At 32.2% G+C, this 118,257-nt stretch overlaps 16 protein-coding genes and 2 non-coding genes across 21 annotated transcripts; 8 read left to right on the top strand and 10 right to left on the bottom strand.

The window, feature by feature from the left end:
• Positions 1-677: 677 nt before the first annotated feature.
• LOC108459625 (4-coumarate--CoA ligase-like 7) lies at positions 678-2,859 on the bottom strand. The gene is made up of 4 exons (XM_017759027.2): positions 1,351-2,859; positions 1,207-1,274; positions 1,022-1,124; positions 678-944 (listed from the first exon to the last, which is right to left on the bottom strand). The coding sequence occupies exons 1-4, from the start codon at positions 2,758-2,760 to the stop codon at positions 819-821; spliced, it is 1,707 nt and encodes a 568-aa protein (XP_017614516.1). The 5' UTR covers positions 2,761-2,859; the 3' UTR covers positions 678-818.
• An 8,085-nt stretch (positions 2,860-10,944) lies between these two features.
• On the top strand, positions 10,945-16,065 carry LOC108457850 (malate dehydrogenase [NADP], chloroplastic). The gene is made up of 14 exons (XM_017757026.2): positions 10,945-11,267; positions 11,346-11,439; positions 12,103-12,189; positions 12,788-12,872; positions 13,164-13,345; positions 13,445-13,515; positions 14,019-14,109; positions 14,216-14,290; positions 14,373-14,474; positions 14,590-14,712; positions 15,171-15,239; positions 15,336-15,404; positions 15,640-15,693; positions 15,789-16,065. The coding sequence occupies exons 1-14, from the start codon at positions 11,107-11,109 to the stop codon at positions 15,840-15,842; spliced, it is 1,317 nt and encodes a 438-aa protein (XP_017612515.1). The 5' UTR covers positions 10,945-11,106; the 3' UTR covers positions 15,843-16,065.
• Positions 16,066-19,217: 3,152 nt separating this feature from the next.
• Positions 19,218-21,398, top strand: LOC108460614 (bZIP transcription factor 60-like). The gene is made up of 3 exons (XM_017760175.2): positions 19,218-19,791; positions 19,917-20,140; positions 20,894-21,398. The coding sequence occupies exons 1-3, from the start codon at positions 19,436-19,438 to the stop codon at positions 21,115-21,117; spliced, it is 804 nt and encodes a 267-aa protein (XP_017615664.1). The 5' UTR covers positions 19,218-19,435; the 3' UTR covers positions 21,118-21,398.
• Positions 21,399-21,485: 87 nt separating this feature from the next.
• Positions 21,486-25,789, bottom strand: LOC108460613 (NAC domain containing protein 52-like). Its single transcript, XM_017760174.2, has 4 exons — positions 25,344-25,789; positions 24,483-24,760; positions 23,752-23,949; positions 21,486-22,373 (listed from the first exon to the last, which is right to left on the bottom strand). Exons 1-4 carry the CDS (start codon positions 25,558-25,560, stop codon positions 21,738-21,740), a joined length of 1,329 nt encoding a protein of 442 aa, XP_017615663.1. The 5' UTR covers positions 25,561-25,789; the 3' UTR covers positions 21,486-21,737.
• A 7,138-nt stretch (positions 25,790-32,927) lies between these two features.
• On the bottom strand, positions 32,928-33,889 carry LOC108458992 (zinc finger protein ZAT5-like). The gene has a single exon (XM_017758367.2). It carries the CDS (start codon positions 33,772-33,774, stop codon positions 32,947-32,949), a length of 828 nt encoding a protein of 275 aa, XP_017613856.1. The 5' UTR covers positions 33,775-33,889; the 3' UTR covers positions 32,928-32,946.
• Positions 33,890-42,946: 9,057 nt separating this feature from the next.
• LOC108459421 (UMP-CMP kinase 3-like) lies at positions 42,947-44,924 on the bottom strand. Of its 2 annotated transcripts, none has more exons than XM_017758788.2 (8): positions 44,851-44,924; positions 44,404-44,453; positions 44,257-44,308; positions 44,059-44,176; positions 43,790-43,946; positions 43,590-43,670; positions 43,381-43,488; positions 42,947-43,290 (listed from the first exon to the last, which is right to left on the bottom strand). In XM_017758788.2, exons 2-8 carry the CDS (start codon positions 44,428-44,430, stop codon positions 43,165-43,167), a joined length of 669 nt encoding a protein of 222 aa, XP_017614277.1. In that variant the 5' UTR covers positions 44,431-44,453; positions 44,851-44,924; the 3' UTR covers positions 42,947-43,164. The 2 variants fall into 2 exon arrangements, with proteins under 2 accessions (XP_017614277.1, XP_052882539.1); XM_053026579.1 differs by having other exon boundaries at positions 44,404-44,476; positions 44,851-44,912.
• A 6,627-nt stretch (positions 44,925-51,551) lies between these two features.
• Positions 51,552-52,724, top strand: LOC108458993 (stemmadenine O-acetyltransferase-like). Its single transcript, XM_017758368.2, has one exon. It carries the CDS (start codon positions 51,552-51,554, stop codon positions 52,722-52,724), a length of 1,173 nt encoding a protein of 390 aa, XP_017613857.1.
• Positions 52,725-53,378: 654 nt separating this feature from the next.
• On the bottom strand, positions 53,379-53,469 carry TRNAY-GUA (transfer RNA tyrosine (anticodon GUA)). The gene is given in 2 exon segments: positions 53,379-53,414; positions 53,433-53,469. It is a non-coding gene; the product is annotated as a tRNA-Tyr (tRNA).
• A 3,070-nt stretch (positions 53,470-56,539) lies between these two features.
• LOC108458994 (stemmadenine O-acetyltransferase-like) lies at positions 56,540-58,170 on the top strand. The gene is made up of 2 exons (XM_053027048.1): positions 56,540-56,766; positions 57,261-58,170. The coding sequence occupies exons 1-2, from the start codon at positions 56,630-56,632 to the stop codon at positions 57,907-57,909; spliced, it is 786 nt and encodes a 261-aa protein (XP_052883008.1). The 5' UTR covers positions 56,540-56,629; the 3' UTR covers positions 57,910-58,170.
• Positions 58,171-60,877: 2,707 nt separating this feature from the next.
• TRNAY-GUA (transfer RNA tyrosine (anticodon GUA)) lies at positions 60,878-60,968 on the bottom strand. The gene is given in 2 exon segments: positions 60,878-60,913; positions 60,932-60,968. It is a non-coding gene; the product is annotated as a tRNA-Tyr (tRNA).
• Positions 60,969-64,018: 3,050 nt separating this feature from the next.
• LOC108457721 (vacuolar protein sorting-associated protein 24 homolog 1-like) lies at positions 64,019-68,441 on the top strand. Of its 3 annotated transcripts, none has more exons than XM_017756808.2 (6): positions 64,019-64,272; positions 64,463-64,539; positions 65,852-65,954; positions 66,987-67,108; positions 67,819-68,013; positions 68,100-68,441. In XM_017756808.2, exons 1-6 carry the CDS (start codon positions 64,161-64,163, stop codon positions 68,178-68,180), a joined length of 690 nt encoding a protein of 229 aa, XP_017612297.1. In that variant the 5' UTR covers positions 64,019-64,160; the 3' UTR covers positions 68,181-68,441. The 3 variants fall into 3 exon arrangements, with proteins under 3 accessions (XP_017612297.1, XP_017612298.1, XP_017612299.1); XM_017756809.2 differs by having other exon boundaries at positions 64,121-64,272; positions 64,471-64,539; XM_017756810.2 differs by lacking the exons at positions 64,019-64,272; positions 64,463-64,539 and adding an exon at positions 65,068-65,117.
• Positions 68,442-75,330: 6,889 nt separating this feature from the next.
• On the bottom strand, positions 75,331-76,034 carry LOC108459358 (protein phosphatase 1 regulatory subunit INH3-like). Its single transcript, XM_017758718.2, has one exon. The coding sequence runs from the start codon at positions 75,874-75,876 to the stop codon at positions 75,514-75,516; it is 363 nt and encodes a 120-aa protein (XP_017614207.1). The 5' UTR covers positions 75,877-76,034; the 3' UTR covers positions 75,331-75,513.
• A 476-nt stretch (positions 76,035-76,510) lies between these two features.
• Positions 76,511-76,981, top strand: LOC108458995 (protein phosphatase 1 regulatory subunit INH3-like). Its single transcript, XM_017758370.2, has one exon. It carries the CDS (start codon positions 76,586-76,588, stop codon positions 76,979-76,981), a length of 396 nt encoding a protein of 131 aa, XP_017613859.2. The 5' UTR covers positions 76,511-76,585.
• A 6,676-nt stretch (positions 76,982-83,657) lies between these two features.
• Positions 83,658-84,146, bottom strand: LOC108458996 (protein phosphatase 1 regulatory subunit INH3-like). Its single transcript, XM_017758371.2, has one exon. It carries the CDS (start codon positions 84,030-84,032, stop codon positions 83,658-83,660), a length of 375 nt encoding a protein of 124 aa, XP_017613860.1. The 5' UTR covers positions 84,033-84,146.
• A 545-nt stretch (positions 84,147-84,691) lies between these two features.
• On the top strand, positions 84,692-86,174 carry LOC108458997 (uncharacterized). Its single transcript, XM_017758372.1, has 3 exons — positions 84,692-84,793; positions 84,842-85,726; positions 86,073-86,174. Exons 1-3 carry the CDS (start codon positions 84,692-84,694, stop codon positions 86,172-86,174), a joined length of 1,089 nt encoding a protein of 362 aa, XP_017613861.1.
• Positions 86,175-91,918: 5,744 nt separating this feature from the next.
• LOC108460994 (serine carboxypeptidase-like) lies at positions 91,919-96,497 on the bottom strand. Its single transcript, XM_017760738.2, has 9 exons — positions 96,074-96,497; positions 94,605-94,773; positions 94,305-94,424; positions 93,988-94,131; positions 93,719-93,869; positions 93,417-93,505; positions 92,560-92,818; positions 92,331-92,464; positions 91,919-92,239 (listed from the first exon to the last, which is right to left on the bottom strand). The coding sequence occupies exons 1-9, from the start codon at positions 96,403-96,405 to the stop codon at positions 92,114-92,116; spliced, it is 1,524 nt and encodes a 507-aa protein (XP_017616227.1). The 5' UTR covers positions 96,406-96,497; the 3' UTR covers positions 91,919-92,113.
• Positions 96,498-99,950: 3,453 nt separating this feature from the next.
• On the top strand, positions 99,951-104,366 carry LOC108460097 (uncharacterized). The gene is made up of 2 exons (XM_017759471.2): positions 99,951-100,394; positions 101,222-104,366. Exon 2 carries the CDS (start codon positions 101,264-101,266, stop codon positions 104,213-104,215), a length of 2,952 nt encoding a protein of 983 aa, XP_017614960.1. The 5' UTR covers positions 99,951-100,394; positions 101,222-101,263; the 3' UTR covers positions 104,216-104,366.
• Positions 104,367-105,513: 1,147 nt separating this feature from the next.
• LOC108458333 (kinesin-like protein KIN-UC) lies at positions 105,514-117,941 on the bottom strand. The gene is made up of 22 exons (XM_017757686.2): positions 117,308-117,941; positions 116,339-116,439; positions 116,064-116,186; positions 115,650-115,835; positions 114,343-114,564; positions 114,041-114,185; positions 113,633-113,782; positions 113,182-113,270; positions 112,762-112,974; positions 112,441-112,575; positions 110,470-110,649; positions 110,130-110,309; positions 108,919-109,038; positions 108,610-108,738; positions 108,397-108,535; positions 108,212-108,304; positions 107,900-108,025; positions 107,334-107,459; positions 106,861-107,004; positions 106,645-106,773; positions 106,112-106,240; positions 105,514-106,013 (listed from the first exon to the last, which is right to left on the bottom strand). The coding sequence occupies exons 1-22, from the start codon at positions 117,528-117,530 to the stop codon at positions 105,958-105,960; spliced, it is 3,138 nt and encodes a 1,045-aa protein (XP_017613175.1). The 5' UTR covers positions 117,531-117,941; the 3' UTR covers positions 105,514-105,957.
• Positions 117,942-118,257: the final 316 nt, after the last annotated feature.

Genomic DNA, 118,257 nt, shown 5'->3' with positions numbered 1-118,257 from the left:
GACAATTTTTTGTCCAAAAGTAAATAATTTAACTAAATTTTAAAGGTTAGAGGCTAAAATGACCCCAAAAAAGGGCCAAAATGACAAAAATAAGTAAAGATTAGAGGCTAAATTTTTCGCAGTGCAATTATTTTTTGTCATTAAGTACTCAATAGTTTGCACTTCTTTCAAGAGTTGCTTTGATTTTTTTAAATTTTTTTATTAAGGGTTTTGAGACCCTTAAGCCTTAATTTAATAAATAAATATTGTAAAATTATTTTTATATATTTTAATAATTTTAAATTTTAATAAATTTTTCATTTTATAAATTTATTTAAATTTTTACTTAATTAAAATTATATAATTTATGAATATGTTTTTATATTAAATAAAAAATTTTAAAATTTAAAACATTTAAAGATAGTATGAATAAATAAGATTAAAAAAAACTAAATATGTAGAGATAGAAATTAGACAAAAGCGTTAAAAGATAATTTTAATTATTTTAATAATTGAAGATTAAGCATTTCGTGGATTTGAGTAATTTTATTTATTTTTAAATATTAATTTCATTAATACGTTCTAACTCATTTGAAACTCACGTCCCTCCGATATGTCAATCTAACTAAAATAAATTTAATAATGTACCTTTTTGTCCAATTAAAATCAAACTAAAAAAATACACCCTAAAAGTAGGATTATTTCATAAAGATAAAATACTCCATAAATAATTTCTTAAAAAAACATATAAAAACCCAACTCAAAATGAAATAATTGTTCGATAATGAAATTATTCAATTATTCTCTCACAATGCATGAATTAGTAGAACATATAAAAGTTACAACTTGGAGAGAATAGGGCGTTGGGTTTGTAAAATCAGCTGCTTCCTCAGGATTTTGCCAGCTGCTGACTTTGGGATTGCATCTATAAATTCCACTCTCCTCACTTTCTTGTAAGGAGCCACCTGCCACAATTTTTATTAAAATCGATGGACTGAATTGAAATGTTCAAAAACTTGGATATTCCAAAGTAAGTACGAACCTGGGTAGCTACAAATTGAATGACTTGTTCCGGAGTGAGCTCAGAATCAACTGCTTTTACCACATACGCCATTGGTATCTGCCCTGACTCTTCATCTTCAACCCTACAAAATCAAACACATTTGTCAAACAATACTACACATTACGTACCTATGCAACTACACCTCCATAGTAATAGGCACCCACGGTATAACTGCTGCATCCAGGATGTTGGGGTGGCTTAAAAGCAGTGCCTCCAGTTCTGCTGGTGCAACCTGCAACAATCAATATCAATGGTAATTTTGTTGTACTTGAAATTACCGGATATATAGCAAAAGGCATTAATGTTACCTGATACCCATTGTGCTTGATAAGCTCCTTTACCCTATCAACAATGTAAAGCAACCCATCCTCATCAAAATAACCAAGATCTCCAGTTTTAAGCCACCCATCTTTGTCTAAAGTTGCAGCCGTTGCTTCCTCCTTTCCTAGGTACCCTTTCATGATTGTAGGCCCTTTTAACCATAGCTCTCCTTCCTTGTAGGGTGGCAAAGCCAAGCCTGTTTCCATATCCACCACCTTCGCACTAAAAGTTGGCAGCAGCGACCCACATGAACCTGGATGAGCTTTCGCCATTTCGTCCGACACGAACACCGTCGCAGCACCGCAGCTCTCGGTTAGCCCGTATCCTTGCCTCAGCTCCACCCATGGAAACTGAGCCCTGAATGCTTCACTCAATTCCTTGCTTAACGGTGCAGCTCCTGACCCAATCCTTCTCACGCTTGACAAGCTATCATTGCTTTTGCAGTTTTTCACTAAACCAAGCACCACCGGGGGTACGGCAGCGATGTTATTAACTTTATGAACCTGAATTGCCTTCAACATTTCCTGGAAATCAAATCTTCGCATCAACACCGTCGTGATACCGCAACAAGATAGCCCGTACCCGAAAAATACGAGGCCGTATATGTGGAAAAAGGGTATGAACCCCAAAAACACATCGTTTACAGACGAAGTTTCTTCTGCATACCATCTTACAAGTCTAGCCGTTGTTATTAAATTTGAATGAGTTAATATAACGCCCTTGCTTGTTCCGGTAGTACCCGAAGAGTATAATACAGCCGCCGTATCCGACTGTTTAATCTTAATTTCAGGTACTTCATGTGTATCCCCGCAGTCGATTAATTCTTCTATAGATAATGAATTACCCTCTTTTGATTGCTGAGATGTGACCATTGTAGGAACCTGAATTCGTTCGAATTTACGTAACTCCTCGGGAGCTGAGATAACGAGCTTAGCACCTGAGTCGAGCACTTGCTTAGCTATCTCCGAAGACGTATTGATTGGATTGGCAGTTGAGAGGATTGCACCAATTGAGAATACTGCAAGACATATCGTGGGGTACAAGAGTGAGTTAGGGGACAAAAGGAACACGACATCGCCTTTGCGGACTCCGAGGTGGTAAAGACCGCCGGCAAGTGATCGGATCGACCGATGAAGTTGAGCGTACGTGAGGTGCTGATTTGTGGCTGAATCAATGAGTGCAAGTTTTGATTCGGCAACATGAGGATGAGGGAACTGAGATAGCACAAAGGAAGCGATCCCAAGGTCAGGATCAGTGGGAACTTTGAGATGGTCGGTAAGTTGAAATACCGAACTATAAATTCCGGTACATAAATCGAAGCCACTTCGGTTTACCGGAGGCCGAGCATCGCCTGATTGCTCCTTGAGGGGGACGGCCCTGGACACTTGAACTGACATGGTTTTTTTATTCAGTAAGCTGAAGTAAAAGGAGTAGGATAATATAAGCTTGGTATAGTTAATTTGGTTTTAAGCAGGTCTACTCCCTACTGTCCAATACTGGCCGTCGATAAGTCCGAGGTTAATTATATATCTTTGCTTATTGGATACAGCTGAATTAAAGGAAAAATTTAGTATATTCGAATCTCCTTCATATTTTTAATTATCAATTTATTATTTTATGATTTTACTTAAATCGGATTATAAAAATAGTAAGTTTCGTTTATTTCAAATTTTATTTTAATTATTTATATTTGAAATATTACGTTTTAGTCATTTATGTTATCGTTTTATTACGAAGTAGTTACTCTATCATTAAACTCCATTACTTCCCTAACGACGGTCCTACGTGGGAGTCCAAATGGGTTTTAAATGCCAACTTAGATGTCCAGTTGTTGGATGAGAATAGGTTTTTAATTAAATAAATTTAATTTGGACTACTATGTAAGATATCTAAGTAGGCATTTAAAACCTATTTAGACTGCTACGTAAGATCACCGTTAGGGAGGTAACGGAGCTTAACAGTAGAGTGACCAGTTCGTAACAAAACGACAACATAAGTAACTAAAACATAACATTTCAAACATAAGTAACTACAATGTAATTTGAAGCAAACAAAAGTGACTATTTTTATAGTTTACCCCATTATGCAATTTTGATTGGGAATATGAACATTTAAGTTTTTTAGTTTGACTTTGATTGAGTTTTAGTTTAATTAGTTTGGGCATTATTGTCAAGTAGGAGAACATAGGTTCGAGTATGCCGAAGCGCATGACCCTCTTATTTATGGGTTGAGGAGGGACTATAAGTAGTTTTAAGTAAGGATGTTCGAATTTTAGTTAAAACTTAATTCGGTTGGATGTCGGTTAATGATTTTTTGAAAGTTCGATTATCGATTAATTCGGTTTGAAATCAGGTAATTAACCGAATTTAATAATTAATAATACAAGTTATATCTAGTTTTAATTCGGTTAATTTGAATAATTCGGTCAAATGAACATTATCAATTTATTTATTTTGATATGTTTTATACTTGTTTTAATAAAAATATATATATTTCGGTTAATTCGATAGAATTAAATCCTCTAATTTGATAAAATGGTAACTGAAAGGTAAAATTGAGTCAATTAAAACTTTAAGCCTTTTAAATCCCTAATCTGAAGTCTAATCTACAACATGGAAGTCAACCAATTGCTTTTGTCTATTGGATTATTAATTGCTTAACTTTGACTATTTTACAATTTAGTTATTCATAGTTTTAGGTAATCGATTAGTATAATTTATCATTGATTATGAATTGACGTAATATAGTATTTAGCTAGTAGTTAGCTAGACTTCTTATTTGCACGCTTGTCGCTTAGGAATAACTTTATCCTCAAATTCTCTTGGGTTCAATAATTAAAATACTTGAGTGTTGAATTGTATTTGTATTGATTCATAGCACCAGTGCACGTGCACCAAGACGCGATCAAGAAGATTATAGTTGAGAAGGTAGTTAATCGAAAATGAGCTCTAAGTATTTTGAAAGGTATTTGGGCGAAAAAGGTGGAATGTGTAAGGGTTGTGAATATTTTTGTCATGAAAAATAAAAAATCGTTAAAATTATTTTAAAAATCATAAAAATATTGACATGTCATCCACGTAATAATTCATATGCATATCACATCAAGAAAATTAATATTTTCCATTCATTTATGAATAATTTGATAAAAATACAAGTTTAATAATTAAATAAAAATAAAAAACATAAATGAATTATATCACTTATTTTACAACATTAGAAGACAAAAAAATCATTATATTACTATTGTATACAGAAGTACTTTCATAAATGTGAGTGTGGTGTATATATGTGTTTATACTTAAAAACTTAAATGGCCGGTTGTGGAAAGGCGACAAATAATGAGATATATATATATATTGGAAAGCATGATTTATATGTTTGGTAATAAGACATGGATGTCCCTTTCCAATGCACACTTTAAGGACCTACTAATATTAAATTTCTCATCTGCCGCCCATTCGAAAAGATTTGAATCAGCCCCTGCGTACTAATACATAGACAACTGTTTATAGATTAAGTTATCTGTTCATGTTTAAAGGCTTGTATGAAATTTGAGAGAAGTTGAATTAAAATATTAGACTTGATGAATCAATTTGGACAAAAAAATTAGGGTCCAAGCCTGGTTTATAATTTAAAACATATTAAAAAATAAACTTATAATAAATATATAAACCTACTCTAATATAAATATTAAAATAATATTAAGATGAATATATAATTTTTTAATAAATAAAAAATATAAAATTATTAAATATTAAAATAAAATAAATATTTTTTAAAAATTAATATGAGCGAGTCTAAAATGGACTTGAGTTAGTCTTTTACAAATATAGATGGATTTAGGCAAAATTTTAAGTTCATATCATACTTAGGACCGACTCAACCCGACCAGTGAACAGCTCTACACACTCTTATATATAAATTAACATGTTAAATGATTCCTTAAAATCTTTATATATATTAATTTTAATGTAACGTGTTACGCATAATTTTATACCTTAATTAAATGAGGATTAGTGAAAATTAATTGAGAGAATAAAATAATATTTTAAAAATAATAAAAATAAAAAATTGAAATAATACATAAAACTATTAAAATAATATACAAATTTAAAATTATGTAAGAAATTAAATACAAAAGATATCTACATTAAATTAATAATTATATTTAATAATAATGAGTGAATTAATTAAATTTATTTTAATTAATTAAATAAAAATATTTCGAGAATAGAAAATTAGTTATTGAGTTAAATAAATTATAGGGCTGGTTTAAATACTAGATAACAATTATAATTGTACTCAATACATAAATAAGCCTAACATACCCATTTGATACATGATGGGTGACAACCCTAAGATTCCTAAAAGTATGTGTCGCTAATGATGGCAAAAGGGCGAGGTGGGTCAGATTTTTGCCCTTTCAACTTCGATTTGATACTTTATTTTAACTTGACCCTAATCTTAAAAAATTTGAACTTGTTCTAAACTCGAAAATCAATTGTATACCCAACATCGATGCTATTAGACTTTACTCAAGTTTAAACTTTTTTTTTGAAATATTGATTAATTAAATTTAAAAAAATGATTTTGGCATCACATCCCATTGAATTTGGTGTGTTTTTTTCATTTTTTTTAGCATTGACTTTGTTGTGTTCATGGTTTACTCTTTTATCTATTATGGTTTATAATAAATACCATGCTTGAGATGGCTAAGTAAAAAGTATATATTAAATCACAAAAGAAATAAAATAAGAAACAAAAATGAGAGGGAGATTTGGGAAAATAAATTAAAAGGGGAAGGGGAAAGAAACTAATGGGAAATAGGAGTAAAGGTGGTAAAATGATGTTGATAATGACAAATTTTAAGGATTTTTTAAGGTTATTTTTACCCATTTGACCCAAAAAACAATATTTATAAAAATAATATTGGTTAAAAAATATTCACTTAAATTACTTGAAATCAACAGTAAAATTGAGTTATGGGAACTAGATGGCCGGCACCACTATTTTTTTTATTAAAAAAACTAAGTTTTGAGGTTTTGGACATTAGATGGCTGATACCTATATATTTTTTTAAAAAAAATTTTAGGTGTTGATATACTGATGGTCGGCATCCATTTATCTGATTAAAAAAATATTTTTTGGGGTGATGTGGTGCGGTCAACAAATGGCCAAAATTACCAAACAAAAGAGATTGAGAATATTGCAACATAACCTATCATTATTTTTCCATCTTTTTTATTTCCCATGTTTAATTTTATATTTTATATTTTAAAATAATCTTAAAATTTTTGTCATGGTTTTTAATTTGTATTGCATCACTCACGTTTTTATTAAATTTAAACATTAATTTAAAATACATTAAACTACATATTTTATAAATATATTACCAATATATTTTGTTAGGTGATTTGGCCATTTGTTGGTCGACACTACACCCCCAAAAAGTATTTTTTTAACTAGATAAAGGGGTGTTGGCCATCAGTGTGCTGGCACCTCAAAAAAAAATTTGAAAAAAAATACATTTGTGCCAGCTATTTTCAGGTCATTTGAGTGAATGTTTTTTAACTGGTTATTTTTATAAATATTGTTATTTTTGGGATTAGATGAGTAAAATGGTCATTTTTTAACCTAATTAATACTAAATATATAAGAAGAAAATTTTGTAAATATCTCGTGGCAGTCAGGGCAGTTTCATGTTAAATCGACCTGATCACTCTCTAAAATTAGGCCCCGTCCTTCATTCCTTTTCTGATGGGCTTTTGCTAAAAAAAGTGTTTTTTCTTTAAAAGCAATAGAGAACAAACAACAGTGTTGAAATTTTTTAATTTAAATTAAGCACTTTTGCACATAAGAAAAAGGAGAAATTTTTGGCTTTTCCCAGCCAAAACTGCTTCTTGGCTAGTATTTTACTATTTTAACCTTGTTGCTTTTTCTAGACGTTAGAAGATTTTTTTCCCCTTTTCTTGTTTTAACTTTACTTTTCTTCTCTGGTTTGTTCCTCTTCTCCACCACCGGTGAGTTTTATCTTTTCCTTCTCATCTTCTTCTCTTTGATTTTATGAAATAATTATGAAACAATTATTATATTTAAATATTTAAATATAGTTTATATATTCTAATTAAATTTAATAAATAATTTATATTAATTATTTAGAAATATTTAAAATTAACATTATATATTAAAATATTAACAATAAGTTATAATAAATTATTTTTATATTTTTGCTAAAATATCATAATATTAACTAATTTAAATATTATTTAAATACATATTTGTTACTTTATAATATCATATCTAAAATTAATATTTTACTTTTTAAAAGTATTTTTAACAACAATACCAAACACTTAATTTTTTAAAAGTATTTTTCAAAGATACTTTTCTATAATACTTCTCAAAAATATTTTTAAAATATTACTAAACTAGCCCTCAATCTTTCCCGACCTGAAAACTCTAGTGAGAAGGTAGAGCGGGCAATTTTATGTTGGGAACCGAAAGTCAAAAGTGGGTTACGAAGGATTAGGGGGACTAAAGTTGGGCGTGTTGGTGTCTAGGATTAGGATAGTGAAGGCTAAGGCTAGCAAAAGTTTGTAGGGGCATATGAATAACTTGATTAGCCACAAGTTGGGTGCTTGTGTAGCTACCGATGTACACTAGCTGGTAACTAATACCTGCACTATTGACCCAAGCCGTTCATTAATTGAAAACTTGGGCTTAATTTAACCAATCATCATTGACCAATTCATGAAACATTCCAAAAACGCTATGATCTTAATTAAACTTATAATAATTTATGAGTTTGTTTAACGGTGAGTTTAGTTGAATGATTAAGTGCGTTACAGTATCTTTAGTTTATTTTTTGTTTTACGTTACAATATTTAATTTTACTATCACTATTATTTTTACACTAACCGCAACTAACACATTGTCCATCTAAACTGATCTTAAAACTTTAAGAGCATGTTTGGATAAAAGATTTTAAAATTTTGAGATTTTTAAAATACTATCATTTTAGAATTTATCAATTTAAAATGTAGGATTTGTAATTACTTTATTTGGATAAATAAATTATTTAGAAAAGAATAGGTTACTGAAATTTTAAAATTATAAAATAAAAAATAATTATATTAAAAATAATATAAAATATAATTATATTTGTAAAAATTATAAATATTTTAAAATTTTAAAATATATATTATAATTAAATAAAATAAGTCTTATAGTAGGAGCATCAAGGGTGGAGCCAAATGGGGCTAGCTGGAAAATTTTATCTTTAGTCCTTTTATAATTTTAAAATTTTAAATTAGTATATGACAAAAATACACTTTGGCCTTTCAAGAATGAGAAAAATTGATTTAATCTTTTAAATTTTATAAAAATATAGGCTATTAAAATGGTGAAATTTCACTTTTGCATGGATTAACTAAAATAAAAATCATGGATGCAAAATTTTCTATAATAACTTAACATAATTTCATTTATTTAAGTAGGATGAGTAAAATTGATTCGATTAAAAAATAAAAAATCAAATTTCAAGTTAATTGAATTGAGTTATTCAAGTCAACTTGAATAAGTAATTCGAGTTCAAGATGAGTTGAATTTTGTAATTTGAATAATTAGAATAATAGATTCGTATAAATACTTCTTTGGTCCCTATCGGTTTGAAAATGAGCAATTTGGTTTCTCTCTCAATAAAAATTACAAAAAAATTCAAAATTCAAAATATTTATAAAAATCCTAAATTTTATATTTTTTAAAAAATTTAAAACTTTTAAAAATTCTAAAGAATGTATAAAGAAAGTTATAAATTTTCTAAAATAATAATTTTGAGGACCCAAATAAGTTAATTATGATTGAAGTTTATCGTACTAAAGTATTTTAATTAATTTTCTTATTTTGCTTTGAAAAAGTTTTTAAATATATATAGTTTTAAATTTATGTGCTTAAACATGGAATTAGTTATATTTTAATAAAATTTTAATTTAAAAATTAAAATAAAACTCGTCAACTTAATTTATTTAAAAAATTTTATCCGATTCGATCAAATGTTGAAGAGAGAAAGTATTAAGTAAGGAAACAAGAATGATAGTGAAGGGTCATTGAAAAATGCAAGTTTCTAGTGTTGGTGGAATATGGGGGATTTTGACATGTAAATTTCAAAGGGTTTGGAGTTTTGCATCAAACATAGGATGTTGGTATGTTTTCTTACCCACTCATTTCTTATCTTCACATTGATGTTTTCTAACAATTTTAACAAACTTAATATTCTCAAAAAAAAAAAAAACCCTAACATCATACATCATGGAAGAGAATAAATGCCCCCAAATTTCAAATACATCCGATTATTCTTTTGGATTTTGGCTGTTGGAATATTTTGTATTCATTTTCACTAAATTAAGGTTTTTTTTTAATTAAGAAAATTATGTATATTATGCAATTAATAATACGAGAGCAGTTGATTGAGTTTTAGTTCGATTGACATGAGTATTGTTGTCAGTGTAAGAGGACGTAAGTTCGAGTGTGTTGAAACGTATTATACTCCTATTTATTGGTTGAAAGTGGTTATAGATAATTCTAAATATTGTCTTAAAAAGAGTTGATATGATCAGAGCCTATAATGAGCAAAATAATTTTTTGCAATTTGGTCAACTGATTTTTAAGGTACTTTCATTTTCAAGCTAAAATAATATACAAAAATTGACAAATTGTACTTGTTTATCTTGTTGCCGAAATTCTAAATTTCTTGTTTTTTTCTTTATATTGAAAATTTTAATTTTTTATAATTGGGTGATCATTTGTGTAGTTTAAACTTTCATATATAAAGTAACAAGAATTTTGTAAAGGTGTATTTCAAACATCTAATTTTATCATTTCAATTAAAATATCATTTAACTTTTTTATATGAATTTTCGATAAGTATATTTATTAAATAAAAATTTCACACATCCATTGGAAATAAAAAGAAAGAGAGGCACGGTCCCAATTTGCAAGTAGAGAAAGTCCAGTTTAGAGGTAAGTAAAACTCGATATAAAAAAATAAAATTTGAGTTAATCAAATCGAGTTATTCAATTTTTTCGAGTCCACTCGAATAAGTAATTTGAGTTTAGTTGAATTTTACAATTTGAATAATTTGAATAATGATTAGTTTAAATACCTCTTTGGTCCTTTTCAATTTTAAAATAAATAAATTGATCTCTCTCAAAACAAAAATTATAAATTTTTTAAATATTTATAAAATTCTAAAAAATTATTCTAAAAAATATAAAATTTTAAAATTTTATATTTTTTAAATAATAATTTTAAAAATATTTCAAATATATATGATTTTAAATTTATTCACTCTAACTGAAGTTAATTATAATATTTTAATTTGACATATTTAATTTTTAAATTTTATTTTATTTAACTTAATTTGAATAACATTTTATTTTATTTTAAAAAATTAAATCAAATTAAAATAATAAATTAAAATTTATCAACTTATTGACTCCAAAGGTTGAAACTAATAGGGAATACCAAAAATCCAACAGAAAAGATAGATTAGGAGTTGAGATTTCTAGATGACTTTTGATGACAAGTGTCAATGGCATGGCCTTATACTAACATTTCAAATCCATCCATTCATCCCCCTCTATTCCCCTTGTCTCCCTCCTTTGCCACTGGCTCTCTCTGCCTTTGTTCTCTTTGCCAACTTTTCTCTTGAATTATACTGAACCAAATAAAGTCTCTGCTGTAAATGGCGGTGGCAGAGTTATCGACTTCCTGTACCAAAACTCACTCTTCACAGCTCTCACTCTCATCTTCATCTTCTTCTCGTTTCTCTCATCATTTCCGTCGTTCCTTTCGACCCCTACCCACAACCAGGAATCCTACCATCTCATGCTCTGTTGCATCAGAGTAAGCTTTTTTTCAACTCTTTTTATGCCTTTTCTTGCTTTATAAATTTGATGGGTTTTGCTTGTTTTTGCTTCTCAGTCAAGTTCAAACCCCAATACCTGTACAAGCTCAGGATCTCAAGGGGAAGAGTGAATGCTATGGTGTCTTCTGCCTCACTTATGATCTCCAAGCTGTATGTTTTTGTCTTTTATTTTATTTTTATTATAATAATATGTTTTATATCCAAACTTGGTGCTATCACTAGTGAAAATTATGTCAGTTCAATAGTATTAAGTTGTTTTGGTGTTTGCTTTTTGCTGCTTTATCAAGAAAAAAAGTGTTTATTAGAAGGAAAAAAGGAAAAAGAAAGTGGAAAAATAAAATTAAGATATTGCATAATTTTTCCATGTATGTAGAATTTTAATCATATGTTTATCAATTATAATTTTGCTTTATACCAATATTTTAGGCAAACAAATGAAAGTAAATTGGGAAAAGGTAAAACTTGAACAAAGATTTAGTAAACAGTTTCATATATATATATATATATATCATCTTCACTGCTTCTATACTTATTTTAACTTGTTGTTGTGTAGTTTTAGTAACTTATGAGATTGAACTCTATCTCAACCTCAATAATTTTGGAACTAGGTTCTAATAACCGGTTGTAATGAAAAGGATTAGTGGTTGAATCAATCATATCAGTAAGGTTACTTGCTCTTTTGTTTTGCAGTCCAATGTTCAGTCACCTTATTTTTTCTACTATTCACAATTTGTCATCTTTCATGGTTGCACATTTTTTTTAACTATTTAAATCATGGTGGTATCAGTCTATCATCGTTTTAATTGTTGACAGGAAGAGGAGACAAAATCATGGAAGAAACTAATTAATATAGCTGTTTCTGGTGCTGCTGGGATGATATCTAACCATCTTCTTTTCAAAGTCAGTAACTTTGATACAATTTTAAATCCCATCTGTGTTCATTGAATCTCTTAATTGTATATTTGTATCTTTTCTCTGAATTTATCATCATACATGGTTGCTTAACCCGTTAATAAGCTAAATGCCCTTCTATCTGACTATACTAAATAAAAGGTTCTTACGAATGAAAGACTGTATGCATCAGTGAAGTTGAGTAGCATATGAGGTAATATGAACTTACCATATGCAGGCTTGGTTCAATCTGGCTGTATGGGTGGATTGTATTGTCCTTTAATAGGAAGTGCAGATAATGGAATCTTAACAGCTAATGACATTATAGTTACCGTTTTTAGTGCGTTATTCAATTGTAATTATAGTGATAATCTTCTGTTCCGTTCAATTTCCACCTTTCTCATTGCTTTCCACTGTGTCAGATAGATGCTCCGATAATAATTATTGATTTTGATGCCCAATAGGCTGATAGAATGTTGCTTAAAATGTGTCTTTTATAGTGAAACTATCTTTTCTTTACAGGAGTTAAACTACAGTACTGCATTCATGTTTCAGTGACATTTTTGTCGGTTGTAACTTAGTTGCTGGATTGTTTTGCTTTTTTAAGATTGCATCTGGTGAAGTCTTTGGACCAAATCAGCCTGTCGCTCTGAAACTATTGGGATCGGAAAGGTCAATACAGGCTCTCGAAGGTATGGTTCTTCAGTTATTCTTATGACAAATATTGAGCTAACTAGATGTAGTTTACAAAAAAAGAAAATTGTTTCCTTTTTCTTGAGAAAGAGAAGCATGTGTATCTAGGACAATAAACTCTATACGCATCCAAGATATTGTTGGAACATAGATTGTTGAAAACTGAAGACTAGAAGTAACTTCCTAATTTGGAGAAAAGTGTCACACTAAAACTCTTTGTAAGGAAGATATATATGCTATTTTTTGGAAAATGCTGCAAATCTCTACAAATTAATGTCAAATGCATGTAGGAGTGGCCATGGAACTTGAAGATTCCTTGTTTCCTTTATTAAGAGAGGTTAGTATTGGAATAAATCCATATGAAGTGTTCCAAGATGCTGAATGGGCTCTTCTGATTGGGGCAAAGCCACGAGGGCCTGGAATGGAACGAGCTGATTTGTTGGACATCAATGGGCAGATATTTGCTGAGCAGGTGTTTTCATCTTTTAGTCCCTTATATGTATTTCTGTGTGTTTGACTTATGACATGTTAAAATCAAGCTGCTATCATGACCTTGGTTCTAACATTGTAGGGAAAAGCTCTCAATGCTTCTGCATCTCCTAATGTCAAGGTGATAGTAGTGGGCAATCCCTGCAATACCAAGTAAGGATCCTTGCCATCTTAGCTCTATGGATTTTGGTGCAAGTGTTGGATACTAGTATGTGTGCAGCACATGTTTATTTTTTTGAGTTTTTCCATGTATTTGGAGGATCCTTGAAAGGTCATATCCCACACCCATGTCCAATTATGTATTGGACACGAGTACTTCAAGCAAAATGAAGAGTTGGATCAACATAGTTGTAGTTGCTGCTGTCATTGTTAAAATTATACACATCATCTTTTTGTTGTTAATTGCTATGTTGATCCGACTTTTTTTCTTGAAGAAACTGAGTCTGACACTCATGTCTGTCGCATATCTTGACATATTTATGGTGACATGATCCTCCCGGGGCTTTTCATATACATGGAAATCTTGAAAATTTTGGACATACAAGTGTTCAGCACCCATACACTTGAGTCTAAGTAACATAAATTTATTGTGCTTGTTTCCTAACTAGTTTAGGCTCCTTTAATACAACCAATTCATTATTTTCTTTCTGATGCAGTGCCTTAATTTGTATGAAAAATGCTCCAAAGATACCTGCAAAGAATTTCCATGCACTGACTAGGTTGGATGAAAATAGAGCGAAATGCCAGGTATATGCTTGCTCAATTAATACCTGTTTCTGTAGTAGTTAGTAATTTTCACCTGCAAATATAATAATAAAATGTACAGTTTTACTAAAAGCAGTTGCTTCTGCAGCTTGCCCTAAAAGCAGGTGTCTTCTACGATCAAGTGTCAAACATGACCATCTGGGGAAATCACTCAACAACTCAGGTAGTAAACGTTGTTTTGGAAAATGCATTAACTAGGTTTTGAAGATGTTGACATAAGATAGTCCGCATTTGATCTTGATTAGGTTCCAGACTTCCTAAATGCTAGAATCAAGGGCTTACCTGTCAAAGAGGTCATCAAGGATCACAAATGGTTAGAAGAGGAGTTTACTGAAAAGGTCCAAAAGGTAAAATATGGGGAAAAATTATTACTAAATTCCCAAAATAGCATGTTGAACAAGTATTTAATGAATTATTTGCACCTTAATTTGATTGGTTATCATGTGAAAATTTGATTTGCAGAGAGGCGGTGTTTTAATTAAGAAATGGGGAAGATCTTCAGCCGCATCTACTGCTGTGTCAATCGTTGATGCCATCAGATCTCTAATAACTCCGACACCCGAGGGTGATTGGTTTTCTTCTGGAGTAAGTTTATATGCATAAAATGCGTTTATCACATGTATATTTTTGCCTTTATGAAACCATCTTTACCTTTACAGAGAAGTAATTTGTTGTCCAACTTTCCTTGAAGAGATAATCTTTTGAAACTAGTTGTATATTCGAGATCCGTTTCCTTTAACCCTTACCATATTGAGTCTAATACCCAACGTGAAGGAGAAAATACTGCAAAACACATCGAAATGCACATTTAAATATAATTCCTAACACATGTACACACACGCAGTGAGAAAATTTTGATCTGAGCCATTAGTTTCTTTCGAGGTGTTTGATTGAGCTTCTCTATATGATTTTCCTTATAAGAAAGCATACTATGGCTAACATAAAAATACCATAGCAGTTAGCTAACTTTGAACATTATTTCACCTTGAGTTTTAGATGTTTCATTTGCATTTGCGATCTCACTTTTTACAATCCAAATGTAGGTTTATACCAATGGCAATCCATATGGTATAGCGGAGGATATCGTCTTCAGCATGCCATGCCGATCAAAAGTATGAAATCAAAGAAGTGTTTTTTTAATCTTTCCTGAAATCCTTAATGTTCACTCTTATCGGATTTAAGGCAATCTTTTAAATATCATTTTGTAGGGAGATGGTGATTATGAACTTGTCAAGGACGTGATCTTCGATGACTATCTGCTCAAGCGAATTAAAAAGGTATATATGCCTGTGTCTTTTTGGTACAAAGGAGACTGTAGCTCGGAAATAAGGGAAGGGTTCCAGGGTCTGCCCAAGCTAAGCTTTGGGCTCAATATGTCTTTTGTTTTGATTACAAATTTTGTGGACCTAAAACTGAAAACGAAAAACTCTTGTTTGACATTATGAAATAAGGACACTACTTGTCTACACCCTCGGCTGATTTTCTGACATTCTTACACCAACTGATTTTCAGTCGGAAGCGGAATTGCTGGCGGAGAAGAGATGTGTGGCTCACCTTACAGGGGAGGTAAATTTCTGATAACATCAGTCGACATACTTCATTTTGATTGATGAAATGGTTAGCATATCAATGATTTAAAATCGGGTGGTTGGTGTTTACAGGGTATTGGTTTCTGTGATCTACCTGAGGATACAATGCTTCCTGGAGAAATGTAAAATGAGGTTCAGTTTTTTCTTCCAATTATTTGTGCCTCAAAATCAGCCTTTGGGCAAAAGAAGAAGAAAAATGAAAATGACCATATATGTATACTAAATTGTTTGAGTCTATGAGTAGGGATTGCAGGTGGTAAATTAAGATAATAACAAATAACATCCAATGTTTTCCCATTTGGTTGAGATTTTGGACTGAAAATTAAGTAAATGAAAGTACTATTCTGTATGATGTACCTTGATCTTCTATTTGCTAGATTGCCCAGTAACTTGGTTCCTTTTGTCTTTTATCATCTTTGTTCTATATCCTCCTGACTCTTCATTAACCCATATATATATACACACATAGGGATGTTTGTTAAATCATCTTAAAATAAAGGGAAAAATTAACATTCATTAATTTTGCTGACGTGACATCTATGTGGACTGTTACATGGATGTTATGTCAACAATTAATTAATTTTTCATATTTATGGTTTTATGTAATGTAAATTGTCTCTTCCTTTTATTTTTCATTTAGTGTTTTTTTTATAAAATGTTTATAACTATTTATAATTCCTCTCAACCCCTTAAATAGGAGACTAATGTATTTTAGCGCACTTGAACTTAAGTGCTTCTATACTAACAATTGTATTAATGCCAACTAAGCTAAAATTTAATCGGCTAAAATTTTAAAAGATATTAATTATTATAAAAAAATTCAATATTACTCAAGAAAATAATTCTCTAAACAAGTAATAAAAATTAAAATTAAAATATTTTATATGATATGTTAGTCTAAAAAGTATTCTACAATAAGTACTCTAGTATTTCATATTTGTTAGGTTATTTTTCGTTAACATTAAACACGGACTCTTTGTCCTCACCAATTGGTCATTGACAAATTATAAATAATTAATAATATGATTAAATATATGCCACAAAATTAAAATATTATTATTGTATAAAAATAATATTTTTAAACTTAAACGATATCTGGCGTGTTTGGAAAAAAAAATTGTGTGTAATTATTTGCATAATTATTTTAATTCTCACTTTCTTAAAAATTAAACAGCGTAATTAAGATATTTTAATTACATTTAATTTAATAAGATCAATAAATTATAATAATTCTTCGAATATATCATATACGTGTAATGGTCGTTGTCACCCAATAGTAGTACCCTATTTAGAACCCCCAAACGCAGCACTACTCGCGATAAAGGAAAATTACCCTATATCAAATAATTGCGTAGAGAATTGTTTCTCATGTTGCACCACACCTCTTACAATTCGGATCATTGTACAAAAGGGTCATTGCCATTCTAGCAGCAGTAGGCCATATCTCATAGTCCAAACACATCTTTCAAATAGTGCACCAAAGAAAATTGTGTGGTCCATAGGCAATATACCTCGGTAAAAGCCAAGAGCAAACATTCTTGATTGAGTGAATCCATGTTAATGCATACCCTCAAATCGATGCATCTAACAACTCACTAGATAATAAGATGATTCACAACACCATTTTCGCATTTACCTCATCAAATTGTTACATGTGTTCACATGTTATTGGTTACTATAATCTTATCTTATTTTATAAATATGGATAGGAATTATGTTACATATATTCACATGTTATGTTGTAACTAAATCTTTCTCCTCTCCAAAACAAAAAATTCATAATAAAAATTTAAAAATTCTTTAGAAACAATTTCTCTTATCTTTTTAAAAAAATAGTATCAATAACTAGGTTCAATAGGAGAAGAGATAGCAAGCAATTGAATGTTTTTATTTCAATTTCCTCGTCTTACAAAAGATTACTATGAAAATTGATGTCTTCGTGTGAAAGCTCTACTTAGCTCACAAGATATGTGGGAGATCATTCAAAATGGTTATGAAGCTCCCCAAAATGAGGCATCATTGTCACAACATGAGAAGGAAGAAAAATCAACAAGTTCTCACCTTTATACCTCAATGTTTGGATGAATCGATGTTTGTAAAAGCAACGAATGCTACCATCGCAAAAGAAGCTTGAGAGATTTTACAAATTTCTCTCCAACATGTCAACAAAGTGAAGAAGAGTCCAACTCCAAATATTACGAGGAATTTTGAACTTTTTGTCCAAACTTATTTTTCAGACTTATATATTTTTTCAAACCCTCCAAATTTTCGAGCGAGCTTGGATAAGTAGCTTGATCCATGATCAAGTTTACTTATTCATATATTGTAAGCATGGATTTCATGAAAGATAAAACGTTACAAATCTCGTGTGTCAAAGTAATATTAGAAAGGAAAAAAAACATTAGGAACGCAATAATATTTTGATAAATATTAAAAGGGGTGTTAGTAAACAAAATTTTTGGCATTTTTTAGCTTATTTGGACACAAATAGAAGATTGAGTAGTCAAACTCTCTAATTGTAGTGTTGGGTGAATAGAAATTTGTAAGATCTTGTTAAGCTAAAACCTCCAACATAAAAAAATTTGGGATAAATAAATTTTTTCAACAGCTGATTGAGAATGATATATGTTAAATAACATATTTGACCATATTTGCTCAAAATTATTTCCTTCGCCACATGCTCTCAAACTTAATATGGGTGTCCAGTAGCCTTCATTCTCCCATTTTCAATTTCACCTCCAAAGTTCAAAGTAAATCTTAAAAAAAAAATAATTACATCGTAAATTTATAAAAATCAACATTGCCGCAATAAATTTTCAATCAAGCCCATTCATCCTTGAATATTTATGTACTTTTAATTTATTTTTAATTTACTTGTGTAAAATTATTTCTTATGCGACTTTATATTAATTAAAATATGCTACTTGACAAATTTATTCAAAGCGTGACATAATTATCACTAAGAATATAATTTATAATTATATTGATACACTATAAGGAACTTAAAAAATTATTTATTTAAAATTTAAAAATATTCATTAATTAATTTCCATAATGAATATTTTAATTTCTTGGTAATAATGTTTTATTTCAATAATTTCACCAAATAAAGATTAAAGTATTATAAACAATGGTAGCAAAATAACACCTAAATAGTTGATTTAGGCCGGTCGAGCTCGGACCAAAAAAATCTTACAAGAAGCTTAATCTATTTAGAAAACGAGTTTTATTTTTTTGTCAAAACCCATTTTTTAAGCCTTATTTTTGTTAGTTTAGTGGTTTACTTAGCGTGGGTTTAAATGAGCGTGTAATGCATTTAATTACATTTTGTGCGCTATAGTATTTAATCTTATCGCTATCGTTATTTTTATCCTAACCGCAGCTAAATATACTGTTCATCCAAATCCACCCTTTATTAGTATATTGTAAGCACCAATTTCATAAAAGGACACAAATACCCTCAAATATAAACTCAATTCTATAAATGCATAATAAATCAATAAATAATTTAAAAAGTGGATGTAATTAGACGTCCCTTAGTCTCCAAGGAAACAGAATTTCTTGGAAGCCTGCCTTCCTTAGTTTTCTCTTCTAATTCATTCAATTCGAATCAAATTCAAGCACCTTTGTGAATTGTTATTGATTTCTCTTTTCTTCTTCCTCTGCTTGTAAATATTTGATAAAATTGCAGCCTTGTTTGCCTTCTTCTTTGGGTAATCATGGAGGAAACCAATTGGGAAAGCCTGTTGTTTGAGTTTGACTTTCCTAATGTTGGAAATATCTTACAAAATGAATCAGAATCGGTAACTCCACCAATCTCCACCCACTCCCCCGATGAAAAACTGATTTGGACTTCCTCCATTGGTGAGATCGAGAAGCTTTTAATGGAGGACGATCGTTTTGATGACAAGGTTGAGACTCAACCTATCCCCAATGAGTTTTTGGCGGATTTATTGGTTGATTCATCTCCTAGTGGCAGCGGCGATGTGGTCATAGATGATACTGCTTTTGACAAACAAAACCAGACCCTTTTCAACGTTGATAATGATGATCCCATTGATAAGAAACAGAGAAGGTATAAATGGGCAATTCCCAGTTTCTCTTTTTTTTTTCCCCCCTTTTCTATTCTGAATATTTTCTGGCATTTCCTAAGATACTATAGTGGTTTTAGGGAAACTGATTGATCTGATAATTTTATAGGAAATTGAGAAATAGAGATGCAGCTGTGAGATCAAGGGAGAGGAAAAAGATGTATGTTAAGGATCTGGAGATGAAGAGTAGGTATTTAGAAGGGGAATGTAGGAGACTGAGCTGTTTGCTTCAATGGTCCATTGCAGAGAATCAAGCTCTTCGTTTTACTTTAAACCAGCGTTGTGCATTTGATGCTTCCTCGGCCAAGCAGGAGTCTGCTGTGCTCTTGTTGGGTACGATACGATTCAAAAAAACTCTTAATTCATTGCATTGTCTTGTATTTTATACTACAATCGGAAGAAATTAGTGTTTTGTTACTGTCTTTCTGAGTGCGATCGACTTTTAGTTCTTCTAGTTTGAACTCATAATCAGGTTTCGAAACGTTCATCCGTGCCTGCATTAGCTGAAGCTTGATTAGGGTTTTTCTTTAGTATAGATTTATTCCAGTATACATAATGTCTGTATTACAAATCAACAAGGAGAAATTAACTGTCTGTATTACAAATCAACAAGGTGAAATTAACGAAAAACAGTATTGTCTTTTGCTGAAAAAGTGCTGGTTTACAGCTTCTCCATGTATCTTTTTCGACTTTTAGTTCTTCTAGTTTGAATCATAATGCTGTTCGGAAATGTTGAACCTTGCCTGTGTCAGCCGCTGCTTGATAAAGGTTCATCTTGCTTCTTTGTCTTAGTGTAGATGTGGTTCAATATAATTGTGTTTGTTACAAGCCAATGAACAAAATGAAAAGGAGTGCTAGCATAGTGAATGAGAAATGTACACAATTTGTTTTGTTGTTAGCTTTAAGAATCTTTTCCCTTCCCACAACATGTTAATGGAGAAGTAGAGATTTCAACAGGATGGCTTTATTTTTCTTTCCCGGCTTAATTTGCTTGCTGGCCTTAGAGAAGCTCGATGCTTTTTATCTTCTTTTTGGTTATTGTAATGGTTGGTTATAATGATGGTTTTATCTTTTGTTGCTATGCAGAATCCCTGCTGTTGGGTTCCCTGCTTTGGTTCCTGGGCATCATGTGCCTGTTCACCCTGCAAAGGTTGCCCAAGTCTCTTCTGGAAAACGAGGAAAAAAGAGGTCCTGAAAGAGTGGCTCATAGTAACTTGGTGGGACAGTCTTTTGTGAAGACTAGGCGATGCAAGGCATCAAAAAGAAAGATGAAAGAATTTAATGTTACTGGAATTCCAATTCCATTTTAGGTTAGGGGATGATGAACGGGTTTCATTATCATACAAAATGACTAGTGGTGGTGGTTCATATTTTGTCTTGACCCCGTAGGCCGTAGTCTCCTCAGCAGATAAGCACTCGTAATTTCTTTGTTTTTTCCTTAAACACTTGAATTATGTTGGTTTGTTTGCAAATTTTAAGTTATAAATTGTTGCAGTTTCTTACTTGTTCATTGTCTCTAATGGAATGTTAGGCTGGACCCTGAAGTCTCAACCTGCTTATGATTAAGAAGCTAGAATGTATGTTATCTTAACATATTTGTGGCATTATATTCATTCTTATGTTTGAACACTGTTTTGTGAACATCTCAAAAATCTAATTCTTAATGTAATATACCAACTTTTATAGAATCTAGTTAGCAAAAATTGATGAAATCACTAAAAATCAAGGGAATCATCCATCTCTATTAGTTGAGAAGGAAAATTTCCTACATTTCAAATTATAACATCAACTAGATGAACAAGGCATAAATAAGCAGCAAAGCTACAACACTGTTCAACAACAAACCAAATGCTAATACAATGTCATTGGAGAACAGTAAGAAAAACAGATAAAAGTACCAGTACTTCAGTTCCTCTTTGGGGTTGGCCTCCTAAGGATGGCTGCATGAGCCAACTGAACCACCCCTGAGTTCACGGTTGTTTCTCTTTAGATCCTCATTTTCCTTGCTAAGAAAATCTACTTTTGACTGAAGAATGTTAATCATAGCTTGAGCACTCATCATTTCAAGCTTCAACATCTCCCTCTCTGCAGAAATCTTGCGGATTTCATTCTGCAAGTCAGTGATAAGTTTCATGCAGCCAGGAGGCACCATTGAATCTAGGTTAGCAGTTTCATATATTGGTGGAGGAACATGAGGCTTCTTCTTTTTGGGTTCTATAGATTCCATTAAAGAAAATTCCAGCAGTGCAGAAACTGCTGTTGTTGTATCCGATGATGGTGATGCTGTGGTTGTCCCTGCTGTTGTTGTAGATGAACAATGATCCTGAGTTCTTGTTGAGTTCTCGGAAATATTTGCATGGTTAGGTCCTGAATCATTCTGGCGTCTTCTCTTGTAATGGATTAGAGGCAAGGGTGCTTCTCTATTAACCAAGCATAGACGAGGGCCATTATCTAGTCTCTCACTATTGCCCGGAGGTAATGGAGGACAGTCATATATTCTCTCATTCGGTAACTCCCTCCGAACTTTATCATTAGCTGGTGCTTCCTCATCTGCATTTTGAATCTCCTGCCAGAGTAAAAGAAATTTCAGAAGCAATTCTTCAATCAAGGCTCGAGAATAAGACAGGGCACATGACAATCGATTAATAAAACTGTTTTACTATTATCCAACATATAGATGGAAGGAGCCTTAGGTAGAGACAGCAACAAAACCAATAGTGTCTATCTGCGACAATTGAACCACTAGCGTTTGAACTTTACATTTCATTGCAAATAAAACTTCATCTTAATGCATATAAGTCCATTTCCAAAACTGAAATATGAAGTGTGCTCCTTCCAGAAAAATAAAACTATATTCATAAGCAAACAACATTTATCTATTTATTCAAACATAAGGAAAATGACAAAAGAAAAACTGCTAGAAGACACATGAAGGGATGTGGAATAAAATCAGTTTGGTTTAAACCACCCCAATCATATAGTTCATTCCCAAGATGCTTCACAGCATCATTCTATTACTCTAGGAAGTTCAGTACGTCTTATCTACGTGTCCACCACTCTGCCTTCTTTTAGGGACAACACAGGAAAAAAGGCAGCAGCATCATGGCACGCACATGATTCTTTCTAAAGTGAAAAAACATGCCAAGATTACCACACATGACAGTTAAAAATTTACCAGCTATTTGGGACCAAACTACTTGACTAGCTTTAGACTATAGTCTGGTTGTAAATTTACTCAAAATAATCAAAATTCCATTACCTTGATAATAAAGTAAAACAGCATAGACATCCTTGACTTAAATAGTTTTGCAGAGTTGGTCTAAGTGGATTCCAGTTCCCTCGTAAGTTTGAGAGCTAAATGCTCATGATATCAATTTGGTATCAATTCTCACACCATGAGAGAGCAAAATCCACCTAGAGTATTTAAGCACAGCCAATCCCAAATACTTACTACTCTTGAAACACAAGAAAGTTGTATTAGCTAGCAAAGGATGCAAAATTTTGACAACTTTATGCTCCATGAGCTTGTCAGTAAAGCTAATAAAACCTATAATTTGAAGATGTTAAGTGATGTTAATCCCACAAGTATTAAATTTTCGTGGTTTATTATTGAAGTTGCTTTTACAAAAGTATCCTTGTAGGTGAGACCTTAGCAGGCTATCTCACAATATTATTCAGCACTGTAGAAGCATTTTTCAAGACAAAAGGATAAATGAGACAGTTCTTAGGCATGGAATCTTTTATCTAACATAATAGTCAAGCATAATATCATCCAATTCAGTGAACACACGATGTTAGTGAAACTGTTATATTGATAATTTAAAGTTCAACTTGAAAATCCAAGCAAGAAACTACAGAGAAGTTAATCACAGTGAAAATTATGAGCGCTTGCATTGAAGTTCAATATTATGAAAAAGTAGTAGCAAGAAAAAATAAAGACAAACCTGCTCAAAACCACTTTTTTGAACACCATTGCTTTCAACCAGTGCCTTCTCAGAAGCTACACCATCATCCCCAATATCTATTCCTGGAACTAAAGCTGCTGAACCATCATCCCATTCTGCCTCAATGAAAGGGGCATATCGGTTTCCATTGGGTGGTCCAATGTTATTCTTATGAAATACTCTACATAGCACATACCCCTTCAACACCAAGAGGAGAGGAAAAAAAGAATAGAAAGGAAAAGAAACAATTCTTATAAGATTAGTTTCAATAATTATACAATAATAAAGCTTGATTAAGAGGAAATTGTGAGACTTCTAAAGGTTTCAAAATACTAACACATCTAAAGAATAGGTTTGAATTCTACCTACCTCAAGCAAGGCGCACATACATTATTTACTGTATCAAATAAAAATCATAATACATGACAACCAGAATCACATTTACTATTCATTTCCTAAATTTTCTCAGCAACCAGATTGAGATGAAGCCAAAGCAGCCGATATACAAACCATTCATCTCATCCTACCTCAAATGTCATATGTTTTCCATACGGAAAATGTGTTTCAAGTATGTAGTTCTTCATTAGGCATAAAATACTTAAAGCATTTCATGCTAAAATTCTATATTTTCATGTCATCCAAAATTTTTAATATAAACCAACGCATCAAAAGTCGCAACCATAGATAACAGATCACCATCCAGATCAACATCAAATTAAATGGTCTCAGACCTGCAATGTCCCAATTCTTTCCAATTCTTCTTCAACAAGTCGATACTCGTGCATAACCCAATTGGTTCGCAACCCATCTGGAGCTCTCCCATTATGGAATACTAATGTCTTTTTCATCCCCATAAGCTGATCATTGTGACGGACCTCTCGGTCCTTCCCTGTGGCCTTCCAATACCCTTGGTTTGTGGCCCTATTCATTCTTCCTCCATTCCCATACTTCTTGTCCAATAAACTAAAAAAATACCACTCCTGGTCTCTGGTTTTCAACCTTGACTTGTCTAAAAATAAATCACCAAACAGAAACTTTAGTACCTTAGCTAAAAATGAACTAAAATCCACCAGCAAAACAGTATAAGAGAGATATTAGAAATGAGAGGAGAAAGAAAACAGTAAAAGGAAACAGAAATCCACAAAGAGTACATAGCATAGAGGAACAAGAAAACTTAATATCCATGAATCCCATTTCTTAGAAGATGGTGAAGCGAGAGCAAAAGATACTGCATGTAACTACTACACATAATCTTTCAAAAGATACTGCAAGAAAATTCACTATTGTTGTAGATTCTTAAATTTTGAAACAGATAATCTTTTAAAATCATTTTTTTAAAATCAATTTTGAACGATACTGGAATTATCCAATGAATATATATGTTCAAACATGCAAATAAAACCCAATCATTTCACTATATTCTCAAATTTTCAACTAAGAAATCTTCCAAAAAGGAAACCCTTTTAAAACCCAGCTTTACCAAAAATAAAACTTCAAAAAAAAAACTCTAAAATTCCAGAAAATTTCTGCAACCTATTTAAACAAACAAACAAACAAAATAATAAATAAAGAAATAAACCGAAAAAAAAAACCTGAAAGGTCCCAAGGCTCGTGCTTGTAAATATCAACTTCTGCAATAGCGTTAAATCTGACAGGCTTGTTTGTAACTTTTCTTTTCAAGTAATAGCTAACCAACTCTTCATCTGTTGGGTGGAATCGAAACCCAGGTGCTAAGGCCGTCGCTGAACCTCCCGTCTCCGCCGCCGCAGATGGTGCTGTCACTATAGCTAAAGAGTTTTCACCACGCATGCCGATAATTTTTGGGGGAAAATGCAAAATAGAGGATTTTCGTGGGAGGAAATGGGAGAGTTGATGGATAAATTAATCGAAAAAGAAGAAAAAAAAAGGTTTTAATTGATGGTGAAGAAAGAAGGTACCTTCGATGGCAAGAAATTTCAAAACAACATTTTGGGGTTTAGCAGAGACGAGTAAAATGATAAAATTGTTATTTTTTTTATTATTTACTGCTCTATTTATTATTTATCGTTTTGCGGTAAAACACTGAAACAGACTTTAAAAAGGTGAAATTTTCTCTTCGGTCCTCTAATTTTTTTAAATTTGAAACTTTAAGCTAAATTTTGTTATTTCCAAAATTTTATGTAGCAAAAATATTATCAAATGTGTAATCTTATATTAGTTCTAGTTTTACATAATACTTAAAAAATTACAACCATTTTAGTTAATGAATTTAACGACCACTATTTGATTAGAATTGAAAATTTAAATTTTGAAAATGTAAGGACTAAATCCATAATTTATGCATAATGCAAGACTAATAACAGAATTTAGAAAAAATAAGAATTAAAATTGAATAAATTTGAATAAGTGAACTTTTAAGTAACTTACACATAACAGAGGGCTAATAGCAAAATTTCTCCTCTAAAAATCCATTTTATTTTGAAAAAGATTGCATGTATATATTAGGAATGATTATAACTTTATTCGATTAAAAAATTATATTTTTTGAATTTTGAGTTAATTAAATTGAATTATTAAATTTTTTGTCAAATTAATTTGAATAATTAATTTAACTTTTTTAATTTCGTTTGAGTTAAATTTAACAAATTGAATAATTTAAATAGCAATTTGGTGTCTCACTTAAAAATTATAAAAAATCATAATAAATCTTAAAAATAAAATTATTTATTATTTTTTCAAAATTTTATAAAATTATAAAATAAAATTATAAAAATTTTCCGAAAATGGTAAATATGTTGTTTTAAATAAGTAGACTAACAAATTAAGTTAGAATAATAAAATAGGATTTATCAACTTAATTAACACAAAATATTTTTACTTGATTTCAAAAATTAAAATAGATATGGTGTAAAAAATATATAAATATTATGAAAATACAAATTAAAATTTTTATAAATAAATTATTAAAAATAAAATAAAATATATTAAAATGATTATAACGTGAACTAGACGTTATGTAATATATGAATCCAATCAACTTTTCTTTTAGGAAAATTATAAAAATAGTCACTTTTGTTTGCCTCAGATTATATTTTAGTTACTTTTATTTGAAATATTACATTTTAGTTACTTACGTTATCGTTTTGTTACAAAGTGGTTACTTTGTCGTTAAGCTCCGTTACCTCTCTAACGACAATCCCACGTGATAGTTTAAATGGATTTTAAATGCCAATTTGGATGTTAAGCTCGGATGAGAATAATTTTTTAATTAAATAAATTTAATTAATTTAAAATTTAAAATTAATTACACATTTTGAACTGAAAAAAAAAACCCTTCGTCTCCTTTTTCTTTTAGTTTTCTATTGTCATATTTATTGAATTGAAACCGTAGAAATCAAATTGAGTGCTTCATCAATCGATTGAAATTTTTATTCAACATGGATAAACAAAATATAGATTCAATAGAGGGTCCAGATATATCTTCTTTGCATCCTTCTATCTCTTTTACTGAGTAATCAGTTTTACTCTGAAAAATATATTGTTTAATGAAAACCCTAAATTAAAAATCTCGATATTTTCTTCATTTGCATCAATCTGTTCTTCTTTTTTGATATTTTCTTCACAAAAGAAGAAACTCTTGAAAAGAACCCCAAAAGATCCAATATTTAGTAAGTACCCAAAAGTCTGAATATTGCAAAGTAGGGGTGAGCAAAATCCGATTCGATTAAAAAAATTCGATAAAAAATTCAAATTTTGAATTAAATAATTCCAGTTGTTTGAGTTAAATCAAGTCATTCGGATAAACTCGAATAAAAAATTAAGTTTTTCGGTTTAACTCGAATATGAATTACGCAATTCAAGTTATCCGAAAATTCGAATAAGAAAAGACAAAAATAAGTCGTTTTAATAAACGTTTACTCATTAAGTTAAAAGGCAAAACCATTATATTTTTATGTAGTTAAATAATCTTATACTTGGTCTACTAGTTAAATAATCAGTCCATGTAGACGCAACATTAAGTATAAATAATAGGATTCATTAACTTGACTCAAAATTTTTTTGACTCGATTTGATTCGATTCAATTAGAAAAAATCCAATCGAGTTCAGTTGTTAAAATCGGATTCGTCAACTAAACTAACCCGAAATTTTTTGACTCATATTCGACTCTACTCGATCAAATACTCACTCCTACTGCAAAGTTTAGAAGGAAGAACTAAAATGTAACTCATAGGAGAGAAGGGTAACATAGTTAGCTTGGTGAACTAAAATGTTCTAATGTAGGTCATTGATAGGGAAATGTATTAAATGAAGAGTTAGTAGTTGAATGTAGGTCATTGATTGGGAAACAAGGCATCAAAAACCAAACATTTTTTGTTACTGTAATTTAGTAGAGAAAGAAATACTAACAAATTTTAGACATGTCCTTATACTATTGTGAATAGTTAATGCATTATGTTTAGTTGAAACCTACCTTAAATTTATCCTTATGGAGGCACAAAGGGTGATCAAGAGAAGAAAAGAGAAGGTACAAACAAAGGCAAACACAAATTAGTTGTTTAGTTAATGGTTCTTAAAGGAGTTAATGTTGTTTGATTTCTAAGGCCCTCTGTAATGCGATAAAATCTTTTATCTCATAATTATAGTAATTAATCTTAGTACCACCGTTATTTTTAATTTTATCGGAGATAAATGCACTGTCTATCCAAAGTCACCTTAAATTAACCTACATTGTGTGTGCTAATTCATATAAAATATGTTATAATGTGGCATAAAAAGGTGAAAGGTCATAAAAAAAAGTGATTGGGTATTATTCGGGGTAAAATTATAGTTTATTTCTTTTTAGGGTATTTTTGGGTGATTGGGATTAATTTTTCTTAATTTATCCTGTTGAATTACCACACTAATTTTAATTATATCATTTATATTTTAATTTATTATTCCATGGTTGACACTATTTTTTTTTTTGTTCAACATATATAAATCTAGAGTAGACTTGATTATGAATGGGTTTGTAGAATTTTATGTCTACTTTCTAGATTTGGGTTTGGTTTAACTCGAAAAATAGGTTTAAAATTTTTTCCAAAGCCAACTCATATTGAAAGTGTTAAACTCGAGTCTGACTCGACTTGACCGTAATAATTTTTTATATAAAAACAAATTTAAAAATATAATACAACAAATACACTAAAAATATTAAAATAAATGTTTCTCAACAAATTGAGAATACAAAAAAAATATATAGGCATGCGATTCGGGCTGGGTCAAGCCTGGGCCAAAAAAATTCTGCCCGAGGCCTGATTCGTTCAGAAAACAAGCCTTATTTTTTGTCCAAGCCTATTTTTCGTGTCTATATTTTTACCTAAACTCTCCCACTTTTCTGACGGGCATTTGAACATGGACAGATGACCCAAACCATTATCAGGTCTACAATAGAGTCATAAACAACTTTTTGATATATTGATTTTAGCGATAAATTAATTTTTTATTTAAAAATGATTTAAAATACCAATTAAAAATTATTTTCAAGTTTTGAATATTTCACCATATTGTTAATAGGATTTTTATTAGCATTTCTATATATATTTATGGTTTTTCTGTAATTGTTTTTACAATTTTAAAATTAAAGTTTTGAAAATTAAAAACAAATGCCTCTTTTACATTCACTTTCAATGAAAAAGTTTGTCTTTATTTTTGGAATTTACAATTTTGTAAAAACAACATTATACATTTCAATTTTCAAATAGTTAAACAAAAATTTTTTTTGTCCTCCAATTTTTTAAAAAAGAGATGTAATTTTCCTTGATTTCAATTGCTATTTTATTTTTTTGTTGGTTGCATTGGAATGATGTAAGTTTCTTTGGTGAGATTATTTTAAATTTTTTTTATTAGAATTGGAAAATTAAAAGAAAAAAAATATGTGTGCCTCTACAAGTTTCGTTAGAAGTTCCTATAAACTTCGTTGAGAATGCTAAGTACCAACTTCTGGTGTGCTTTTGGCACGTTAGGGAAAACAACTTGCATTTGAGGTGTTAGAGGCTCCCATAATCCTTATGTAACTGTTATATTGATGCAAATGATCCTTTGGATCTTCTGTCCCATTGTATGTCTCCTTCAGCGGTTTGAAAGAAAGATTAGTTAGTTAGCAACTTATTTGCATATTGGATTGACAAAGCTTCTTCTAGCTTCGTCGATACCTTCAATAGGTCCATTTCTCTCCTTAACACCTCATTTGTTGCTGGAGAGGGAAGCCTATTGGTGCTACGCGTATTCCATCTGGACCATCCCCATATCTCTCCCTCTTACTTTTATGGAGCGGTCCCTTCACTTGGCTACTGATGAAGTTAAATCCTCATCTCCTGGTGCTACATTCACCATTTCTAAATAGTCTCTCTCCACCATGAACTTACAAATGATTCAAGCATTTTATCGTACGATCTCTTGATGTTACGGTTGATGGTTTCCTTCTACAGGATTTAGTTGATTTAGGTAATTTTGATAGTGGCTAGATGGTTGCTCTGACTGAGGTTGTTGGTTATAATTTCCTTGGCGACTCGATTGGCCATATTGGTTGTAACCAACATAGCATTGATGTTCTGCTCCTCGCTATTGCTGATAATTAATATTGGCTTTGATCATAACCATATTGATAGTGACCTCTTTAACCATATGAATTATCTCCTTACTCATATTGGTTTTGATAGTCGTGATCACCCTACTCGTAGTTGACCTTGTTAACTTGTACTTCTAGGATATTCTAAACCAATTGAGGCATAGCTTCTCGTCCAATTCCCCACAAATGGAGCCAATAGTTATAACAATAAAGTTGTATAATGTTTTAGAGGAAACTACAATAGTGGTTTCATACCATAGATGGTGTGGAGAGCCACTAGAGGACGATATTTGTTCTTGTTAGAGAGGTGTTTTAGCAGAGTGTTTGCTATGTCTCTTATCTTGTGTGCCCCTTGTCTCCTAGAATATGGGGTATCTATAGGCGAATGAGACTTAGAATGGGTCCTTTAATGTATGATTGCCTCCTCGATAAAGTCCAATTCAGTCCCAGGTTAGGGTATGGGTTCGATGTGACCATCTTCGAGGTTGGTGAGCCTTGAAATGTGGAAACATTAATGAGATTGAATCTAATATCATGATTCCTTAGTGATGTTGCAATGATGTTCTTTCCATAATGGCATCGAGTGCTCAGGTATGGGTGGCATAGGAATCAAGTGTGGGTTATAACAAAATTGTTTGTAAAATTTAGGGCTTGAACTTGACGACTTTTCCCACATTAGGGTCTTAACTTTGTTTGGTCCAAGTTAGATTCTAAAATTGGCAATTATTCTCACATTAGGACTTGGACTAGGCAACTATTCCCACACTGGGGCTTGAATTTTTTTTTGTCCAAGTTACTTTTTAAACTTGGCAATTGTTCACACATTGGGGCCAAAACTTTAAAATTTTCAAGGATTAACTTGGACAAAAAAAAAATTTCAAGCCCCAATGTAGGAACAATTGCTCAATTCAAGACTTAAGTTGGACAAAAAAAAGTTCAAGCCCCACTGTGAGAATAATTGTCATGTTTAGAGCTTAATTTAGACCCAAAAAAAATTTAGACGCCAATTTGAAAACAATTACCAAATTCAAAAAAAAAAAAAAAAGTGATTTAATTCTAAAATTTAATTTGAATAAGTCAATTATATTTTAAATATTAAAATCACATGCAAACATAACACTTGCAAATTCAAATACATAATACATTATATTTGATATAAACTTTGAAAATAAATAATTATATACACAATATAAATATTACAAAATATATAAATTTAGTTTTTCAATTCAAATTGAATTGTATATCCTCAAAACTACTTTTCCAAAAGTGAAAATTATTTCAATCCAATTTTTTAATTGGGCTTAAAACCAATTTAGAGGTGAAATTTTCTTTTGAAGAATAGAAGCAATGTTAACCAGAGCTTAAATTAATATAAGAAGGATAGTTGTTGCTATCTATAGCTTAAATTAATATAATGGGTTAGGTTATTTGTTTTTAAACTTAAATGTTCGCTCGAAAATTAATAGGGTTTGGGTAAGAATATAGGTCCGAAAAATGAGTTTTAACAAAAAATAAGGCTCGTTTTCTAAACGGGTAAGGACTCGAGTAAGATTTTTTTATCTGAATAAGTTGTTTTGCTATCATTCCATTAATTATTATATTATTACTATTTTGTTACTATTATTTGGATATTATATAACTCTTGTTTTATCGTTAATTTTGCTATTATTTTAGAGGCATTTGCTTGCTAAATTACAACTATCTTAATGTTATTTAAGTGTAAAGAATTTTTAATATATTTTTAATTTATTGGGAAACATTTATTTTAATACTTTTAGTGTATTTGATGTATTATATTTTTTAAAAACTATATATAAAAATAATCTAAAAAATAAACCGGCGGGTGAGTCGAGCTCGAATTTAGTATTTTTAATTTAAACCGAATTTAGGTAAAATTTTAGACTTATTTTTAGTTCAGACTCGAGTCTAAAAATATACATGAAATATTGCACTAACCCAACTCGAACTCAACCCATCGTGTGCCATGTATACTTGTAAGTTAGAATTTGTTTTTGAAAGAAATAAGTTAGAAAAATTGATTGCATCTTTAATAACTGACTTAATAAATTCTGAAACTAAACAGCTCGCTAAGATTAATTAACGATCAATGAGCTGATATGGTAACTGCAAAAAGATTGAATCAAATAACCCCAAATTTGGAGGTGTATTGTAAGATTTGTGGGTTAAGACGATAGGTATAAAATTACTTATAATTTATTTTCAACTCATAAATAAGAGGATAATGCGTTTCAACACACTTAAATTTATATATCTTGTATTGACAACAATGTCTATACCAATTGAGTTAAAATTCAATCCGCAACTTTAAGTTAAGTAATACATTATTGTTATTTAAATTTGAGAAAAAAAAACCCAAATAGATAAAAGAGAAGAAAATCATGACCGTCATGAAACTTCAGATGAGCAATTCAGATATACTTTTTAATATAACACGTATTAATATTCATTGCTTTTCATCAAAGATTTCAAGTTCCATATGATTAACATTTGATCGATGTAAGGAAAAAGAAAAGAATGAAAAGAATCTTATAAATGTTGAATAAATATGATAAAAAAAAAAGGAAAAAAAAAGGTTTAACCTTGTTTAGTAATGGCAATCCACCAAAGTGGAGGCTGAGAAGACAAGAGGAGATTGTTGTTGTTGCTGCTGGCTGGAAGCAAAGGTGAATTCGGATTCCCGGTGATCGTCTTCCGGGGCAGGAAGATTGAGATCCAAGCTTAAAGACAAAACATTTGGTGGTTTCTTAGGTTTCTCAGATTCCAATGCCATTGGAACTGTCAAAGACAATGTTGTGTTGGTTGTAAGAACATTAACATGATTACCTATTGACCCTCTATGCCTTCTCATATGCCCTCCCAAGGCTTGTCCAGAGGTAAACTCAGCCCCACAAATGGAGCATTCATGAACCTTAACCTTAACCTTACTGTTATTATTATTGTTATTAGGACCTTGTTCTTCATATGCTGCTTCAACCATGGCAGCCTCAGACAGTGTAGCCTTGGGTTTCTTATGGCTAGCCCTATGACCGCCAAGGGCTTGGAATGAAGAGAATGTTCTATTACATGTTTTGCACTCGTAAACATAGTACCCGGCCTTGCCTGTCCCATTAGAAGCCGTTTCCAAGAACTTTCTACTAGTGAATTTCTTGTAAACCAGCATGTCTTTCGGGGATTCTCTGGATTTGCCTTGCGCCAGGAGGATCAAACAGTTGGCCATATCTTCTTCTTCCTCGGTGGTGCTATCTTGATATCCGAAAGAAGAGGAAGAACAACTATTCCCAATCCCATCAACTTCACCTCCATTGTTGCATAGAATGGCAAAAGGGATGGGTGATTGAGGCCTCGACCGCTTCGTTCGCTTCCCTTTTACAACATTGGTATGATGTCTACACCCCATTGCAACAACATCCATTGGAGCCAAAGACTTAAGAAAGATATAGAAGTGAATGCAATGATAAAAAAGAAAGAAAAGAGAGGAGGCAATGTAACAGTAAAGAGTAAAATAGTAAGGGCAAGATGTTCCTCAAGCTTACAAGATTTCTTTGTTATAAAATAATATTTATAGGGAAGAAAAAGAAAAGAAAAAGAAGTCCAAAAACAGACCAAAATCGTAACTGAAAAGAGGCAAAATTAGAAGAGATGGAGAGTAAAACAGTTGGGAAGGTTGTTAACGTAAAGTCCGTTTCACACTCTCTTTCTCACACTTTGCCAACGCACTTCACGATATGCAAATCAACAGCAACAATAAATATATAAAAATATTGGAGTAGGGCAAGGCAAACAACAACAACGACAATTATTTCCCCCATCCAATGCTCCGTTCCACGATATAAGCATGCTCCGTCCATGAGCCGGGTCACGTCCACCCGAAAATTAAGAGCCTTTAGATAAAAACATAGGCCTAAAAAATAAGGCCCGTTTTCAATACGGATAAAGTCAGTCCTAGTAGTTGTTTTGAAATGCAGCTGCTTAGGGTTCAAGGCTAAAAGAAGCCCAAAAAATTTATTTATTCAGCTTTTAATATAGAAAAAAAATCTTTAAATTAAAGTAAATTAATTAAATGTCTAGAGTTTTCAATTCTTAGCCGTAAATACTTTATCTTCAACTCTTTGGCTTCTACAAACATTCTCTAATTCTCAAATTTCAACTCCTACCTTTAAAGTAAAAAAAAAAAAATTCAATTTTCCCCCAAAAAATCAACTGTTATTAGCATTCAACCTTCTTTATTTTCCCATAACCATGGCAACGGGAGAAACTTTCTACAAATTAAATAGGGTCAAATTTGATTTGAGTAATACATTTTTCATCAGTCATTAGCACCAATCAATTGAAGTTATTAATTTTTACTTTATATTTGAGAGATTGGGAGCTTTTCATCCGTGGTCTGTCGGATTTCTCCCTCATTTCTTGTAATCTTTTCATTCTTAATTTCATTTTTTGATGTGAATGAGAATGATGAAATTAATGATCCAAATGAGCCTAATGATGTGCCAAATGGATCCAACACTGAAAATCTTAGTCTTAATGAAGAACAAACAATTACTCCTGATTTTGGCATTGATGAAGAACAAATAATTCTTTCTTTGGATATTTATAACCCTAGAAATTGGGCTAATCTTGATAACAAAACAAAGAGACATTTTAATTGAAAAGGGATCTATAAGAGAAATGAAAATTGAGGTCGCCAATGTCACAAGAACGATTGAATGGTCTAACAATTTTATCAATTGAGAAGAACTTTTTTGGAAAATATTGATGTTGATGTTATTATTAAAGATTTTGCATCTCAGAATGCTCGTAGAACCCACTTTTTTTTATTATAAGTTTTTATGTTTTTGTAGTTGATGACATAGGAGTAGATTGAATGAAAAATATTATAAAAAAAATATTAGAAAAATATATTATTCGCTTAATATCATAAAACATATTATTTTAATGAAATTACTATTATATGATTTTTTTTTACATTTTATAGTTTTTTAAAAGGACGAGCTAGAATACGAGTTAGGTCTTGAGTAAGCTTTTTTCTGCTCGGGCCCAATTCAAATTTGCAAAAAAAAATTGTTACTTTTTTTTTACTGTTTTGCCACTATTTTTTTCGTTGTTTTGCTATAATTTCGCTATCATATTGCTGCTATTTTATTATTATTGTTTGGATATTGTATAATTCTTGTTTTATTATTACTTTTTGCTACTATTTTACATGTATTTGTTTACTAAGTTGCACTTGTCTTAGTGCTATTTAAGTATATATTTTCTTTAATTTTTTTCCATTTGTCAGGAAACATTTATTTTAATGTTTTTAGTATATTTGATGTATTATATTTTTAAATTTCTTTATATAAAAAATTTAATACGGGCGAACCGGGTCGAGCTCAGGTTTTAGCATTTTTATCTAGACCGGACTTGGGCGAAATTTTATGCTCATTTTTTGATCTGGGTCGAGTCTAAAAAACAAGCCTAAATTTTTTACTTTGCCCGGCCTGACCCGGCTCATGAACAACTCTACTCCGTTCGTTAAATTTTTTTATAAACTATTAATGCTGAAATTATATATAAAGTTCTAAGTACGTTTGAGATATTATCTATGGGAAGAAGATATGTAAAACTGAGATACATTGTTATTATTTATTATTAAGTAAGGGACTAAATCGTAATTTTATCAAATTAAGTGATGATTCAATGATGGGATTTTGAAAGATCTTAAAGGGTAAAATGATCAATTAGCAAGATGGAGAATTCTAGAATGTAATGATGATGTTTTTGGTGATATTTTTAATTAATTATTTAGTTAAATTTTATTTTATTAATATTTTACTTAGATATTTATTATTATTTTATTTAGAAAATGCTAGTATGAAAAGAATGGAAGGATGAAGGAAATTTATCATTCTTCCAACGTGAGTAAAAGGGCAAGAAAGGAAGTTTTCTTATTAGTCCTTTGCCATGAAAACCTACATTTTTACCCAAAATTTTTGAAATTTTCCTTAGATATTAAAGAGAGAAGATGAAGTAAAGATTATAGAGAATATGTTCATCAATTTAGAAGCAAGGAAATAGTAGATGAAAGTGGAGAAAATGAAAGGAAAAAAGAAATAAAATGGTGAAGATGAGAAATGCATGGAAATGAAGAAGAAAGGAAGAAATTCTTGACAAAGGAGGTAAGTTTCATACTGAACCTACTTGTATTTCAATAGATCGAGTTAAAGATGTTTTGAGTGAGATGTATGAAACATGTATTTAATTTAAATATTAGAAGTAGAAAGTATTTGATGAAGAACAGAGACTTAAAACACTAAATAGGTAAGAGCGAATGTGATTTGTATGGTGGAAGGTACTAAGATTAAGAAATGAATAAGTAATCTACACATAAACATAAGTGATTAAATTGTATAGTAATCAAAAGTTTGACAATTATGTGTGATTGAATGAAAGATAGTGCAAAGAACCATGGAAAAGAAAATCATTCCATTAAAACAGTTTGGACAACATCAATTACTTAACTTTGAAAGTTCAAAAAAAATTATAGAAATTTAGTTAGAGATTGAATTAAAATGAAATTAAATCTTAATGAGCCTAGTTTCATATGGAAGAAACGGTGAAAGAAACGGAGTTTTATATTTTGAGATATATTAGTTTTCGTGAAATAAGGTCGGAGTAGATTTGGGTTCCCTTGTCCTAATTTTGGAAAATCATCAAAAATTGTAAAAAAAATGATCAGGGGTTTAAATTTATATTTTTAAATTCTTAATGAGTCTATTTTCAAGAGAAATAAACGAAAACATCATCCGAATCCTGTGCTAAGAGATAATAAATTTTAGTAAATTTGAAGAATTTATGTAATTATTAGCTAAATTATAAATTCTGAAATTTTTATGATAAAAAGATATTTGGGTCTAGTTTCAAAAACATTAAGCGGATCTTAATTTTGAATTCGTAACTCATGATGTAAATAATTAGTAACTATAACTCAAGTGGATAGCTTTGATATGAACACATAAGTAAATAGTGGAATTATAGATAATGTTACATATAAGCATGTTATATACTAAAAGCTAAAGATTCTAATTAATATATACATAAATGATGTGGAATGGAGAGGAGGAGTAGGAAATATATATATATATATTAGATGAATTTGAAATGTTTGAAATGGTTGTAAGTGATGGAATGATTAATACATGTGAGTATGTTTAAACGAATTGATAAAACAATAAGTGAATAATTGTGAATTGATGTGATATTTAAATCTTTGTTTAAATTTTATGAATAATTAAATTGATTAGCACAATTTAGAAATAAATATAAAATATACATAAAGTGGGTAAACTACTTTTGAAAGTGCAAGTCCTGTAATAATCTTATTTGTAAAACTTTAACATTTATGTTAATTTTATAAACTTTGTTATCTTTGATTGAATATCATGTTTTATGAGGACTTGAGATTAGAAATAGATGTAAGTGGATGATATGTAAAATGAAGAGGCGGATATGACATCTGAATACGGTCTAGGTACTGAAATAAATTAAAAATAAATAAAAATAAAGCGTGGAGCTTGTATGAAAATGGAGACGACGTCACAACGATAAGTTCGCCATGTCATGATGTGGAACCCCCAACGTCGCGACGATAGTTCAAAATTTTTATATAAACTTTACAATTTGGTCTTTGATCAATTGTGGATGTTTTAATGAGTTCTTTTAACTCATAATTAGTTTTATCGTAAATTTAATTATTACTAAAATGAGTTAATGATCTACATTAATTAAATAATATGATAAATTGATCTGAAATTTTTAGTAGTTGCTCCGGCAACGAACGTGACATCATGGTGTCTTGACTCGACAACCGAGTCGGGTATGGGGGTGTTACATAAATAGTTCATTATCCATTTAGGATTTATGTATGTCACACTATAAACGTCACAAGTGAATAAATCAATAAACAGATTTAGGGTCAATTCTCCTTAGGTCCAGTACTGTTAGTCCAATTAGTCACATCAATGTCTCTATCTTTTGAGAGTCATCCATTTCGATACCTAAAACATCTCCCCAATTAGACTTGATAGATGACATATTAGTCTTTCAATCGATTTGCTCATTTATTATTAGACTAAGGACATTGATGTGCTCGTGATAAGTTTTATATTTATAAATGATCGTACTTGAAAACTAACTATTATCACGATAAAGGCAAGCGCACCTATCGAACAGTAGTATAGTTTATAGCAAGACCGGGATGTCGAACGCACAGGAACTAAAAGTACTAGTATTAACCTTCTTTTTATTATTTAGCCTAAGAATAAGGGTGTTTGATTTATCTAAACTAATTAACTAAACTAAGAATGCACAGAAAGTAAATCGGAGAAACACTTTTGGGAAAACTGATTGACTTAGACAATACCCAAGAAAAAATCTACCTAGACTTCACTTGTTATTTGACTCTAAACTAGACGATTTATTCACTTCACTTGATCAGTAGAAATCCCTAATTTATATTATTATCTCTCTTGAGACTAACAACATTTAACCCTAGGTTGATTAATTGAAATCTCTTTCTAATTAAAACCCCTAGTGTTGTATTAACTCAATCTATGGATTCCTTTATTAGGTTTGACCCTAATCTAGCAGATTTATGTCGCCCTATGTCTAGGGGTGCAATCAACTCCGCTTAATTATGCTACATCTACTCTTAGACAGGGATTTTTGCTCCTCTGAATAAGCACATCAATACTTGAATCAATATCCTGGAATATTAAAGCAAGAATTAAGAACACATAATTAAGAACAAATCAAGTATTTATCATATAATTCAGAAAATAATAACAATATCCGTCTTAGGTTTTATCCCCCTTAGGTATTTAGGAGATTTAGTTCATATGTGTAAAAGAAAACATCTCAGAAGAATAATGATAACAAAACATAAAGAAACCCAAAAACTCCTGAAGGAAATTGAAGGGAGATCTTTAGTCTTGAAGGAGAGTCCGACTTCTGAGATGGATCAATCGGCTTTCTTCGAGTAATTCCTTGCTTCCTACTCTGTGTGTCTTTTCTCCTCCTGTCCTAGGGTGTTAATATAGGCTTTAGAATGCTTCCAAACCCTCAAAAGTTCCCTTTTCCGAATAGAACCAATCTTGGGCTCGATAGGGATACGGCCGTGTGCCACGCCTGTGTGATGTATGGCTTAGACCGTGTTAGAGTCTGTTAAATAGACACGAGTGTGTGGTCTACTCGAGTGAGGAAGTCTAGGCCGTGTTGATTTCCCACATTGGCCTATTTTCTCTCTTTTTGTCCCGTTTCTTGCTCTTTTTCCTCTCCTATGCTCACCTAAGTATAAGACATGAAATTAAAGGATTAGAAGCATCAAATTCCACAAATCTAATGATAATTCCTCCAAAAATGTGCTAAGCATGGGAAAAAAATTATGTATAAATTACGACTTATCAGACATGCTTAGATTCATATACTAATATAAGTTATCTTTTCGTATTACTATCCGACTACGTAATACCACATAATATTAGTTTAAACATTAGACAACCAGTAAGCAACATTTGCTTCCATTTTGCTTTGCGTGCAAAAACCACATTAGGACAGTTATACAATGTATTAATCTAATGGATAATTTTATTAATCAATCTGTTTGAAAAAATTACAAGTGTACTCAGACGAAAATACTACCTTAGGGCACCAAATCCAATAATACCATATGATCCTTTTGGAAACAGTCAGTCACGTCGCAACGACATACTCTCAATGTCGTGACGAGAACAAGTAGTGAGTCACGTCGTGACGATGTACTCTTAATGTCACGATGAGATCAAGTCAGTGAGTTACATCATGACTTGAAACCCCCAATGTCACGACGTTAACCAGATAGTTTACAAACTTTACAATTTGATCCTTATTTGACCTTCGTTAGCAAAAAAAACTTTTGTAACTCGTATAAGACATGGAAATGAGTATATAACATATCGTGAATGTATAACACACTTAACAATATACATAAATGGTTAAATGGTATTGTAATTTGTCGTAATTGCTCCGGCAATGAATGTAACATCTTGTAATTCGGACTCAACGATCAGATCGAGTATGGGGTGTTACAATTTATATAAACAAGAAGTTGATATTCAACCCACAAGTACAGGCTTAAGGATTAAAGATCCCATGACTAAGACATTATCAATAAATAGTTAAAAAAACATGTGAATTATATCGAATTTAGTGATGTCTATTAAATTATAACTTCCAATAACATTCCCAACTAATTGTAATACCTTACACCCAACTCGAATGAACACCAAATATAAGATGTCACATTTATTGTCGAAACACAAACAAATCGAATATATAACTTGGCATCCATAAAATTCTAGTTTTAATCATGTTGAACAATAAAACAGGTGAATATAAGAGTTAATAGATCATCATTGAATAAAAAACAAACTTAAGTGGATCTTCAAACAACAAACGAGGCCCAAAATATACAAACAAGGTGTCGTGTATCGATATCTAAGATCTATGTACTGATACAAGTACTAAAATTTCAAAACAGTAAACTCTAGTACTCAGTGTTCCAATACAATGAAGGGAAGGTATCGATACATCAAGAGATTATTGATACTCGAGGCCATATGCCAATACATGGTATTAGTGTATCGATACTTCATTAGAAGTAGCGATACCCACAAGCCTCAAATACACCCAGAAATCGGCTAACATTGAAGCCAACCTATATAAGCAAACCACTTATACTGAAACTTGTCCAAAACTCATAAATTCAATTTTCTCTGGACTGGTACCTCAATCAAATCCCAATCAAGTCGGCCGGTCCAATCCAGTTCAAACATTCAAAATTCTCCTAAATAATTAAATTTAAAAAAATATTTTTCAGAGAAAATTTCATATTATTTGGGTATGCAACCTGCTTGATTACAAAAGAAAAATTCCAAACAGATGGGGGAGAAGATGATTTCCTAATCTGTCAATAATGAGTTAACCCAATCAACGAAACCCAAAAAAATCATCCGACTAAGTTTTTAAGGCTGTGATTTTTTTTGTGAAGAGAAAAGAAATAATCTTGTTCTCAATTTTTTTTTAAGCTGTCAATCTCAGTTAAATATTTAAAATAATAAAATCCATGTGGCGAAAAATGATTGGAGAGGCACCAATAGGGACATCAAATGGGGGCGGACGAATTTTATTCGTGGGACTGAGTCCAAGTTAGTGAAATTTTACATATCTCCCGAGGCATTTGCCCCAATAAAAGATCAACATGTTCTGTTGAGACCTACAGCAGCAATCACCAACACTGGTGGAGTTGCAATGAACGCATCGACTAGCTCCATTACAGAAATTCACTCCTACCAAGGAAATGTATGTTAACAATACAAGATGGGCGGAATAAGCGCATGCATGTCCAAAGGTTGCAAATCGATACAGGATACTAAGAGAGGTGCTAATGCCTACCATTTAGCCCCAAACATTTAAAACTTGATTGTTACGGACATCGATATGGAGTTATGATAAATACGTTGAAAATTTTAAATTTATCAACATACCCATGTTGGATACATTGCAATGTCCGACATTCACACTCAAATTCAAGTAATTGAATGTGAATATATTATCAAAACAAAAGTTAACCCCACATCAAGACAATATAAATAAGCAGCAGCTAGTGGGGTTATGACAAGAAGTAGATGACGTTGTTTATGCCTTGTAAGGGGGTTACACGGCTTATGACGATTAATGAGAAAAGAATAAGAATCTGAGCTTTGAAGTACTCACTATGGCACGTTGAAGCTCAAAAGAATCTTACATCTAAAGTATTCCCTGTGGCACGTTGAAGCTCAAAGAATAAGAATCTCAGTTTAGAATGGGAACTTAATGTATGAAGAATAAGAACCAAAAAAGAGTGTTTGGCTTCCCTCCATTACTTTTTTGTCCACTATTATATGTCTAATCACTGTTCACAAATTGACATTCATATTTAATGGATGAGGCATACACATTTGAATGGTGATGAGTAATGTATTAGATATTAATGGAGGCAAAAGTAGTGGATCGGATCCTAACCCCAGAAAATTAAGTATGGTTTGCTCTTTTGTCTCTGGTAGAGTTGCAATATCTAGGCAGTAACCTGCAAAATCCACATATATACATACATATATATATATATTCTACAAGCAAAAGCAGTTTTTGGTGCTGGGAAGCCCTTAAATATAACATAATACTTGTTTAGCACCTATAAGGAATCTATCAAGTCATACACAGTCAATCTGATTAAACACAAAATATTCCTACAAGTTTTAGCAATTTTTTTATGAACCTCAAAGTTTAGTGTGGACTGTTGTGGGTTAAATTACACAAGAGCAGATAAGTCATTAGTTCTTGTGGCACTGGATATCTCAGCAGAAGTTTGAACTTAAATCCTGGGATGCCATGCAATGAGAGCCTATGAACAGAGCTTCTCTTTTTATGATTTCATACTATGCTATGCATCTTCTCAATCATATAGTTCTTCTCTTTTTTTTTCATACTTATGACTCTCATGGATAATTAAAAAAGGGTCAGATAACTTCTAAAAGCTTCCATCATAATTATAATTCTTATGAAAAGTTTCTTATGAAAGAAGAGTACAACACTTCATAATATACAATGGCAATTCATTGCAAAGCACAACTCGGTCAATACAGTTACTCAAGATAATTATACATACACCTCATAGTTTACATTATTATTTCTATAAATGCACTGAAATCTCAATACTAGTTTTGTTTTCCAGCTAAAGGGGCACCTACAGAATAGCACAACACACGCATCTCCCCTCAACATTTTCGTCTTTTGGGACTTTTGGGACTTTTGGGTTGAAAATAGCTTTAACCTCCTCAAATACCTCTTCAACCGGCTTTGCAGCATCAATCTGAAGGTAAAGCAACAACATTTGAGTAGTATGTAAACATGGAAACTATTAAGAAAACAAAAAAACCATTTCAGTGAAGCAGAATTTTACCTCTCGAACCTTGCCCTTTCCTTTATAGTACTCAATTACAGGAAGACTAGACTCTAGAAACACCTTAAATCGCTTCCTTATTGTTTCAATGTTATCATCTTCTCTTCCCTTGTTATCCAGAAAATGAAAAATGGTTTAAAGAACAAAAAAAAGTAGGAAACCATCTGATTCAAACCTATATATATCTTTTAGAGGGGACATTAGCTAACCTGGTTTCTATTAAGAATTCGCCTCTCCATTTCTTTTTCAGGACAATTAAAATACAGGACAAATTCTGGCTCAATTTTAGTCTGCATTCAGCATGTAAGTGAAGTCATTTTAAAGTTTAAACTCACTGCTTTTGTTGGAATATCTAAATGAATGAAGCTGAGAAGACCGCATAAAAGAAATGAGATAAACAAAGCCTTACAAGAGCTTCAAATGCAGCTCGGTTTTCTTCATTACGAGGAAAACCATCAATAAGGAACTTGTCATTACCACTATCCAACATTGCTTTTTGAAGAAGCTTAATTGTTACCTCGGAAGGAACAATCTTTCCTTCATTCATCATGTTCTGAATCATGATTCTGCAGACCATAAGACAACAATGCATTCAATTAGCACAAAGCCAATGAATTAGTAGATAAGCATGTATTCATAGATTTCATAAAAACATAATCTTATATATATCTGTCATACCCATTTTCAGAACCAGAGTTTTTTTCAGCTCGGAGAAGATCTCCTGCACTAAGATGAGTGTAACCAAAATGTTGAACAATTTTCTCACATTGGGTACCTTTGCCACTACCCGGACCACCTTATTGGGAAAAAAAAAAAAGGCTGATAAAAGTAAATTCAAAAACAATAATGGTAAAAATGAAAAAAAATAATTATTACCTAAAACAAAAACCACCTTTGGGTGTTTCTCAGCCAAACGATCAGAGATATCCTGCATTTAGATAATTACTTACAACTCAATGTCATCAAAGAAATTGATTCTATAAACAAATAGGCCAACAAATTAAATTCCATAACCCGAATTACCTTGCTTGAATCATTGGCTGTTCCCATTAGTGAAACACTAAGTTGAAAGCCTACGCATTTAAACAGTATGAATCTAAATAATAATACTCAAACAAATCACTCTTTTGAAGTCTTTTAAAAAAAAGAAAATACAAATACATAATTTAGTTGGTAATACAGCATAAGAAAATGAAAAGGTCCATGAATTAACATAAAAAACATTACTAATAAACTACAAAAAGCAATAATCTGTTCAAGCTTCCCCACACAAGCTCAAAACAGAGAAGGATGCACTAAAACCGTAAAAAAAAAAAAGAGTTAAAATAGCGAATTCTAGACGAAACTCGAACTTGATTAAATAGCCAGAAAAAAAAAACTAAATAATTCGAATTATAAGATTGCCAAAAGCCAGGTCTGTAAGCCATTAAAGGCACCACGAAGAAACGGGAGAGGGAGAGAGAGGGTTACCTCAAAGGAAAGGGGAGAATACAACAAAGCGAAATGGATGATTTGATCGAACGAGAACATGATATTAAATAGACGGTTTATTTTTTTTTTTGAATTTTGTCCCGTTGGAAAGCGGTGGTTTTTAAAGGTAAAAACACCTCTCCAGTAGCTGTTAATTTTGATATTAAGCAAATTAGTCCCTCCAGAAAAATCAGAGCAATTTAATTCCTGTCAATTTTGAAAGTAAACAGTTAAGAAAAATTAATCACGAAAATTAATATTTTCTATCAATCATACATAATTTTTATTGATATAATAAATTAAGCCTTCAATGTTTATATATTTCGTCAATTTGGTCTTAATTTAAAAAAAAACTATCTGAAAAATGTATAAAAAACTTTAACGTATGGTTAAATTTGTTATTATATTAATTAAATTTATGTAAATTTAACTAAAAACATAAATGTTATGGTTAATAGGGACTTTGGATGCTCACTTTCAAAATTAATAGGATTAAACCAATTGACTTAATATCGAAATAAAGTCCTTTTACGTTTTTTATTTGAATATAGTAAAAATAAAAGTTAATATGTATTTTGTCTCTGAAATCGTCCAAAAGTATCTAGTTGGTACTTGAACTTGTGTTCCATTAACTAGGTTGGTACTTTTGTACTAACATAATTAGTTTATGTTGACGTGGCACTATTGGTCAATTTTAATAGTGGCATGTAGCAATCTCTCAGTATGACACATGATTGACATAAATTAAATTTTTTTAAAAATATTAAATTTAATTAAATTAATAATTTTTTCACATCAATAATAAACCTAGATAACTAGTTCTCCATATTGATTCTAAATTTACTTTTTAATAAGTTTATATTTTTTATAAAATATCAGAGGTTATTCTTGTTTTGATGAAATTAAATAATATATAAAATTTTAAAATATATAAATTGATAAAATATATATAAAAGTTTTATATCAAGAATAAACTTAGATAGAATGTTATCCAAATTCAAATGTATTTGAACAATCATATGTCTAGATTCATTGTATATTGATTTTAGTTCTTTTTATATATATATATATATTTATAAAATTATAAAATTATAAAATTTTAATTATATATTATATATTTTAAATCTTTATATATCTTTCAAAAATAATATATAAGCTTCTTATATTTTTTATATTTTATATATTTCTTAAAATAATAATAACCTAAAACTGTTTTTTTAAATAAAATATACAAATTTACTAAAATACATCTAGAATAAATCGAGACAACTAGATGTCTAGATTCAAATTTATTTGGAAAACCATTTGACCAGGTTCATTTTTGATGTAAAAAAATATACTATTTTTATTAATATATACATATTTATTTTTTTAATTTATACCTACCACATGTCATATTAAGAGGCTATCACGTGTCATCATCGGATTGGCCATTAATGCCGCATTAGCAGAAACTAATGGGTTAGTGCAGAGATACCAAATTGGGTGATTCAATATAAATTCAAGTACCAACTATGTGCTTTTGGATAAATTTAGCGGACATATTATATATTAACCCTAAAAAAATTATTATGTATTAAAATAGGTTTGCTTATCATTTATTTTTTAGAATTAGAATTTTTAAAGGGGCAAGTTATCTTAGTATGCAAAATTTGTTATCCAATCGTATACTTCCCGAGATTTTTTTTTAAGAATATTCTACTTTATTGTTATATATACAAATTTAACTTGATAGAACATGACATTGACATCTATGGGTGAAAAATTTAGATTATTTGGTAATACATTGAACTTGAAATCTATGGATGTCCTGTTGGTTGTATTTTAAGTTGTTGATGTCCTTCTTTATCTCCCATAAGTTGTACAAGTTACTAAACAGTAATTCATTACAAAAAACTATGTAAAACATTTACAAACCTTAAACCATTCAAATTATATCTAAAAATAAAACATTTTCAATACCATATATTTAACATTAAGAGAGAGTGTTTGATCAAATCGAGTGAAAAAATTTCGAGTTGACGAGTCTTATTTTATCATCCTAACTCTATTTGAAATTTTTTTAATTCGAGTCAAGTCAAGTCGTTCGAGTTAAATTTAAAAATTTAAATATGTCAAATTAAAATCTTATTACAAGATAATTAATTCTTGCAAACTTTTTCAAAGCAAAATAAAAAAAAAAGTACTTTAGTATGATAGACTAGAATCATTAATTAACATATTTAAGTCCAAAATTATTATTTTAGAAAATTTTTAAAATTTTAACTTTCTTTATATATTCTTTATATTCTTTTAAAATTTTATAATTTTTTAAATACAAATTTTGGAATTTTTATAAATATTTTGAATTTTTGAAAATTATTTTGATTATGTTGTAATTTTTGTTGAGAGAGAGAACAATGTGCTTATTTTCAAATTCGATAGGGAGAAAAGGGGTATTTATACCAATCTGTTATTTGGATTATTCAAGTTATTCGAATTGTAAAATTCAACTCAACTCAAACTTGAATTACTTATTCTAGTTGACTCGAATAACTCGATTCAGTTAACTCGAAATTTGATTTTTTCGAATCGAATCAATTTTGCTCACCCTAATTAACATAATAATATGGACTTTATAATAATAAAAACATAATGATACGAAAGTTCTATACAAATTATTTATAATTATAAATATTAGCTTTGATTCAAATGTTTTGATATAACAAACTTAATTCTAAATTTTCTTAATTAAATTTGCACTAATCATTTTGATCACATTTAGATAAATTTTCTAATGCGACAAACTCAAAAAAAAAAAAAGTTTCTAAATGATTTTAATTTTATACAAAAGTTTTTGAGTAACTCCAAGTGCTTTAAAATGATTTTGAGCCCTATTCTCAAGTTTTCCCAACACTGTCTCGAGACACAAGACCATATGTCTCGAGACACATGAACTTCGAATGTAAAATTGTTCAGAAGAAATATTGTCTCGAGACAATTTGAGCATTGTCTCAAGACATAAATCTATTTGTCTTGAGAAAAACCAACATCGAAACTAAAGGTATACTACAAAGTAACTCTTTCACGAGACAAAAAGTTTGTGTCAAGATAAGAAAACATCAAAACTAAGATTTGCTTTAAGGGAGCACTCTCTAAAGAAAATCGTGTAATTATCTCGAGACATACTTAGATCACAATCCTATTAGAAGAGATTTTGCTTGGATTTAAACCTGGTAGATAAATCTAACGCACCAAATAAGTATTTTAGTTATAGATCCATCGGATATGGTTTATTACTTAAAGATTGCTTATTGAAATAAATCTCACCAACTACTTACCCTTAGATCAACACTTAGATTCAATGCCTTCGTTATCACACTAAGGATTTCTTAGGTTGGTGTCATTTGGTCCTTCAAAGAACATAGGGACAAAATGTTAACACATGAATGATGTAAATATTCTATCACTATTCTATTATGAGAAGAAAATATGAAGAGAAGAGAATGATCTCAATTCTCCTCTTGTAGTTACACTACTAAATAACATAACGAAATCAACGATGAATCTCAGCAAAAGAGCGGAGAGGTTTAACGATCTACAAAGATTATATGATCAATGAGCTTGAATATAAAATAAATAAGATAGGATGATTAAATCCTTAGAAGAGATGGAAGAGACCGAAAGAGAAAGAAAAAAGGGAAAAATCGAATCCAATAGAAAACGATGTTATCGATGGCGGCGACGAAAATGGTTCAGTGGTGGTCTAATGAAGAGAGAAAAAAATATAAAAAGAGTAGGAGGGTTCGGTCACAATATTGAAAGAAAAGAGAAAAGAAAAGGAGTGGTGGAGGAAGGTTTTCCCACGATGGTTTGCGGCGGCTCACAGCGGTGATGGTGAATGACGGTGATCGAAAGAAAAGAGGAGAAGAGAACCTTGGATGGTGGTGTGGAGGTGGTGAAGCTATAGCTCACGATGGAGGAATTTTAGGTGGTGGTTGAAGGTGGTGATTGTTTTGTCAAAAAGGAGAGAAAATGGAGTGGAGATGAGAGGAAAAAGAAAAGAAAAGAGAGGGAATGAGAGGGTTGGACGGCAATAAGGTTTTTTGGGTGGTCAACACTTGATTTTTTGCAAGGATGGGGTGAAAGAAAGGAGAAGGAACATAGGAGCAGAAAGGGAGATCATGCTCCCCAATTTATGGCAAGTTTGACCCATAAAAGGGGAAAAGAATCAAACCAGTTAAGGCAACAATGGGGGGTTGGACGACAATGCTTTAATGCACATAGGAAAAGTGTGCAAAATTTTAATAAAAATAAAGTAGCAAGAGGAATCAAACTAAAGACCTCCTAAATAACTTAGGGGCTTATTACCACTAGACTACACCTTTCTTTGTTTTTGCACTACAATTAAAAAAAAAAAAAGGGATATGACATTAAGATTTTCATAAAACATTGTTATAAAAGGCTTGATTGGTTAAGTGGTAGGTTTAAAGGAAGCTAGAGTGATGGAAATGAACTGAATTATGTGTTTTATAAGTTGACGAATGGTGTTGGTTAATAAAAATTGAATTGGAATTATGTTATAGATCAAGATTTAAAATCTGCCATGAGAAGATCACGAGAAATGAAAAGTCGTTGAGTAGATTCTAGTGTGGCGAGTGATCATTCCATTAGGTAAGTTCATACAATATGAACATTATTTAACTTTCTTTCCATTTTGTTCTTAAATTGTATAATTGAAATTCAGTAAGTAGTTGGTTGCAAAATATAAATATATAAGAAATACCGAGTTCTGTATGAAGGAATGTGAATAAAATTACAGAATGACAGCGTCCCGATAAACTGGTAAAAGACTCATATACATAGTTACATGTATTTTTTGATAATTTTTAGTTCCAGCATTTGTTGCGGACTTGAAGATACATGTAGCACAGATTTAGCTTGGACTTGTAATCTGATGTTGTTTTAAAGGTTTAGCCTATACTGGTAACCTTACATTTATATATAGCCCTGGCCAGGCTTTCATTGTGTTAATAAAGGTTTAGCCCGGATAGGTAACCTAACACATTTATATAAACTGAGATGCATGATAATAAATTAAAGTTCAGTTCTATTATGTTCCGTGTCTCAAATTCCATGAAATCTACCTTAGAGTGGGGCGTCTGTAGATAGTCTGCCATTTTTGTGTATCTATAGTTTTGTCCTTTAAATTTCTATACTTAGTTGAATAATCCGTTGGAGCGATTCGCCACCTATTAGTTCGCAACATGATCTATCACTATGTTTAAAGTATGTAAATGTTTTGTGTTTGAATGGTAACCTCCTGTAGTGCAGGTCTGGCGACCAGACCGGGTAAGAGGTGTTATAACACATGATTCCGAAATCGACACGCCCTGGACACAATCGTGTGGATCACATGGCCATGTGGGTTGCTCATGTGAAAGTCTGTTACATGTATACAACTTCCGAAATGCTCTAATGTTCTAATTTCCATTGTTTTTCACTCCCATTGTTCCCAAGTGCCTTATTAAGCACCAAAACATGAATATAAAAGATTAGAAGTATATAATTCACCATTAATGTCACATAATCACCCAAAAATACACTAAGATTGAGGCTAGAATATTTGGGTGAATTACCCAAAAGTGCTATTTTTTTAGAAAAACTATCGGATTAGGTTGGTTTTTTCGAAATTTATCGGATTAAGCTGATTTTGGAGAGAGAGAAGAAAAATGAACATGTTTTCAACAGATTTGGCGAGAAAAACTTTCCAACTGGACGTGCTTTCTTGTTCAGTCAGTAAAGCGTGTCCAATTGGATGCATTTTCCTTCTCTCTCCACAATTTAGGTTTTTTTAAGGTTTTTAGGGTTAGATTTTAATATTCTTTTAAGTGGTTTTGTTTAGGGTTTGTCAGGGTTTTTAAAGTTTAAGGTATAGGGTTTAGGTTCCCATAAATATTATTTTAGGAAATTTTTAATTTTTAACATTTTTATATACTCTTTAGAATTTTTTATAATATTTATATTCGTGGAAAATATAAATTTTAGAATTGTTATAAATATTTTTGTTTTAAAAATATTATTATTTTTAAAATTTTGAAATTATTCTGAATTTTTTGTCATTATTTTGAGACTAAGTTGGTAATTTAATTTTCAAAATTGACAAGTACCAAAAAGGTGTTTACACCAATTTGTTATTCGAATAGTAAAATTTAACTCGATTCAAAATCGAAACTCGAATTACTCAATTCGATTAACTTGAAGTTCGTATTTTTTTAACTTTTTCGAATCAAATCGAGTTTTGGTCACCTATAGTTTACTGTAGGTGGAGGTCAACCCGCAATGTTCAGAAAATATTATCCCAGGAATCCCTAGATACTTGACGGGTGAGTGGCAACTTTATAATGGTTAAAATTAGAAGATTGAAAATGCTACCTACAAGGCGTATTTTCAATGACATGCCTGAAAAATGCATTGACAGCTCACCTAGCTAAAGGCGTTTTCAGCTGACATGGCACAATAAAAAAGATAGGGGCTTATGTGGTACAATAAAGTTATAGAGACTTCTTTAACAAAGGTAAACTAACCGAAGGGCTTTTATAGTAGTTTAGCCAAAACTAAAAGATCTTATAGTGGAGGCTTTGAACTCCAATAGTTTATATAGTTTTCTCCTTCGGAGAGTTTGTCCAAACATTTTGGTGAGGGGAAAAAAAACAAAGAAAATGATGAAGTTTGACGCTCAGATTCTTTCAGAAGAAATCATCAGACCATCTTCCCCAGAAATTCATCAAAAAGAACCCTTCAAACTCTGTGTATTTGATCAGCTAACTCCCACCACTTACGTTCCAGTCATAGTATTTTATGCCCGGACTGATAACAACACCACCAATATTTTGACTCAGCTGAAGAAATCTCTTTCAGAAGCCCTAAACATCTTATATCCCTCTGGGAGAATCTTTAGTAACATGTTCCTCCATGATTTCGACGCCGGTGTTCCGTTTTCATCGGTTCGAATTGGTTGTCGATTATCCGAGTTTCTCAGGCATCATCAAATTGAGACCTTGAACAACTTGCTCCCATGCCCTCCTTTCTGCAAGGAATCAAATCATCAGGGTCCTCTCTTGGTTTGTCAAGTCACCATGTTTGCATGTGGGGGAATAGCTTTAGGCATCTGCGCCTCACATAAAATCACTGACGCCAAAACAGGCTTCATTTTAGGCTTTGTTTGGAGCACAATCTGCCAAGGATACCACCCTGAAATTAGATTTCCTGCCTTATCTAAGGCATCCTTGATCTTTCCACCTAAAAATCCAATGCCCAAGAATTACATAATCATGATGGAAAACTTATGGTTCACTGAAGGTAATTTTATTACACGGACATTTGTGTTTAATGAGGAAGCAATAGCCGTCCTAAAGGACATGGCAAAAGGGGAAGTCGAGACTACACCGACACGAACCGAAGCTGTCTCGGGTTTCATCTGGAAATGTTCAATGGCGGCATCCAGGGCGATACAAGGAACCTCGAAACCATCCATTGTGGTCCAAGCGGTGAACATGAGGCCAAAAGGGAAGCTTACGACATTAGATGGTTCGGTTGGGAATGTATTCTGGTGGGCGAGTGCACTCTCGAATGCAGCCGAGACAGGCACCGAGTTATCCACATTGGTCGAGTTGATGAGTCAATCCATTGCTGTTTTCGACGATGAATACATGAGATCCGTCCAAGGTGAACAAGGGTTTGAAGCCATCGCTGAGCACTTGAACCAGCTGGAGCTGTTGTTTTCCTTTGAAAAACCTGATATTTTCGCCTTCACCAACTGGATCAATACCGATTTTCACAAACTAGATTTCGAATGGGGGCAACCTTCTTCATTTGCATTACTGGCAAAGTAACATTATTCAAAATAATAATTAATTAAAAATATATAGATATAAATTATTTTGATATTTGAAATATAGTGATAATAAAAAAATTCTAATCATTATTAAAGAATTTGTAAAAAATATAAAATTTTTGATATATTGTAAATTTTAATTTAAAAATAGTATTTTTATCTTTTATTATTTTTATACAACATTTTAACTAAAAATTACAAAAATAGTATTTTTAAATAAAGATTTAAACTGAAATTGATAAGAATTTATACATAACTATTCATTTATTGAATACATCTTTTATAAATATGTTTTATATAAAATTTTATCATTTCACCCAGTTAATAAATATTTAATTATAAATATGATTCATTTTATCATTTTATTATGATTCATTTACTAAATCGAATTATGATGAATAGTTCAAAATTCTAAAAAATTCATTTAAATTAAACTGATAACATCCCTAAAAATAATAGACTGAGGCGACATTATACATTTGTGATAATGTATTTATCATTTCAAATTTTGAAAATAACAAAAATTAATTGATTTAACAGCTACAACTTCATCAGGACTAATAGCAGAATTAAACCTATTCTTTTAATAAGGTGAAAAAGTGCAAAATTTAACCTATTCTTTTAAATAAATTGAAAAAAAAAAGAAGCAAAATCCGACCTGCCGGATTCGAACCAGCGACCTAAGGATGGCTTTTAGGATGTCCTACTACAGTCCTCCGCTCTACCAACTGAGCTAAGGTCGGTTAATTGGTAACAATATTATAGAATTCTTTAATTAATAAACTGATATGGAAATTATTTGGATAATTAATACTTACATGACGTATTTAACTTTTTTATAATATTAGTACTTAAAGTTACTTATGTCAATTCTTACAATTAGCACAAGTAATTTTCTTTTTCATTAACGGAAATTATCACTTGACCGGTTTGACTATTAACATCGTTGACATGGTTGACAAAAGCTACCAAAATTTGCCACATGGTAGTATGCTAACCTAGCATGTCTAGTCAGCAAAAAAAATTATTTTTAAAATTTTGAATAATTATTTTTGAAAATATAGTTTTTATAAAAATTCAAATGTGCATATAGAATGAATCTAGACAATAAGTTCTCCAGATTCAAATGAATTTGTACAAACGGTTGTACAAATTCATTTTAGAGGAGTACAAAATTAAAAAAAATCTAAAATAAATAAAATTATCAAATGTTAAAAACTGAAAAAAAATCTAAAATATTTTAATTTTTAAAATCAATGAAGATTTTTAACAATTTGCTACGTAGTTCCAAATCAACAACATAAAATTAAAGTTTTAATTAATGTAATTAAAATACATATTTTTAATTTAAAAATTTTGATTTTTTATATTTGCCACGTGAGCATGAAATTTACATTTTCAATTATAACATTCAATTTAGCTACCATTACTATTTAATCTGAAATACCAAAACATCAAATAACTATCAATCTAATCTATACATAGTATAATATTTATCAAAACTACATTCGAACATCAATTAATGAATTTAAATCTTTATATGAACTTATCTCGACAAAAACAATTGTAAAAACGAAACCAACAACTAATCTGACACTTTAGCTTTTCCTCAGTTTAGATCCGTTTGGTTCGTTTATTGATCTAAATAATAAGTTTCATTCAATTAAACCACTGAAATAACTTAGAATAATTAATTCAACTTATAACCCTTATCAATGAGAAATTACAACTTTTAATTAATCGATCAAGTTTAGAGTTCAGGGTTTAAGATTTAAAGTAGGGATTTGAGGTTTAGGGTTCCGAGTTTTGGGTTTAGAATTCAAGGTTTGGTTTAAAAAATTTACCAAAATTATAAATCAATGACATAAAAAGAATTGTTGAAACATCATTAAATAGTTGAAAAGAAATACAAGATGTCGTCACGCCCCTGCTCATCTACTAAAAATTTGAATATGAATATGAAAAAATATATAATTATATAAATCAAACACATGCATTCAACACTTATATTAAAATCCAACTAGATTTTAAATATGGGTGTGTCGGGTCCAAATTTACTTTTCTTAAATCGGATCGAGTTTGAATAAAAAAGTAAGTCCATTTTCTGGACTGAATTAATCCCGAACTTAAAAAATTGACTTAAATAAGTTGCATGAATTCGACCCAAATCTAACCCAACCCAATTCATAAATATCACTTATTGCAATTAAGCTAACGAAAATTATTAAGTTAAATAACTTCTTAAAATAGGTGAGTAGACAATTTAAGCTAATAATAATTCAAAGAAAAAGGTGCAAAGTGTAGGCCATGAGTATTAAAATTTTCCTTCTTCTTGGAGTAAGCACAATTACTAAAGAGTGAATTCAATTTAAACAACTAGGACCTATAATAAGAGCATTCATTTTTCTTTTCTGCCTCTTGCATTTATATGGTAACTCACCCTCACATATCAACATACAGAATTGTTCTTTCAAAAAAGGACATTTGTTTATATAAGTTATTTTAGATAAAACATCAATAAAATATTCTTCCAACTCGTATTCGGGGTTATACAAGCTTATGAAAGCTCCAATGATAACCCGAGACCATATGAGAACTAAAATACAAAGTTCTCAAGTTTTATCGAGTTGGCGTCGCCACCATGAAAGTTTCACGTCACGTCATCCATGACAAAAACATGGCGTCGTGACTTTGGTGCAATGTTACAACTCTAAAAACAGTGAGTTGATGTTGCGATCTCAAACAGGGGACATAGTGATGTTGAAAGCTAGTGTCGCGACCTTGTAGGCAAAATCCTACAAGCTCATACCTTTTTAGTTTCATCTTATCATTTAACAAAGTATAGTTGACCTTAAGACCCAAGTAACAAACATCACAATATATAGGTCCAATTTCACATCTTAAACCAATAAGACTTTAACCGTCATTCCACCAACATGCTTACAAGTGTGGGGTCCAATTTGCACCCCTTACCCATACGGGCCGTGTGCAAAAATCCCGCATCTCACAAGTATGGTTCAATTAAAAACGATAGAGGAGTAGATAGATTGTGAATGCACGTCTCCAAAATTCGATTTTCCAGCTAATTATAAAAAAAAACATACAAAATCTTAAATTTCAATATAACAACAAAATAATTAGATTAAATTAGATTAAAAGTAATAAAAAATTCTTACCATTTGCAATTGAACGGTCGAACTAAACGAAATAAGAGAATTTGTCATTAATAATTTCAATAAATAAGAATAAAAATTGTAATAAAAAATTAATTAAAAAAACCTTAATACAATTTTAATAAAAAATTGAGAATGAACTGAGAGAATTGAGTGAGAATTAAGAGAAGATTGAGAATGAATTGAGAGAGTTGAGAGTGAAATGAAAAAGTGGGATATTTGGGGTTTAAATAGGGTAAAAGACTTGCCGTTAGGAGGGAGTCGTTGGAATTCGATCGTAGCCGTTAGGAAAAACGCGTCTAGCTGAATATGTTTTGTTGACTAAGCAGGAAAGCACATCCAGTTGGAAGCATTTTCGTGCCAAATCTACTCTCTCTTCAAAATTGGCTTAATTTGATAAATTTTTAAAAAAAAATCGGTCTAATCCGCTATTTTTTTTCCGAAAAAAATAGCATTTTTGGGTAATTCACCCAAAATATGTTACTATGAACGCTTATTATCAATGTTTAATACAATTGTTTACTATTATTAACTATATTTTTGGCAGATTTATTGGAGATCTTATAATGAAGGCTTTAACAAAGGTAAACTAAGTGAAGGGCTTTTATAGTAGTTTAGCCAAAACTAGAAGATCGTATAGTGGAGGCTTTGAACTCCAATAGTTTATATATTTTTCTCCTTCCTATAAAGTTTGTCTAAACATATTGGTGAGGGAAAAAAAACAAAGAAAATGATGAAGTTTGAGGCTCAGATTCTTTCAAAAGAAATCATCAAACCATCTTCCCCAGAAATTCATCAAAAAGAACCCTTCAAACTCTGTGTATTTGATCAGCTAACTCCCACCACTTATGTTCCAATCATAGTATTTTAAGCCCTGAGTGATACCAACACCACCAATATTTTGACTCAGCCGAAGAAATCTCTTTCAGAAACCCTAAACATCTTGTATCCCTTCTCTGGGAGAATCTTTAGTAACCTGTTCATCCATGATTTCGACGCGGGTGTTCCGTTTTTATCGGCTCGAATCGGTTGTCGATTATCCGAGTTTCTCAGGCATCATACAAATTGAGACCTTGAACAACTTGCTCCCGTGCACTCCTTTATCCAAGGAATCAAATCATCGGGGTCCTCTCTTGGTTTGTCAAGTCACCATGTTTGCATGTGGTGGAATAGCTTTAGGCATCTGCGCCTCACATAAAATCACTGACGCCAACACAACCGTCATTTCAGGCTTATCTAAGGCATCCTTGATCTTTCCACCTAAAAATCCAATGCCCAAGAATTACATATATCCATGATGGAAAACTTATGGTTCACTGAAGGTAATTTTATTACACGGAAATTTGTGTTTAATGAGGAAGCAATAGCCATCCTAAAGGACATGACAAAAGGGGAAGTCGTGACCACACCGACACGAACCGTAGCTATCTCGGCTTTCATCTGGAAATGTTCAATGGCGGCATCCAGGGCGATACAAGGAACCTTGAAACCAATATTGTAGTCCAAGTGGTGAAAATGAGGTCAAAAGGGAAGCTTACGACATTAGATGGTTCGATTGGGAATGTGTTTTGGTTGGCGAGTGCACTCTCGAATCCAGCCGAGACAGGCACCGAGTTATCCACATTGGTCGAGTTGATGAGTCAATCCATTGCTGCTATCGACGACGAATACATGAGATCCGTCCAAGGTGAACAAGGGTTTGAAGCCATCGCTGAGCACTTGAACCAGCTGGAGCTGTTGTTTTCCTTTGAAAAACCTGATATTTTCGCCTTCACCAGCTGGATCAACACTCATTTTGACAAACTAGATTTCGGATGGGGGCAACCTTGTTCATGGGCAATACTGGGAAAAGCAGGGCAATTTGGAAACTTAACTATTCTCGTTGAAACCAAATATGGGAAAGGAATAGAAGCTTGGATAACCTTAGATGAAACCAGAATGTATGCACTACAAAAAGATCATGAATTCCTAAACTTTGCTTCTCCAGATCTCCAGATTTCAAGCTTGTGAGTGTCTTTGGATGATCAATAAATCTCCTCTACTATGAATAAGGTATTTTTCAGTAGTATATGGTTTCTACCTACTTTAATTTTTTGTCTTTCAGGTGCTTTTAAGCATTGCTGTTGGACTGCTATGTTGACGGATTATTAGTTTTTTTTTTTTCTTTTCAAAATATATATTTGAGAGTGGGTGTGAAAGTCTTTGGAATTTTTTTATCAGTTAGTGTTTAATATATTATTTATTGGAAGCCATTTTCATTTGCTTCCCGCATCTCCTCTCTATCAAATGTTTCATTTTGGAAACAAGGGTCACACAGCCGTGTGACATAACTTAAACCGTGTGAGTATTTGAAGCATGGGACACATAGTCATGTTCCAGCCCATGTGTCTACCTATGTGGGTATTACACAATCAGGTCGTAGGCCATGTGAAGTCTGCACCTAAAATAATATTTACACACAGCTGTGTGGGGTGACCATGTGTGGCACACGGCCATGTGACAACTCGTTTCTCAGGCCGTGTGTTTTATAAGTTGCCGCTTAAATAAGCCAAATCAAGCACCAATTCTTGCAAATCAAAACATGTTATTTACACAAGCATTCATATGACCAAAACACATTCAAACACACTCCAAAACATACCAAATCAACCACCCTATAAACCTAACCAATATGTCATCGAAAGGAACCACAATTCATACTTCAAAATCAATCCAACCAACATCTAAAGTTCATTCATTAAGCACAAGTCAAACATACCAAAACCATTTCACACATACATATCATTTAGCCATGCATGATTTACCTATCATCACATGGGTATGCATAAATGTTTAACAACACACCTATTTGCACCATTATTTACAATTGATCAATCAAAAACATTAAGGCATACATAAGTTTGGCACTATACTCAAACATACCAAATTGTCAAGTTAACATTCAAGCCCTTTTACATGTCATTTTTAACCCTAAATCAAAGTAACTAAAAACCACCAAAATGATAATTGGATAGTGTAATCATGCTCCGATGCAATTCCAACCAATCGAATTTTCTGATGATCTAAAAGATAGAGAAAAACAACTACGTAAGCAACTAGTGCTTAATAAGCTCGTATAAAGGAAACTTAAACTTATTGAACATAAAACGATTAAAATTCAAACATTGCTCATTAGATCATATGAATATTTTTCATTCCTATCCACAACACATCACATAGTTAGTAGATATATTTAAAAATATATCAACCTATGAAACATGCCACATATCGTGAAAAGGATTCCAATATATAAACCATCCATCATATATTCCATTTGTTACATTTTCAATCCAATTACACATACTACATTTTCCACTTCATATTCTCAATAACATAGCTCATTATATACATACCTTTTCGTTTTAAACCTGAATTACTCGTTGAACCAAATTGAATAACATCAGATACTCGAGAAATGCTCACACAAACTGTATCTTTACATGTAACTGTAATTGTATCTATAATGCTCACACGAATTGTGAAGAATCTACAACAAATGCAGGACACATCCAGGACCAGCACCCAAAACCATATAATCCCTAATGACATGTTATATGTATCCTAAGTATTCACAAGGTTCAAACGGGACCAATATACATATTCAAATCCTTTAATTTCATTGCACTAATTTTTCAATTATAACATTTAATTTAACTATCATTACGATTTAATCCAAAATACCAAAACATTCAATAACTATCGATGTAATCTATGCATAGTATAATATTTATCAACACCTATATTAATATCCAACTAGATTTTAAAAATGGCACCATGTAAAACAGATTTCTCTTCATTTGTGTCAGATTGTTAATGTTTTAAAGGAAAAACAATTATGTGAAATAATTACACTTCATCCCCTCTCACGTAATATTGGGAGAACAAAAGGTTGGGTGATGCGCCTGTTGGAGCAACCCCAGTATTAAGGGACTGCTTCAACAAGACAAGGATGTAGGGCATACACAGGGATTGGGGCCACTCATGTTTACCATACTTAGGTTCTTATGAATCTCCTTTTTATTTACCAAAGAAAACCACATTAATGGACAACACCCTCTCAAACCATTAACCATGGTTGTTCTTTTAACTTATTAACCATGTGTTAGAAAATTTTTATTTTAGTGGTTTTTAGTGTATTTAGTGTATTTATTTTTACATAAAAACTAATTTAAAAATATTAAATATGGGCGGGTCAGGCCCAGATTTACTTTTCTTAAATTGGGTCGAGTTTGAACAAAAAAGTAAGCCCATTTTCTGAATTGAGTCGGTCCCGAACTTAAAGAACTAATCTAAATACGTTGCATGAGTTCGACCCAAATCCGACTCAACCCAATTCATGTTAAACTGAGGAAAATTGTTAAATTAAATAACTCCTTAAAATAGGTCACTAGACAATTTAAGCTAATAATAATTCAAAGAAAAAGGTGCAAAGTGTAGGCTATGAGCATTAAATTTTGTTATCAATCCATGTACTTTATATACCTTATAAATTTAATATTTCAACTTTAATTTTATTAGTTTTAATTTTGATTAAATACTAACGATTAACTTTATTTGGTTAAATTATGCTATTAGTCTTGTGTTTATCGTAAAGTTATAGAGTTAATCTATATTCTCCAATTGGATCATTTTTAGTCTCTATTTTTTTTAAATTTTGAAATTTTAGTCTTAATATAAACGATCCATTTACTATTTTTTTTTGTGAGCAATATATGAAAATAACAAGTTAAAATAACATTACACATGCGATAATGAAGATAACATTACACATAACCTACTATTGTTTTAATAAGGTGAAAGAGTGATGCAAAGCAATTTTAAAATTTGAAAAAATACCAAAGAAAGCATAGGGATTAAATTCACAACTTGTGGCATAATTCAGGGACTAATAGCAGAATTTAACCTATTCTTTTTAAAAGTGTTAAAAAATAATAGAAGATCCGACCTGCCGGATTCGAACCAGCGACCTAAGGATAGCTATTAGGATGTCCTACTACAGTCCTCCGCTCTACCAACTGAGCTAAGGTCGGACGACTGACATTGAGGTTATAAAAATTTATAATTAATGAACTGATATGGAAATTATTTCAAAAAGAAGATTTAATTGTTGAGAAAGAATTGTACATGTTTTGGTGGATAATAAATACTTACATGACGTAACTTTTAAGGGTGAATAAAAGCAAAGCTATTCCTTGAATTTGATAATTCTTTTCATCCTTATAGTTATTTATGTGAGTAAAAAAGTTAAAAAAATAATTGGCTCTTTCCATTAACGAGAATTGGCAGTTAATTGATTTGACCATTAACATCGTTGATATAGTTGATGGAAATCATTAAAAATTGTCATGTGGTAGTATGCGACCTAGCATGTCATAGCAACAAAAAATAAAAATAAAAATTATTTTTTCAAATTTGAATAATCATATTTTGAAAATATAAAATCTTTTTAAAATTTTAAAATGTTCATATAGAATGAATCGGACAAACAGTTGTACCGATTCATTTTGGATGAGTACAAAACTAAAACAAAATTTAAAAATTTAAAAAATAAAAATATATATATTTCAAATGTTCAAAAACTCAAAAAAAATCTAAAATATTTTATTCTTTAAATTAATAAATATTTTAATATCAAGACCAGAGGTTGTAGGAGATGTTGTTACGTAGTTCCAAATCAACAAGATAAAACTGAAGCATGTAATAAAATTTTAATTTATGTAATTAAAAGGCTATCAAGATGTTTAGATTTATTATATATGCACATTTTATTTTATTTTTTAATTTAAAAAATTTTGAATTTTTTTATATTTGCCACTTCAGCATGCTCTTTTCAGCATACTGTCACATGGCAATTTTTTGTGGCTTCCATCAATCATATCAATAATGTTAACGATCAAATCGATCAAATGACAATTTTCGTTAGCGAAAGGGGCAAATTGGATTTTTTGAGGTCAGTGAGGGCTCAATTAGAAGTTTAAACTTTTAGAAGTTTAAACCTAATTGCCTAAAAGGTTTAAACTTCTAATTGGCTCAATATTACCTCCCGATCACCATTTTATCAAATTAGACGATTTAGTCTAGCTTATGTCTCGATCTCACCAAACTAACTCGAGCTAAATGAATTGATGTTCAACGGGATCTCCTATTGGTCTCCCATATCTATATGTTCCCTTAGAGGTGTCAATTCTAAATTTTGAAGTTTATTCAATTTAGTCCCTATACCAAAAACTAACCAAACAACATTTCTATCAACCAACCACCATAAATTTAGCTACTCATCATCATTCCAATACAAGCAACAATCCAAAATACATTCAAATCATATATTAACATAAGCACAAAGATAGGGTTAAAGAAAACTTAGTGTTTTCTTAATGATTGCTTGAGAAGAATGAAAATGGCAACAATGGAGGTGCAAAATATCATGAAAGTTCATATTTTTAACTAAGAAAAAGGAAATAAAGCTTAACTATATTAAATGTTATGGATTAAAATGAAAATACAAAGAAAGTTTAGAGTACTAAATAGCAATTAAGACAAAACTACAGTGAAAACTAATTGATTACCAACTAACACAACTTAAAACTATAAAAGTTTGAAACTAAACCCTAGAAAAATGAGGAAGAAGACAGCTAGAAAACCAAAAAGATGATACTAAAGTAAAAAGTGAACAACCTCCTTAGTTCTCAGTCAAAAGTGACTTTTAACATCTAATTACAATCCAAAATTTTTAACCAAAATGTCATTGGATGTTGTATTTTAATTGTTGTTGGATAAAAACTACTCCTACAGTCAATTGTCTCCTTGTCAGACGACAGTATCGCAATACTCAAGTTTTGGTGTTGCGATACCCAAAAAAATATTAAAATTGGAAGTCTTGGGGGATTTTAATGTCGCAATACCCATCTTTGGTATCGCGATATCACTAGAGTTTATATCAATTTTCTTCACTTTAGTACTATCAAGGATATCACGACTTTCATAGCCTCAGTGTCGTGATACCCCCTCTGAATGATGATTTCTTCGAGTTCGACCTATTATTGACTTCCTACACCAATTCAATCATATCATTAGGTCCCTCATGGCACCATTTGACCAATTTGGTTCTTAAAAGAGTATAAAACTAATAAAAATCATTTATTAATAACAAAAGCTAAAAATAGACAAAAATAAATAAAAAGACACCTAAATTGCTTGAGAATAAGCTCCTCGAGTGTAATAAAGCGCCTAATTTGATGTATCAAACTACGGCAAATCACGTGTCGCTATAAGAATGCGCCATGTTTGCATTTTTTATATTTTTAATATTATATATATTATTTGATTAAAAAATTTTAAAATATAATATATATAATATAAATAATTCAAAAATAAAAAATCATAAAATATATAAATATAAATTTTAAAAATCATAATATATAAAAACCGTAGAATTTTATAAAAATAAAAAAAGTATTTAAATTTTAAAATTGCAAAAAAACTTAAAATTTTTAAAATATATATTCTAGAAAATTTGTAATAAATTTTAATTTTTGAGAAAATTTTAAATTCTAAAAATTAAAAAAATGAATAAAAATTAGAAAATTAGAAAAAAAGTTTAACTAAAAAATATGAAGTCTAGAAATTGAAAAAGTTAACATATGAAATTGAAAACTAAAAGAAAAATCAAAATAATAAATTTTATAAAAATTTTAATAAGTTTTTTATAAAATGGAAAAATATACATTTTAAGAAATTATGAAAATTTGAAAATATTTAAAATTTAAAAAATACCTGTCGATGATCAATCAACATTAGTTAACGTGATCAACGACCAATCAACATTGATCAACTATCGCTTAAAGTTAAAGGTATTTTTAGAAATATTTAATTTTTTAATATTCTTATTTTTCTATTTTTAAATTTAAATGTTTTTAACGCTATTAAAAAAATTGAACTGAACCATGGAACAAAATGATAGTTTACGTACTAAAATGAGACGAGAAAACGTTTAGGTACCAAAATGAAAAACTGGTATAGTTTGGGGGACAAAGTGAGCATTAAGCCTAAATTTTATGGAGGAAAATCTAACGCAGTTTACATACGACGTCGTTGTCATGTGCTAACATGTGTACTCTCGTGGCCCTGAAAAGTGCAGAAGTAAGCCAAAGAAAAGATTCGGGGGAAACAAACACGGATGAGAAAATTAGGAATACACTGATATACAAAGAGACTAGCAAAAGATGGATAAATTTAAGAATATGTTGAAACCCAAGCCGAACCCACAGCAATTACTAAGAGATTGGCAAAGAAAGCTTCGTCAAGAGTGTCGTAACATTGAACGCCAAATCAGAGGCAAGTTACTTCATTTTCTTATTTCTCTTAGTTTTTAGGTGAACCGTAAAGATTAGTTTTCTGGTGCTAATGTGATTTTTGAGTTAATTGGTTAAATTCGAGGTTTAATATTGCTTGGTTTTTGGTTGTTGAATTTTCAGATAAGAAAATTGATTATGGGTTTTTCTTTTTCATATGGATTTTGTTTTAGATGTTCAGAGAGAGGAGAAAAGTGTACAAAAAGCAATTAGAGAAGCTGCCAAGAGAAATGACATGGGGTCTGCTAAGGTAATTTCTTAGTGTTTCTGTTTATATTTTGTTTTTAATGGAATTTTAGTTAAGTAGATCGGTTGTGCCGTAGTTGTTAGGGAATTGAACTCTTTTTCTTTTCTTGTTTACTAGAATGGAATGATTAGGTAGATGTTATATAATTACATCAAAGATCATTCTGGAATAAGGGTTATCTAATTGATTTCGTTGCCATCTGGATACTAGCCTTATTGTTGGAGATATCTGAACTAATTTTTCTTTTCCCTAGTGTGAATTTTTCTACTTGTTCTTTTGTCTTTTTGGACTGATTTTCTAGAAATCAGTTGTGGCTAGTAGTAACTATTTGTTATGTTACTTGGACTCGGATGTGACTGTATGTTTGAGGGTTCTTGGAGACTCATATCCCTATACCCATGTCCGAATATGTGTAGGACATGGGTGTTGGACATGGATATTCAAGAAAAATGATTGGGGCAACATAGACTATCTCTTGTCTTTTGTTGATAGCTGATCTAATCTTTTATTTTATTCTGTTCTATCATGTAGATTGGAGTTCACTTTAAAAGGATATGGCCCTAATATGATGAATAATATAGGTATTTAATTTTTTTTCTATCATGTAGATTGGAGTTTACTTTAAAAGGGTTTGGCCCTAATATGATGAATACTATAAATATTTAAATTTTCTTCTATCAAGTAGATTGAAGTTTACCTTAAAAGGATTTGGTCCTAATATGATATATAATTTAGGTATTTAAATTTCCGAAGCAGATTGGAATTTATTCTTGTTTGAATGACATAATGAGGCATGCACGCAAGGGATGCTAATTGAATATAGAAGTATTAAAGAACTTAGATATTCATCCAGTAAGCTTTCGGAAGTTTAGAAAGCTGGCCTAACTGTGACTTGTTATTAGTGAGAAACACAAATTGTTAACTGAAAACAGGTAAGATGTAGATTTTGGGATCAAGAAATGATCATGTTTTAGTTAAGTGGTTTGACCTATGTTACTACTGGTACTCCGGTATGAGTGCTGGATTTGAGTATGTGTGACACGAGCATGTTCAACTCTTTTAAGTTTTTCCATGTATTTGGAGAGTCACATTCCATATCCATGTTCGTCTATATATCAAACACGGGTACTTCACAAAAATATGAATAGGTTTGACAAATTAAAACCTGTGTCCCCATGGCTGTTATATGTGAATGTTTATCTATTTCCATCATCCACATGCTTGAATGCCCATAATTTAATTTTCAATCTGCTTTCTTGTTGTTGATGAATTGTCTCTTAATTACATTCACGTCGTGATCCCTATATATTTCCAGGCACTTGCAAAAGAAATTGTAATATCAAGAAAAGCTGTGAACCGTCTATATGAGAATAAGGCACAGCTTAATTCAATATCCATGCACCTCGGAGAAAGTGTTGGTAAGACAACTTATGCTTTTATGCGTTATGTTTATTCCAAGACACTATTATATCCCTACGCCTTAAACTTTTTAATTCGTAAGAATCAGAATGCATGCTGAGAATGTTCATGGCATGTTGTTACTTCCATGAATGATTTGGTATTTTAAGTATTAAACTAACACACCCAAGTACATATTCTTCTAACTTTGGAGAATGTGCAAGTCGAATAATGTTTTATGGGAATAGCAATTTCGGTGGTTGAAAGATGTGATTTTGACTTTTGATTATTATCAATAATCATTTTTATCATTTTTTACAGGATATTGACGATTACTGAAGTACCTATTGCTTGTTTTTATTTCTATTTACAGAAGCTATGCCTCTACAATTTTTATAGGTAGAAAGATAGGAACACTATGGCTCCTAGTATTTCAAGGGTTTTTTAATTTAATTTTTAGATATTGAATACGTAACCATTTTATTGGTGAAATTTTCATTTGACTTAGATGAGATGTGATAAAAACTCATGTTTTATCATGTCCAAATGTATGGAAAATTGTTTTGCTTTCACTACTAGAGAAGCCTACTCCTTTCTATGCTGATGGATTCAGCTTTAAAAGTGTACAAGGATTTATTCATATGGTTATTTTGGAGCTTTTTTTCTGTTTCTGGGAGGTGATGTTTACAGGAGGACAAGAATGACTGATTGCAGAGTCTTTTTTAATAAAAGATTTATGCTATGTTGAGTTATTTATAAACTTCCAATGTAAAATCATTTTCATTGTAGCATTTAAGAAGACCTTCACTTTCAACCTCTTTCTGGAGCAACAAAACCTTGTTTGTTGCTGGAGTTGAGGTTGTCAATTTTTTCCATCTGCCTTAGATATGAACTCAGCTTTAGTAATGACATGTTTGGGGAGCCCTTGCTAAGAATAAAAGGGTATTGTAGGGAAAATTTTTCTTCTTCTTTTTCCTTCTTTTTCTTTCTTTAGTGTTTTTTGTATTTAACCTTTATTTATAAATGTTTTTTTTCTGGGAATGGATTTGAAGCAATTGCTCGTACTGTCGGTCATCTTTCCAAGAGTGCTGAAGTCATGAAACTTGTAAACAACCTCATGAAAGCTCCACAAATGGCTGCCACAATGCAAGAATTTAGCAAAGAAATGACCAAGGTAATTTTAAAGTTTGTAATTGTGTTGTGTTTATGATGCCAGTTTTTGTTTCACAATATTCATCATCCTTGTTGGCAATATTCCTGTCTCAGTTGTTCCGAATCTCCGTTTTCTCTGCCCATTGGAAATTAATGCAAGTAACATATTAAGAACACTGGGTATTTGGCTATTTTTGTTTTGAGTTACCATCTTGCCTCGAGGTTGATTTTCTCCTGGTGCTCAAGTAAACTCTGTCAGGCTTTTTATTTTCTCACATGTCCAATTGAAATTTCAAATTTTGAACCAATATGGTTTCGTCTAAAGGTTATTTAAGATTCATTTACGAGTTTGAAGTTTTCTTTCATTTTATTTGAAGCTTAGATATAGTCACATAAACTTTCTTCGGAGAAAGATTATGGATAATTGGATAAAAAATCCACCATTATTAGTGGGAGTGGAGGAGGTGCATTTGGTGTTGAGCTGTTTAAGAGATGAGGACGCAGATTCCCTGTCTTTCTGCTCAGTCAAGTGGGATATGGATTCAGACTTAAAGAGGATTGAAAGAACCAGATTGTTGTACTAACGTAACTAAATCAATGAACGTCCCTTTTAAAACTGATAAGAGACCGAAGTGGCATGTAAGAAGTACCGTCATGCAACATATTTGGCGAGTAGATATCCTGTTCTTTTCTTTAAATTCTCTTAAGCTGCAGTTGCAAATTGGTTTATAGGCTGGGGTGATTGAAGAAATAGTAAATGATGCTGTTGACACGGCATTGGACTCAGAAGATATAGAAGAAGAGACAGAAGAAGAAGTGGATAAGGTTCTTTCAGAAATAGCTGGTGAAACTGCTGCACAGCTTCCTGAAGCTGTTCGGAAGGAAAGAGTGAGGGTACCTACCCAAAGAGAAACCACTTCACATCAAGTATATTCCCTTGGCCATTGTTTTCATGTTCTTTTACTTCTTATTGCAAAACGCTAAAGGAACCATACTGCTTCAAAATATTACAGGAAGAAGCAATTGCAGAGGGTGCAGATGATGAGGAAGAGTTGGAAGAGATAAGGGCGCGACTCGCTCGAGTTAGATCGTAAACCTTTAACTTCCATTTTGGTGTTCTTTTGCTATCTATCAACTAAAAGTGTGTGTTTTGTGTTAGTGTTAAATAGCTTCTTTTGTGCTCATCGTTTGTGTTCTTGAGAGAACTGTGAACCTACCAACCATGCCAGCCATTTAAAAGAGCTTTGTAGTCAACTAGCCATTAACGAGAGGGACTTACATTTGTGGCAATAGCCTCACTGAAAATTCCATTTTTGTTATAATATTATTATGTAAATATTACCAGTTTAATATAATGGTTAAAATAGATTTGGTAATTTTGGAATATAACACCCAAAAAAAAAAAAACATGGAACAAGGGCACCCAAAAGAAACATGGGCACGTATGCATGAAAATATCAAAATTTATATAATTAGATTATTAATTTATCAAATTTATAATAAAATTGTTGTACGACTAAATTAGGTTATGTTTGGAAAGGAAAAACTAATAATAATTATACTCATAAAATTTGTAATTCTGTTTGATTAATAAATATCAATTATATCGTAATTTTTGTCATATTTGATAGTACAAATTGTAATTAGAGAGTTACATAATTTAAATTTTAATTATTAGAAAAATTATTAGTGTGATAAAATAATTTTTAAACAAATAACAAAAATTAAAATATTATGCTAGTAAAAAAGTAATTCATAATATGATAATTGATAAAATAATAAGAAAAATAAACATGTGCAAGTTTATCTAATTGCTCCAAAGCATATTTGTTGGATTATTCTCTCTTAATATTTAACATATGCTTCTTATCATCATCAATTGGTCCTTAATTGAGTTCATCATCATCTGAATTTGTACATCAAAAAATTATTAATATCTCATTTTTTCATGTACTCTTCAAAGTACGAATTATCTCAATTCCACCGTAATTGAAGTTATGAAATATACAACATCCTAATACAATCCAACATATTTTTTTATGCTATACTAAGGTGATTTTGTGGAATTAATTATTTTAAAGATTTATAGTTATTATTTAAAATTTAAAGAATAAAATTTTATTTTTTCTAACAACCAATTTTGAAAGTTGAACTTATTTTCCAGCAATGTCTTCTATGTTTTTAAGAGTAAAACATTATTTTTCATTATCTTTTCTATTTTCTCCATTTTTACAAGAATATGGAATTGATGGAATAATGAATTGCTGATTATTCTTGTGATTCTGAAAATCTAGTAAGAAAATGATGATTTAACTTAATCTAATGATTTTGATTGTCTCATCTTAAAACCTATGTTCATGTTCTATGAGTTAGAGAGAGAGTTCAGATTTCTCAAGGTTTTTGTTGTTTCAATATTATATTTGCGGTGATAATTAATTTAGAATATTATCTGAATGCAAAGAATTAGATTTGATTGGAGCTTAGACTTTGTTTTTAGAAATTGTCATTGATGAGTGCTTAAAAGAAAGCGAAGAGAAGATGAGTTTTTAACATGAGTTTAATGTTTTTAGGTTAGATTTAAGTTTCTTGGAGTAAATATAAGGTTAGATTTAAGTTATGGTAAGGTTTGGTTGGAGGTATCGAGAATGGGTGTTGAAGCGAAAAAGTGTATCGTTTGATCGCATTGCATGCTTTTCTTGAATTTCAGAGATTTTAATTGTTAGTTCTTGCTATCCTAACTTGATTTGTTATGTTGATGTGGATTTTGCCGTGAAAGAAATTGGAGAGAATTAGAAGGTAATGGGCAAAGAGAAGGTTTTGAAGGCTTAAGCAATTTTTGATTTGTGCAATACAAATTTCTTATTGATAAGTTATGATTAAATATGATATTGGATCATTAAACGACTTTGGATAGTTCTTGGGTATAGTTAACATGCCATAAGATATATTTTAAGTTTTTGTGTTACATGTTAGCCTCGTATGTCTGAGAGATTCATTTTATGGTGCTTTGCGCAACCTTGAGGATTGGTTGGATTGAGTCATGTTAATTGCGCACTAGAGATTCATTTTGTGCACCTATTTTATGTGCTTATGCACCATTTGTCGGGGAATCGTTGAATATCTATTACGAGTCTGATTTCGATTAATTGAGCACTAAAATGCACTAACAATTCTGGAAATTATGTTATAATGATTTATGGTATGAAAATGAATTCATTTATGGTACACTAGTTATGGAAACTATGATGAAAATATGATGCAATGATGAGATTAGTAGTATGCTATGATGCTTGATAATGTTGTTGTTGAAATCATGTTTAAGAGAGACTATTACCACAATGAATATTTCTGAATCTTGATTATCATGTTCTTTTAATATGTTGTATAATTTAATTTTAACATGAAATACACTTGGAACCGTTTTGCAACACTGAGCATTTTTTGCTTAGTGTGCGTGTTTGCTTCTGTGTACAAGTATTCGATGTTTGGACTGAGTTGGTGCTCAAGCAAGCGTTGAAAAGGGGATTGTCCCCTATAGCCTTAGATTTGTAATGTGTTTTAATATTTTTTTAGAGAATGTATAGGACCCTTAAGTGGATATGTTTTGAGGATGATTATATGTTTGAATTTTATGTAGGTCTAAGTTTGTTAATGCACATGTGGTATGTTGGTGTTTAGTTTATGTCTAGAATTGAACTTTGGAATCAAATTTTATGTTGAGTGGTTTTTTGTTACACATGGATTTTACTTAGTAGCTTAATTTTGATATAATGTGTTTACATGCATGAAATTTGCTGTTTTGGACTTAATTTGGTATGTCAAATATGTATAAATAGTTTTGGTACATGTTTGACTCTATTTGGAGTTATTTTGAGTATATTTGAATGGCTTAAACCGCCAATTTTTGTAGAATTTTTGGTTTCTAGGATGAGTATAGGAACCCTATACCCAAGTATCAATACTTCTTATGAGGTATTGATACATGACTTCAAAGTATCGATACTTTCAAAACTAGTAGCACCCATAAACTTAGACTTATATCGGTACAAGGTCTAAGGCATCGGTACATGTTTGCATGTATTGATACATCGTCTGATGGTATCAGTATTATAGGCCCTTGGAACCAGACTGTTTGAATTTTGGGCACACATATCGATGACATTTCAAAGCATGTTTTTACTGAGTTTTTGTTTAATCATCAATATTAACACGTGGCATATTTGTAAAAGTGGTTTAAACATGTTTATAAGTGACTTTGATCATTTGATTTTGTTTGAGGCTACTTTGGTAGCCAATGTAACGTTTTACATTTAATTGGCTTTCAGGTCAAGTGTAGGGTGTTACACAAGCACATATTATCAATTAATCTAAAAATAACAATAAACCTTATAGAACGAATTACATTTTGCATATAGCTCAGAATTGACCGACCAAACCCATCTGAAATGTTCAAATCATCAATAAATGCCTTAGAAAACAAGCCTGTGCATCAATTGTCTCTTTATCAATCACAACCAAGAAATCGGGAATATTTGATTTTTATTTGATTTTTTGTAATGATATAATTGGGAGTTTAATCTTGGGTCTTTAGTAGTATGACTTCAAGATTAATAGATTTTTATAGCTCACATTATATATGTCCATTCGATCAATCCCTACACTAGCTTTATGTAACAGTTCAATGGATTGGATTTAATATGGACATGCATGGAATAGTTAACGTTTGAACAAAGAAAAAATAATTGATTTTACTCATTGAAGTAATAGGTACTTTTTCAGATTAGTTGAGTTAATTTATGGTTGATTTAGTTGCTTCAAATAATCGTTTAATTGAGTAAGAATTTATTTCAAATTAACAAATTATCTAGTAATTTGAAATGAACATAAAGTGAAACAAGAATTTTAATATGATAAAGTTATTATTATTTTAATGCCATTAAAATAGAGATTGTGTAAATAATTTAATTTATATAGATTAATTATATTTTATTAAGTAATCATAGTAGGTCCAATTGATTGACCTATGGAGCAAGTTATAAAGTACTGGTGTAGAAAAAGGATTACTTACCAAGGACATGCCAACCTTAGTTCTGATGATTTTAGGAACTTTACAGTATATTTTTTCAAATTAAGTAGAATCCTATCAATTGACCCTCTATACATATAGACTTTGGAAATTGATTTCTGGCTTCCTCACCTTTAGATTCAGATAGAAAACTCACACATGTATAAGATTATCTAGGATTGTAAAAGATGTTAAAGAATTCTGTTGCACACCTTCACCATTTTATTAATATTTCAGATGAAGAAATTTGATGTGAGGGTATGAGTGATAGGCAAGAAAAGGAGGGAGTTGTTGTACAAGAAGATTAATTACTCCTCATTTTATCATTCTCTTTCATGAAGATATGACAATGGAAAGAAAGAGAACAATCACAATGTTTGGTTAGTAGAGAGTGCAATTACCAACATATATGGGAGTCCAGCTCCTACAAAATCAACAGACCAATGGCTCTTTTAGTGTTCAATGAAATTGCCTCTTTATGCTGAAATGGAAGCTTATTTATGCTGAAACAAAGGTGTATCACCTATCTTTGGGCACTTTGGGGCTGAGTCCTCTATAGCCACACTTGAAACCTTTTAAGATTTACAGCCCTTTTCCAAATGGAATACATTAGATGAGTAGCAAAATTTTTAGGCAAAAAATGAAAATTCTTACTACAATCTAAAAAGTGTTGGAATCTCAATGCAACTCGTTCTTGTACAAGCTTGAAAAAGAAAAGAGTATCTCAAATTCTGAAAGAGGAAGAGCTCTGTTGGTTCTCTTCTCACAGTTGAGATTGTCAAAGAAACATTGAAACAATTCAACAAATGCTCAGGACAGACTATTAGCTTCTCCAAGTAAAAACTTTCTATTTCCAACAACAGTCTTGAAAGGGCAACCATAGAGCTCACAAGACATAATAGCATTCCCAAAACAACATAATTGTACTACATTTAGTGGAAAAAGTTCAAAACAGGTCAGCAATTTGGAAGATTAATCAATTATCTCTTGCTGGTACAGTTGTTCTTATCCAAGTTGCTATTGCTTCTATCCCGAACTATACCCAGGCAACCCACTAGGTATATTAGGGAAGTGGAGGAAAAAATCATCATATTAACTGGAACTTTGTTTTGCTTAAATTGGCAGGGAATTGGGTCTCAAAAACAAAAGATATGAACCTTCTTGCTAAAATGGGTTTGGAGCTTCATGATGATACTACGAGACTGTGGAAAGATGTTATATGTACAAAATATCTTCACAAAATTTCTTTTTCCACGTTTAAAGCAAACAATGTTTTATGCTCTATACTTGAAGAAGCATCCTTGATGGGAAGCATGTTCTTGTGACTGGAGTAAGGTGGAGTTTGGGTATTGGGTAATGGTTATTATACTAGCTTTTGGAAGGATAAATGGTGGGATAGTGATGTATCATCCCTTGATTTGAATAAAAATTGGGATAAGGTCATGGTTAATGAATTTAGTGATGAAAAAAAGGTTGGAATAAGGAGAAACTGCTTCAGAAGTTGCTAAGCTTCCAGTGAAACGTTCTATTGATAGAAAAAATTAGGGATTCGCTAAGTATCTTTAGAGAGCCTATCAACACATTCCCTTGTTATAAAAGTTATATAGAAGCTAGAAGTAAACCCAAACTTCAGACCTTTTCGTGGAGTGTGATTAATAACAAAATTCTCTGTAATTCTAACAGAAAGAGCAAGAAACTCAATGAGTGGAGTTACATATCTCCTCCTCGCCAAGTCAGCCACCCAGTCAAGGCTTAGCTCGCTCGTGTTCAACACCTCGCATGAGTATCACCCCTTGGACCTGGAGTATATAACTAATACAAGCATGCCTAATTTTTCATAATTTATATCATGTCTGAATATATATATATATATATATATAAACATACTTATCAAAATGAAGATTCTTGGTAAGGGTAACACAGCATTTCCAAGCCCCAGACTCATTCCTGTGACATACTTGCACTAACCTGTCCAACAACAACCAGCAAACCCTTGTCACCAAAGCCAACAAGCCTAACCATTCACCAACCCACCCTCCACATTTTAATACCTTCACACCTCCTTTTAACCCTTCTCTTTTTTTGTTATCCGCTTTATTTGTTTACTCCTCTCTTGCCATCTATCTTACCAAGACTTTTCATGAAGTATCCATCTTCATACATTTTTGTACATGGTATAGAATATAATCCTCCAAGGACCCTCTAAATACATAAAAAAAATACACCCATGTGGGACATATTTTTGTGTTTGACACTCTAAATACGAACCAAACTATCTCCTTCTAACCCCCTTCTTAGCACAACGTATTCCTCACTTGATGCCCCATCCCCTTTTCCAATCTCCATATTGCTCCCTCCCCTCCAGACTCTTCTCACCAACTCTGTTTAACTTTATAAAACTCAGCGTAAACCCCCTGAATAGATCAGCGTAAACCCCGTTACAGTAAACCAACCACCAAAAAAGAGGCCATTTTGAATCTCAACGGTGGATAAAAAGACAGTCCCAGCACCAAGTCTTGAATCATTGCTTAATGTCTTTTATAAATGAGAATGGAATCAATAATTCAAGATTTTCAGTAACATGTTCCCCTACTATCCTCTACCAACAGCTAATTGGGATACTGGCCTTGTGAAGGGTTTAAATATTAGTCACACCACAATGTTGTGACCATTGTTTTGGGGCTTCTGACTTTTTCCGCCGCAGATGTTCACCTCAGACCACAACTTAAATCCTTGGGTCGTCTATCTCACTATTCCCATTGTGTATAACAAACTGTTTGATAGGAGAGAAAAACAGGGGATAGGACGAAAAGTTCTAATCTAATGTTAGAAGTGCATGCGAACATATCCTATAACTCAACCATTAAATTCAAAAATTTACCTTCCAATTCTTTCTTGCCTACCAAACAGAGGCTAAAACTAGCACCCCAAAATTATGTCAGACAAAATTCGCTTATTTATTGATCATAAACAAACAGAATATTCATCATGCATACCAGAAAAACAGAGTTATGAATTGAAGCATACCTTCAGTTCTGATGCTGGAATTCTTGGATAAGTTTAACTAAGAAGCAAGTAGAGAAAACAAATGATAAGAAAACAATCTCTCAAGACATCCCCAAAAATTAATTTAGATCATAAGTAAATTAGGGTTTAAATTCATCTTCAGCTATCAAAAGTTAATTAATTATATCAGTTCTATGCGTTATTATTTAAAACCAAATCGATATAAACGTTCATCCAAAAACCAAATCGATATAAACGTCCAAACAAAATTACATGAAATCAATACTATAGAATTTCATGAAAGTCGGTTCGGTGCATCCAAAACAAAGTTTTAGAGAAACAGATTGGAAACAGAATCAGGCGCTGGAGCTGCTGCTGGGCCTGCAGCCATCCTTGGAGGAATCATGTCCGTTGGATGGATGATGGTGATGATGATGGTCATGTCCGTCGTCATCACTGTCGTCTTCGTCGAAGGGCTTTTCTTTATGGTAAATACAACAGATCTTGGAACTCTTCTTGTTCATGAATTCGTTGTCCACGGTGCCTTCTTTCCACGTAACTTTCTTCTTCCTAGGGCGGAGTTCGAGGACGAGGGCTTCTTGAGGCTGCGACGACGAGGAGGACGCGCCCAAGGTGTTCTCGATCGTCACGGTGGTTGTCATGGATGACATCGCTGATGACGATCTGTTCGTGGTGCCTATCGCCGTCGGTCGAACCATCGCCAGAGATTATCGCCGTTCGATTTTTTTTAATTTTCTTTTTGTTGATGAAATAATAGGCTTTCAGCTCCTCCAATAAGCTGTTCAGTTTCATTTAATTGCGTTGTGAGGACTTCGTTTTTTTCATGAACATCAATCACACATGTGCTCTCCACTTTATTTTTTTTAGAGTCGGTAAACCGATTTTTCGGGTTTTATAGGGTAAATTCCATGTTTGCTCCTCCAACTTTCTTAAATTTTAATTTTAGGTATAAAAAAATGTTTGTAATATGAGCACTACCGTTATATATTTTAAACTCATTTTATCTTTTCAAATTTTTTAATTTGAAGTTGAATGTCGAAACCATTTTAAAACGAGGTTTAGAAAATGGGGGTCTCGACTTTTAAAAAATTGAAAACAGAAGTCGCCACCAATCAGTTTAAGTGTAATTGAACCACTTTCAAACTATTTTTGTTTGAAATCTTTTGTTTTGGTCTACGAAATCAAAAACACGGGTTCGAAAGTCGGTTACCTACGAGGAAGGGTTAGCACCCTCGTAACGCCCAAAAGTTGGTACCAAATTGAATAACTTTCTATCCTTAATGCTAAAATTTTAAAAGTATTTAAAAGTATGTTATGAAACTGAACAGCTTATTGGGGGAGTTGAAAGCCTATTATTTCATCAACAAAAAGAAAATAAAAAAAATCAAACGGCGATAATCTCTGGCGATGGTTCGACCGACAGCGATAGGCACCACGAACAGATCGTCATCAGCGATGTCCTCCATGACAACCACCATGACGATCGAGAACACCTCCGGCGTGTCCTCCTCGTCGTCGCAGCCTCAAGAAACTCTCGTCCTCGAACTCCGCCGTAGGAAGAAGAAAGTTACGTGGAAAGAAGGCACCGTGGACAACGAATTCATGAACAAGAAGAGTTCCAATATATGTTGTATTTACCATAAAGAAAAGGCCTTCGACGAAGACGACAGTGATGACGACGGACATGATCATCATCATCACCATCATCCATCCAACGGACATGATTCCTCCAAGGATGGTCTGCAGCCCAATGCAAGCAGCTCTAGCTCGGCGCCGATTCGCTTTCCAATCTGCTTTCTCTAATACTTTGTTTTGGATGCACCGAACCGACTTTCATGAAATTCTATAGTATTGATTTCATGTAATTTGTTTGGACGTTTATATCGATTTGGTTTTTGGATGCAATGAACAAACGTTTATATCGATTTGGTTTTAAATAATAACGCATAGAACTGATATATTTCTGAACGACTTCGGGCTAACGGAGCGGAGATCTTTAAGGGCGTGTCTGGTATAGCCCCGAATGTGGCAGAATATTGGTTAGAGGCCACAGAACGAATTATGGACGATTTGGACTGCTCTGAGGAGATTGTGAGTGGGGTATCTGTACTAAGTCTCTTGGGTCACTCGATTAGGGTAAACAAACTGTATAGGAATGTAGCCTTAGAAACTCAAGGTAAGGTTTTTCCTGAAGATCTGATGGAGTTACCGTTCGGAGAGTTTGACCTCATTCTGGGAATGGATTGGCTTGTTAAGCATAAGGCGACTCTGGATTGTGTTGCTAAACGAATGGTGTTAAGAACTACAAATGATGAGGAGGTTATGGTGATAGGTGAGAGAAGGGATTATTTGTCCAATGTAGTGTCGACATTAAGAGCCGAAAAGTGGATTCGGAAAGTTTGTGAGGCCTAATTGGTATTTGTAAGTCAGTCGGAAGAGGAGGGACTGACAATGGATAAGGTTAGGACCATAAATGAGTTCCAAGATGTTTTTCCGGAAGAACTTCCAAGATTGCCTCCGAATCGAGAAGTTGAGTTTGGAATAGACTTGTTGCCTGGAATGGCGTCTGTGTCTATCGCACCGTATAGGATGGCACCGAAGGAGTTAGTAGAGTTAAATGTTCAAATTCAAAAGTTGTTGGATAGGGGCTTTATTAGGCCAAGCGTGTCTCCATGGGGAGCACCAGTGCTATTCGTGAAAAAGAAGGATGGTACGATGCAGATGTGCATTGATTATCGCCAGTTGAACAAACTGACGATTAAGAATAAGTATCCACTGCCAAGGATTGGCGATCTATTCGACCAGCTTAGAGGAACTTCTGTATTTTCCAAGATCGACCTTCGATCTGGATATCATCAGTTAAGGGTCAAGGAGGCAGATATCTATAAGACAGCATTCAGGACTCGGTATGGTCATTACGAGTTTCTGGTTATGTCATTTGGACTGACGAACGCTCCTGCAGCGTTTATGGATTTGATGAATCATGTGTTCCAACCATTTTTAGATCAGTTCGTAGTCGTCTTTATTGACGATATTCTGGTATATTCTGAAAATGAAGCGAAACATGATGAACATCTCCGTATAATGCTGCAAGTGTTAAGGAAGAAGGAACTCTTTGCGAAGTTCAGCAAGTGTGAATTTTGGCTGAGGGAGGTAACCTTCTTAGGGCATGTGGTCTCTGCTGAGGGGATTAAGGTGAACCCTCGAAAAATTGAAGTGATTTTGGAGTGGACGCCGCCTAGGTCAGTGTCGAAAATACAGAGTTTCCTAGGACTGGCAGGATACTACAGAAGGTTTGTGGAAGATTTTTCTGTGATGGCAGCACCCCTGACAAAACTCATAAGGAAAGAATCTTGTTTGTATGGACTAAAGCGGCGAGGAAGCTTTTGAGAAGTTGAAGAAAGTTACATTGAAGCATCTGTGTTAATTCAAAGGAGTTTGGGAAGGATTTTAGTGTGTACAAAGATGACGCATCACACGTGGGTTTGGGCTGCGTGTTAATGCAAGAGGGTAAGGTGGTTGCATATGCATCACGATAGCTTAAGCCTCATGAGGAAACTATTCGACTCATGATTTAGAGTTGGCGGCGATGATATTTGCACTTAAGATTTGGAGACATTACTTGTGCGGAGAAAGGTGTATTATATACACCGATCATAAGAGTCTTAAGTATTTGTTGACTCAGAAGGAGCTGAACCTTAGGCAAAGGAGATGGATTGAGTTGCTTAAGGATTATGACTATTCGATCGAGTATCACCTAAGCAAGGCTAATGTGGTAGTCGATGCTCTAAGTCGTAGAGCTGTATCTGATCTGAGAGCAATGTTTGCTCGTCTGAGTCTGTATGATGATGGAAGTCTGTTGGCTGAGTTGCAAGTGAGGCCAACCTGGGTGGACCAGATTAAGGAAAAGCAGTTGGAAGATGAGTCTTTGGTTGCTCGTTTTCAACAAGTTAAGGAAGGGGAGACTTCTGAGTTTGTGTTAAATGGCGAAGGAGTTCTGTGTTTTCGAGGAAGAATTTGTGTTCCGAAGGACTCTGATTTGAGGCAGACAATATTGAAGGAAGCTCATGGAGGACTTTGTGCCATGCACCCTAGAGGGAACAAGTTGTATCACGACTTACAAGAATTGTCTTGGTGGCACGGACTTAAGCGAAAATGTGAGTTTGTAGGAAATGTCGACATGCTAGCAAGTGAAAGCTGAGCATCAATTACCCTCTGGACTGTTACAGTCAGTGAAGATACCACTTTGGAAGTGGGAGAGGGTAACCATGGACTTTGTGAGTAGGCTGCCCTTGACACCATAAAAGAAAAACTCGGTGTGGGTGATTGTGGATAGGTTGACCAAATCGGCCCATTTCAGACCTGTTCGTACTGACTTTTCACTTCAAAAGTTAGCCAAGTTGTATGTGGCGGAGATTGTGCGACTTCATGGAGTCTCAGTTTCAATTATTTCTGATCGGGATCTCAAATTTACATCTCGGTTTTGGTAAAAGTTGCATGAGGCGTTGGGGACGCAATTGAACTTTAGTACGGCTTTCCATCCCCAAACTGATGGTCAGTCAGAGAGGGTTATTCAGATTCTGGAGGACATGTTGAGGGGATGCGTGATTGACTTTCGAGGTAGTTGGGAGGATTACTTGCCGTTGGCAGAATTTGCGTACAATAATAGTTACCAGGCGAGTATTCGAATGGCACCGTATGAAGCACTGTATGGACGAAGGTGTCGTACACCTACGTGTTGGACAGAGTTGGGTGAGCGACAATTTCTTGGACCAGAGTTGGTAGCGGATACTGAGGATAAGGTCAGAATAATTAGGGACCAGTTAAAAGAAGCATCTGATTGGCAAAAGTCGTATGCAGATTTGAAGCGTAAGGAGATTGAGTACTCAGTAGGTGATATAGTATTCTTAAAGGTTTCTCCTTGGAAGAAGATATTAAGGTTCGGTAAGAAGGGCAATTGAGCCCGCGGTTCATTGGGTCTTATCGGGTTTTGAAGCGAGTAGGCCCAGTGGCTTATCAATTGGAATTGCCTCGAGTTAGACAGATTCATGATGTTTTCACGTCTCCATGTTAAGGCGTTATCGTTCGACCTGCTCATGTCCTGCCGATTCAGAAATTGAAGTTCGGTGATTTGACCTTTGAGGAGGAGCTGTGCAAATATTGGCTCGAGATGTTAAGGTTCTCGAAGGAAATCATCCGTTAGTGAAAGTACTTTGGCGTAATCATGGAAGGGAAGAAACTACTTGGGAATCAGAAGAGACTATGCGTCAACAATACCCTCAACTAGTTAGATCAGGAAAATTTCGAGGATGAAATTTCTTTAAGGAGGGTAGAGTTGTAACGCCCCAATTTTCGGGAATTCTGTGAATGTTGGCAAAATTTCATGCTTTAATTTTGTCATTGATGAGTGAAATTATGAAATAGGACCTATGTGAAAATGTTTGAAAATGCTATAGGCTAAATTGAAGTGGCCAAATAAATAGGAGGATTTGCATGACAAACCTCCCATTTTACATGAAGTGGCCAGCCATCATGTTGTTGTAGACAATATGAGCACTTGATATCCATAATTCATGGTACAAATTGATAATGGGTTAGGTAAATGTTCCATGATAATGGATTAGGTAAATATTCCATGATAATGGGTTAGGTAAATGTTCCATGATAATGGGTTAGGTAAATGTTCCATGATGGGCATTTCATATCTTTTGTATTAAAGAATTAAATGGATGAAATATGAAATTTTATTAAAAAAAGGGGGTGAAAAGAACAAAGTTTTGTCCATTTTTGTTCATCATAGCCTAAAGTTAGAGAAGAGAAAGGAGAGGAGAAAGCTCTTGAATGTTCGGTCACTTGGGGAAGAAAATTGAAGGTAAGTTTTTGGTACCTTGCTTCTATTTTGAGGTTCATGAGTTCTTATTGATTCTACCTTAACTCTTGAAGCATATTTTGGTTTTTAGTTGTGTTGTGAGCATTTAGTCATGAATTAAAATGAAGGAAATAGTTGTTGTTTCATGTTCTTTTGATGAAAAATGGAAGATAGGTGAAGTTGAGCCAAACAAATGAGCATGCATGTGCCTTAGATGCTAAGGGGAAAAATCGGCTAACATGTTGTGCTTTAAAATGATGAAATAGAGATTATACTTAAGTAAAATCATAGATATGTGATGATTGATTGGTGATATACATGTTTAAATAACAAGCATGCAAGTTATGTGTGAAAGAGTGATTTGGTAATAAATCTGTTTAGGACAGCAGCAGTAACGTGAATTTGGAAAATCACCATAAATTGTGGGAGATGAGTTAGAAGCTGCATAAATTATGTAATTAAAGCTTAATGAGTCTATTTTCAAATGGAATAAACGAGAACATATTTTGAATTCTGTACAATGAGAAATTTGATTCGTAATGAAGAGTGGTCAGATTATTCAAACAGTGAAACATGCGAAACTTTGAGAAAAATCTGGTATTGATTGGCTAAACCAAAAATTCTGAAAATTTTATGGAAAGAAGGTATATGAGTCTATTTTCAGGGAAAATTAACGGCACTTGATTTGAATTTTCGTAGCTCCAGTTATAAATGATTTAGTGACTGTTGCTCAGGAATACAGCTTGCAGTGAAATTATGATTATGTGGTAAACATTGACAAAAATTTGTTAATGACTTGCTTATTGATTTCTTATAAGCTTACTATGATCTGTAGGTGTGGTTGGCCGAATATTATAAGGGGTTAATATGTAGTTTGTATTTGAATAGTTAGATTAACGTGTTAGTAATCCAATTGTAGGCGGTTCGTGTGTGGATCTCGTCAGCATATCGTCGCAAACAGGTGTGTAACTAACACCCTTTTTCTTAGTCTGGATCAGCAAAAGTCGAAAAGCCGAAATGCAGAAAACTGGTATTTTGTAGATTTGTGAGTGTGCGAATGCTCGTGAGGTAAATCGATTAATGTTTTTGGTAAGCTGCAAAATTTGGACTGCAAAGTGCATGATTTATGTGCCCTCGATATTTTTGGGCTTAATGGGCTAAAATTAGAATGATGGGCCAACGGGCCCAATTCGGTAAGAACCCTCGGTACGTGATTCTGTAGTAAGTGAAAGGTAAGAATATGCATGAAAAACCCTAACATAGATAAATTACTGAAATACCTTTAAAAGTGAAAAATTTACAGTTTTACCCCTAGTAGATAAATTATCGAAATATCTTTAGGGTTAAATTGACCTAAATGCATGTTTGACTGTTGTTATTTACTGCATGCCATGTTGTTATTATCTGATGCATGGGATTGGGATATTGACGGAGGAAGTCTTGAAAGTGGCTTGTCCACGTCTTGGAGGCTTTGCCTCAATTCTTTGATAATCGAGCAAAGAAGGTGCAAGCTGTGGAGTGTTAAATGGGTGGGTTGAGCTATTCCCCACATGGAGTGTATGGTGGTACGGTGGAGTGTAGTGGTTGGTGGGTTGAGTAGTCTCCCCAAATGGGCTTGCATATGTTTCTTGATGTTGCATGTATTTTGAAATGGGCCTATGGGCCATACTGTTATCTGAATAAGGGGTTAAGGCCTAGTTTATTGTAATCTAAAAAAGGCTCTGGTCCAGTACCACTGTTACCTGAATGGGCTTAGGCCCAATAGGCTTGCGCTGACTTGGGCTTTGAATGGGTTTTCCTTACACACTGAGTTTCCCCAAACTCACCCCTTTTATTTTCATCCACGTAGGTAATCCCCAACCATAGTGGGCTTGGAGTCATGAGGGAATTGGATGGCCACCCGCTCGAAAGTTTGATTTTTTCGGTGAACTGGACATCATTTTTTTTACGTTTGAAGTTTTAGGTTTTTAAATGTAATAAGGCCGCTTAATTATTTTTGATGGTGTTAATATGTGTTACTAAGATAAGTATTACTTATTTTAACTGTTGAAGTTGGAAAGCTTTAGGGCGCGTTTTCAAAAACAACAATTGATTTCAAAATAATACGACAACAAGCAAAGCTTCCGCAATAAAAGTATTTTTCAAAATTAATCACTTTTCCTAAAAATGACTTAATCAAAATCGGTTTCCTAGAAATATCCATGACGTTAAGGTGTGGCAATGGCGGTATGCATGTCTAGGATTGGATCCGAAGGGAGCTTGGTACTTAAGCAATCCGATGGACTCACCACCTCTTTTCCGGTTTCCTACCGGTGCATGACTTCCATTCACTTTAACCTATAATGAAATTATCTTTTAAAACACTAAGTAAGTTTTTTCTGGATCAACAATATAAAATATTTTGAACGCTTCGATGTGGCATGTCGGATCCAGTCATAACGTCTAGGCCGGGTTTGGGGTGTTACATAAAGAACTTAAAACTTTTTAGTATTACATGGTTTCAAAACGATACAAAATTACAGTTATTCAAGGTGATACCTGATTTGGAAAACACCAAAAACCAAAGAATGGAGAATATTAAGAAAAATACATTGTCCCAAACAAACAGAATCAGGCGCTGGAGCTGGAGCTGGAGCTGCTGCTGGGCCTGCAGCCATCCTTGGAGGAATCTTGTCCGTTGGATGGATGATGGTGATGATGATGGTCATGTCCGTCGTCATCACTGTCATCTTCGTCGAAGGGCTTTTCTTTATGGTAAATACAACATATATTGGAACTCTTCTTGTTCATGAATTCGTTGTCCACGGTGCCTTCTTTCAACGTAACTTTTTTCTTCCTAGGGCGGAGTTCGAGCACGAGGGCTTCTTGAGGCTGCGACGACGAGGAGGACGAGCCCGAGGTGTTCTCGATCGTCACGGTGGTTGTCATGGATGACATCGCTGATGACGATCTGTTCGTGGTGCCTATCGCCGTCGGTCGAACCATCTCCAGAGATTATCGCCGTTCAATTTTTTTTATTTTCTTTTTGTTGAAATAATAGGTTTTCAGCTCCCCCAATAAGCTGTTCAGTTTCATTTAATTGCGTTGTGAGGACTTCGTTTTTTTAATGAACATCAACCACACGTGTGCTCTCCACTTTATTTTTCTTAGAGTCGGTAAACCGGTTTTTCAGGTTTTATAGGGTAAATTCCATGTTTGCTCCTCCAACTTTCTTAAATTTTAATTTTAGGTATAAAAAAAATTTTGTAATATGAGCACTACCGTTATTTATTTTAAACTCATTTTATCTTTTCAAATTTTTTAATTTGAAGTTGAAGATTGAAAGTCAGTGAAATAATAACACGAAAATAAAAATTAAGGAATATTTTAGTAACGAATAGCAAAATAATTATTATAGAAACTTAATTTAAATAAACTTACAATTGGTTTCAACTTCTAAAAGTAGAAAACTATTAACATCCTAATTGAAGTAGAAAAATAACACTTGAAGTCTATATAAGTGCATGCTCTAAATTTAAAAATCTAATATTTGCACGCTCCAAATACCGATATAAGTGCTAAAAATACATAGTTTCGTCACCTTCTTATTTTATTTTAATTATTCGCAGGGACCAAGTTGTTACTGGTTTTTTGAAGTAACAAGTATGGGGAATTCTGTGCCAGATTGGGAATATCTACTAGAACTCTGTCTTCTTATAGTTCTTGAGAAAATAGATGAACCCATCAGTCGGGTTCAATTTGGTGCTGTTAGCAAAAATTGACATTCACTGTTCAATATTTTTCTCAACATCAAGAGGCGATCATCCCCAAATCTAGTTCCAATGCTGATGGTTCCATCCAAAAAGAGCGCCACAAAGCAAAAAGTATACAGCCTACAAGCCAAATCAAAAGTCGCTAAGATTGAATTTCCCAAGCCTTATACACGGAGATACTTTGGTTCTTGTTATGGTTGGATAGCCACCGTGGATAAGAGCTTTAATATAACTCTTTCAAATCCTTTTAAAAATCTTGGCATTCATCTTCCTCAGTTTGATAGCATGGCATATGATAGTGGGCCCTACACATATAAAATTCAAAAGGTTGTGTTATCAGACGATCCCTTGTTGCATCCGAATAATTTTGTAGTTGTTGTAATTTATAGTGTGTATGGCAGGGTAGCCTTCTACAGACCTTGCCAAGAAAATTGGATATACATGGATGTCGATGAAGATCAATCTCTTATCAGTGATATTCTTTTCCATAAAGGTTTGGTTTATGCTATAGGGGAATACAACAATCTTGTATCATTCGATGTTAATGGTGTAGAAGATGATGAAAGTTCAAAGCCACCAAAATTGAACACACTCGTGCCAAAAATTTTAAAGCTTGAGAATTATTTACATAAAGTATATCTTGTTAAGTCATCTATGGGAAATTTATACTCCATCCATAAACATTTTGATTTTGAAAAGGTTGGTGAAAGAATGGCTCATTGGACAAAAAAATTCACAGTTTTCAAGTTGATTTTAGATTATGAAAACGGAAAATTCTTAGAAAAGAAAGAGGTAGAGAGTATAGATGGAGATATAGTTTTTGTGAGTGATAATAATACTTTAGCAGTTTCAGTTTTGGATTTTCCCGGAGGCCAGCCTAATTCTATATATTTCACAGATGATTTTATTGATTGGGATGCATATGAGGTATTGGGTCCTCGAGATATTGGTATTTTTCATTTGAAAGACGGAAGCTTGGAAAAATATTATCAATTCAAATCCTCGCACAAAGATCTTTCTCCATACATTTGGATCTCGCCCTCAAAAGAGTATAATTAGACTTTAGAATGGATGTTTTACTTTATTATTATCATCGTCTTTAGAGAAAACAAAATGTCTATGTTATGTTTTGACATTCTTAAATTTTACTCAATACAATTGTCTTATTTATTTGCTAATATTAATTTTACTCAATTATTATTATATTTTATTAAATTTATTTTATTTTTAGAAATATTTAACAGCTACTAAAACTTCAAGATTGTGCATCCAGTCAACCACCATGGCCTGTAGGGCTTCAGGAAACGAAATCTATATTCCCAACACCAAGAGCATCCCTAACACATTGCCTGTTCAGAAATGTCTCCATGTTTGAGAAGTCATAGCAAAGACTCCCCTCACATTTCTTTCTAATATCATAGTACTGCAACAAGAAAACATTGCAGCATTTCGAATTTTATTCAAAGAATCATAAGATATCAGGCCACAGACGACTCCCCTCAATAGCTTCTTTTTCTAGGCATCCCTTGCTCATATTGCTCATAAAATATCTTAAGAAAGAATGTCAATGATATTAAGATCAATTTCAGGCCCTACTCTTATCATCCATAAACTATATTCATTTTCTTTTCTAATCAGGCAAATTACATTATTTGCACAAAAACTTTTCTCCAGATATTTTAGAAGAAGATAGTTTCGTAATGCCAGGAAAAGAAAGAAACACATTCTACTTCGCAGGATATTACAGCAGAAAAAAGAATTAGAACCAATTAGGCAAATAATTCATCAAATGTGTTTCTAAGCTTTAAAAGATAACTGATCCCATGTAGTGAGCAAATAATTTATGTCTCTTACATTTATACCACCAGCACGTGCTATGATGCTTGATAATATGGTATTGCAGACAAAATAGGAAGCCATGCAAGAGACTGTACCATCGGTACCTGGAAAAATGGTTTTCCAAAAAGAAAGAAAAAGAATCAAGGAGATAAGCAACACTGATTCAATCTGTGATATAACTTTTTTTAAAGAAAATCTTATAATATAAAATGCAGAATTGGGGGGGAAAATCAATTCTTTCAAATAGAGAATGATCATACAAAAGAGAGGAAGCCATTTCATATGCAAAATTACCACAAAGCTTTATTGCAAATTTTTAAACTGGAAACTATAGCCAGTCTTCTTAATTAACCCCATGTTTAAAGCATAATCAGGGTAAGCTTTATGCTGGATTGCAGGGTCAGTCAGGCCATTTCCAATAGCAAATCCCTGTTAAACACATTGTAGTTGAAGTAAGCAAACAAATGAATTGATTCAGACAAGAAATAAAATCTAGAAGCTTGACGCCATATAATTAGTGATTTAAATAAAAAATAGTTGAAATAAATAATATATAGAAATATTTAAAATAAACAATGATAATAAAATAGAGAAGTGACAAATATATAAATCACAACAGATTAAGGACGAATTTAAAATTAAAACAAAATTTGAAGTCTAAAAACTAAACATTAAATCAACAAGAGGATCTTGATGGAATGCGCGTGCAAAGAATAGGGACTGATTGAGTAATTATCCCAAACCCTTAAAACGCAGCATTTAAACGCGGACTAAATTGAACCAAAAACAGAAATCATAGAGAAAAATTAAAAACAAAATAAAAAATACAGGACCACATTGCATCAAAGCACAAAAGAGGAAGGATTTATTGCGAAAATATCCCTTCACCGCCAAATTCGCGGATCTTGAGGGCAGGTCGGGTCGGGTGAACGTGCTGATCTAGCTCAAACGACGCCGTTTTGAGGCTATTAAAATCAGCCTAAACGACATCGTATGAGACGTTTGTAAAAGACAAAAAATTAACAAAAAAAAAAATCATTTGCCATCTGATTTAGAAAAAAAATTTAAAATTCTCTAAAAACTCAGGCTCTCTAAGCTCCGGCCTAGGTCCGGCCGAGCTCCAATCATCGAGCCGCCACCGATCGCCACTAACCTCCACCGCACATGGTGGTCAGAATCCCAAAATTAAAAGAGCTATTTCGGCCTTTTAAATCCCCTAAACCCCAAATCTAAGCCTAAAACTCTCTAAATCCACACCAAAACCCCAACAAAATGAAAGAATGCTTCGGTCTCAGCTTCTCATCATCCCGAAAAGGTAAAAATATTATTTACTTATTGTATGTATAGCATCAGAGACAAACAAGCTAGAAAATGGAATATACCTTTGCTTTTTGTATTCTGTATTCACAAAACGTAAGAGAGTTTTACAGATTGCTTTAGGCTCTTTTTATTGCCTGAAATAAAAAATAAAAACGAGAATAATCGTTACAAATCAAAATTTTCCTCTTGGAAAAAAATTCAAATTCAATTAAGTGTTTTTTATCATTAATTTAGAACTTCATTCATTAAATAATCTTTTTTAACTATCTTTGTAGCTTCAAATTATAATTATTTTTAAATTTTTTGGCTTGCATTTTATTTTGAAAGTAATATTTACCAATCATGATTAAATAATCTTTTTTCAACTATCTTTTGAGCCTTAAATTATAATTATTTTTAGACCTTTTTACATTGTATCTCGTAATATAAAATTCCATTGCTTTCATCGTTGTTTTTATACAAAATTAGACTCAATAAAATTTAATACAATATTTGATTCAACCTCTAACTCGATTCCTACAATTTTCGGTGAATTTTTAAATTTGTACTACCACTACTGTTCCATGATTTGATTAAGTAAGTTTTTCTCAGTTCATTATATGACATATAACCAAATTCAATGCCAAAAGATATAATCACTAAGTTACACAAATTTGTATTTATGTTCAAGTTAGTCCTCTAGTTCAATAATCAATCTCGAACATAGCGTTTTAAACTCAGATAATCATTTTCAATTTATCTCGATATCATACTTTGCAAAACAAAATAAATATAATGATTCAATTTATAGAAATACAAACATAACATTAATTAACTTAGTAAGTTCCATATGCAAAATAGCAACCAAATTAGCTTTTAAAGACTATTCGACAATTTTTGCTTTTCTGCGACTAACCTCAATTCTTGATCTATAAAACAATTCGGTTTAATTTATCAATTTCAAACATCTCATATTATCCTATTATAAGCATGTATGTATCAGTTCAATTTTATTTTATTTTATTGAATTCCCTTAAACTTTAACATTTTATTCAATTTAATCCCTAATACCAAAATAATCATATCTTTCAAATTGAGTTTCATTTTACAATCTGATTTCAATCTCATCCTCTATAACCTCTCTACTAACATTTAAACTCTACAAAATTAGTCATTTTCATGTCTAAATTTAAAATTTAATAGAAAAATTCAAATAATCAACTTTTAAAAACTTTAACAGTTTTAAAAATAATACATAAATCAACTAGATAAACCTCCCAAATTTTTAAAAACATAAAAGTTACAAGAAAATAAATTTGAATTTTAAGGTTAAAGCTTACAATATCCCTAAATAGCGTTAAGCTTCTTTTCTTTCTATTTGGTTTGGGTGAGTGGGGAAGAAGATGATTCCATTCTTCCCCACTAACTTAATAATAATAATAAATAATATAATTTTTCATTTTACTTATTTTAACCTATATTTTATATTAATCAATTTAATCTGTTAATTTCTTAATTAAAATCCCATAGCAATTGAACTTTTATTACTTTTATAATTTAATTTTTGCATCTTAATTAATCATTCGATAAAATTGTCAATCCAAAATCCAATTCACTTAGAACATAATTCCATAAATATCTAGTAAAAATATTTATGATCTTGGTTTATGAAATTGGAGTCCCAAAACTGAATTTTTAATGCTTTCTTAATTTGTATATGAACTATTTGTTGATCGTTATAATTGATCTCCTTACAATAATAAAGGAGAGATTAATATGTTGCTCAGTATTATTTTTCTTTCATACAAATTTTAATGGAAGTAATTTGGGGTTAAGTGCAATGAAATCCGTTTCTCAAAATAGTTTAAAGCAAAAAAACTAATAAAGAACAAAAATAAAAGCAATAAAATATATAGTTAATTCTGTCCATCAATACAATGTAATGCACAAACGTGCGTTTAATAAATATAAAATAACACATTAAAACTATAAATTAAGCATATAGGAAAGTAACATATTAAACCTAGATAGAAGCAACACTGAAATAACTAGCATGATGAGCATATTAGCATAAAACCATGTTTAATGGCCATTATTACGGTGCTCATTTCTTGCTCCCCTGCTTGGAAAACCACGATTGCATATATCACATTTGAATTTTATCTCATCTTTGTAACGAATACTTTGGTGATGCAGTACCTCTTGTAAGTTGCTAAAAGTAAGATTACAAAGGTTACAAAAGCCATTGTAGTCCCTTCTGGAAACATTTTCAACAGCATTGGATGCCATTATAAAGAAGAAGAAGTTGAGTTTAAAAGATAAAATAGTTTTAAGTTTTTATGAAACTATCATTTTATATAGTAAAAAAGAATGTTGTTAGCATGATTATAATTAGGAGTTGATGGATAGGAGTTTCATGCAAATTTGTTGAGCATGAGAATCATGTTGATTTTACAACAATTTCTTTCCTAAACAAATCAATGTCATACAAAAACAACTACCATATCATTACTTATGGATTAAAATGTTCCTTTTTCTCTGAATGCTTGTGTTAAGTATGACTCCTCTTTCAGTCAATTTTGAGAAATAATTTTCTAGTTAAACTCTGTTTATTTGTTTCAGTCAAACATTGATTAGTTTAGATTATTTTATTATTATTTGACCTATAAATTTAGCCTATAAATTAGAAAATACACCGATTAAATATTAGAACTCATAACACATTTAGAGAATTAAATAAAATGATAATACAAACATAATAATAAATAACATAAACTTGCATGCATATAATGGCATAAACAAATGAATAAATACTTAGTAAGATAATATATAATAACATAATAATAATGAAGACAAAAATAAAATGAAATCAATAAAATGATAAAACAATAATAAAGGGATAACAAATAAAATTTTAGTGAAAATTTAATTTAAATTGAAAGTGAACAAATAAACATATGAATTAACGAAATATTGAATAAAATGGTTTTAAAAAATAATAATGATAATAAAAATAGTAGTAATAACAATAATAATAGAAACAACAATAATAATAATAACATATAAGTAAATGCAGAAGAAAAGAAAATGTAATAATAATAATATTAATTAACTTTAATAATAATAATATAATAATGGTAATAATAATTATAATATTAAAACTAATAACAATAATGATAATAGAAAAATCAAAATGTTTATGTTATGTTTTGACATTCTTAAATTTTACTCAATACAATTGTCTTATATATTTGCTAATATTAATTTTACTCAATTATTATTAAATTTATTTTATTTATAGAAATATTTTAACAGCTATTAAAACGAGAATTAATTCAAAAATAGTTTAATTGGAGACTGATGGGAAGAAGTTTATAACTTCTTTTGAGCTTCAAATTATAATTATTTTTAAATTTTTGACATGCATTATATTTTGGAAGTAATATTTACTAATCATGATTAAATTTCAGAATATATTTCAAATTAGATTAATAACCCTATTATGCTGTTAGGCAACTTGAATCTTCTAAAAATTAAATATCTTTCAGCAAAAGTCTCATATTCTGTTGTCATTTGTTTCTTTTGAAAATAGACTAATTAATATTATAGGAATATAAATTTCATTTTTTACAATTTATAATGATTTTTAAAGTTAGAATAAGGGAACCGAAATCTTTTGACATTATATCTCCTAATATAAAATTTCATTGCTTTCATCGTTGCTTTTATGCAAAACAAGACTCAATAAGATTTAATTCTATATTTGGTAACATGTAACATCACATAATTTGCCTAAATTTATAGTTAAATAAATTGACAAAAAAATATTTGACAAACAGTCTTAAATAATTATAATGTCTCTTTTTTAATATTTTACTATACCCTATAAGATACTTATCAATTCCTAACCATATTTTTACTCTATATCAAATATTAAATCATACAGATATAAAAAAACACATAATTAACTGCATAAAAAAGTAAACAACAAAAAGTTCAAATCACTTCATTATTTTTTTAGTAGGTTATATTCAAAACACCAAGATAACCAGGATCCTATGGCATCCACATACATATATATACAGGTATTCGAAGTTACTTTGTTTTGTTGTTCCCACTCTAAGAGCAGCGGGTAACTAAGACTGACTGCAAGCAGTGAAAAGTGAAAAAAAAAAATCACATTTCAGCAAACAGTTTCTCTGCCTTACCACCTTCAGCTAGTGAACCCTTGGTCCATCTTTTCAGCATTTCTAAGGCTGCCTTGGGCTGGTCCATAGGCACCATGTGACCAGCATCATGAACCTGTTAAAGATCATCATGCAGCTATATCAACAACCAGCCAGCTGCAACTAGATTTAAAGACACAGGTTAATGTTGGTATAGAGGACCAGACCTTAAGAAAACCAAGAGGTCCATGAGTTTTCAAGACTCCTGCTTCTGACCCATCAACCACAAATGGAACCTCTGGCGATGCTACAAATTCTTTTCGACCAGACCATTGCATTGCATGAACCCATCTTGAATTGCCTGTTCCAAGTATCATATTGTGATCCGTAATTTGCTAGATGTATCTGGTATCATTTGCCCCTCCCCCCATCAATAACGAAACAGAACATGCTTACCGAGCCAGTTGCAGATAAGATCATATTCACCAGCATAGACAAGAAGCTTGACTCCGTCCTCAAGGAGAGCAGGAATGCCAACTTCAAGATTCCGCATCCAGTCAACCAGCATTGCCTGATACACTGTAGGGCTGCAGGAAACGAATTCTATATTCCCAACACCAAGAGCATCCCTAACAGATTTCTTGTTCAGAAACGTCTCCATGTTCGAGAAGTCATAGCAAAGACTCCCCTCACATTTCTTTCTAATATCATAGTACTGCAACAAGAAAACATTGGAGCATTTCAAATTTTATTCAAAGAATCATAAGATATCAGGCCACAGATGACTCCTCTTAATAGCTTCTTTTTTTTTTTTTTTCTTTGAAGTGTCATGTCTGACCTCTATGGCCTTCTAAATACACGAAAAGACTTCTAAAAGAATTGAATAGAACTATGTCAAACACATACCCATATCAGACACTCACAGTTGGATCTGACGAATGTAAGTTATAATTGGTTTAACTATAGGAAAAAAATTCTAGGCATCCTTTGCTCATATTGCTCATAAAATATCTTAAGAATCAATGTCAATGATATTAAGACCAATTTCAGGCCCTACTCTATCATTCATAAACTATATTCATTTTATTTTCTAATCAGGCAAATTACATTATTTGCACAAAAACTTTTCTCCAGATATTTTAGAAGAAGATAGTTTCATAATGCTAGGAAAAGAAACACATTCTACTTCGCAGGATATTACAGCAGAAACAATAACAAATAGAACCAATTAAGCAAATAATTCATCAAATGTATTTCTAAGCATTAAAAGATAACTGATCCCATGTAGTAAGCAAATAATTCATGTCTCTTACATTTATACCACCAGCACGTGCTATGATGCTAGCGAATATAGTATTGCAGACAAAATAGGAAGCCATGCAAGAGATTGTACCATCAGTGCCTGGAAAAATGGTTTTCCAAAAAGAAAGAAAAAGAATCAAGGAGATAAGCAACACTGATTCAATCTGTGATATAACTTTTTTTAAAGAAAATCTTATAATATAAAATGCAGAATTGGGGGTAAAAATCAATTCTTTTAAGTTTGAAAATTCGAGGTAAATATGTAGAGAATGATCATACAAAAGAGAGGAAGCCATTTCAGATGCAAAATTACCACAAAGCTTTATTGCAAATTCACAAACTGGAACCAGCTTGTTGATTAAACTATAGTCCGTCTTCTTAATTAACCCCATGTCTAAAGCATAATCGGGGTAAGCTTTATACTGGATTGCAGGGTCAGTCAAGCCATTTCCAATAGCAAATCCCTGTTAAACACATTGTAGTTGAAGTAAGCAAACAAATGAATTGATTCAGACAAGATCAAACTTTGGGAAATTAGTAAATCAAATCTAGAAGCTTGACGTCATATAATTAGTAACACACCTTCAGGTTTATATGAATTCCATCTTTAGCTTTGTTTCCTCGGTGGACTCGGGCAGCAAAAGCTGGAATATAGTGCCCAGCATACGATTCTCCAGTTATATAAAAGTCATTCTTGGCCAACTCAGGGTGTTCAGCAAAGAATGCCTAACATAATAAAAAGAGCACAGTCAAAACAACAAATTTATTCATTTTTCTCTAACAAATTGAATGAAGTTTATTCACTTCCACAATATTGACAATAATAGTTCAATGGAGAGTAAATAATTATGCTAAACTCCTTTTCTTCCAGAATAAGATCCAATGACAAACAGACTAACCTGTAAAAAGTCATAAAGGTCATTGCTAACTTCGTCTTCATTATGACGAATGTCCCTTCGGTCAGAGCTATAACTAAAGCCAGTACCAATAGGTTGGTCTACGTATAGAAGGTTTGACGCCTAAACACAAAACCAAGAAAGTGGAAAGATTGAAACATGTCCATCATCATTTGTATAAAGAACATAAATCTTTTTAATATTACATGGTTTCAAAACGATACAAACTTACTCATTATTCAAGGTGATACCTAATTTGGAAAATACCAAATACCAAACAACGGAGAATATTAAGAAAAATACCTTGTCCCAACCAAACTCATTCCAGACAAGAGACATGTTATCAGCAATGGAGAAAGGGCCATTTTCATAAAATAAAGCCAGTTCACTACTGCAACCTGGACCTCCAGTCAACCAGATTACAACAGGGTCCTCTTTGTTACTGCGTGATTCAAAGAAGAAATAGAACATTCTGCCAAAAAAGAGAAAGAGTGAAACCAAATTGAAAAGGAAAATATAAGTAACATTTAAAGGGTGAAAAGCAGGAGAGAGAGATAGCAAGTAAGCTGTTTGAAAATTTCGATAAACCCACCATAGAGGTAATTAATCACTTCTATCCATTTCCCCGGGGAGTGAAAACAGAGGGAAAAATCATTGACTAAATAAACTGATAATCAACCATGAAATGAAAATTATACGTAAAGTTTATAAATTTAATTAATCTAGCAACGCTATAAGAAACCTGCAATATGGAAAATATGTTATTCTGTGATTGGATGATTTTAGGCTGAGTATCAAGAAAGCATTTAGTCTGCAATTTCATTTCAAAAGACTTCAACAGATACAGGCAAAAGATGAGCTCGCTCAGCTTCCTTTGTTTAATATATATTTTTTCTTGGAGTCAAATTCTCATCGGTATGAGTCAAGGGAGTGGAAAGGCCCCGTAGCCTCTAATTTCTTGAAGAGGCAGATGATAACCATTCAAGCATTAACATTCACAAAACAAGTAAGATTATCATGAACTACACAGACATTTATGCAAGACTAAATTGTTTGAGACAAACCTGTTAGGCTGTTACATATCTAGAGACTATGAAGGAAACAGATTTAAGAAAATTTTAAAAGAAAAAAGACTATGAATTTACCTGGCAACGGGAGAATTTACACATAGAAATTCACCCAGAAACCAAATAAATTTCAGGGATTTTGAGATTAAACCCAAGAGGCAACTTAAGATTAATGAAAAACTACACACTGAAATTTACAAAAATAAGATTTATTTTAAAACAACGAATAACAAGAATCAAGCAAAAAAAAAAAAAATAGAGTCTTGGCCTTTTAATAACTAGAATTTGAAAATCCTATTCCAAATAAACATCGAAAATCTTCCTTAACAAATGAAATACTGATTTTCTTTAACTAAAAATTATTTTAAGATTAAAAGAAAAAAACCCTAATTCCAATTAAATCCAAACTTTCAGCTATAAAAAAACCAGAGAATAATCACCTCAATATCCAATTCGTAGAGCTTTAATTATTAAACCTCCCAAATCCACAATATTAACCCCCTTTACCGATTAAGTTACAATAACTACAATTTAAGGGCTTGTAAAACCCCCTAACGAAGCCGAGCATTTAGTTCAGTGCTTGGGGCGTGATTCCTGCTCAAGAGCACGGTTCTCGAATCATTTTTTTAAAAAAATCCTCCAACAAGATGAAACTTGAAAAAAAAAACCCACCAAATGAATATCCCAATTAAAAAAAAAAATTACCTGGCATCATAAGAATTAGGAAGCTTGTAATAGCCAGCATGATGACCCAAATCGTCAACAGAAACCCCACCAAGGGCTTCCAAACCGGGGAACTTGAATCGCTTTTCCACCAGCTTCGAATCCTGGGGTAACGAAACTCGGCCTTGATCGACCAGGTTAACTTCCTCTTTAGGAAACAAATTCAACTCCCTTATCAATTTCTTTGCTTGCACTGAAGGAAAACTCGATCCGGCAAGACGTAGTTCGTCTAAGACAGGGAATACGGCGGTGCAAGAGGAAACCAGAAAGAGATGGGAGAAGAATATTAGACTTAGATATTTCAGTTTCGCCATTTGTTTTTCCTAAGGGGAAACGAAAATGGTAAGAGAAACAAGTATTTATAATTAAAATGACTGAAAGAATAACTGACACTCTCATGTCTGGTTATCTAATTATAAAATTGTATTTAGTGTGTATTTAAATTTACGGTCCATAAATATCCAGTTACTATAAAAATAGTATATATTATAACCCCAGTAACTTAAACACATCGTATCGTATTTGAGCGTTCATCCAAACTTATTAATAGTTATCAGTAATTTTAATCACGCACATTTTAGGTTGTTTCTATGATGGTCACTAGGGATGATGTTATCTTTCTCTAATTGATATAATATCATATTTAGTCTTCAATACTTACACATTTTATTAATTTGATCCTAATTTTAAATAATTTAATAAATTTAATCTTCCACTTTTACAAATTCTATCAACTTTGATTCTAAAACACATATAATTAAATGATGATTATATAATATTATTTATAAGTGTTTATATTTAATTATAATTATAAGGCTCAAATATTTATTTAGCCCTCGAACTTACATTTTCTCTTAAATTAGTACTTACAATTTTTTGTCTCACGTTGGTATCCAAATTTTTATACTGTCAAGGACTCTAGTACTTTTTTTATAACAAGGTTAAATATAGAACATATGACACTCTTAAGTTGTAACACATGGCACTGATGATGTCATAATCTATTTTTAATAACAATATTTCAAAATTTAAAAGAATATATGTAAATTATATAATTTTTAAAATATAAAAAATTATAAATTATAAAAATATATGTATCTAAAAAATCTAAAATATTACCAAAAAATTTAAAATTCAAGTTAGAAAAATCAAAAACCCATAAAATTTACATCTTTTTTCTAAATAAATTGCCAACAATTTAAATGAAGATGAATTTTAAAATAAATTTTATACTTAGAGATAGATGCAGATTATTATACGACTCAAGTTAACAAGAATGTAAAAGATTATGATTTGAAAATGGCTTAGAGGAAGCTTTTTCTTATTTGCTAGGTCTCATAGAAAAAATTGGGTTCCTTTGTTGAAAATACTATTAACACGATCATAAATGAAGTTTATTAGAATCACAAATTTACATATAAGATTATCAATATTTTTAGGTTTCTTTTGACTCTTGGTTCATCTTTTCGCTTGAAAATTTCATGGTTTCAAACACAAATTTCTTGAAATTTCTCTCTGACTCACCCTCATTATTTTCAGCCCATCTGTCTTCTTAAAAAAAAAAGATGGTAAGAATTGATTCGGAAAGTGAGAGAGTTTGGGTAAAAATATAGGCCTAAAAAATTAGTTTGGGTAAAAAATTGAGGCCCATTTATAAAACTGGTCGAGCCTTAAGTAAGGCTTTTTTGGCTTGAGCCTGACTAGGCCTGAATATATGTATAAAAAAAATCTTTTGCATTTTTTTACCGTTCTTGTTATTTTTTTTAACTTTTTTGTTATTTTTTACTATTTTGTAACAATTTCACTACTGTGTTGTTACTATTTTGTTGTTATTGTTTGGATATTATATAAATTTTTTTTTATTGTTAATTTTGTTATTATTTTAGAGGCGTTTAGTTGTTAAGTTGCACTTATATTATTGTTATTTAAGAGTACATATTGTTTTTTAATTTATTTTCAATTTGTTGAGAAATATTTATTTTAATATTTTTGATGTATTATATTTTTAAAAAATTAATATGGCCAGATTGGGCTAGAGTTTCAACATTTTTATTTGGGTCGGGTTTGAACAAATTTTTAGGCCCATTTTTCGAGTCATGTCTAGCAAACAGGCCCAAAAATATAATTGATCCAGCTAGGCCCATTGACACATCTAATTGGAAGTCAGATCGGGAGAGGTCAAAGGCCGTTTTCCACATTTAAATGTGTTTATATAAATGTATTTATATAAATGTATATAATATTATACGTGTTTAAATATAAATATATTTTTATTAAATTATATGTCTTTGAGGATCAAATTGATAAAATGTGCAAGTATTGAGGATTAAATATGTTATTAAACCAGTGAGAAAAAGGCCATATCATCACTTCTATTTACCATTTAACGGAGAGTGATCAAAATAAAAATGATTTAAAACATGAGTGACAAGAATAGAAATGATCTAAAACATTAGTGACTAAGTTAATATTTTTCATAGTTTGGTGACCAAAACCCCAAATTTATTTCTCACAACATACGAGCCTTTTCAATTATCTTCAGCAGTTATGTTCACCCTCTACTAACATTGATAATTTTTATTTTATCTCTTTTTCAAATTTTAACATATTTATTATCTATCCCGGCTTGAGTATTGAGGATGTTACATTTACATTTTATAAAAGTGGTTAATTTTCAATTTTGGTATTTTTAATATGCTTAAATTTGAGATTTAATCGTTATATTTTAATTTCTAACATAATTTTATCTTTATATTTTAAAATGATATTAATTAGTTTAATATTTTTATAATGTAACCAATTAAAATGTTACGTGATTATATATAATTTGAAAGTAGACTTGTAAATACAAAAATAGACGAACTAAATTCTTGAAAATAAAAATAGGAGGACTAAATTTTAAATGTACGAAGTGCATAAATTTAAAGTCATTGTTTGAATAAGTTTGGTGAGGTGAGAGCAGGGGTGAGCAAAACTCGATTTTGATTCAAAAAATTTAATTTTTGAGTTAATTGAATCGAGTTATTCGAATTATTCAAGTTTACTCGAATAACTCAATTCGAGTTTAGAGTTTGAGTCAAGTTGAATTTCACAGTTCGAATATTTCAAATAACAGATTAGTGGAAGTACTCTTTTGATCCTTGTTAACTTTGAAAATAAGCAAATTGATCTCTCTCATAACAAAAATTACAAAATAAATTTAAAATAAATTTCAAAATTCAAAATAAATTTTAAAATTCAAAATATTTATAAAATTTTAAAATTATAATTTTTTAAATTCTAAAAAATATATAAAAATTAAAATTTAAAAATTTTCCAAAATAACAATTTTAGAACCTAATAATAATTCAAATCTATTACTCAAGTATTTTATTTTTTTCTTATTTTGCTTTAAAAAATTTCAAATTGGTTTCAAATATACGTCTTGTAACATGGAATTAATTATACTATAATAATGTTTTTATTTGAAAATTTATTTATTTTTAATTTAATTGAATAATTTCACTCGATTTGATTCGACTTGACTCGATAAGAAAAAAATTCAAATTGAGTTAGGATGATAAAATAAGATTTGTGAACTCGATTAACTCAAAATTTTATATTCAATTTGATCGAACGCTCACCCCTAAGCAAGAGTTGTTTTCTAAAGATTTATTCAATCGAACCATACAAACTAATAATCTGACCAATTTAATTATTAGTTCAGTTTTAAAAATCTTACTTAGAGTGTATTTTAATTTTCACAATTTTATCATATAATTTCATATAAATAAATAATAATCCAACGTGTTGTTAATAATATTTAAATTTTAATAAAAATATATAATGTAATATAACGACATAATTTGTTTTTAACCAAAAATACATAATTAAACGTATACCAACAAAACCCCAGCCACAGGAACAGTGAGAACAGAGACAAAAGAAAAACCCTGTTCCGGAAAACACTGTGGATTTTGTTTTATCAGAAAAAGGAAAATTATTTATTTACATTCAATTAAGAGGTATAGAAAAGAAAACGGTGGCTGCAGTGAGAGTGGAGCCTACCAACCCTTGCGGTCATACCTCGTCAGATCCGTCCTTTTGGGCCCCACTTTTTCACTCCTTCTTCAACGCTGCTGCTTCTTCTTCTGCTGCTGCTGCTTCTGTTGGGTTTAAAAGGGAAAAGAACTACGGACAAAAGCCACACATTCAAAAACAAAATCTTCTTATACAGACCCAAAAAGGGTTAAGCTTTAGTGGTGTGTGTGTTTTCCTGCCATTGCTGGATTCATTCTTTCTTTGGACTTTAAATAATAATAAGGTATGGGGATGTTGATAAAAATATTTACTTTGTTTAATATGTTCTTGTGAAATGAGCCTTTAATGTCAAATGGTGAGTCAACTCTACACTGTGAGTGATTGTTTCTTTCATTTTCAATATATATATTATCAACTTTGCTATCGAAACTACATTCTTTTATATGTTTTTGGCTACTTTTGTATTGATAAAAATGCCCTTTTCCCGATTGTTTTGCAGTCTTGAAAAGTTGAGTTTGTTTTTGACTGGTTGGCAACAAAACATAGATCTGAATTACATTGGAAATGTTATTTTATTCTACTAAATTGAGATGTGGGTCTTTATATCTCAACTTTCTTTGTATTTTAAATAACTTCTTTAGATCTGTCATGCTTTAGAGTTCAAGCTTTACTTATTGCCTTTATGCCTTTTTAAAGAAAATTGAGAAGTTGTGTCCTCTTTGTTCTTTATGTAGCATATGCTGGAATTTAGCTTTAATGGAGTATTGTATTTTTCATTTTTAGTTTTTAAGTTGTATTGTAGATTTCTGTTTCTTTAAAATTCGTGGATTCTTTTTATTTTTAGTGATTCAAAGATTTGAAGTTTGATTTCTTAGTTTTGCTTTGGAAGTGTATGCTTTATTTTCTGCAATTGTTCTTCCATGTATGCTTTATTTTCTGCAATTGTTCTTCCATGGTTGTTTGTTTGAGTGGCATTGATGTTTTCTTAATTAAAACATCATATCTGATATGAATGTGGCATTCAGTTTTGGATAAACTATGAACTACATGTCCTTTTTTGGTATCGACTTTCTTTATTGTTGTTGATTAATTTCATTTCTTTGATCACAGTGTGGCTTGTCGTGACGTGATCGCATTTATGAGATCGTTTTGATGATAGGAAGTATCATAAATATGGATCTCCGAGAAGATAGCATAAGGTTGGAGTCCCTGCAAGCAACATCTAGAAATATGTCATCATCGTCGTCAGCATTCTTTTCTGCGAATCAATCACCATTCTTCTCTCCAAGATCATCAACGTGTCAATTGTCCGAATCGACAAGGTCTGATGCTCAATGTAACAGTATTAATTTAAGTGCTGATCCTCCAAGTTCCAGTTCTGGAATCCAGGTTCCAGAATGCCTTGCAGAAGTCGGATTTTCTGGCTTCGAGAAATTTGATCACATGCCATCTACAACTCTTGTTGCAAGTGGCATCCGATCTAGTTATGATCATATGGGTGACAATGGTTATAATGTCCCTATAGCGAAGCACAGAAAGCATATGAGAAACCATTATATGTCATTTTCCCCTGTTCCAATATCATTGTCTTCTAACCGACGGAGGAGCTATGACGTATACATAGGTTTGCATGGCCGCAAACCTTCCTTAATGAGGTTCACAAATTGGCTCCGTGCTGAGCTAGAAGTTCAAGGGGTGACTTGCTTTGTATCTGACAGAGCTCGATTCAGGAATTCTCGTAAGCATGAACTTATGGAAAGGGCAATGGATGTTTCTTCCTTTGGGGTTGTAATTCTAACAAGGAAGTCTTTGAGGAATCCGTATACTATTGAAGAGCTTAGATTTTTTTCAAGCAAGAAAAATTTGGTCCCTATCTATTTTGATTTGAGGCCTGGTGATTTTCTTGTCCGAGATATAGTCGAGAAAAGGGGAGAGCTGTGGGAAAAACATGGTGGTGACTTATGGGTTCTTTATGGAGGATTGGAGAAAGAGTGGAAGGAAGCTGTTAATGGCCTGGTTCGAGTGGATGAATGGAAACTAGAAGCGCAGGACGGTAACTGGAGAGACTGCATATTACAAGCTGTTACTGTTTTGGCGATGAAGTTAGGAAGGCGAAGCGTTTTAGAGCAATTGACAAAGTGGAGAGACATGGTGGACAAAGAGGAATTCCCGTTTCCTCGAAATGAAAACTTTATTGGCAGGAAGAAAGAATTGTCGGAGCTGGAATTTATACTTTTTGGTGATATTACTGGAGAATCAGAAAGGGATTATTTTGAGCTCAAGGCTCGATCAAAGAGAAAGAATTTGACTGTTGGGTGGAGTAAGAGCAGTTTGGCGGAGGAAAGGCACCGGGCGAGTGGCAGCCGGAAGGGTAAAGAACCAGTCATTTGGAAGGAGTCTGAAAAGGAGATTGAGATGCAAAGTTTTGAAAGGCAACACTATCAAAGACCAAAAGGTGGACAGAATTCACGGAGAAAGAGATCAAAGAAAACTGTATATGGAAAGGGCGTTGCCTGTGTAACTGGGGACTCAGGAATAGGGAAGACTGAGCTTCTTCTGGAATTTGCCTACAGATTTCACCAGAGGTATAAGATGGTTCTATGGATAGGAGGGGAAAGCCAGTATATTAGGCAGAATTATTTAAATCTCCGGTCGTTTTTAGAGGTCGATGTCGGGGTTGGAAATTCCATTGATAAAAGCGGGATTGACAGCTTTGAAGAGCAAGAAGAGGCTGCTATTTCTAGAGTCCGGAAAGAGCTAATGCGAAACATACCTTTTCTGGTGGTGATTGATAATTTAGAGAGTGAAAAAGATTGGTGGGATCAGAAGCTTGTAATGGATCTTCTTCCTCGTTTTGGCGGTGAGACCCACATTTTGATATCCACTCGCCTTCCGTGTGTGATGAACTTAGAACCGTTAAAACTCTCATACTTGTCTGGAGTGGAGGCAATGTCATTAATGCAGGGAAGTATGAAAGACTACCCTAGTGCAGATATTGATGCACTTAGGATCATCGAGGAGAAAGTTGGGAGGCTAACTTTGGCCTTGGCAATTGTAGGCTCAATGCTGTCCGAGCTACCCATAAATCCAAGCAGGCTGCTAGATACCATCAATAGGATGCCCTCGAGAGACATTTTATGGAGTGGTAGGGAAGTTCATTTATTGAGGAAAAACACTTTCCTGCTGCAACTCTTTGAGGTATGTTTTTCGATATTCGTTCATGCAGATGGACCAGGGAGCCTGGCAACGAGAATGGTCCTGGTGAGTGGTTGGTTTGCACCTGCTGCCATTCCAATTTCCCTGTTATCCTTAGCTGCTCACAAGGTACCCAAGAAACATAACGGAACCCAGTTTTGGAGAAAGTTATTGCATTCCTTGACGTGTGGTTTTTCTTCATCTTACTCAAAGAGATCCGAAGTAGAAGCATCGTCCATGTTATTAAGGTTCAATCTTGCAAGAAGTAGCACCAAGGAAGGTTATATCCATTTCAATGAGCTCATCAAGGTTTATGCTCGGAAGAGAGGAGTTACCGGAGCTGCTAATGCCATGGTACAAGCTGTTGCTAGTCGCGGATCATTATCCCTCCATTCGGAACATGTATGGGCAGCATGTTTCTTGCTATTTGGATTCGGTAATAACCCTAAGGTCGTTGAGCTCAGGGTGTCGGAACTGTTATGCCTTGTAAAACAAGTGATTTTGCCTCTTGCGATTTGGACATTCGTTACATTCTCGAGGTGTGGTGCTGCTCTTGAACTCCTCCGGGTATGCACCGATGCTTTGGAGGCAGCAGACGAGGCATTCCTTACCCCGGTTGAGAAATGGTTGGACAAATCACTATGTTGGAAGCCCATCCAAACTAATGCTCAATTGAATCCATATCTGTGGGAGGAGTTGGCATTATTGAGAGCCACCGTGCTAGAAACCAGAGCAAAGTTAATGGTAAGAGGGGGACAATTCGACATCGGAGATGACCTGATTCGGAAAGCTATTTTTATTAGAACTTCAATCTGCGGTGAGAATCATCCGGATACCATAGCTGCTCGTGAAACACTGAGCAAACTTACCCGGCTTCTTGCAAATGTTGAGACTCATACTTCATCATAGACTCTATATTTTCTTGTTAGCAATTTTAACCTTAGACTATACAAAGTTTACAAATAACAACTCCTGTAAACAGTTCACAGAATTTCTTCTTCTTCTTCTTCTTAATATTGCATTCTATTCGATTCAATGCAGAAACCAACTATTCTAACCATGGATTACAATGACATTTTAACTAGGTTTGACCACTCCCTAAAACTCTGTACCATCTTAGTTTTCATCTTTAACTTAAGCATCAGAGAGTGCTTCTGAGAAAAGCTTCTGACACCCTTTGACTATTTTTTGTCTTAAAGCACTTATTTAACTCGCCTCAAGCTAACCCACAAAATTGACATCAACAATAATAATTTATTTTTATAAAAATTTAATAATTTAGTAAAAATTAAAATTTTATGTGAATAATTAAAGCAAATTCAATGTTAAAAGTGTATAATTATATTATTAAAATTCTTATATCATTTTATACATTAGATCAAAATTTATATATAATCATAATATTCATCCTTTATGAATAATAGTTCTCTATAAAACTAGTCAAATAATAGGTTTAGACTTATAAACCTTAAGGGAGAGTTTGGTTCAAGTAATCTTATGTTTCTAAGAGTAATGTAAGATTTCAAAATAATATTTAATTGTTGGATTTCAAAGATTAACTTGAGCTCGTAATCTTAAAGTGCTTATGGATCTTGCCGGTTCCAAAATATTTTTAACCCCGGGCTCGTTTTCAAGTTTGCCCGGCCTACTCAAAAGGTCTATTTTACTATTTAAAAAATTAATAAAACAATAAATATTTACTTTTAGTTGCTATTTTATGTATTTTATAATTAAATTTTAATTTAAAAACACTTTTATTATTTAAATTGAATTCAAACTAAGCCAGAAAAAATGCAAAAATTTTTGTCCAAACTCAACGCTAACGAGCTACGACCTTTGAATAAGTCTAATAAAAACTAATGAATTAAATTTTCTGTTTTTTTTTTATATATTTTTCAAGTAACATTTCAACAATTATTGTATGATATTTTGTCTATTTTATTATGGCTCAAATATTACATTATAATAATTTTATCATTTTTTGTCAAATTTGCCCTAAATCATAATAAATACATATTTAAAATTGTATTTTTTATCTTTCCTTTTCTTTCACTTTAATTTAATTATTCTTTCTAAATTTCAATTTCTTTATTTGAAAAATGAGCCATATTAAAATAATTTACTAGAGAAATGCATTTATTAAAAAAAACTAAAATACTATAAACTTCAATCATTGTGTATTAAAAATAATATAAAAGAAAAATATGTTTTCAGATAATCTTACATCTTGGCAATCAATCACCAAATTTACATTTCAATCAAATGATCCAAATAGAATAATGTAACATACTCACTAATACAATCTTATATTCAAACAAGCCTATTATCAAAATGAATCTTACATTCCATAAACTAAATGCAACTAAGAGCTGAATATGAAAACCAAACCATTTCAACCATGAGGGTTAGGTGAGATGGTAAGAGTCTTTCCTACCTTAACCAATGGTTCGATCTTTACCCTAAGTATGGAGCAACTTTAAAACTCATAGCCAGCGTCTAACTCCTTAATGAACCTACAAAAACTTTAAATTCATGGCTAATTGCTATCACTTGATATGCTTGTTTTGATTATATTACAAAGAAAATAACACAATATAATACAAATACACAAATAATTACATATAATTGGCGTTAAAAACTCGGCTTGGATCCTAAGTTTCTTTCCACCACTTTAACCTCATCCCTCCACTACATGCAAGCGTGCTTCCTAATGATGTAGAGACAGAAACCCGAAATGTACTAATTATATAACAGATACGAAATAATTCACAAGGCTTCATGTTGAACATCTTACTTCCAACTCACCCTGAAACATTGTGTTCGATTTCAGCATCTTCTTAGCCAAGTTACGAATATCTTCTCGGCTGGATTCCATTGATATCCGTTGAAGCTCTTTTAATCCTCCTCTGTATGTAAAATCCTTGGCATTCTCCTCTGCAAGAGCCGTACATTATATTCTAAATACAAGTATCAATGATGAAAAAGTTGGTTTATGATCCAACTCCAAGAACTATAAAGGCTGGACTTTTGGAGCTCAACAAGCATAGTGGATTCAAGATTATTTTTTTACTAAGTACATGTTTGGTAGCAGATTTTACATTGGCTGGTTTCATGTTAGATAATTGACAAAACACGACATTCCGGAAATTTATGTGTCAGAGATCTGGAAAGAAAGAGAATTGTGATGTTCTCAAATAACCTAATCCAAAGTATCCAATACGAATTTCAGTAGTATCACAGAGTTTAGGGTTTCTGTAGTTAGTTCAAAGTTTTTGAATATATATCAGAATCAAAATGCTACAAATGCATAGAAATCTCAATCCCAGAACTTTGTTTACCGTTTTGTGCTAAATGACAAAGGGCCAACTCAACATGACGTCTGGTTGAAGCTGAAGCAATGTTACAGTTTCCGATCAACCATTCAAGTGCACCTTCTTCCATTAGAAGTGATCGGCCTTTACGATATCCTGCAGCAACCAAAGTTCATTAGGATCATGAAGAGACATAATGACCTACATAGAATATATATACTTCATAAAAGGACGCTGATAAACCTTGAACAATTGCTCGGGATTCACATTTAGCAAAGTTAGCCATTCCTCTAGCAACCTGGGCAACAACATCACTGTCCGTGCATCTAACCATTCCCAACAATGCCTTGATGCCTCCGTCTTCTTTTAGCATCATATGTAATTTCTCTGTTGAGCAATAAAAACATGAACATAAACCCACCTGATGATTAACTTCCCCTTTCCGATAAGATCTGCTTTAACTTAATTCGGATATCAAGTATGTTGTGAAACATCCAAATCATGAAGCAGCTACTAATGCTTAAGAAATAAAAGCATTTCATAATCAAAGCAGATGGATTCCACAGTCAAAGTAACTAAAATTCAAACAAATGGATACTAAACCAGGTGGTACTGACCAACCAGTTAAACCCTCAGCTCTATACGCCGCCCCAATCCTTTGCCACCCTCTTAGATGCCCTGAAAATGAAGTCTACAGGACCTGGAGAAAGTCTTACCATTTCCACATAAATTTGCAAGTGCACCAGCTACCATTCTTAGAGTTTGTGGATCATCAGTTTTGGAAGCAGTCTTTGCTAGTAACTGAGCACCTCCTCTGCTCATTATTAGGCTTTGATTCATCTCTGAGAACGATTTGAAAATAAATTAATATAGCGAGTTTCGGATATAGTATAGTCAAATATGTTATACTAGTTTTGGAAAACCTCACCTTCCAATTATATTGACATATTCTAATAATCAGGAATACATGTAACATCAAGTTAATTCCATTTTCTACGAAATGGAAATTTATACCCAGCCTTTGTTTAACCTAATCTCATAATCCGTGTAGCATATTTGGACAACCTCACTTAAACGACAGAACACACCTGGGCTCTAGTACCATGTCTAGTATTTGACCTAAAACCAATAGGTAGTGGGTGCAGAGACTCAACCAGAATATATGATCATAGGAACGCACTACTTAATAGATGTGGAGGTTTGCATGTACTAAATATGTATGTGTACTAATTATTCATACAACAATGTCTTGTCATTTATAATTAGAAAAAAGGTTAATTACCATTCATTGCTAAATTCGCCATGGCCCCTGAAGCTACTCTAAGTATAGTAGCATTTTGTGATGATCTCAACATAGTAAGCAGAGCATCTAAACCACCTTCTTTGACAATATTCTCCTGGTTAACTTCTGCAGGATATAAAACTTTAATCAACACCTATTGTTCAAAGCAAAGGAGTGAAGGGTGTAGAGATGGAAAAAGAGATGGGGAATTTTGCAGTTAAATTAATCTGAAACCCAAATTTCAAGCCCAAACATAGAGGAGAAGAAAGCAACAATTTATTGAAATCCAATCAGAAGCCTAATTGCTCCCACCTTCAGCAGCAAGATTGGCTATCACTTTCACAGCATGGATTTGTACGTCCAAGTCTTCAGAATTTAACAATCGTACTATCTTTTGGATCCCAACTGAATTTAAGAACCAAAATCATTTAAATCAAAGTTGCTTATTGATTAGGAGAAATATGTTGATAATATATGTTTTTAAAGCAAAGTCTTGCCTTCTTCACAGATCTTAGCAACTATAACCCTCTGAGCTGCAGATTTTGTAACCCTTAATGGACCAGCCTTCCTGAGACTCGCTGAGGTTCCTAAAACAGAATTTCCTCTGATATTTTCCTTCATATATGATTCCTCATCCTGTGAAACATGATATGATAAGACCATAAAACAATAATAATCAATGTCAAGTAGAAAACATATAAGCAACTTACCTCAAAATCTGTATCACCTTCAGGTGCAGATTTTTTAAGCTTTTCCACCTCATTTTCTATAGTCCTCCTCTGCTTCTCTTCTGCTGACAGTTTTTCTTGCACGGCATAAAGCTTTACGGTAATTGATTCCTGTACATACCAATTTATTTTGAGAAAAAAAGCATTAAGGGTCAAACTTCAGGTAGCAATCAACATCGACATTTCTCTTGTTCAGAACTGTCAGATGCCTGTAATACATACAAACTTGAACTAAGAACATTGCGTGTGGAGGCATGTGCAGGCATACACAAGCATGCATAACGATCATACCTTCTCTTCAATCTGATCTTTAAATTCTGCTTTCAGGGATTGTAGTTCATTTATAGTAGATTCATGAAGTTGATACATTTCTTGTAACTCCAACCTCAGTTCACTCATTTCTTCCTGCTTCTGGATAACACAACAAAACAAGAGATGAAGTGAATAATGCATAAAAGAGTTGAGTAAGTGGATTACTTATAACAAAGCCAGTAAATTGTCTGCAGCAGGCCAACAGAAGGAAAAGGTATTTCGGGATAACTGCTCAAAAACACTGTTTTGCTATGACTAATAATATGTAACAACGACAATGAAATAAATCCCTGCAATTAACACAATTGGATGAAGTCTGATCCTCTCGCAGGACTAAAAATTTAAATTGGTATGGGAATCGGTGTTGTCTAAGTTTCACGTAAACACGGCTGACCAAACTGGTAAGATATACAATATTTGGCAGTCTTCACTCTTTCAGCTTGACATCCTGGGATTCTCAATCTATAACATCCTAAAGATGGAAAATTTTCAGATCTAAACATAAAGGCCCTTATTGAAGTGTTCTAAAGTGGGGATGAAAATAAGTTACTCTAAACGGATTGGAGATTTAAGAACGGGAGCAAATGAGCAAAAAAACTGCCAGCTGTCTTTCTTGAGATTTCATATATTCAGAAACTGAGATCCTTATATCCATATATGTCAAATAGTTAAGACACCATGCCACAGTTTTCCTAAATATATTTATAGCTTGCTCGGAAACATCAAATTCATTATGTGACCATTCGCATGTTACAAGGCAACTTCATGTCTTCATCAAATTGGCCCTTTCTTCTAAAATTTCAGAAAAAAATATTAAATTATTTTCAAGAAGATGTTGTGTGGAAAAGGCTCATTCACATGGGAACTCAAGAATATCCCCTTAAATAATCCCCATTTCCCAAACATGCTCCCAAGGCCCAATATTTTAGCTAGTCTGAAGGAAAGAGGAAGAAATCATACCAATATAAAGGATACCTAGCATCAAACATACACTCAACTTTTCACTTCCTATCAAAACACTCTGGGTTCCCTTAACTTCTTATGGATCATCAGATTGACTAAAGTAATTGTTAAAAGGACCCCAATGACAATAAAATAAAACATAACCAGGCCTAGCAAGTGAAGAGAATAGAAAGAATTTCTTTATTGGTTTTAGCAATTGACCATAAGGCTTTGTAGGAGAAAGTTACCTGCATTGAATTTTGATAATCTGTTTGACGCTTGTTTGCCAAATGCAGTTGTTCTTGTACATCTTCAAACCTGGTATGCTCATCTTCCAGTTGCTTAGTCAACTCCATTATTTTCTTTTCATAAATCCAAGTAGTGTCAACAAGAGCCTTCTGATGTTTAGAATTCTCCATCTCCTGTTGCTATTAGCAATAAAAATATATAACTAAGATTCACATATAATCTTACAAAATAGAAATCCCAAGGAATCAGAGAAAAAATAATAATTATTAACATGAAGAAGAGATGAAACAGATGCAAGAACCAGGGATATTTTCAAATAACCAGACGACAACTACTAACCTGAGTTAAGTTGTGATGGTCACCTGAGAGCTTTTTCATAGAATTTAACTGTTCTTCAGCAGTTTTGGACCGGGCACGTTCAACTTCTAGCTGCTTGATCAACTCAGCTATCTTTTTCTCGTACATCTCAGTGGTATCAGCCAGTAGTTTCTGATAGGTAGAGTTTTCAAGCTGGTGTTGCTACTAACAATCAAAAGAACAGCATAAGCACTCTTGTTTTTTAATAAGTCTTTTGTTTTTATGAAACAACATAGAAACCCATGTAGAGAGAACATAATGGGGATTGGGGGGGCGGGAGTTATACAGTTTTTTGGATTTTTATTTTAAAAGGAGCATTCATACATATAGAGAGGACAAAATGGAGGTGAGGGTTCTATAGTTTTAACTAATAAAAATGAAATAAGATTCTAGAACTATATTAGCAATTTTGTGAGAAGCCTTTATTTAATTGCACATTTGGATCCTTAAAAGTGATATAGAGCTAAAGGTTTGTCCATTTAAAAGGATTCCAAATTCAGTCAACCATATTCCTCTATGGCTGAAGCGATTTCATAAAGTACTTCAAAGGTATAAAGCATAAATGTAGCTGTAACTTTATATTCTCATAGAGTTGGATTATCTTACAGACATGATAATTCGATCATATCTATAGTCTAAAAATGGAATAGATTTAAAAGTGGCATAAACCCCTTAATTCAGTTCCCTAGATAACCTACACCTTGCTATCTTTAAGAATACTAGGACAATGTTTTTTTCCTTGTAATCTTCTAATCTTCTTCCGGAAAGCATTTTATCTAACAAGAAAGAGATACAGTGAAACCTATTTAGCAAGATTTAATTTTTAGATAAATGCACAAAAGGTTCCTATAATATCCCAAATTTCCATAAGTTAACTAGGAACACCGGTGATTTAGAAAACATGTGACAAACCTCACAACTATCTTGTGTATGTCCAAAGTACCCAGACTTCAAATCGTTGGTAACCCCTCATACTCAATCCTCTGAAGGATCCCATCAATACGAACACAAGGGATGAACGGTTTCTTCAGATCAATTATCACACCCACTCTCGCAAACCAACCCCTTTCCCTGTCGTATTATTAAAATCCACCTTAACCACTTCCCCAATTACTGAAGCAATAGCCCTCATTACCTGTTTAGTGTAGTAGCGTTATGACAATCCCGGTAAACGTATCCAAGCAACGATCTTTCATGCATGGGTTTCCTTGGTCATAAAATCCCTACTCCAAGGTTGCACAACTAGATAAGGACCATAAATCATCCATGGTCCACCTAACAAAACCATTCGTAGTCCTCTAAAACGGGAAAATTTAATAAAAAAAATATTCATTATCCAGATCAACTACCTGAATATCACCTGATATTTCCCACGTGTTCTTGATACAATTAACAAGTTCTCCATAACTGATAGAGCGCCCAAGTGCCAGGCAATAATTGTCTGACTCATGCTTATCAATCAACTCATGAACACATTTAGAGAAACTTATTTCAGGATATTGCCCCTCCATTGAGATCCTAACATCATCTTCTAGGAGAGAAATCTCACCATTCCCAACCCGACCCTCTTCAACATCAGCTTTCTTTGTATTGCTCATAAGCATCTCCTTAAACGTAGCTTTCAAGTCATTCTCATTATTAACCTTCCCCGTTTCCTTAACCTTCATTCCATCCTCTTTTTTTTGCACCCTTTTCTTTTTCGTAGCTCTTTTGAGATCCACCAGCAACAGCGATCTGTTCATTCAAGGCTCCCGAGAGAATCCACGTTAACCTCCATTTCAACCCTTTAGTTTTGCTTTTTACTATTATCAGAAAGGTATTTAAGACATAGAGATACACCAGAATGTTATCAGCATGAAAACTTTTAGTTTTTCAACCACGGTGGATGCTTAAATCATATAACCAAGAATACATACAAAACAACCACAGAAATTTTTTATTAAAAAGAATTACCTGGCTCTGCTTTAACCTCATTTCTAAATCTGCAATTTTATCTTGCATCAAATTGTTGTGGTCTTTCTGGCAGTTCAATTCGGCTAAAACGTCTTCCATATCCAATTCCAAGCGAGTATTTTCCTTCTCTAGAAACTGCAAAAGAATATTAGATATTAGAAGATTAAAAGGAAAAGAAAATCTACTTCAACATCAGGATGTATATTGAATGCAAACTGGATGGCATGATAATGTAACTCAGAAGATAGAGTTAGAAAAGGCCAAGGAAACAAATTTCAGAGCAAGTATTAATTATGATTAGAAACCAAAAGCACAAATTACCTCAGACCTTGTGACTAGAGTCTTTCTTGTCTCCTGAAAACAATCTTGACACTCTTGAAGTTGTTTTTCGAAACCAGACTTTTCACTCTGTCTCAGCTTCTGTTGCCTATCGATTTCAGCAGTCAGAAGGTCTACTTGAGCCTCAAGCTTCCGGCATAAACTTTCATAATCAAATTCTTCTTTAAGCTTTACCACATTCACAATTTTCATTGCCTACAAAACAAGGTATTAGGCTGCCTCACAAAAAAGATAATATAATGTAATATAAACACAGTAATTCCTCAATATTGCATTTAACTTTACAGGATAATGTAATGTAATATAAAGAGAGAGGTTTGTTGATAATTAAACAACAATATTGCATGTAATTTTACAGGAGAATTCCTCAATTTTCAAATGTAATATTCTTCATAAACTCACCCTCTGCCCAAACATTATTGTGCTAGTGGTCTCTGCATGATGTCGTGAAGATGGCCCAATTGTTATTATAAGTGAAGTCCTAGCAGAGCCTAGTCATTTACCGATGAATCTCGTCAGAATTAGAAGATCAAACCAACAAGCATATAAAAGTAAAATGCCATGTGCTTACTTAGTCTAAACATAAGTGTCCTTTTGCTATGCACATTAGAAGACATAAATTAGAATACAAAGGAACACATCAAGGCATAAGCATATTAATTAAGAAAAGGTATATATACATATATACATATATGTGTGTGTAGACAATCAAAGAATTGTAGAAAATCATAGGAACCATGAATTTATTGTGACAAATAGATATCACTGATAGAGTGTATTCCAAAAAATTCATGTTCTGATAAAGGTATTATGAGAAACAAAAAGAAAAACCATAAAAGGAAGAGTTCCATACCTCCAAAAGAATCTCGAAGCAATCTTGTAAGTTTAGAATCCCTTGTAGGTATATGCGGACAGTTCTCAGCTAATGCATTTATGCATTTTCCCAGAGAAGTAAGAGATAGATTAATAAACTTAGCCTCTTCAAGCAATAGACCTTCACTGCCTACAATATTGGGAAACAGTTATGCAAGTTTTTGAACGGTAATTTGATAAAACAATGCTCCTGTTTCAGTTGTTTAACACTCAAAGAAACAAGAATACTTAGGAAACCAGTTAAATGAAACTTTTAGTTAAGTAAGAAAGCATACACAAGACAAAGCATAGGACACTATGCAAAATAAAACAAAAAAGTTAAGGCAAGAAGCATTTTAAGTATGCATTTAGTCCTCCTAAGTTAAAATATCAACCACCAAGAACATACCAGATTTGTCTAATCTCTCAGACCCAGCAAGATCAACAATCAGCAACTTGCTTTTCCTAACGATGGGGAAGTTGCCTTTTGTTATCTTATCTTGATAGCTAATATCATCTTCCACTTTTCCAGGGACAGACCTCCGGATATTAACCTACCAAATAAATGAGCTCAAGATCCTTTTAATACTTTTTAAATTATTTTTCCACTATTTTTTTTAATTCACGCAAAAAAAAAATCATTTAAATAGTAACTGAAAAATTAAAGGCGAGCATTAATCAAGAGAGTACCAACTTCTAAGGAACGCCTACCATTAGAATTGCATGGCTACGTGAAGATTCTGTATTAAGCTTTGTGTTAGCTGCATGACGATTAGCCTCACCAATCTGCAATAGCTCTAGGAAATGATGTAAATCTCGAAGTTTAACTGTAATAGCACCACGCAATGACACTTCTCCAGTCTTGGGGTCCTCATTAATAGGGATATTTGTCTTTTCGGGTGCAAGCAAATCTTGTATGGATTCCATATACAACTGAATTTAAAAAAGAAAAAAAGAAAAAAAAAAAAGGGGCGATCATCCATCCAATAGATGATATTGATATAACAGGAATGAACACACATTAAATAATAGTTCAAAGATTGGTCACCAATGAAAAAACCTAATGAATCACCATTCGGTAACATTATGATCTACATTTAACATTTAGTCTGGGTAAAAGCTATGGAAGTATGCATACCCATGTCAGACTACTAAATGAAAGTAAGCATTTGTGTGTGTCTCTGTGATTGAGTGCTAAAAGATAACAGGAAAATAAGAGCTAACGCAGATACAAGCCTTTGATCCAAATGACATTAATCTGCAGTGCCATCCTCCAAAACTCCCAAGGAGAAGCATATTTTTCCACAAGCTTTGTCACTATAAATATGCCATTGTGTTATAACCATAAAGGTGAATAAGGTATGATAGTATTTTCATCCAATTAGTTTTATTTTGAATGCCCAAGTTTTTCTGAGTTGAATTTTGGTAAACTTCACAAGCTTTTTACTATATACTGAATTGTGTTTTCTAATGTAGATATTGATCAACTTGCACACTCAATCTACCAACTATATGCTGTTTGGATCAACAAAAGGCACTTGAATGCAGTGGTTTTAAGTTTGTGGAAATTTTATTGATATACAGAAAGAAATTAACAGAACTTTTAGAGTTCCAACCATTGACATTTAAGAGCCATATGGGGTTCAAATTTTCTATTCCCATAAACTTAGTAAGACATTTTTTATCACATTTTAGGGTTTCAATTTTGAAGCTTGGTAGACAATTCTCAGTTAATGAGATCATGTTTCTCTCTATATCACTAGTATTTGTTTGTTTCATTCTGCATAACTTCCAATGGGCTAAATTCAACTCAAAAGTCAAAGTAACAAAACTGAACCATGGTCAAGGAGATAATAAAGCATCCAGTGATAAATTTAGCTCAAACCAATATATAAGTAAAGGTTGAGGAAGAAAAAACGCATCAATGGTAAATATAACCTATAACCATGACATAAGTGCCTATGAACAAACAAAACAAACAAAACCAAGTCACAAAAGAATGTAATATCAAATATTACCTGTAAATATGAGATTTCCACAGTGTCAAAAGCAATGGATATATTATCCATTATGTCCTCTAGAGCTCTAACCATAATACCGCGTTCAGATGCATCATTTTTACCAAGTCTGCCAAGTGTAAAGGTTTTGCCAGTTCCTGTTTGACCATAAGCCATAACCGTCCCATTATAACCACTCAGTACACTCTGCAAAAACATATAAAAGTCAACCGAAAAGACTAAATATCAAGTCCTACTTGAAAGCAAACAAATGATGGCTTTGAAATGACCAATTATAAACTGAAAATGCATGCATATACATACATAATAGAAGGATTAAGTCATATGCATGGAGCATTTAACAATGAACGTGCAACTAATATCAGCTAACATGATTTATATCTTGTTAGGTCTCATAAGATATTTCTCAATCACCTCGACTACAGGCTTTGCTACCACTTCATAGACACGCTTCTGAGAGGCAGTTTCTGTGAAGACTTCGTCGAATCTGTAAGATTCAGAGCTCCAGTTGTTTTTTCGCAACTTTAACCGCTTCAACTACATTGCAAAAAAAAAAAGGAACAATTTAGATTCCAGTGAACTCCAGAACATTGCAAAAACAAGCAACAAACCAGAAGAAAACATGCTTTGATAATTTAGAACACTGATCAAAGAAGCCACTCGAATTTGTTAATAGACCAATAAGTTACCTCTGGCTGCAATTCAACACAGTCAGCAAAATCAGCATCTGAAAGAAGATCCTCAGCATTTCTTGGTCTAAGTCTAACAGCAACTCTCACCCTTCCAGAATCTGTAAACCAAGTTGAGAATCAAGGATATTTAAAAGATTTCGATAAAAAAAATTTAAAAGATTTTTAAAATATATTCTTCGATCAAATGAAAGTAAGAAACCAGAAAAAAGACAGCAGAATTCACTATACAATAAAAAATAATTTTTTCTATAAAGCACGTATCTTAAGGACCTCTTTGCTAATAATTTATCATGCTTCAACAAATAATCATCTACAGATAATGCAATAAAAAAGGAAAATGAATATTTTCCTATAATTCCAAGCCAATACCCGTAAAGGCGTTTTGAGAACTTGATTTTCAAGATCTTTTCCTGACATATGCTAATTAAATCTCAAACTAAAAGCATTAATTTTTTTCCCTTATTAAAGTCTCCAAACTCTAACCCCCCCCCCACCCAAAAAGAAAAATCCTTGAATTGTTTGGACGAAACTGCATCTCTCCTTAAACTAAAACAAAATTTCTAAAATGGAGCATGATAATTAAGCATTTAGTTGAAAACAAAAGTGGATAGTCAAATTTCACATTTTAGCCATGATAGCCTTTAAAATTCCATGTTGACATATAATGCAGGCCAAGAGAGAGAAAAGAAATAGCCCAATAGCTCCGTGCATCATGATTTGACACTAAAACTTCGGTTATAAGACAAAGATCAAGATCAAGCAAGCATAAGAGCAACATATTCAGTAAACACTAAACAATCATTATTATCACTCCACAATAGTCAAAATGAAACTCGATAATAAACCCATTTTAAGCAATCCAAAAACAAACCTTTATACAAAACCAAGTAAAATAATACCAAGAAATGGAATTTTATTATACAAAAGAGAAGCAAAAATGAACAAAAAAGAAAGAGGGGAAGAAACCGTTGTCGTCATCAAAGTCCCTGTAGAGAGAACGAGAAGTTGGAGTAACTGAACGTCTAGAAGAAGGAACAGGTTTCGTGTCCTTTGAGCGAAGAGACTGTTGTCCATAGTTTAAACTTCTCGTTAATGAATTCCAGCCATGGCTAAGACCTTGTTGCTGTTGCATAATCCTTTGCTTTTCAGTCCTTTGTGCTGGTCTCAAACCAGAACTCGTTGTAGCCATTTTCAGACTGACAAAAAAAAATATGACACTGGGTTTGGATTTAAAAGAGTTGGTTTTTTAAAGAAAGTAAGTAAATGGGTATCTAACAACAACAAATTCCAAAGCAGAAAAGAGAGAGAGAGAGAGAGAGAAGACAGGGAAGCAGCAGTTGAGGGAGGCACGAAGAGAAATGGGGGGCTCCCGCGTTTGGGGGTGGTTAGCTAAGCTTACAAAGGTTGTAGAGTTAGTTGTGACAGGGTGTATGGAATAGTAGCCGGCAACGAAGGAATAGCAAAGCACTCAGAAGATTCAAATGGCTTTTAAGGAAATGAATTCTTCCTTCTGTTCAAAAGTGTGTCTCGTTGTCAGTTGTCACCATTGCTGTTCTCTTTTGAATCTTAAAAAGCTTTCCCATTCCCTTTTAGCAAAAACATATATAATAAAAAGGACAGCAATAAGATTATTATTTATTTTTTTTAACAATTATTTAAAAAATAATTTTTAATGTTATTTGTGAAATAAAAATATATTTATAAAATATAAAATAAATTACCAGCATACTAAGGGTAAGGGTGAGTTTGGATGGGCGGTACGTTTAATTGCAGTTAGTGTACAAATAATCATGGCGGTAATATTAGATATTGTAGTGATACTGTAGTATGAGATAAAAAGTAAGTTAAGCGCACTATACCGTATCTCGCCCCAAACGAAGTCTAAATATTAAAATTTTATTATTTAAAAAATATGA

Source organism: Gossypium arboreum, chromosome 4 (assembly GCF_025698485.1).
Source record: "Gossypium arboreum isolate Shixiya-1 chromosome 4, ASM2569848v2, whole genome shotgun sequence".
Classification (NCBI taxonomy): domain Eukaryota; kingdom Viridiplantae; phylum Streptophyta; class Magnoliopsida; order Malvales; family Malvaceae; genus Gossypium; species Gossypium arboreum.
Note: the sequence above shows the minus strand (reverse complement) of the source record. Positions and strands in the feature narration are given on the sequence as shown.

Coding starts and splice junctions, on each gene's coding strand:
- LOC108460097 (XM_017759471.2), top strand. CDS start 101,264: ATGATAGGAAGTATCATAAATATGGATCTCCGAGAAGATAGCATAAGG.
- LOC108460614 (XM_017760175.2), top strand. CDS start 19,436: ATGGAGGAAACCAATTGGGAAAGCCTGTTGTTTGAGTTTGACTTTCCT. Junction 19,792..19,916: donor ATTGATAAGAAACAGAGAAG/GTATAAATGGGC, acceptor ATAATTTTATAG/GAAATTGAGAAATAGAGATG. Junction 20,141..20,893: donor GTCTGCTGTGCTCTTGTTGG/GTACGATACGAT, acceptor GTTGCTATGCAG/AATCCCTGCTGTTGGGTTCC.
- LOC108460994 (XM_017760738.2), bottom strand. CDS start 96,405: ATGGCGAAACTGAAATATCTAAGTCTAATATTCTTCTCCCATCTCTTT. Junction 92,819..93,416: donor CACGTGCTGGTGGTATAAAT/GTAAGAGACATG, acceptor TTCTTGTTGCAG/TACTATGATATTAGAAAGAA. Junction 92,465..92,559: donor TCTTATCTGCAACTGGCTCG/GTAAGCATGTTC, acceptor TACTTGGAACAG/GCAATTCAAGATGGGTTCAT.
- LOC108459421 (XM_017758788.2), bottom strand. CDS start 44,430: ATGGGAACAGCCAATGATTCAAGCAAG. Junction 43,947..44,058: donor AACTCTGGTTCTGAAAATGG/GTATGACAGATA, acceptor TATGGTCTGCAG/AATCATGATTCAGAACATGA. Junction 43,291..43,380: donor GAAAGGGCAAGGTTCGAGAG/GTAAAATTCTGC, acceptor CTTTACCTTCAG/ATTGATGCTGCAAAGCCGGT.
- LOC108458993 (XM_017758368.2), top strand. CDS start 51,552: ATGATGAAGTTTGACGCTCAGATTCTTTCAGAAGAAATCATCAGACCA.
- LOC108457721 (XM_017756808.2), top strand. CDS start 64,161: ATGGATAAATTTAAGAATATGTTGAAACCCAAGCCGAACCCACAGCAA. Junction 65,955..66,986: donor GCACCTCGGAGAAAGTGTTG/GTAAGACAACTT, acceptor ATGGATTTGAAG/CAATTGCTCGTACTGTCGGT. Junction 67,109..67,818: donor TTAGCAAAGAAATGACCAAG/GTAATTTTAAAG, acceptor ATTGGTTTATAG/GCTGGGGTGATTGAAGAAAT.
- LOC108458996 (XM_017758371.2), bottom strand. CDS start 84,032: ATGGTTCGACCGACGGCGATAGGCACCACGAACAGATCGTCATCAGCG.
- LOC108458995 (XM_017758370.2), top strand. CDS start 76,586: ATGGTTCGACCGACAGCGATAGGCACCACGAACAGATCGTCATCAGCG.
- LOC108457850 (XM_017757026.2), top strand. CDS start 11,107: ATGGCGGTGGCAGAGTTATCGACTTCCTGTACCAAAACTCACTCTTCA. Junction 14,291..14,372: donor GAAATCACTCAACAACTCAG/GTAGTAAACGTT, acceptor GATCTTGATTAG/GTTCCAGACTTCCTAAATGC. Junction 15,694..15,788: donor TGGCTCACCTTACAGGGGAG/GTAAATTTCTGA, acceptor TGGTGTTTACAG/GGTATTGGTTTCTGTGATCT.
- LOC108458997 (XM_017758372.1), top strand. CDS start 84,692: ATGGGGAATTCTGTGCCAGATTGGGAATATCTACTAGAACTCTGTCTT. Junction 84,794..84,841: donor GTCGGGTTCAATTTGGTGCT/GTTAGCAAAAAT, acceptor CTCAACATCAAG/AGGCGATCATCCCCAAATCT. Junction 85,727..86,072: donor TTGATTGGGATGCATATGAG/GTATTGGGTCCT, acceptor TTGTGCATCCAG/TCAACCACCATGGCCTGTAG.
- LOC108458994 (XM_053027048.1), top strand. CDS start 56,630: ATGATGAAGTTTGAGGCTCAGATTCTTTCAAAAGAAATCATCAAACCA. Junction 56,767..57,260: donor TATGTTCCAATCATAGTATT/TTAAGCCCTGAG, acceptor TTAATGAGGAAG/CAATAGCCATCCTAAAGGAC.
- LOC108459358 (XM_017758718.2), bottom strand. CDS start 75,876: ATGGTTCGACCGACGGCGATAGGCACCACGAACAGATCGTCATCAGCG.
- LOC108458992 (XM_017758367.2), bottom strand. CDS start 33,774: ATGGATGTTGTTGCAATGGGGTGTAGACATCATACCAATGTTGTAAAA.
- LOC108458333 (XM_017757686.2), bottom strand. CDS start 117,530: ATGGCTACAACGAGTTCTGGTTTGAGACCAGCACAAAGGACTGAAAAG. Junction 115,836..116,063: donor TAGCAAAGCCTGTAGTCGAG/GTGATTGAGAAA, acceptor ATGTTTTTGCAG/AGTGTACTGAGTGGTTATAA. Junction 106,241..106,644: donor TTGTCATTTAGCACAAAACG/GTAAACAAAGTT, acceptor CGGCTCTTGCAG/AGGAGAATGCCAAGGATTTT.
- LOC108459625 (XM_017759027.2), bottom strand. CDS start 2,760: ATGTCAGTTCAAGTGTCCAGGGCCGTCCCCCTCAAGGAGCAATCAGGC. Junction 1,125..1,206: donor CTGGATGCAGCAGTTATACC/GTGGGTGCCTAT, acceptor TTGATTTTGTAG/GGTTGAAGATGAAGAGTCAG. Junction 945..1,021: donor TTCAATTTGTAGCTACCCAG/GTTCGTACTTAC, acceptor AAATTGTGGCAG/GTGGCTCCTTACAAGAAAGT.
- LOC108460613 (XM_017760174.2), bottom strand. CDS start 25,560: ATGCGTGGTGAAAACTCTTTAGCTATAGTGACAGCACCATCTGCGGCG. Junction 23,950..24,482: donor AAAGAATTGGGACATTGCAG/GTCTGAGACCAT, acceptor TTGGTGTTGAAG/GGGTATGTGCTATGTAGAGT. Junction 22,374..23,751: donor AAAAAAGTGGTTTTGAGCAG/GTTTGTCTTTAT, acceptor TTACTCTGGCAG/GAGATTCAAAATGCAGATGA.